Raw genomic sequence first — 144,179 nt, 5'->3', positions numbered from 1 at the left:
AGTCGGACACGACTGGACTTTACGTCAAGGGAAACCTTTACCTTTTAGCATGCATTACCTTGACAGCATCACCTCGCAAGATTTTGAACAGTTCAGCTGGGATGCCGTCATCTCCTGCTGCCTTGTTACCTCCACTGCATATTCCTTAGGAATATTAGTGAGCTCATATCTAGCTGATCTGTGGGTCTTCCCTAATCTCTTTAGTCTGATCCTAAATTGTGCAAGAAGAAGTTCGTGATCTGAACTACAGTCCGCTCCAGGTCTTGTTTTTACCGACTGTATAGATGTCCACCACCTTTGGCTGCAAAGGATGTAGTCAATCTGATTTCGGTGTTGTCCATCTGGTGAAGTCCATGTATAAAGCTGTCTCTTAGGTTATTGGAAGAGAGTGTTTGTTATGCAGAGTGAATTGTCTTGGCAAAATTCTATCAGCCTATGTCCTGCTTCATTTTGTTCTCCCAGGCCATCCTTACCTGTAATTCCAGGTGTCATTTGACTGCCCACCTTAGCATTCCAGTCTCCTGTGATGAAAATAATATCTTTTAGGTGTGTTGTCCAGTAGGTGCTGTAGATCCTCATAGAACTGCTCTACTTCAGCTTCTTCAGCATCTGTGGTTGGGGCGTATATTTGGATCACTGTGATGTTAGATGGCTTGCCCTGAATTCGAATTGAGATCATTCTATTGTTTTTTGGATTGTATCCAAGCACTGCTTTAGCCACTTTACTATTAATTATGAAGGCTACTCCATTTCTTCTGTGGTCCTCTTGTCCACAGTAGTAGATCTGGTGGTCATTTGATGTGAAGTGGCCCATTCCAGTCCATTTCAGTTCACTGATGCCCAGAATGTCTATCTTTAATCTTGACATCTCACCAATAACCACATCCAATTTGCCCTGGCTCATAGATCTTACATTCCAGGTTCCAATGGTGTGTTGATCCTTAGAACATCAGATTCGCCGTTCACCACCAGCACCGTCGGCCGCTAGCCGTCCTTTCGGCTTTGAGCTAGCTGCGTCATCACGTCTGGGGCTAGTTGAACTCATCCTCTGTTCCTCCCCAGTAGCATTTTGACCATCTTCCGACCTGGGGGTCTCATCTTCCGATGGTATACCAACATATCTCTGGTTGTACTGATCCATTTAGTTTTCATGGCAAGAATACTGGGGTGGGTTGCCATTACCTTCCCCAGGGATCGCATTTAGTCTGACCTCTCTGTCATGACCTTCCCGTCTTGGGTGGCCCTTCACGGTTTAGCTCATGGCATCACTGAGGTGCTCAAGCTCCAGCCCCACAACAAGGTAACGATCCTTTGCTGAAGTCATTAGATGTAAGCCACATCAATTCCAATGGAATTTACTCACAAGTAAGACATCTTAGGCTCACAGCCCAGTCCTTCTTTATTTCCTTTCACCATCACTGTACCCTTAAAATAATTTATGAAATGCTTAGAGCACTCTTCCCAGTATGACCTAGGAAAAGTGTCTCATTTCACATTTTAATAGAATTCGTTTACGAAACGGGGTGAGTTACTGTTAGCATTCCTCCCACTTCTAATATCATGTGAAAGCAAGTCCCCACTTATCACAGACTTGCATCTTGACTTTTATGTGTTAGCTTTCTATATTAGCCAATAAAACAATGCACTGGGTTGGGTGTGTGTGTGTATGTGGGGAGGGGGTTAATTAGATTGAAATTTATGTTTTATTGTTTGCAATTCCACACATCCCAGTTATGTAGGAGGAAAAAAAAATCAATGCAGTAATTATTTATCTCTACCAGATGGCTGCAAATCAGCCAACATCCTGTTGGTTAAGGAAGAACTGTCTATTGTAACTAAAATTCTCCTAGGGCTTAGAGATGAGTTGAGGCCTCATAAAGTTTCTCCTAAAGAGCACCTGAAATCAGTGGTTTAGAGAAGAGTGTTCACCTGATCACTCTGACACTCAAACTCCAAACTCTTTCCTTCTATTACTCTTCTCCCTGATCCCCCTAATCTTAACCTCAATTTTGGTTCCTGAGATGGCTCGTCCACTTCCTAGACTTAGACAGCTATTGAGCTGTTAGCATTGGCCAAACAGCAGCCACAATGAAAGGGAAGGCACTGAAGGTGGTATGCACAAGCATAATGTCAGGGTCACAGATGTATGTATTCTGTATACCTCTTATGACCATGTAGACCTTTGGTAGTCTTTATCTTAGAGGTGGGTCACATGGTACCCATGCACAGTAGAGTATCTGTGACTTCCCAAGATAGCAACTGCAGAAACCCAAAAGACAGACAGACAGACAGACAGATATAGAATGTTTTAAAGTGGCAAAATCTTGTACAATCACCAAATCCCTTGAGACTTCAACATTTTATATGGGATCATGCAGTATCATGAAGAAGAAAGCTGATATCTCCCTTTGTCTATTCAGGATAGGTCAGTTCCAAAACAGTTCCAAGGAAGGAAGGAAGGAAGGAAGGAAGGAAGGAAGGAAGGAAGGAAGGAAGGGACTAAAACATGTTTCATTTTCTCCTACACCATCCATCCCATCCATTTTTCAGCACCTGGTGCCCAGCACTGAAGATTTAGGGAAACAAAATCTTGATAATCGTACCCTGGGAAACTTTGGCTGCCAACAAAAAAACAACCAAGTATTGGATGGAGAGGGGAAGGTAAATAGATGTTATGTAGAATTATTTCCCTTTTAATTTCATTGTAAAATATCCTTTTCAGAGCCAGCACATAATGTTCTGGGTCTAGATTAGGTCTCACTTAGTCTGCACCCATTTAAATCAATGAGATTTTATTTCTGGAAACTAGGCCCTTTAAGTATTTTCTTTTAAAACCATCAGCCTGCCTAAATAGGAAGGATTTAAAAATGCTTCTTTGCTCCCTGCATCTCAGAAAAAGAAAGGAGGGAAAAGATCTAGATCAGCAATCTGACCGTCTTTGTTGGCAAAACATTATATTAAATGTGATGATTACCCACAGCTTTACTGCTGTCACCTTAAGATATGTATGCTCCAGTTTCTGGACTGGATCAAGATATAAAGAGACAGATTCTAGCAAATTGAGCTCTCCCACTGCTCACAAACTACACCAATTTCATGTGTGTTGTTATTTTTAAAAGCCTGGATGCCATGTGTGATTTTTGCAAACTTTACCCAGTTTCAAAGAGGATATTTTAAAATTGTCCTAGGTATTGTGCACAACAGATCACAGAAATCTCTTCCAGCTGACTACTACAATCCCTGCCTGCCATCTGTTTGTAGACAGTTAAACCGCAAAACAGCAACCAAGTGAGTTCACAGCATGATGGGCTATAACATTCATTATATTTTCTTTGATCAGAGATGGTTTTGACATCTTTTATATAGCCCTTGTTAATGTGGCAAAGGCTTTTAAGGCTATTGAATCAAGATATTAACGCTTCCTCTCTCTTTTTTAATCCAAGAAGCTTAAAATAATGAAAGATAAAAAGATAATAGCAAAAAGATATAATTCTGAAAGGAAAAGCAGAAAGTTATTGACACCCTGACCACCAGCTCTGCTGTAGAAGGTTAGGTGCACTCAGTCTTCTCTAAGAGTGCCAGTTACCAATATTACATTTCAAAAAATGGATTCTTGCTTGAATAGGAGGAAGTGGATTACATCAGAATAATTTCTAGTTAACCATCTTGTCTGCAACTGCCACCAAGACTATTTTCCTCGATGGTTCCTAGAGAGACCTCTGCACTAGATAAAAAGAAAAGCCTAAAATCAAGGCCTTCTTCAGCATCTTCATTCTGGAATGTTCTCCATCCTGAAATTCAACAGATACCCGCATGTTATGTCTTTTCCAAATTCTTCAACCAGGCCTTCTCTTTTTCAAAATTGGATGGACATTTCTTATTCTTTCCCAGTCATGATGGTCACTCATACCTAGTGACCATATTTTCTTGGAAAAAAATAAAGGAAAAACCTGAAAAATGGGCAAAGCTGAATGAGGTGTACCTTTATAACTTTCCTCTACAAAGGAAAATCCAAGAGCAAAACCAAGAAAATAAATAATTAAATCTAACAAATCTAAAGAATAGCTTTCTGAAATAAAGGACTGTCCTTTATAACAACAGAGTGACCTTTATAATAAAAGATGTATGGTCACTGTACCATGCCCTAGTCACCTCACAACTGGATTACTCTGACATGTTTTACCTAGGGCTGTCCTTGAAGACCATCCAGAAGCTGCAGGTGGTCTAGAATGCCATGGTGTGCACCATGGTTTTTATCCCAAGCACAATTACAGCAAGAAAGATCTGATCACATAGTCCGACATGATAGATCTGGATTCAAGAAATAAACTAAAGACTCAACAAGAATTGCTTAATGAAGGAAGGAACCTGCCATGGTTAATAACTGGAAAAATAAAAAAGTAATCTTAAAGAAGAAGAAACCCTGAGAATTTGAAATATTTGTACAGAATCAAGATAATTTATTAAGATGTATGTACAGACTTACTTAACTATGGCACAGAGGCAGACCAAAACAAAAACTGTGTGATAAAATGGAGGCAAAACTTCAAAGAAATAATAACAAGTAATGGGAAGAACTATGGAAAAAAATCAATAAAATTTACATCAAGCCACAGTCTGAGGGAAAATTGGTACCAGATGTTCTAGAGATGGCATATAATTCTGTCAGTGATTGCTGAGATGGATAAATCATACAACAATGAACATTAGAAATGCCACAACAAAGAAAAAAATGCTTTATATATGTGGTAGTTGTGAAAAAAGACTCAAAAGTACTGGAAAGAAATACACCAAAAATAAATGCATAACTATGTACATGTTCTTAACAACTTAACAACTTTTTAAAAATACTTAACAATAAGTGAGCCTGTCACCACATATAGATTGGCCTACTCTCTTTAACTAATCTTCCAATGCAAATGAAAATCAATCTTGCCTATTTTTAAAAGCAGTAATGTGTATGTGCAATAGCACTTAAATGAAAGCATAGTTTACCACATACTAAAAGTCAACATGATTTCAGCAGTGTTTATTTTTCTCTAATCTTTCAGTCAGTGCTAACAAGCATTTAGCCCGCTTTCAAAACACTGTTGTACAAAAGCAACTAAACTGCTTTAGTGGAAATGTAGAAATCCGTTTCAAAAATGCACAGAGAAAAATATTTTAAAACCAGTGTTTTTAAATGAATTGCTCATTTCTTCCCATCATGCCCATTAATGTGTGTGAAAGGTAACAGAATGCATATAAGCACAAACATGTGTACATATGACATTGCGTTTTCTGAAATAACAAAGGACAAATAGAAATTTTCCTTGCACTAAGCCTAAATGTCTCCTTTTAACTCTATAAAAGTTATTCTGACAATTGTGTTATTCGTTTAAGGATGCTTTTAAGCTACCTAAAGGATACAACAGCCCTCTCAAATTGACTAACAAATTTAAAAATTCATCAGTCACATGCAAATAATAACTAATAAAATTTAGTTTGAAAACCATATGCAAACATTAAAATCAGCCAATCATGCATGCATGCATAAGAACAGTTTCCATCTTACAACTATATAAAGCTCATTTTAAAAAAAAACACTACATAAATTTAGTATGTCTTTAGGGCTAGACTTACCCCAGATAGCAATGAGCTCTGTTATTGCCAAGTTAGCAGCAGTAGAGACCTAATCGTTGTGCTCCACAATATTCCTCCCTCCCTCATTTCTTTCTTCTTCCCTCCCTCCCCACTCTCCTTCCTTCCTTCCTTCCTTCCTTCCTTCCTTCCTTCCTTCCTTCCTTCCTTCCTTCCTTCCTTCCTTCCTTCCCTTCCTTAAACCATGACTCCAGATAACAGACAGGAGAAGCCATGTGTGTCCAGACAAGTCAAATTGCATATACTACCTAAAATATACCGGACAGGGGATCAAGAGCCACCATACAATGTGGTCTGGGAGACTAGCCAGGTTTTTCAGAACTTCTGAAACACCATCAGGGTGGTGCCTCACAGATTTCTGAGGGGATGCTATTCCAGAGGGCAGGTGTCAGACTGAGAAGGGGCAAGCAAACAATCAAGCTCAGAGAGCACCAAGAATTCCACAGCTGTATTATATCTATGTTCTCCTTTCACTCCTAAAACTAGGCATCTGTTATTTATATGGAAGATGCTCAGATCTATAAAATTTGATCACAGGATCAAAAAAGATAATGTAAGATTTCTTTGCTCTAAAGGATGACTAACCCTGCACCAATTATGCACTCTTTTATTTTATCTTATTTTGCATCATTCTAAAACTTTGGCAATTGATGTTCCCCTTTTTTTGATATTCTGGTCACAGTGACCCTTTATTTCTATCCCGTTTAATAAAATAAGCCTTTATTTAAGATGCATTTATTAAAGGCAGATCTTATTGGAATCAAACAGTTTTCAAGGCAGGAGTATTTATTTTCCTGAGTTAAAATGTGGGTTCCAGCTAAACTTTCTAGCATTCACAAATAACTTGGCATTTTTACCATGCCACGGTTTTTCAGCTCTTAACGGGTATTGTCAATGAATTTTACCTATGGCTATTTGGTCCTGCTGAGGATATTGCAGAAAATGCTGAAAATATTTCAGTCACATTAATGTTACTTATGTATTTATTTCCAGCACATGAGGTTGGCTAAATCTGGTTGCGGTTTGTTTGTTTTTTTTTCCTTTTAAAATTAAGTCTGAGTTGCATTTGGAGATCTTTATTAATGATGGAACAGTACAAGAATTCAGAAAGGAATTTAATGTACTTTATAACATCCTCACAGCTGGCGAAGGAAAAAAGGGTTCAAGAGAATCAGCTCCAGGCGAAATCTCTGAACCAAAACATTCTGTAGCTGTAGTTCATGCATTTCTATCTAAAATTAAATAGTAATGGTTGGTTACTAACAAATATGTGTTTTGTTCTATCAGATATATATTCTATCAAATATATTTTCCAGGACTGAACATTTTATTGCAACTAGTGACTGACTTTGCACAATGGGGAACAGAAATTGTCACTCTCTGAAATAGCTTTGCAAGTTTGTGTGTTCGTGCATGTATGTTTTTCTCTTATGTGAATGTTCATGCGCATGTGTGTCTATGCATGTCTATCCCTTGACATCAGTCTGATGACCTGGTTTATTTTTTCCACTGCTGCTGGCTATTGTCATGTAGATACTAATTTTGTAAGGAAATGTTAGCTTTTGATTATGTGCCATCAAGTCAGAGTCATCTCTTAGTGACCACATAGGCATTTTTTTCCTAGGATGATCTGTCCCCAACCTGTCCTTCAGATCTTCCAGCACCCATCACTGCTGTAACAGAGTCCCTTCAGCTAGCAGTTGACCTTCTTCCTCTCTTTCTTTCCACCTTTCCCAGCATGGTGGACTTCTCAAGAGAGCTGGGGCTTTGCATAATGTGTCCAAATAGGATAATCTGAATTTGCTCATTCATGACTTGAGTGAGAATTCTGAAGTGATTGTTCTATACCAATTGTTCATTGGTTTGTTTCCTTGACCATCCACGGTGTTCTCAGGAGTTTTCTCCAAAACCAAAGTTCAAAAGCATCAATGCTGTTTCTATTCTGTGTTGGTTATGACCTTTAAAGCCCTACATGGCATGGGACCAGGCTACCTGAGGAACCATCTCGTCCCCATTACATCAACCCAGCCCACCCAGGCATGCAGAGAGGGCATGCTGAGGACCCCGTCTATTAAAGAGTTTCATCTAGCAGGATCACGGAAGTGGGCCTTCTCTGCAATAGCACCTGCCCTTTGGAACGTTCTCCCCCTGGAGTTGAGGCAGGTCCCCTCACTCTTGGACTTCTGAAAAAAAAATAAAAAACCTGGCTCTGTCAACATGCCTGGGGTGGGAAAGAGAACAGTTCCTCTTGGGGATGGTTAGCTCCATAGAAGTGCCCTGTTTGCTTGAGGATAGAGGGAATATCTTAGCCATCTGGATTTTATTATATTTTATTATATTTATATTTTTTATGTTATTGATACTGTTGTATATTATTGTATAGTATATTGTGGTTGAATGCTTTTATTGTGAACCGCCCAGAGTCCCTCCTTGTGGGGGAGATGGGCGGTGATAAATTTGATAAATAGATAAATAAATAGATTCTGCTTCTTCAGATCCAACTTTCACTTCCTTAGAGTGTCACAGGGGAAACCACTGACTGCATGATTCTGATCCTCACAGGTATAGACACATGAATACCTTTTCCAAGACCTTCATGGCTCCTCTGTCAAGTGCAAGTCAGCACCATATTTCTTGACTGCTGGTTCCTTTGCTGTTGAGAGTTGTCTCTAAAAAACAGAAGCTATCATAGTCTGCTCTTTCAGTTCTAAGGATGGTTGCTATACTTGTCATGAGTTCTGTCTTCTTTATTTTTAATTGTACTCTCTTTTTTCACTACGCTGTTTGATTTTCATTGTTAAGCTTGCAGATCATTTGCATTTTCAGCTATGCAATGTTAGCTTATGCGTCTTTTATTCAGGTTTGATTAATGAACTTATCATTGCTTTGGAATTTAGATATGTGTGTGTGTTTTTAAGGTAATGCATAGCCTTATGCAATATTCTAAAACCAAATACCCTTTGTTGTTAAATTCCATACCTCTCCCCTTTAATAAATGAGATTTGGGGCCATCGTATCTGAAGCAAGATGACTTCAGCTACTACTACAGAAGGGGTTATCAGTGAAGAAGTATGAATCTAATTCACTCCCTTTCTTGCTTATGGCTTTCCTTTGGGGATAGATGAAAAAGAATTCCAATTTTGATTCCATTTCCATTCATCACAAAACAAATGCATTAACTACTTGGAATATAAGTAGCCTTCCCACACCTGATGTTCTTCTGATCTTCCCAGGTTACAAGGCCCAGAATTCCCAAGCAGTGTGTCTTCTGCCTGGAAATTCTAAGACTTGTAGTCCCAACACATCAGGTGGGTGCCAGGTTGATGACTGCTGGCTAAAAAGAATCCTAGACAAAGGCTACATTTTTTTTCCCAGAACAGAAACCTGTTTGTTCAGAGATGACAAAGGAATGGACTGTGTACATTACAGGAAAAGACTTTTATTTCTGTCATTGGGAAGAATTACAGCAGTAAAAACTAATACCAACTGGAAAAAAAATAGAAGAATAAAAAGAGAGAGTAGAAGATACAGAAGAGAAAGGAAAAAATGGAAAAGAATAGAAACAAATACAAAAGAAAGAAAAAATAAGACTATAGTAAAGGAAAAGAAAAGAAATATGTAAAGAAGTGACTTCCCATCTTCATCACAGCAAGTATAAACAATTTTAGTAACTTATTACCTTCTCTTAAAATACAGCAAATGATCTTTTCTTCCCATATCCCATCTCTTATCTATAAACAAATCCATAAAGCATTGTCTTTTCATTGTGATCCCTAGGGTATGTTTCATATTATAATTCTCAAAGCCAGCAATAATTTGCAACACACATCAGGGTAAAGGTGAGGCTTCTAACATGGTCTGTTCTGAAGGCCAAACACTTCTGTAATATCAGAAAAGCATCAGAAGATTTCCAGTAACATTGAAACAGCCTGACTGAATTCAAAACAGTTATTTTCAAGCTTGGAATGGCGAGTTTCAAGCTCAAAATGTTTGGAATTTAAATGTACACCTACCGTACATGGAATGTTATTGTGTTTCCAACTGGCTGGAATCCATTGTATAAGAATCCCTGTTTGTGAGACAACTGGAGGAAGTTGAGGTGTCACATCTGTGTGTGTGTTCCTGAGAGTGGGAAACTGACTTCATAACAGAAAGAAGATTTATCGGAGAATGATGCATGTGACAGTACTGTGGCTTGAGGCTGGTAAGTGAGCCTACTCTCAGTCCTACAATCAGATCAAGAAACAGACACCACAGGGATTCCAGAAATGCTACTTTATTGTTGTCGCGCCTATTAACAGAATCTTGAAGCTTGTCCAAAACCTTTCCTGCCCTTTTGAAGGATAACAAAGTCAAGGCCGCGCTGTTCTGAGTTTTTTTCTCACCCTTTCCCAGGGCTGAGCCTTTCTGTACCTTCTCCCACCTCTTTCCCAAGGCCAAAATTTAGTTCCTCCAGACTTGGGTGGGAAATGCCTCTCATCCAAATTATTATTTTCCCCTATATTGTCAAGCCCTTATGCTACTTACAATCAAGAAAGCTAGATTCTAAAAGAATCTCATTAGTCAGCTCCATGGCAAGGAAAAACGATTAGGTTACAGAATCTTGGAAATGGGATAAATGTATCCCTTGGCCCCATGAGTGCACCACTGATCCTCTTTCTCACCTCTCTCTTGATTAAGAGGGAGGTAGTTAGCCATTTAGGAGATAGAAACAGAAAGTCCATCTGTTCTTGTTCTGCATTTTTTTTCAAGCCATTCTTGTTCCCAAGCCCTGGGAATTCCATTACATCCATTTAGCTGAGCTGGCCTTTCAACAGATTTATTTTATGCAAAACTTGTGAAAGTTAATCTCTTATAGTTGCACTGCAATTCCTGATCATTCTGCATTCAGAGGGGAACCATCAAGACGCCTTCCAATCCCTCCTTCCATTTGCATAGAAGTCCATCAATATATCTGGTGGAAATTTTAGAAAGGCTTTTACTTCTATAGATTTGGGCACATTCTGTCTCAAAATATCATTACAAGTATTTTTTTTTTAAATCAGATCTTATTTCTATGGCCTTTGGTTCATTTCCCCAAAGGCAGTGCCCAAAGATACCTCATGCTATTCTTTTTGGATGGCTGTTAACAGCAGTTTGAAAAGTTTACGTACCTTCCTATGAGACAGTGGAGTGCTGTTTTTCGAAATTAATCCACTGGATTTGAGCACTGAATCTGATGAGACTTCTCACAAAGCAGACTAAAGCTTTTGGGAAGTTCCGATGCCTGTGTTCAAAGAGGATCAGGTATTTTCTGCCTGATTCGTAAAGAGCACGGCCAATCCAGTGCCATCTGCAAATGTTGGAACTACGTGGCTGAAGACGTAATCTCTACCCTTTGAGAATCATCACACTGGGAAAGGTCCTGAAGTCTATCACAACTTGTTTAAAGCTCATCTCTGGGTATGATATGCTCAGATTCCTGAATTCGATCCCCAAGAAGGTCTAGGAAAATATATTCCTTTTCAATGTTTTCACGGTGCATCTCCCCAATTTCTCAACTCACTAACCAGAAAATTAACCAAAGGGCTGTTGAGCATTATTAGTCCATAAGTATCATTCTGAATGATTGCTCATATTGAATGGGTGCTCAGCAAGCTGTAAGAAAAAGAGGCTCAAAAGAGGAGAGCTGCCACTTCTTACATTAATCCTACACCTGGAATTTTATACACAGAACCTATCCTATCTGTATTAAACACTAACATTATCTGTGAGGTTGTACATTATTTTGCTTCCCCTTTCTTCCCCCTTGAGCATTTCATTTCAAGAAGAAGAGATACCAAGTTCAGCTCAGTTCTTTGGGGATATATTTTCCTGTTCAGTACAGGAGAACAATTAATGAGATTCAAAGGTTTATCTACCCAGTCACATAGAAGCCAAATTAACTGCATTGCTAATATCTCATTCTATTTTTTTTTAAGTGCCTGAAGTTGTATCAACATTGATCACTATTTTTCTCCAAATAATTGCCAATATTCGTATCTGCAGTGCTAAATTTTAGAGCTTTACAGCCTCATGCTGGACATAAGGATAATATTTTTCAGAGCCCCCAGAAACTGATAACTGTGACCATCAAGAGGGATATCTGCATCACTCAATTCTGCAAGAGAGAGTTAATATACATTTTTGAGGTTTTTATGCTGCAGCCCATTCATGGGTTTGACATCCATTAATAAATCTCAACTTAAAGACATGAGACAGGCGCTCTCTCTCTCTCTCTCTCTCTCTTTTTTTTTTTCCAGAGCTCTCCTTTTCTCTCCTTAAGAACCAGGTAAGCATATAGACTTAGTTGTCTGCCCATGAGACAACTGGCTAGACAAAACAGCTAAATGAACTCCAGTTGCCAATTCAATATCATATTGAAGAACGCAGCAGAGAGGAGACAGAAATGGTCAGTTATGATTTGAAGAAAAAATAAAATGTAGTCTTCCTACTAAAGAAAAATCTCAAACTCTGGCCCTCTCACCAGGCACCATCTTGATTGCCTACTTTATCCTCGTACCCCATATGACTATCTGAAAAACTGAGGGGAACAGCCAGCCTTTGTAGTGTTGGAAACTGACCATTGCTATGAGGGAAGTGGTAGGACAGTTTGGCTGGGAGAAAAACATCCCACAGAGCCTGGGGCTGAAGCAATTTTATGCTAGTTACTTGTGAAGTTTGGAGAAACCTTCACTGAATTGAGAGAACCAGGGCATCAAAGAAAGACACAGATAAATTATGGAAAATCCCATATAGAACATTGAGGAAGAAATACTATTGGAAGAAGTATAAAAATCAAAAGGCTATTTTTTTTCCATATTACCTCATATGAACTCTCAAATCACTGTGGGTCGCCTTCTTTAAATTATATTTATTTATATGAGTTTTCAAAATGTCTGTTAATCAAACTCACAACTAATTGAGAAAGCTTTTGGTGAGAATGCCATATCCTGCTTTCTATTGTGAGTTACTTCATTGTGGTTCATCACAACAGCAATATATCATCATCATTATCATCATCTTTAAGGTGACTACATTTCCTTGCAAAAGAGTCAGAAGTTTAACATCTCAATATAATAATGTGGAGTTGGTTAATCAAGTTCTCCAAACAGCATCAGTCAATCTGTGCTTCAAATTAATGGCTCTCATCAATTTGTTTTGTTTGTTTGTTTTTAATAGATTTTTCCTTCAGAATTAGTATTTTTAACGTGCTTGTCTAATTGCGATAATTAGACATGATTTGGAGTGAATAATGATCCAGTAACTTCTTTTTCCTTTAGGCTTGCAAATCTGAAGTCATTAAGCAAACTGGCAAGGGGACAGACAGAAATGCTTATTCAATGTTCCATCTGACAGAAAGATCAGGTGAGGGGACAGATGATGAATTTACACTGGTTGCATCTGTCAATTATTTCTCATCCCAGATTTTGCAGGGTAGAGTCCTTTGAGAACCAGTGTAGTGGTTAAGATGCTCGTGTACCCTTAAGTCCACCTACGGAGGTTCACTGAGTTGTTGTAACAAGGAAATTATTGTACAGTTATATCCATTGCCTTGAGCTCCTGGTGGAAACAGAGGAGACAGAGAGAGAGAGAGAGCAGATACTTAAGCAGATACTGAAAGAGTGATTTTTTAGCAGTATGAAGACCTTGGGGATGTGCCAAGCAAGATTTCTGGTCGCTGCTTTTGTTTGAAAGCAAACATTCCTCCCCTTTGCAAAACCACACACAATTCTTTTAAAGGCCCCTTGAAGAGCTATACAATTTTTGTGATCCTGAATGTAGAACAAATAAAGTCTTTCTCTTTGGGCATCTTCTACAGTTCATTTATATGGTCACTGAAAATAGATCATTTCTTGGGACTTCCAGGGAAGCAATAGTGGGCTGAAGACAGTTTTTCAGAGAGCAGAGCCAATGACCGCAGCAGAATGGATTGGCTTCTCAGAATTCCTCTCCAGAGGAAGGAAAGGACCTGGGATTGCCCACAAGTGCTCCACACGGTGGGTTGCCAAGAGGAGACCATAAGACAGCAGTCTCTGGTGGGTTTTAGAGCTCTTGGAGCGGAAGGAAAGCCATCTCTGCCCAAGCTTCAGTTCAGAAGGACACTGGGTTTGCATACGTCCTTTCTTAATCACTTCTGGAAATTGCTTGTTAAAGGCTTTTTTGGCTATTAAGAACCTACAGAAAGGCAAGTTTCATTACACCAGGTAAGTTTCCTTCTATCCTTGGTGAAAGAAGTTTTATGAAAGTTTAAGGACTTAAAAAAATCTTATTTTGTAATAAACAGCAAAAGGGTGATCAGAACATGGATTTTGAAAAGTTATAAACAGATTAAGGAGCCTGATGGATTGGAAATAAGATTTTGAAATTAATTACAAGAATCCTTCCTGTGGGTTGTTTAAAACTCTATAAAAAGTATATGAACATTTTGAAACTAAGTTTAAGAAACCTTTAAAAAGTGGATTGTTGATTAGGAAAAAAAAAACAAGAGAAGACTTTAAAAGTTGGACACTGGGGGGAACCAGAAAGAACTAACGATTATAATTAAATGAGAAGAGACCCACTAATACAGAATGGAGCAAAATATTCTAACTTTGGAGGAATTCAAGGATATTTGGGAACAATGCACTTAGAAGTTACTTTTAAGACTGTCTGCTATCATAAAAATGGATATAAAAGAGGTGATAGAAGAGGACAAGACTGAGGCTGAGGCTGTTTCAAATGTGGAATTAAAAATGACACATTACAAGAATGATATGGAAAAGCTTTAACTCTGGATTTACACATGAAACCAGCTGATGTCTTAATAATTAAAAGGAACATACAAATAACAAATAAGAAGAGTGGCTTGGTAACTTTCTTATCTTGGATTTACAAATAGGTGTGTTAAACTTATGAAGAAGTTTCTGAGAAGAGCCAAAGAGAAAATGAAAAGAAATCAACATCTGGAACACTATTGAAAGGAATTAAAGATCAGGATTTTTAAAAGCAAAGGGAAGGAATATACAATTGGCTTATTTGATCAAGGTTAAAATATATATGTTGTTTCTGGTAGGTCTTAATGGATTTTTCTTGACCAGGACTGAATGATGAGGCTTTAAAGATTTCTTTATAGATAAGAGATAAGCTATGGGAAGAAGATAACTTTTGTTGTATTTTCAGAGAAAGAGATAAGGTAATTTGTTAAAAGGAAAGGAAAGAAATATAAAACTGGTTTATTTGATTAAGGTTAAAATATATATGTTGTTATCTCTGGTAATTCTTAATGGACTTTTACTGATTAGGACCGAATTACGAAGGTTTAAAATTTGTTTATAGGTAAAAGATGAGATATGGGAAGAAGTGATTTTTTGTTGTAGATCGGAGAAGGCGATAAGTTACTGAAATTGTTTGTACTTGTCTTGACAAAAGGGGAAGTCACTTCTTTATATAACTCTTTCCTTTTTTCTTTTTTTCTTTTTCTTTTTTTCTTTTTTCTTTTTCTCTGCACTTTTCATTATTTATTTTTTTCTTTTATATTTTTATTACTTTGTATTAGCTTTTACCTTTGTATATGTAAACGTTAATAAAGTTACTATAAAAAAAAAGAAAATAGATCTTTTCTTGTTTAAACATTGAACTAAAATTTTCAAGGCGAAGTACTGGAAACAAAAATGTACCATTCATTTGGTACATGATCTAGGTTTTGTTTTTACATATGTGAACGCAGGATCCATGGCTTTTGAAAGAAAAGAGAAGCTGAAGTGGTATCAGTTTCATCATATACAAGGTTACAAAATGGAAAAAGGCCAGAGACAACTAACAACTAGACAAGTATGCAAATATTTAGGAAAAAGATTATCTGTTTATTTCATGTTGGTTATGCAAATAACATGCCAAAAAAAAAAAAAACCTACTAGCCTTTTCACCAAGCTCTGATATTGAATTTTGGTCATTTTCCTTCATTTTATTGTCTCTTTCACAATATCAGAATTGGGCTAGGAAAAGCAGAATTGATTTAAAGCATTTATCAGGCAGATCTATGCAAAGAAGGAAAGCAGTTTTTATTCTCCTTATACATTTTAATCTTAAAACAGTAAATAACCCCATTCTTTTTTATGGTTCATGAAGAGGCAGATGTTTCTGGAAATTTAGGTTCTTTTTACTTCAAAATGCTGTTTTTTTTTTATTTATTAATATTCCACTGAAATTTTATTCATTAAATACTGGAAGAAATTATTGAAGGAAGCATCATTTGCTGTTGTGATCAAGGAATCACTACATAATGTTAGCTGGAGGAGTCAATATAAAATGCAGGTTTGCTTGAAGAATTCGAGTTTCACAAATACCTGCATAACATATTCTGAAATTAGCTGCTCTCATGTATGTGCCACGAATATGGATTTAAATACGTATTAAAGTATTAGATTATTATGGTATCCCATTGTCACCAAAACACGAATTAGAAAAGCACAAAACTGTTTTAGTCTAAAATAGATTCATCAAACTTTATGGAAAGATCTTTTCAAAAAAAATCCTTGAAGGGATAAATTAAAATAGCAACTATAGTATCAGCTCGGGGGGGGGGCATTATTTAAACGAAACCAAGACACTTACAATTTTAGATGCGCCTTTCCAGTTACTAAAGCAACCAGGCATCAATCTGCGAAGTCTTTCTAAAGTTCTTTTTTACAGTCATTACAATGCTCATTTCCCCAAACTTACTCCTTTCTCACAATAGGTATTATTTTTTTTCAGCTTTCAGAAAAATAATTTCAGACTTTAGACAAATTCTTTCAGGGATTAAGCAAGATTCACATGTCGAGTCTTGTGGGGAAGATATACCTGTATATATGCAAATACCAAGAGGGACGCGGTGGCGCTGCGGGTTAAACCGCTGAGCTGTCGATCGGAAGGTCGGCGGTTCGAAACCGCGCGGCGGGGTGAGCTCCCGTTGCTCGTCCCAGCTCCTGCTCACCTAGCAGTTCGAAAACATGCAAATGTGAGTAGATTAATTGGTACCGCTTCGGCGGGAAGGTAACGGCGTTCCGTGAGTCATGCTGGCCACATGACCCGGAAGTGTCCTATGGACAACGCCGGCTCCAAGGCTTTGAAACGGAGATGAGCACCGCCCCCTAGAGTCGGACACGACTGGACTTTACGTCGAGGGAAACCTATGCAAATACCACTGTGTTGTAAAAAAGAATATGAAATTCAAATTGCATTTTAAAAAACTAGGCAGACATACCCATTTATTTATTTTTTTATACTGATAATGCCCAATTTATTTCTCAACCACCAAATACAATTAACTTTTATTCTTTTTAATTGCTTCATATGTGTGAACTAGATGTAATATTGATTTGTCGGTTCCATATGTGTGTGTATGTGCATGGAAGGAAGGGGAAGGGGAAGAAGGAAGGAAAAGAGGGAAGGGAAGGGAAGAAGGGATTTCTAGAGAACTCTGATGTCATGCAGAATGTCTACTTTCTCTGGAATGAGGAAGCACAGCACAGTTATGATTATGTCTCTCCATAAGCCTACAATATATGGATTAACCTAACATGGGCATTTCCCAATATCTTTTCCTACAAGGCACAATTTAATCAAGGTTATGGAGTGTGACTTAACACTTTCCCTGCAATATTGCCCTCTGGTGTACACAGCTCATGTAATCTTTCTATTATAATAAGCTGTCATGCATGCCTGCCCAATTTGTTCCTGTGCAGAAAACGTAGCATCAGAATCATCAACACAAATTGGGATAAATAATCATCTAAATTATCCTGCAGGTTGGAAATGCTTTCCATTTCAGGAGTCTGTTTCCAGACTGAAAGCAGATTATTCCTTTCTCATAGTGATCCATTCCTCAGATGTGTGCAAAACGAGGGCAACATTTATTCTCATGTTCAACAGTGAGGAAACCCACCATTCTAGTTTCATAGAACCCATTTCAAACTACTTATTTATACACCAGGAATCGTTTAAAATGTTTAAGATCCCACAAGCATTTCTCTTGGATCTGATGGGATTGCCACAAATAAAATGTTTGCAGTCAAAGGGATTTAACTGTACCATATATGGCTTTTTACTCTACATCAATGCCATGATATTGATAATAATGGGATTTGTTGCAATTTGCAACTGACATTTTCCAAAGCTTGTAATCCACAATGATCTGCCTCTGTATTACTTTATATGGAGAGATATAAACTAGCTTCTGGGTTTTGCGAAGAATGGCGTGGTATTATACAATTTGACATTTGGATGCTTTCCCGAGAGATATTAAGCATTTAACAACTTCATACCATGCTTCTGCCAGACTAGATTAAAAACTATACAAGGACTTGTTTTTTATTAGAGTTTGGTTAATCTTCAAGAGTTCAGGGCTTCATCTAGAATACAGAATACAGAAACTTATTGGAAACTTATTGGCTTTTATATTTTCTTTTAACATTGTTAGCCACCCAGAGTCATGCATTTGAGATGGGTGGCCACATAAATTGAAACAAATAAAAAAGTTTTGTTAGTTTGTGACTCACAACAGTTTTATTGACTCTGGAACTTCAGATTTCTGTATTTTGTTCTGTCTTTCTTACAGTGTTCTCCAACAGTTGCCACTCAGCTGAGCCAACTAGTCTTCCATGTGTTTGTTTTTATATCCCCCCAAAAATATGTGAAAGAGAGAAAGGGAAAGAAAGGAGGAGAATGGGAATGGTACTGGGAAAGGAGGAGGCACTAGTGAATCTTGCTGGGCCTGATTTAAAGCAGATAGGTCTTTCATATAGGGTGTGCTTCATTAAGTTTGAAGTAATTTAGATTTGTCTTGAAAAAGAGCTTTGTTTATTTGTTTGTTTGTTTTTCAAATTTCTATCACCTCCGATCTCCCCCAAAAAGGGGGACTCTTTATTTTACAATAAAATCAGCAATTAAAACCATAAAAGGTATAAATTGCAACATAAACAACTGATATACCGTAAATCGAGAATAAAATAGATACGCTATAGATATGCTTTATGCTATAGAGATGTGTGCTAGGGGGCAGCATGATTCTCTTCCTCAGGGTGAAAGGGTGATGCACTTTGACTCAATGAGCTCTTCTCATCAGTGCACAACTCCCTTGTAGTCTCTTCCTGGAAAAGCTCGCTTAGCACTTTTTCTGGGGACTGCAACTGCTGGAGGAGAGAGAGAGAGAAGGAAGGAAGGAAGGAAGGAAGGAAGGAAGGAAGGAAGGAAGGAAGGAAGGAAGGAGATGGATGGGGGAAGGAAGGAAGGAAGGAAGGAAGGAAGGAAGGAAGGAAGGAAGGAAGGAAGGAAGGAAGGAAGGAAGGAAGGAAGGAAGGAGATGGATGGGGAGGGAAGGGAGGAAGGAAGGGAGGAAGGGAGGGGGGAAGGAAGGAAGGAAGGAAGGAAGGAAGGAAGGAAGGAAGGAAGGAAGGAAGAAAGGAAGGAGATGGATGGGGAGGGAAGGGAGGAAGGAAAGATTGGTCTAGTGGTTAAGGCACTAGGCTAAAAACCAGAAAAGTTCTAGTCCCATTGGGTGACTTTGGGCCAGTCTCAGCCCAACCCACCTCACAGGGTCGCTGTTGTGGGGAAAATAGCAGGAGGAAGGAGCATTAGGTATGTTCGCCACCTTGAGTTATTTATAAAAATAATAAAGGCAGGATAAAAAATCTAAAAAAAAAAAGCAGTGTGATCCTTCACTTTACTCTTAGAAATGTTGACTGGTATTGCTTAATAAAACAGATACAAGGAGGTATTTCATTCCAGTTTTTATTGAAGGGAAGGACTTCTATGAATATCTGGCATGCCTAGGCTCCTTCTTGGGGGCTGAGTGGCAGGCATGCCTCACAGCTCGTTCAGATGAGGAGTGGAGGTGGAATGTGGGTTACATAGGAGCATCACTTACGCTTTAATGGCAATAGTTTAAAAGAGAGAGAATCCCCAGATGAAGAAACAGTTTCCATTTCAGACATATCAAAGATGATTAGATGCATTTATTATTGCATGGATATATTTGTTATTATATTACTCAAATATATATACTATATATATATATATATATATACATATGTGTATATATATATATATATATATATATGTATATGTTTGTGTGTGTATATGTATGCCTGTGTGTGTGCGTGTGTGTGTGTGTGTGTGTGTACTCTTTTTATGAGACAGCTTCTTTCATATCTGCACGGTGCAAAATATTCTAGCCAACCATTAAATAAAAATATTGTTGGTATTATTTCATGCTGAGATTTATTTTATTGCTTGGTATTTCAGTCCATTATCTTTCAATCCATTATCTTCCTGTGCATCATTTTATATAATATTTTTTACAGCTTAGGTTCTCAGGATTTTTCAGTAGAGGATCGATTTTTAAAAATATTGTGATTAGCAATTAGATTTCACATACCTCTATTTTATAATGTAAACAAAACAAAGAGGGGGCTATTTCGATGCTTTTTAATTAAGACAATTGTTTCACATAATCATAATTCAAATAATGTTCAAAGGACATAAAGTGATACAGCAGAGTATTCCCGGTGATTGTATTCCTTCTTGATAGTTAAATCTTTCTGCTATCTCAAATATATACTTATAACTTACTTTAGAAGTTTGGTAAAGTATTCTTGACCTTTTTCTTCTTATTCCATTCCTTGACTATGTCCTTTTTAAACAAGAGGATACATTTGTTGAATATAAAGCATGAAAATAGAAGATACCTATTTAAGAAGAGATTAAAATTTTGAGCAAAATCCTGTTACTTCTAATTTATACATAGCTAAACAATTGGGTACATTCCAAACTGGTTTCAAATTACTCAGCTTATGAAGAAACAATTGGATCTGTCTAGTAAAGTCAGCCTTCCTTGGAGCTGAACTCACTTCAGAGCAGATCCATGTTGTTTTCTTGACAAAACACATAAGCCGTTTCTCATTTTCTTTGGTGATTGAGCCCACATCAGTGAGATTTCCTGGTGGTTTCCTGATTAAATGTTAAACCTGCTTAGCCCAGCCAAGGTTGGCTAGTTGCAATATTTTTACAGGAACTGCCTATGTCCCCTCCATTAAGACCATTAACAATATTTGAAGACTGAAAGTGTATTTACAATAACTGGGTCTGTACTATACATCAATATGAAGGGTGTTTGCAAATCCCTGGCATATTTTTTTCAGATACAGGGAAGCTTGTCTTTATCAAGCCAATGAGAATTTCACCACAATTTTTCATCATTTTCTCTGACAGGATACCTGTCCTGTCAGCTACTACCAGCTTTTTTTCCCCCCAGCTTATGTAGTAGTTGACAAAGCTGAAACCTGAAATAGAGTTTTCTGTTGTGAATAACAAAGTCTCATGGATCAGTTCTGAATTCCACACAGAGAACCTTTTAGTCATGCTGCATATGTTGTCCTTGTCTTTTATTTCATTGGACTGCGGCCCAGAAGACCAGGGTCAAGCCCTGTTAAACCAATCTCATTTACCCCTAGCAAATATCATTTCAACCACTTTTGAAAGCATTTGTGTTATTTTGAAGACAAAATGAAAAAAGCACAATATGAAGAGAATAACATGGAACCCTTATTGCAAAGTAGGGTTTTTCATAACAGAAACTATAAGTCCACTTCCATTAAATGTTCATCAATTCACTCTTGATCTAATATGAAACATGCAGAAATTGGTTTCTTGAAAATATCTGCTTAAAAAACTGTTTAAATTATCATCAGTCAGCTAACGTGAAGGAACAGTCTCCTATTGGCAATCCAGATAGTGTCTAAAAGGCAGAATTCTTCATTGTTGTGAATATATTCATTTATTAGTAGTTCAGGAAGGTGATGTTGGGGAATGAAAATTAACTCAATTATCTGCAGACTAAACTACAACTAAAAGATAACACAGTCAAGCTTTTGCAATTCACCTTGATTGATTTTTTGTTGGCTGGAGTACTTGTGGGTGATTGCATGCTGAACACCTTCTGTAAGTTGTAAATTAATACCCTTCAATGCTTTATTAAATGAACCTGCTGTAAACATACATCCTCCATCACCATCAGCTTTTTCTTTTTAAAAACAACAGCAGCAACAACGTAACTTTATTATATCCAACAAACCAACTTATGTCTGGTAACAGTGCAATGTAACATTAATAATGAAAAGAGAGAGAGAGGAAAAGAAAAAGGAAAAACAAACAAAAAAAGTAAATAAACATGGAGAATTACAACCCAAATCTTGCCACTTGGGTTAAGAGCTTTAGAATTTATATACGTTTTCCATTATGTACCACCAAAGGAAGATAGCATATGGTGTTGCATTAACAACCGGGAGAACCTGGTCTATCTCGGTAGATCCTGCAAAAGCTAAGCACATTTGGACCTGCTTAATACTTGGGTGAAAGCATTTTAGACCAGACTGTGAAGTAAAAACAAAAAAACTAAAAAAAGGTAATAGCAAACTACATCTCTGTTATTGCCATGTGTCCATACAGGGCTCCTCTACACTCCAGTGACCATTTGTACTGGGCATGTCCTTACAATGTTGCCTCATCTCACCACCAGCCCACTGAAGTGCCCACCAGAAGTCAGCTCAAAGTGTTCCAGCATGAAAATGGTACTTTCTCTCATATCCCAGCAGAAGATCTCCCATGTGGATATTTCAGGATGCATAGAAGAGGGGTCTTTGAAGTTTGATGATCTGCTGGGCCCCACTTGGCCCCTCCCACATGATTGCTGGGCTTTGTGCAAGACTGAATGCAGATCTTCATTTATGAATGCAGGAGGTCAATTGGTAAGTGAAAATAAAACTAAAGAAGTGTTTGCCTTTTAAAATGTTCTGGATGACTTGGAGGATTTTCTTCTAAATAAAATGTCCCCAAAATGCAGTAGCTATCAGGGAAACAAAAATCCTCTACCAACAACAATTCAAAAAGATCTTTGATTTTTCCAAGTATACTAATCTAGTATGAATTCACCCAGAGACCATTCAAAAGGGGAAGCAATCAGTAGCTGTTGATGGAACTTTGCAAATGATCTGCCGTAAAAATGCTACCCACTCATTCAGTGATCCCAGAGTGGTTCTTAAAAGAGCCCTTTGCATTATTTAGCTTGTACTATTTTGTATTAGTTATCAAAGGTTAGGACCTCATTAATAAGGAGTTTTCCCTGGGGGATGTTTGTTAAGCTGACATTTCCTTTCAGAGTTGGTAGATTCCCCCCCCCCCCATTTCTTCATGGCATTTGGGGGCTCTCTGTTCTTCTCACCCATTTTGACAGCTGATTTTTCAGGTATCACTTTGTTAAACTTGAAGAAGCCAGAAGCACGGCTTCCAGTGAAACAAATGAACAACCACAGCTCAAGCAAATGGCTCAATAATCTGATTCCCTCATTCTTCTTTTGAATAACAGAAAGCAAGGAGGTGGGCTCCATAGGCATTGTCCCTCAAAGGACTACTGATCTCTTGATCTCCCATATCTCCCAAGAGATCAAAAGCTCGATATCTCCATAGCAATAAATACCTTTAGAAACAATAAAACTGATAAAACACCCAATACCATCCCACCATATAGTCAGGAAAGTGATTGGTGGCTGGTTGTCCTGCCAGTAGGTAGCACTGTGTAGAAGGAGAAAGATGGCATTGGTACCATCTGGCAAACATATTTTAATTTAGTAACAACTTACATTATAGGTATAAAACAAACCTCTAGATTAATTTTATTTTATTTTATACTTTATGGTGCTCAAAGAGCAAAATAAACTGACTTCAAACTGGAGATTTTGTTTTGTTTTGCTTTGTTTTCAGAACCTAAAGGTTATTGCATTCATTTGGAACAAAATCAGAGGCTTATGTCACTCAGAAGATGAGTGAGATTCATCCTGGAAAAAAGCAGGGACAAACCACTTCGGTATTGTTGTCAAGAGAGCTACATGGATGGTCTATGAACTCATCAAGGAAGAAACCAAGAATGGCAGGGCAAGCTACTATAAGTAAACAACCAAACTTCACTCTCCCACATATGATGTTACCTAGCCTGGTAGCAAAACATCTGCAGGAAATTCAGAATACGACAAGAACCCAACATCAAGAAAATACTGAGTTGGACTAGATGGGGTCTTTGTTATTCCTCTTTTTGAGTTAGTATTTGCACAAACTCAGTCTCAGCAAGTATTCTATTTCCATTTTTCAGCAGGATTTGTCACAAAATGGGAAGTGAGTTTTCTGGTTTCCACAGGACTGAGGTTTTCTTCTTCTAACTACATTATACTATTAGAATAGTTTGGTCTAGTGGTTGAGGTGCTGGGCTAGAAACCAGGAGTCTGTGAGTTCTAGTCCCACCTTAGGCGTGAAAGCCGGCTGGGTGTCCTTGGGCCAGTCACCTTCTCTCAGGCCAACTCGGTGCAATGTAGACTAGCCTCGTGGTGCACCCCAGGCAACGTGACTTGTCACAGCTAAATAGTCTACACATCTGGCTGCTGGACCTCACAAGGATTTCCCAGCAAGAAAAAGCAGCATGAACACCAAACTGCTATGCCATATGATTAAAAAAACAACAACTATTAGAATATCCCATTTATTGATAGTTAGATCAGTAACAGCAAGTATCTCTTGATTTTTGCAGACAGCCCTTCCATCTTTACTTTAAGAGCCATACCTACTTGACTCTGAGGTTACAACAAGGGGAGGGAAAAGACACATGTAACTTGTGGTCACAGACTACCCATTCTTCTATGTCAAGAAGCTGTTGACCATCATCCTGTTCTTCATACAGTAGTTCTCAGCTGTAACATTAGGCTATACTAGATGATGAAACAACAATAGCAATGTGATTGATCCAGAATTTGGTTAGATGGCCAGCTTAGCTAGAAATCATGCAGCTAATATAGATTTAAATGAAAGAAGTTACTGTGTTAAGCTTTTCCCACAACAAGCATATCAAGTGAAAATGATTTATTAGACATATTTTTTAAGACAAGTGGTTGGCTAAAACTAAAAAAAAACAAAACACCTTCATTTGCTTGTCACTGTAACCTCAACAAGGATATGTTTTGCTTGTCCTCTTAGTGTTCACCTCTATTTTTACATTTATGAATTTCCAATGACATAAATAAAATTGAAAGTGAATCATCTGGGCCAATAAGAATTAACACATTTCTCTTAGGACAAGGGCCTATTTTCCTATAAATATAAAAGTCATTTGTACAATATTTCTAAAAGTCTCACTGACAAAAACTGCTAGCAGGAAAACTGGGTAAATAGAAGTCTTTGGAATAGATTTTTCCTCTAAAATGAAGTTAACAGTGAATTAGGCAGCCAGATGTGAAAGCCACTGCAGCAATATTGGAAACCCAAATAATTAAGAAAATGGAGCCTATTGTAACCATATAGGTACAGAAAATAGTGGTGAAGCAGTGGGATGGGGGCAGATAACATGGCTTCATACTGAATTCTGTAGGGCATCTGAACTCCAGTTCTATCATCTTGGTGAAAATTTTGACAGTGAGACCAAATATGAAAATAAATCACTTGAGTACAACTAAGTAGGTTGCTTGTATCACCTTTACATGCACATTTCAGAAGAAATGGTAGCATTGGAAGGAAAGTGTTCCTATTTAGGGTTATGCCCAGCAGTCATGTCTTCCCTGGTATTCAGATGACCATATTCATCCCAGTATTCTATTCCAGATGATGTTTCACATCACATTCTGCAGCTGTAGAGGATATTCAGTACTCAATGTGTCCTTGATCTTACCAGATTTTCATACTTCTGCAAAAGTATGGTTAACTAGAATTTTTTAGATGGCCCAGCTAAGCTAAAGTGGCATTGGTACCAGTGCCATGTTTCTGATCCTGGTCAATTTGTCTAAGAAGAGCAAATCAAAGCGAGTACTTGTGAGAATTAAAAGGCTGTTTTCAGCACCACCAAATAAAATATTTGATGCAAATGCCAAGAAAAACTTATTTGAGTCTCTAGGGAGGTCAAAACTAGATCCTTCAATCTGTTCCAACACATTGCCCTCCACATACATTGGGACTTCAACTCTCAGAACACTCAACTCACTGGGAATTTTAGTTCTGATATTTCCAACATGTCTAGAACATACCAGGTTGCCAAAGATGGAGACAGCCGTTTTGAAGAACCTTTGGAGATGCAAATCAGAAATAAATGTCTTCATTTACAAAGACATAAAATAAAATGTCCGGTCAACTGTGGATGCTTCCAACATCATTTTCCTTCTCCTCCTCCCATGCAAAATTTATCTTTTAATGGGTTTTTTTTTGTTTTTTTTCTGAAATTCAACCAGACATGCTTATAAGCTTACAAAAATACATACCCCCCATTCATTTTTATTTGCTTCTCATCTCCCAAAGTGGCTATACATCTTCTTTTCCTGGTGAGGCTATTCTTTTAAACTCCTCTCTGTTGTAATCTCTTTTTGTTTCCTTGTAAATTCATCTTCCGCTAAGTTCTACTCTATTATAGGGTTGCTGTGTGGTTGAGGCTTTTCTTGTTGGTACTTTGTGAGTTGGCTGTTTTTCATTATTTCTGTGGGATTCTGGAAAAAAAAGCAATTCCTTTATTTGAAAACCCTGACATTTATTAGCATAATAAAACTCTTGAGATGAAATTGCAATTTTCTAGCCAGTCATTTCATTTGCTGGGGAATTTAGAAGGAATTTATTTTAAAGCCAGGTAAAACCTAAAATATGAGGTATGCATGAAGTACCCACTAAAAAGGAAAAGAAAATAGATTGCTGGATGAAAAATCACACTTCTCGGCTATATATGGGTATATATAGAAAGTAGTAGGAGACAGGCCAAAGGCCAACTTTCTAGTGTCTCAGCATCCTTTAATAACCTATAAACTGTTGCCAGTTTAGGAATTGTTCCAGAGCTGTGTTTTGCTCCTAAAATTTCAGCTAGCATGCCAGTTAATAAATTCAGCCTGCAGGATAATTGTTTGCCTACCATGTCCTAGGTGTTGGCACTATCCTAAGAGTTTTACTGTAAGGATGGATAATCTTTGCATTGCAACCTTTATGGTGAGCAAGGTTTTGCCACACTTCCGAGTGAGACCAGATTTTGTTGTTTTCTGTCTGTGTGTGTAGGAATGGCTTGAGAATGACCAAGGGTTTTTCTTTCCACCTCAATGTAAAGCAAAGGCACACCATCTGTTTTTGGCAATCATGGTTGAAGGAAGGTCTGATTGCAATTGCTCCAAGTAGACTATTCTATCAAACGCCTTCTATGAGGCCATTTCAGAAGCATATCCAAAGATGCAGTGATTAGCCATATTTGCAGGACCATGGACCACCCATTTGAAAGATGCTCCATTGCCTTCTAGGTATCTTCTTAGTCCAATGAAAATTGCTACCAGGTTTAGAATAATTGAGAATACAAATGTCTTCGAAAACATCACCCCATGTGCTCAAGTCACAAGGTGGAGCATTCTACAAGTGACTCAGTTTATGGAAGTGAGGCAGGTAAATGAAAGGATCAAGATTTCTCTAGTAGCATGGCTTCAACTTCTACACTGAAGGTATTCAAAATTTAAGAAGAAAACATGGAGGGCTTCTGAAGTGGCAGAGATCACTCCATCTACAGTACTTTTGTTTTTCTCATTTTGTGAGAGCTGGTTCTCAGATTGGTAAGAAGTCTAGTAACCATTTCCAAAATAATCGACAAATGCAGGCTACCCTTATTTCAGAGAGACAAGACTTTCCATCTTTACTTCAAAACACCAGAAGAAAAAGAATCAGAAACTTTCTGTCCAATATGCAAGAAATATTGATTTCTAGTTGCAAAAGTCTTTTGTTACTTCAGCGTTCTTCCTAATGCATCGTACTAATCGGAGCTCTGAAGCAGTTGTTCTGGCAAGCAACTCCCACCCAGCTAGCTACCAAGGAAATCTGACACACTTACCGTTTTGTTAATACCCTTTCTTCTATATTTTAAAGCATTTGGCTGCAGAGATGCTTGCTTATTCTTAAAGTGTTCATTGCTTAACTGACTTCTATGTATATGCGTGTTTTAATATAGTAGATATTTAAAGGGCATTTACAGTATTTAAGGATATACTTGACCTGAACTTTGAAAATAAACTATCTTGCCTAAACAGCCATTATTTTCTTCGCTATTGGGAAACAGGCAAGAAATATACCAGCTTCTGTTCATTTGTGTGTAGATAACTCCTGGTTTAAAAGTTGTTTCTCAGCCTTACAGTGACAGATGTTACATTTCAAAATACAGTGACAAGAAGAATTCAATGAAGCAAGTGAAAAGAGGCTCAAGTGTCTCATGCCAAGGAAAGTAATCCTACCTTCCAGTGTGGACGATTCTCCAAAGAATTTAAAATCTACTCAGAATGAGCCCAGCAGAGTGGAAGCAAGGAAAGAATATTTTAATGGTTCTTGTGCTGGTTCCCTGACTTTGATAGCAAAAAGAAGACACCCACCTTCATTTCCAAGGCAAAAAAGAATTCTCCCGTTTTGAGTATGTCAAGGGTAGTGTTTTTCAAATTGCTTCCAATCATCTCAGTCATCAAAAGGACCTTGCAATCATCAGAAGAACCTTGATTCAGGTACACCCATTTTCAGAAGCTAAAATGATGTCTTCTACAAGAACTTATGGAAGCTTCCTTTATTAATCTACTCTCCCAGAAAATCTGCAGGGATAGTTCTGTGATAGCTCTTTAGAAAAACAGCCACAACCAACATGAGTTGAAGGTGTAATGTCAGATCTTTATTCCCATGTTTTATTATCTGTGCTCATATTTTAAGAGGCTTTTTTTTTCTGAATGGAAAGCTAACATAAAATAAAAATAAATAAAATAAGAACTCACTCCTTTTTATATTCAGAATTAAAACCCATCACATTATCAAACAGTCATAACATTACTTTAGCACAAAATCCAACATTGATGTAGCCAGCAATCAAGGCTTGTAGGTAGAATTGGGAGGAAACCAAAATATCCACCGGTATCCCTTCTCCTCAGTGTTTATCCTTCATTATCAAAGATACTTTCCAAGTTGTGCTTGTTAGTAACTTAACTTCTTGATTTGTATTTTATCTGGAACACAATGAAGGGCCCATTGTAAAAAAAGTCTCCTTAGCAATAGGCTAAAGACCTGGTGGTGAGGAAACAAGAAAGAAGATGCTGCTAATATCTTAAAGAGGGCTACTAAACTGTGTTTCTGGACTGCTGGAATGTATGTCGTCAACATCTCTTTCTACTAGTCACATAAGGTCAGACTAAGTATATTGGCAGCTACCTCATTAGTTTAAAACTGGATTTGCTCCAAAAATCAATAATGGCCACAGCAGTTCTTCTGGGAACATAAGGGGTAAAATAGAGGGTACTTAAACTCATCCATCACCCCATGGATTGCCACTTTCGCTCTAGCTAAGCAGTAAAGCAAGAAGTGAGGTCATCTGGGAGAAAAGGAGTGGATTGCAGATTTCTATTCAATATTTCATTCTCCTTGCCCTATAAAAGTGGTAGATTGATTTTTTTTTAAGTGTCACACCTCTTCCAACTTATATATAATCAGGAAAGACCTGGGTGTAAAGAAATCATTCTGCAGTCATGATCCATAATTTGAGGTTCAGAGAATGCCTACTCCTACAAGCCCGTTTCACAAATGTACTTGTTCTTTAGCCTTACCAAAAATTGACTTTTGGAGAATTTCAGCCATGTTTTCCTAAACTGGAGAGTGTGGGTGAAGGTCTATGTCATAAAATAGTGCATCAGAAGTCACATCCTCACCTGGATGTGCCTTGGAACTCTGGAAGATGCCACCAGGATTTTCAGCTGATATGCTTGCAATCTGTGGACACATTATCTTTTACTAGTAGGGTCACCAATTGCAGGGTCATTGTTGATAGCACACATTTTTAACTATATTGACTTAGGAAAAATATGCAGTGTATCAGAACAACAAAGAACCATTCATCTTTTTTAACAGACAATACTATTCAATGAACCTTTGGACCATTGCTATACACTAGAGTCAATCATGTGATTTTGCAGTTGTTAATGCTGAACATCATTTGAAAAAAATCAAAGGGGACTGATCCTTTCTGGGAGTTTAACTGTATTTGGGAGTACAGTTTTACAAGTATTGGTTCCAGCTCCTGCCAGCTTTGTATTATGTGTGACATAAATAATGCATGCAGATAGAAACCTGGATCCTCTATATAAGGCATCTGTTCATAAAGGTTGCAGATGATGAGCTGGTGATAATAAGTACCTTACTTCTCAGAGAGGGGCTCTTTTACTAATAATTTTGGTTCTTCAGAACCTTTACTAGAGTCCTGAAGGGTGAGAAGAAACCATAAAAGCAGTCATTCAAATAACAAATTATAGTCAGGAGTACTCTTCGTCTGTCTGCAAGGTTCCAGAAGCAACTCTCCACCAGAAGATGTTATTATTTCTTCCTGCAGTGTAAAATAAATGTCATCAGTGGCATGAAAAATATTGTTGATTAGAATAAGTCTTCCACTGTACCAATATCTCAGTAAGTTTGAAGTGCTTCTCGGTCTACAAACCTAAGATCATGTTGCAATGTTGCAAAATTGACTGAGCATTGATGATTAGGAATAAAGCAGTGGAGTGGGGAAATATTAGCATGATTCTGAAATATTTGTAAGGAGAAGATCTTCATAATAACTCCCTTTAACATGTCCCATAACAACAATACCTACCAGACCTAACTACAGAAGGGGGTGGGGGGGTATGGATGCCCTTGAGGTGAGCTCAGTTTCTAACAACTACCTCCATACTGTTTCCTTGGCCGTGTAGCAGAAGTGATTTGTCATCACCTCCTTTTGGTATACTCTGAATTTCTCAGGTGATCCTCCATTAAAGTTCTAGCCAAGGCTGACCCTGCTTAGCTTCTAAGATCAGCCAAGTTGGCTAAACACTGCTGAGCTCAAACTATACTCTACAGTAAAAAGGGATCAAAACTGAGTTCAGTTCTAAGATAGCTACAGAAGACAGTTTTGAAACTGGGATGAATGGCATGGGCCAAATATATGTGCCAATTACTCACTTAGCCCTAACCTGACAATATAAGTTTAGACACACAGACACACACCACAGAGACACAGGTCACATCCACAGGAGATCTTCACCTTAAACAATATATCTGCACACAGTTTTCTGAGGCATGAGTCAAAGTTTCCTGCTGTGCTTCCTGTGTTGCAACTGAATGCAGGCAAACTTTGTTCTGGAATCACATTTAAAAAGCACATTCAATTAATAATACGAGCTAGACTGGCTGGTGCCTCTACTGCTGCAATCTTTTGCAATTGCCACAGTTGGTTCTGATTTTTCTCCCTCCTTCACTATCTCTCTCCTTCGCCCTTTTCATGAATGTGTTGTTCCAGTGCATTCAGATGGAAAAGACCATATCTGACACTTACTATAGGAACAGGATTCAAATGCACTTCAGTACAAATGAGAGAGAAAGCGGAAGGGGGGGGGAATAGTTTGGGATTCTCTCCCATTGCACTGGGGATTTCAAAGAGCCTTCCATTACAAACAATACATGGTACTGTGCTATAAGCAGTATTGAGCAATAGTGTTTTTTATTTTTTTATCGTATGATGTAGAAGTTTGGTGTTCATGCTGCTTTTCTTGCTGGGAAATCCTTGTGAGGTCCAGCAGCCAGATGTGTAGACTATTTAGCCGTGACAAGTCACATTGCCCAGGGTGCACCACGAGGAAGCTAGTCTACATTGCACCGAGTTGGCCTGAGAGAGAGAGCGTGACTGGCCCAAGGTCACCCACCTGGCTTTCGAGCCTAAGGCAGGACTAGAACTCTCCTACCACGCCTGATTGGCTCCTGGGCTGAGAAAGAGGGACTGGCCCAAGGTCACCCAGCTGGCTTTCATGCCTAAGGTGGGACTAGAACTCTCCTACTATGCCTGATTGGCTCTTGGGCCGAGAGAGAGTGACTGGCCCAAGGTCACCCAGCTGGCTTTCATGCCTAAGGTGGGACTAGAACTCTCCTACTACGCCTGATTGGCTCTTGGGCTGAGAGAGAGTGACTGGCCCAAGGTCACCCAGCTGGCTTTCATGCCTAAGGTGGGACTAGAACTCTCCTACTACGCCTGATTGGCTCTTGGGCCGAGAGAGAGTGACTGGCCCAAGGTCACCCAGCTGGCTTTCATGCCTAAGGTGGGACTAGAACTCTCCTACTACGCCTGATTGGCTCTTGGGCCGAGAGAGAGTGACTGGCCCAAGGACACCCAGCTGGCTTTCATGCCTAAGGTGGGACTAGAACTCACAGCCTCCTGGTTTCTAGCCCAGCACCTTAACCACTAGACCAAACTGGCTCTAGCAATAGTGCTACTATATATCTCTATCTCTATCAGTTTCCCACAATGTCCCTAGCAAACACCATTCTGGGCACTATGCAACATTACAAATGGAGCTAGGTCCAGTTTATCTAATACCTGTGGGAGCTGACCCTGTTTATAAATATTAATTTTGAACAGTAGATCAAATGCTCCGGATAGCACTCCTTTCTTTTGAATTATTTATTTCTCAGGTTCAGTGGCTGGTCTTTCCATAGTGAACAATACCTTGTGGAAATCAATAAGATCTGTGAGGGTTGCATGACGGTTGGGATCCACTCCCAGGAAGCTGTAGAAATCTCCAGACGCATCCACCAAGAAATGTCTGAAACCATTCCGATGCCGGTAAGACAGGGCATATCCCCAGATTTTATCACTGACCCGCACTAAGAATGTCCCTTCAGACTTGTTCATCAACAGTTCTTCTGCCTCTTGTCGAGTAATTATACCTACCACAATAAAGCAAAAGTGTTTCATGTAGCTGGCAGTTCTAACAGGTTCTGGCCTTCCAGAAAGAGAGAAAGCATATTAGCAAACAAAATAGCAGCTCATATTATTACTCATAGATCAATTTTAATCAGGTTTTGGGACGGATTATGGGATTAGAATTGCTTTGGTCATCTTGGGGATGACCTATGCTAGAAACTGAGTGGGAAGGAATGCTACTTCTTCTATACCACTTGATAACTTCTTGGTAGTCTAGTAGGATTAAGCTCTGTTGGTAGTATTTTGCAACTGATCCAGTCTTTCCTCTTGGGCCATTTCAAATTACCACTGTTTGAAACTTTGCTTTCCAGTGTGTGACAGTTAACTTTTAAAGCCCCAAACAGCTTATCTGGGTGACCTTCTCTCCCACTGTGAACATTCATGACAACTCAAATCTGTAGGAGAAGCCCTTCTGAATATTTCTCAGAGGTCCACATAGGAGAGGCACTTCTTTTATGAGGCTCCCAGGCTATGAATCCAGCCTGAGAGTAAGTTTGGCCTTCATTCTATAAAATCTGTAAATACTGTAGATATTTCTTTAACCTGGCACTTCATATTTGATGGTTTCATCATTCATATTTTAATTATTGGGGGAGAGGGGGGAAGCCGGAAGTTTTGAAAACAGAATCATTCTACACCCTTCTGGTTTTTAATCCTATATAAAACAGATGGTTAGTTTGCAGCTTGTGAGTCACAGATACTTCTTAGCCACCTTTTACAAGTTCCCAGGGCCATCAAGCTTTCCCCAGGGGCCAGATGACCAGCTGACTGAAAGGAAATTGCTGGTTTTCTACTGTCATTAGTGGTCAAAAACCAGCAGTTATTTTCCTCTAACCCAAGCAGAAGCCAATCTTTTGGCCACTGGGGCACAGCAGAACTGTTAGGAATGGAGAAACCACAGTCCTGTTCACTCCCTCCCACTAAGCACAGTAAAGGCAGTAGAAAATCAATAATGCTTATCAGAGTCACTGATAAACCATGAGCAACCCTGCTCAAGATAATTAGGAGTGACAAGGAGGCCCTGTTGTTTTCCACTGTCTCCTAGCAATGCTAGTAATGAACCACAGTCCCCCATGATCCTCAGTGGCAGGAAACCAGCAATCTTAATCAAAAATGTCTGGAGACAACTCCGTATGTCTGGTTTCCCATTGCTAGCAGCAAAAGGAAACTTGTCTTCCATAACAGAGGAAATACCACTGCATGAATTAATTTGGATGGCAATATTAGTGAATCAAATATAAAACATTTATAAGAAAAAAAACAACTGGACGTAAGCCAATGAAATAAAAAAGAATTCTGGGAAAAGGACCAATGCTGGTTTGATAGAATGCAATCTGTCTTCCTTTCCTAACTTTGACCCTGTTATCTGGTTATATATTAGAGGAAGTCAGAGAAAAGAAGGGTTGTCAGAGTCAGATATTGGAAGTTGGACTTTGCTATATAAGCAGAGAGAGAGAGAGAGAGAACAACACTGAATTAGCTTGCCCTGAATGCTGAAATGTCTTCTCAAGTGGTTTCCCCCCAGATAAATAAGGCCTATAAGTAAGACTCTCACTAAAGATGTGGCTAATGAAGCCAATTTAGTGGCCTGCTAGAACCACTGAAATGGAGCAGAGCTTATAACACAGCAGAGAAGCTAGCACAGAAAAAGAATATTATCTTAAAATAGCTTCAATGAGCATGCCAGAGAAACACAGGTTATTGATCTTACACACTCAGCCCTCCCAAGCATAAAGAATCACATGCTTAGACAGATTAGGTTAAGGTAAATAAAAGAATTTCTTACTGACTTTATTGTTGCTTCTGTTACATCCATCTTGGTGGAAAAGATAAAGTTCCTTTGTTCTTCTTTCCTTTCTAAATACTTAGTTTTGCCCTAAACCCTCAGCCCTATTTGCTGCCAAGGGCTGTGTGAAAGAAAGGGGCAGAATCCTTCATCAAGGCCTGAGCACATGGCCCTGGTGAATGGAGAGCAGAGTAGCATGCTTGCTTCTCCCTGGGTGGAAGAAGCAAGGAAGAGAGTGACAGGAAGTGGGAGTGGCAATAAACAGCTTCCTCAGAGTTGCATTGTGGGACAACTCAATTTACATGCAAATTCACATGCTAATGAGGCATGCTGGATTTGCCAGGACTTCCAACAGCTAAGACTTGACTTAACTCTGCTGTCACTTTTTTCCATGACTCTGATTATTACAGCTCTCAGTGTTTCAAACTCCTGATGATCCCCACAGCTGGAGAAAACTTTCTCTTCCCTCCTTCTCTGGTTGGTTTTTATTGGCGCTGCCATTTGCCAAGGCTGTGACTTTTACAGCAACGGGAGTCTTGCCTTCTGGGGCTTAGAGCAATACTGTGCTGTTTTCATGGCAACAAGGAAGCTAAGCAAGAAGAGGAGAAAACCCACAAATGTATTGCTGCTTGCCTCGGGATGGTTATTGAAAAATAAACATCTGCGAAAATTCTACTTGAACACTTGAAATCAAGTGATCTTCCTTCCTCATTCTCTCTCCAGAGGTTTTCTGTTCTGAATCACTGTTGCTGTTATTTTGGTTATTTGAACAATTTTGATGTCTGACGCAATCAGCAAGGCTGACCTTTTCCTTTTTACAGTCCCTACAGATTTTTTTTTAAATCATTTTCTTATACAAAAGGATTTACAAAATCATGTAAACCACTGCTTTAAAACAAAACAAGTCTGCGTTCACATTAAAAATGGAGCATATTTATTTACAATTTCCTCCACAACTATCTTCAGATAGCCCACTTGTTCACTTGTTTGAAATGGTAAAATCTCGCAAAAATTCTCTGATGCCAGGAATGGCTGTGTCTTTCCCTTGAGTGTTACAGATGTGTCATTTTTTGATTAAGGTGGCATGGAAGAGGAAGGAAGAACAGGTGGAAAAATTAATCCAGTCCACCACACTACAAATGGTCTTTCTAAGCATTACAGCTCTTCTATTGTTTAACCTGAAGCATTAAAAGAAGATTAAAAACCTCTTTTTAAGCAAAGCAGTGCAAAGTAAATCAAAAACGGCTGGCCTCGGAAACTAAACTGCTGGAGGCATATACCATCTGCCAGTGCAAAAAGCTGAATTCACGGACTCACCAGCAAGAAATGATACCCAACATGCTTGTTGTGCTATGGGCAAAAATACAACCTGCAGCCGGGAAGAAGCAGTGAGGATTAACTAACATGAATGAAAGGTAAAAGAAAGAAATCCTCCCAGGCAAACATATTAATTTTAGAGATGAAAAAATGTTGCTGGCTCTATATTCAGGGGTAATTTCAACTTTTCTCAAAAGGTCAGCTTGGTTTCCCAAGGAAAGCTGTGGAAAGTTCTTAGAGATGAGCATCAAATGTTTCAGTGTTAAAGCATGATGCAGCAGTGAATTCCTTTTTCCCATTCTATTATTTCGATAGCTAGCTCTTTCCCCTAAGATCAAGGGAAGAGCACAAACCACACCGTCTGAATGTTTGCATCTGGCGCAGGAGATAAACCTATGCCAGTAGGAATGTTTCTTCCTCTTAGATCAGAACTATGGAGACGTTGCCCAACACAGTTGGGAAAGGCTGCAGTTTGGGTGCTTGTATGGCAGTTTACCAGAGAGGCAAGCCTTGGAAAGAGGTGGATGTAGAAAAAGCTGAAGCCATACTATGACTTATCCAGGCCTTGGATCCCATTAATGCCACTTCTCTGTCCAGGGTTGAGGACCAGAAGGAACTCTCTAGTTCAAGCCTTAGTTTTCCAGCAGTTTCCCTGCAAATTAGTTGCTGCACTGCTCTTGACACATAGTTAAGTTCCCATTGTCCCTGAACCTTTGCTGCATCCAGGCTATCTCACTGCAGAGTATTTTTCAAGTTGCGGTCAAAATATTTTCCCTGTGTTCACTAACAAGCTGCATAGAAAAGGTAGCCTGCTGTATTAGTTGTTAATGCATGTTGCTTGTAAAGTGGAGTTGCAAATTAATGCCTCTTTGAAACAAACTCTTGGTTCTGATTCTATTTTTTTCCCTCCACCTCCTCTGTCTTCCCTTTCAGCTGTCACCAAATACTACAAGGATCTCACACCAATCATTTACTTGGCTATATCACTCACAGAGACTGAGAATAAAAGTTGCCAACTCTTTTTTTTTTTCCTACTTCTAATTTAATGACAAACCCCCAACCCCACCCCTTGGCCAGATTCAACAGATTTTAAATGCTGGAGAAGAAATATTTTCTATTTTTAAGCAAACTTTCCCTGGAATACTGTCTAGATCATCTTCCAGATTCCCCAGTTGTCTGGATTTTGTATAGAAAAATGTACATAGAAAACTTGCATAGAAGAATGTGCATGTTACTGACATCTGAGTACAAATCTATGCATATCAGGGAAAGGTTAATGTAACAGGAGGCACAGATAGGAATCCATACATACTGTAGGTATGGTAGCATCAGCTTGCACAAGGCTTTGTTTTATCTTGCTACCAAGTAGCTGTAAAGGGTGACCTAGATAACAATAGGTGTTAACTCTAATTCAACACCATACCCTTAGATGAATACACAGGGGTCCACAGCCAAACTCACACACACACACACACAAACACACACACATGGCAAGCATTCAAAGCCTTATTCCCTTTTTCTAACTTGTTTATGAAGAAATTTATGACTGGTGATAAATTTCTATAAAACCAAAATGATTTTCTTACTCATCCGTACCCTGATGGGTCTCCCAATTTTCTTCTCCACCCACATCTGTCTCTGTTTAGCTTTGCTGTCCATCTGTTTTATTAATTGCATTTTCCTCTGATCACCTACCTTCTGTCTCTATCAGCCTTTGCTTCAGTGTCTTTTAAATTATTTAGTTCACCATTTTCCAAATTAGCTTTAAGTGACTTTATTGCAATTGCTTTCTTCCAACCTCCCATTGGTTTTCTTAGTGAATTAGATTTCAACATTTAAGTCAATGTCTGTGTTCAGTTTCATATAGTTGTTGTCTGTTCCTGACCTTACTGTCAATCTTCTCTTCAGTTAAAGATTTGCCTTTAGGGCAGTCCCAGATGGATGGATGGATGGATGGATGGATGGATGGATGGATGGATGGATGGATGGATGGATGATAGCAGAATGGATCAGATCAAAAAGATATCTAGTGACCAACCAACTGAGATGCTGATGAGTAGAAAGAAATGAGAACTATTTCTTCAATGGTTGTTTCCCAGCAGATGGTCAATCAGCCTTGTTCCATTTAGCTATCAGTTTTGATGGCATTATCTCCTAGGAATTGGTCTGAATCTCAAAACATTATAATTTGGTAGTCTGAACTACACTTTATGATAGCAAATTCCATAGTTTAACTATGAACTTGGTGAAGTCCCTATTTTCCTGTGTTCTGAAGACCATGGGGACAGGTGGGGGGTGAAACTCTCAATGTCCATGTTTTCTATATGCCTCTTTCATATTCCTCACTTGACTTTTTGCAAATACAATAGCTCAGACAGGATTCTCCAGCTCTACTACTTTTTTTCAGCTCTACTTTTTTTAGATGCGGCAACCAGATCTAAACAGATTTCAGGTATGTTTGCATGACATTGACTTGTGTAAAGATATTACATCCTTGGTGGGTTGTTGTTGTTTTTTAATTCTGTCCAGCACTTAATTCTCCCTAATACTGAATTTGCTGGGGAGGGTAGATTTCACAGTGCCCACTACTTTTCTAGCTCTACCATATTTTTTTGTGAGATGTAGGAGACACAAGAGAGAGTTGTTCATGTTTCTTGTAGAAAATGCATTGTACAAGCCAAGGGGTATTATAATGTTTGCTGGACTACCAACTGTAGTAATAATTAAATCAGTGCATATTTGTTAGGCTTTGGTTTACATAATCTCAAGGAAAGAACTTTGAAAGGTTTCAGGAGTGTGCAGCAACTGTCATAGTACAAAAGACAATAGCTATCAGAGATGGAAGCTGCAACTGGGAACTGTTTCCACTAAGGATAAATTCTCTGATTCTAAGCACATTGCTCCTGGTTCCATGACTCCTTTTTCAGTAATAAATGGAAAGCAGAGTGGGTAAAGAGTGCTATAAGAGGCAAGAAAATTCCTCTCCCCTTTTTTTTGTTTACAGGGGAAACTCCCATGAAGTGCCTATCTGGAATTTCCACTCAGGAAAAACAGTAACTAAGAGGGAATTTTAGTCAGAAATGCAAGCAAGAAAGCAAGCAAATGTGCAGGACCATAATCTAGATCCTATTTTCCACACAATCTGTTTTTTTAGAAGACTCATGTGTTAGGCATGATTAGTTCCACTAGGGGTACAAATCACTTTAAAATTATCAGTTCCATAAAGGGCTAAAGAGTTCTTCTGAGTAGAGTAGGTATTTTAAGTGAAGCTTTGTTGATTTAGGGACGTGGTGGCGCTGCAGGTTAAACCGCTGAGCTGCTGAGCTTGCCAACTGGAAGGTCAGCGGTTCGAATCCATGTGACCGGGTGAGCTCCCGTTGCTAGTCCCAGCTCCTGCCAACCTAGCAGTTCGAAAACATGCCAATGTGAGTAGATTAATAGGGACCACTTCGGCAGGCAGGTAACGGTGTTCCGTGTAGTCATGCCGGCCACATGACCACAGAGGAAGTGTCTTCGGACAAACGCCGGCTCTTCGGCTTTGAAACGAAGATGAGCACCGCCCCCTAGAGTCGGACACGACTGGACTTAACGTCAAGGGAAACCTACCCTTGTTGATTTTTGAGGGAGCCATTTGGGAAAGAAAAATGTCATTCCTCAAAAACTTTGTCCTGTGTATTCCAAGGCCAAGCAAGTGTGACTGTCTGCATATAGCAAGTTTCTAATGAAATGAGATTCGGATTTTTTTTTAATGGAACCTTTAAAACTCACTTCAGTATAAATAGGATGAAGCATTGGCATTGTTCCAGTAGTATCATAAAACACAGATATTTTTAAAAACCATTTTATGGGGGGAAACCCATTCATTACGAAAATATCCAAAGCTTAGCCTCATTTGTTCAGCTCTTTTCAAAGCATTTATGCATTTCAAATAAACTGTATATCTCTTTGGATCTCTGGAAGAAAATGCCTTGGAAAACAACATTAATAAGACAATCTTATTCAAAATCTGTTTTTTAAAAAAGAGAGAGTGGTCATTTTACTTATATCTTATACATCTATTGTAAAGCTTAAGAGGAAGGTTATCATCATTGTTCTGTAAGGGTTGTTGTTGTTGTTGTTTTTGTAGAAAAATAGAACGTATTGTGTGTCAGCTACACAAGGGTGGTACTAGATCCTTCATAGCCAAATATTTATTTTCTGAGTTGCAAGGATATGACTCCTAGAACAAGAGGGAAAATCAGCTGGAAAGGTGTGTGACATTTCCACAGATCTGCCTGAGAAGTGCCAAACTGCAAGCTTACTGGGACTACCAACTGCAAAAGGTGTATCCTGATTATAAACATTTAAAAATAGAAACTACCAGCAAAAGAGGTGTGCAGTAAGTATAATAAATGGATTCCATGTAGAAAGGCATCTTTATACAGAAGGTGTAGCAGAGCCCAGTGCACAAAAACCTATCCAGAGCCCTTTAATAGCCCTATCATTTTCTTTTGAAAAGATTAATAAATATTTGTTCTGTTTCATTAATAAAAATTTGGGGAAATGTTTCAGAAGTTGTGAAAGTGAGGGATATATAGAGGCTCTCCTGGCCAAGCTCAGATAGAATGATACATGGAAGAAGAGAACAATGTTGATTTTCATTTCACACCTGTTTTCAAAGTGTGAAACTAGCTATTAACCTAAAGCATGTGGTTCACTGTGTGCTCCATATTATGCATGCTTGTGAAGAAAAATATGTAATTTGTGATGCCACCTCTATTGAGCTTCGTGTGAAGCTGACAAAGCCTTTGTTCCAGTTAATTGGTTTGCAGTGAAAAAAAATGGGCATTTTATTTCCACTTCTTTTAGATGCTCATACATTTGGAGCAAACACAGAGTATTTGTCTGGATTCCTCTTTATCAACGACACATGAGCATCTGCTCATCAGATGAGGCTTCGTTTCATCAAGCTGTGTATCAGGGAGGGGAGCTGAATAGTCCCCAAAGGCCAGATCCAATACCCAAACTGAACTGGTGGGGTAGATTAAAATAGGTTGTGAGGCTTAAGCTACCTCCTGACATCATAAAACTCTTCATGAACGAGAACACAGGAAGCCGTTGCAAACCATGTCTTCTAGCATGGGAAAAAGAGCTTTGCTCAATACATACCTTCCCCCAATGGTTTGCTGTATGTTAGGATTAGGGAATTAGGCTAAATTTTGTACAGATAAATGAACATGCATTAGATATGTTGGCTGAAGCCCCATCCAACTGGGGAACATCTGGGGGGATTCCTTTCGCCTTCTGCAAATCTATGATTTGGGCAGATCTACAGTGCAGTCTTGTGCAAGTCTAGCCACACTTAAGCAACACTGAATTCCATGGGACATGTTTCCAGATAAATGTATTGCTGCCTTTGGCTGCAATCTGGAAAACTTATGGAATACATGGGACTTCCTTAAGCAATAGGTTGACTTGAAAATGTCAAAACTTGAAAATGGTCTGGGTGAAAAAGGTGCAAATAGGGTTGTTCTCCAAAGCTCCTAATAGGGTTTTATGACTAGGGAGGCTCTTGGTGGCTTGTCTGCATAAGACATTTGCTGCCTCTTCAGTCATCTTTCTTACCTGCTTTAAACTTGCTATAAAGTTTAAGATGAACTGTTGACTACAGTATTGTTATCAATAAAGCCAACCCACTTTTAGCACTTAAAATGATGATTTAAATGTTCTGGAAAGAATGGGATGAGAAAATAAACCAAGAAAGGCCAAGAAGGCCATAACAGTGCAAACTCTGTTTTGTTCTATGTGTTTCAAGTGATTTTATTTGTGGGTTGTTTTGGTTTACTATTTTATATGTCATCTTAAAGAATTCTCAAGGATCCAAAGCAGGGAATATTCAACTGTATTAATAAAAGGAAAAATAAATCATATTTAAAGACAAATATGAAAATGTGCTTCTTAGTCATGTCTGCATTTCTTGCTTTTACCTGATTAGCAAACCCTTTCAAATATTTCTAGTGCAGTTTTCTCAGCCAGAAACCAAAATGTTTACAAATGTCTAGCCTAAACTCTTGAAAACTATGAGAAATTTCATCAAAGAAAATCCCACTGATGGCAGCATCTTCTTCTTCTTTTTTTTTTTTCAGATCCTCAGAGATATATTAAAGTATTATAAATGTATATCTCAGCACCAGTGTTCTTTCACACTTCAGGGCTGCATTACTGCTCCATCACAGTAGATTAATTCAACAAAACAGACTGTTTTGTGATAGACTGTTTACTGTACAAAAAGTTCAAGGAAGTTGAAATCATCCCTGAGGGATCTCCATAGTTTTTTCATTGCAAGGGCATTCAACACAAAACCAAGTTCCCTGAGTTCTAAGTAAATCTTGCAATTTTGAATTAATAAGATGGCATTTAAATTTAAAGTCTGTTCAGGGTTTTGCTTCAATCTGCATTCAAATCTCTTTGAATAAACCAATTCATCTGCTAAAAAGGTTCCACAAAATCAGGATAAGGAAGGTTCTTTGAAAATGGATGGATCCATCTCTTATTCTTCACAAATAACCCTGTAAGCTTGGAACTTTTTTTTTTTCAATTATCTTGTGAAATATTTTGCATACACAAACACACACAGAGTTGTTGAAATGCTAAGAATCAAAAGGTTCCTATTCTCTGGATCAGTTTTCTTCCACTTGATAGTCACTACATGTGAACAATGGGTCATGTGAACACCTCCCAGGTAGTTGGGAGATGATCAGTATTGTTGTGATGCATCTGGAAGCTGGGCTGGATAGGATCTAGAATAATGTTGTCATTAAAAGCATCTAAAGTCAGATTTTCATAGTGCTCATTGGGGCTGTACATACTTTGAAAATGGTTCAGAAGAAATGCTTTAGGCCTTGGATGAGCACAGAACTTCTCTGTGACTCAATAAAGCTGTTTCAAGGAGAAAGAGTCATACATTTTTTCAGGCACATATGGAAACCTGGAACAGGAGGGGCTGCTTTAGTGAAGAGCAGAGAGGAGCTGTGCTCATGTCAGGTCTAAAACATTTCTTCTGAACCATTTTCCAAGGATGAACAGCCTCAAGACTCATAATTAGAGGATATGAGGAGGCATACAGTATATAATTGGGGTGCATGAATCAGATCCAGTTGCATTCAAATGTGCACATCAGTTTGAAAGATCAGATCAAGTTGTTCTGAACAACATCTTCAGACTGGACTGGAATCGATTCAGACTAGTTCAGATGTAGAGAAAGCACCCAAATGTGTCCAGATTGATTTGGAATATCTAATCATACAAAGATTGGTGAACAAAGATTCTGAGAATTTGTCCAGACACGTGACCTAAAGATTGGTTATATAACACTGTTGACATACATGGCATTTTTTGGAATAGCAAGCAAAAGGCAGATATCTTACAGATACATGGAAGTAAATTTAGACCTGGAAAGGAAGCCTTGTAGAGGGAATGAATTACATTCCATAATTGCTCACATAGTTTCAGCTGCTGTAAAAGGCCATTTGAAATTTTGAGGTGTGCCCTGACTGTGATAGAACACCACCTTCATAAGCACATAGTAACGTATGTGTACTTTACAGTACTGAAATAGCACTATCTTGAACCATGCAACCATTAATTGTATATATATTAGGTATACAATATATACAAAAATAATAAAGCACCAGCCCCAGTCCTTGTTCTTTCCTAAGTTCAGACAAACTCTAGCCCATAAGCACACAGAAATTTGCACCAAAACTATTTGTCTAAAACTAATAAAATGTTGTTGCCCTCTTGATTTCATTCAACTCCAGGTCTTTGGCCTTTGTTATTTTTGCAGTTTTAGAGTTCTCCTGGAGCTACATGAATGAGCAGCTTTTAATTGGATGCCCTGTTACTATAGGGCTTCCCATGCAGGTACCAACTAGGTCTGCAGGAGGCAGTTTTGATCTGCCTTGTTTTATTTGTTTAAATGCTTTGTACCACTCCTTCCTTTAAAACCATCTTAAATATGTTTACAATAAAAATCTGTTAATAAAATGCTTTCATACCAGAGGTGGTGCAATTTTTCTGCAGATGAAGAGGCCACTTAACTCCATGTTGCCTTGTAGCTTTGACCCATTGCTTCCAATAGCCAGGAGAGGCTCCAGCAGATTTCCTGTGCATGGGCAAATGTGTCTTCTGATGTTTCCAGTAGGTAATTGGAAGCACTGGGACAGCCTTCCATACATGCCCAACATGTGTACAGAAACCTCTTCTGGCTTCTGCAAGTATTGGCTGAATCAGAGCTGATAAAGAAAACAATTGGCTGCTTCACTTCACCCTTAGAAATAATGTGGATCGACTGTATGAAGCAGATTTGAGATGTTTCATCTGAGTTTGGATCAAAACAAAGAGGTTGACAGTCTGTGCATCTTAGACTCAGTTTAATGTAACTTTGGCTTTGCCAGTGAACATCACAAGAACAAATGGATAAATCAGTCCAGAAGCAACTTTGGACTGGCTCTATTACTAAGCAGAAGTAATAGAGTTCTATTGTGATCTCTCTTCTATTGTGATCATCGTCTTTGATGGAAAACAACTAGGAGTCCATGGCAATCTCCTAGCTGTTGCTTAAGAATCTCCCCAAATGTTCTCCACTTCGGAGGACAAAACTGTCTTTGCCACAGAACCCCCTTGCCATCTCTTCTAGATGGAAGATGCTATCATATCAAGAGTGTTAAATGAAAATTCTTTTATATATGGAGTAGAGAGGAGCCACCATTGTCTTTAGCCACATTTCTCTCTCTCTCTCTCTCCCTCCCTTCTTTTCCCCAACACTACTCAGATAAGCAGAAGAGTATACATTCTAGATTTATTAGAGAAAGAAGGTTCTGGTCATACTAAGGCTTCATTTGAAGAAAGTTTGATTGTGGGGTCCTTGGTGCTCTCTGAGCCTTGTTGTTTTCTTGCAGACGTTTCATTGCCAGACTAGGCAACATCTTCAGTGCAGAGAGGGAGTGGGCCTTGCTCTCACCTTATATACCGTGGTTTGCCCTGCTTGTGTTGGTGGGGTGTTGTTCTCTCCTTGGGAGTTCCTTGATTGGGCTGTTTGCTGCTTGGTTGATTGCCTGAGTTAATAGTTCCTTGATTAGGGTGTATTGTGCTGTTTGATGGTTCACCTGGTGTTAATCCTAGTGTTGACTTTTGCATATCTGGGTGTTGATTGCTGGCAAAGGAGTGTCCTGGTCTTTTGGCTTTTCTTTTATCTCAGAGGCTCGGAGAGCACCAAGGACCCCACAGTTCAACCGTGAGCTACAAATATTTGCTTCAAAAGTTTGATTGTGTTTCCACGTCATTTTAATTTCTTTTATTAGATCTATTTTTCCATGGATTTATACACGAAGTGGATTTTGTAGAGAGAAAGAGGTTGGGCTAGATGAGATACCAAGATATCTCCCAACCATTCTGTGATAGGAAGAAGCCATGAAGATATCTTGCACTGGCAAATTCCCTGTGACACACTGTGTGAATTAATTCTTCTATTGGACATGCAACATCAATAATTAAAAGAAGGGATAATATTGATTTAATTGGCTATGTTTCCTCTCTCTTCTGAGTATGCTGTCAACAGAGTATAAATGTTTTGTTGACAACTTCAATTTATTCAACGATACATTTTCTTGACATAGTTTCAATTATTTAGTGATGGAAGAGTAAGAGGATTGGCATGTTGTTATGAGTATTGAATTGTCTAAAGGTTAATTGGGCAACCTGGTAAAAGACAAAATATCATATTACTGTCATTGATGAGTTACTCAGTTGCTGATTCCTATCCTTCACCCTTCAGCATTTTTCTCTAGGTAGCCACTTACAGAGAACTGCCTCTGCTGTATTTAATTGGTATTTGTTGCTTATATGAAAATAACTGATTTTTCTAGAAACATTGAGAAGAATGCCCAGGCTGGGTTCTGGGGAACATGGAGGGAATGGAAAACATGGATGCACAAGTAAGTTAGACAGCATGCCCAATATTTATTTGGCAAAACAATGCCTCCATGAACAATTTAACAGTAATAGATGGATGAATTTGTGTCTAGAACTATTTTCACAATTATCATTAGATCAGGAACCGTTGAATGACATAAATTACCATACATTATTGAAGGACTATTTATTTTTTAAAGATTTTAGACAAGATAGAGACCGGGTATGTAAGCTTAAGTTGGCCAAATGGTACCAATCTTTTAAAGATGGACAAGAAATGTCACATTATTTACAGTCTCCTACATCCCACTCCCTGAGACAAGATTTCACAGAACTTCATTTTCCAATAATGCCAACAGCCTAGTTGGATGGAAGATATAAAGGATTACCAACTACACACCAATTATCTGTAGGTTGAGTCATGGCAACTGGATTTCTTTCTTTTTGGTAGAAATGTTTTGCTGCTTGTCCAAGCAGCTTCTTCAGAAGCTGAAGAAGACTGAAGATTGAAGAAGCTGCTTGGAGAAGCAGCGAAATGTTTCAGCCCAAAAGAAAGAAATCCAGTTGCCATGACTCAGCCTTCAGACAATTCCACCTGGATGACTGAGAACCTTCATCGATGCACACCAGTTATGCATTTGTAATAACTCACAGGTGGAAGATTTGAGCTATTACTATTTTGCAAATTATATCAGGAACCTAGAGCTAGCTTCATCATGCCTTTGTTAATCCATCTGAACCATGCTTGTTTAGAAGAAAAAGAATCTACTTTCTGTTGACTGACGTTGATGAACATGTAACTAAACAAGTTGCATTGTCTGCAACTGCCACAAGGAAGATACAAAAGCAGATGTTGACAAATAGCACTGTTAATATTAGAGGGGATATATTTAACTGATATGGTTTGTTGTAATTTTATATGAATTCTGCTAAAACATATATATATATATACATTTATTTACAGTTGCAAATAAATGTATATACATACATACTAAGTGAGACACAAAGAAACTGATGTAAAACAGAGTTCAACCAACTTACAACACTTTAAAAAAGGAGCAATTTTTTTCAAATCCTCAAGAACATTTGGGGTGCGCAACTGATTGTTCAGACACAAATGATCAGACTGAGTGCCTGACTGGCCTCTCTCTTGACTGCTTTCAGGTAGTGAGAAGAAAGCCATTCAATCAGTACTTCAGAATCAAGCTGGTCTTCTATCTCCTGATTCTGATTGCATCACATGTTCAGCAGGCTGTTTTGAGAGCCTGCCAATCACTTAATCTTAAATAACTATATTTATTCACTGAATTTTAATAATTAAGTGGTTGGCAGGGTCTCAAACAGCCTTCTGAACATGTGATGCAAGTTAGGGTACTGATTTTGTATGTGCCCAAACCAAGTGATTTTTTTTTTAAAGGCATTATTTGTTTAATTCAATCTCAGAAGATCATCTACCACAATAGCAGTTATCCAAACTGAATAGCATTAATGAGCTATATAAGTAGATTATATAGTTTATCGGAAAAATGCAATCTGTTCTTAACCTAAAACCAGGAATAGGAGGTTATTAAAACCAAGGGAGACTGAAACTAGTAGTAAGTCTCTTAAAAAGTCTTGGTAAAAAAGAAAGCTTTAAATGTGTAATATGATGCATATCAACAAACTCAGGGTGGTCACAAAGTAGACACTCTATTAGAAGTGATATTCTGACATGGGGAGAGAGGAATTACCCTCTTTCCCTATTTAAACCAAGTCCCTGGACTATGCTCACATTCAGTGTTTTATGAGCTTGACCATCCCTTGCCAACTAGAAAGTTTTGCAAGTCTGTGCTGTCATAGTATGTGATTTTGCTCTCTGATATAGATGGTATTACAATACATTAGGATACAGTTTCACTTCTTAACAAAGTTAATGAGCAAAGTATAGATGAAAGAAGCATCTGACAGCTGATTCTTCATAGGTGACTTTTTACAATGGGTATGAGAAAATGCGTCAAGCCAGCAAAATTCAAATACTGTTGGATGTCCCCCAAAATTTGTTTGAGATTCAGCAGGAAATGCTTACTCATTCCTTTTTCTTTTAATAGTAATTTTATTAAAAATTACAATTACTACAATAAAAACTAATATAAACTTTAAAAAGAGAAAAAGAATAAAAAGAAAAGATAGAAGGTGCAGAAAAGAATAAAATAGGAAGAAAAATAGAAGAGAAAGAAAAAATAATATAGTAAAGAAAAAGAAAAGAAATATATAAAGAAATGAGTTTCACCTTCATCACAAGCATAAATAATTTTAGTAATTTACCAACTTCTCTTAAAATACAACAACTGATCTCTTCTTCACATACCCCATCTCTTATTTATAAACAAATCCTTAAAGCCTCACCATTTCAGTCCTGATGTCAGCAAAAATCCATTAAGGGTTACCAGAGATAGCAACATAACTATTTTAACCTTGATCAAATAAACCAACTTCATATTCCTTCCTTTTACTTTTAACAATCTTGATCTTTAGTCCCTTCAAATAATGTCCTAGAATTTGATTTCTTTTCATTTTTTCTTTGTCCCTTCTCAAAAACTCCTTCAAAGCGTTAACAAGCCTCTTTTGTAAATCCAATATTGGAAAGGTATCCAGGTCAATCTCTTGGTTTGTTATTTGTTTATCCCTTTGAATTATTAAGACATCATCTGGATTCTTTTGTATGTCCAGTGTAACATCTTTTTCCATGTCATTCTTGTAGCTTCTCATTTGTAAATCTACTTTCAAATCAGTCTCATTCTGGTCAGGTAAAACTTGTTCCTCTTCCATAATATCTTTTAAACACAATCGATCTATAGAGGCAGACACTCTTAAAATTAACTTCTGGGTCCATTTTTCAAAAATATCCTTCAGTATGTCCAATGTTAAAATATTTTGCTTCATTTTGTATTTGTAAGTTGAATTTAAGTGTTCTTTTCCTTTAATTGTAATCTTTAGTTCCTTCTAGTTCTATCTAGTGTCCAATTTTTAAAGTCTTATCTTTTTTTTTAAGAATTCAAAACAAAAGCATTTTCCCATGGGAAGGATTTTGTAATTAATTCCAAAGTCTTATTTCAAATCCATCTGGATCCTTAGTCCATTTGTAACTCTCTAAAATCAAAGTTCTCATCACCTATTTGCTGTTTATTCCCCCCACCCCCAAAAAGAGTTTTAAGTTCTTAAACTTGTAGTTAAAACTTCTTTCATTAAGGATTGAAAGAAACTCAGCCAGTGCTATAAAATGTGTCAATTGAAAGGTTCCTAATAGCTGAAAAGCAGTTAATGAGCAATTTCCAAAAGTGATTAGCAAAGGAAGTATGCGAACTTCATGTCCTTTCAAAGGCAGCAACTGCAGTTTGAGCAAGATGGCAATTCCCTCATATCCCAGAGCTCTAAACCTGCCAGAGACCACTGCTTTGTGGTCTCCTCATGAGGAGCAGCTGTCTGGAGCACTTGTGGGTGATTTCAAGTCCTCTCCTTGTCCTGAGAGGAATTATGAAGAGCCGGTCTACTCACTGGATCTTCATTCCACTACAGTCATCAGCTCCACTTACTGTGGAGCCATTTTCAGTTTGCCATTTATTCCCCAGAAGTCAGGAATAGATCACTCATTCCCATTTACATATACATGATCCCTGCCATCCACAAAAATGAACTCATGAGTTCTGTATACTAAATAGACCATGCACAGACTCATGCACACATAGCCTGCCTCCTCTATTTTCTAATGTTATCTTGCTACTTCTCCACTGAAATGTCAGTAGGTTAAATGCAGCTTCCCACTGTTTCCAGAGTGTCAACATTTTTGCCATCTGATTCTTCTTTATAATCACATGCATTTCCCCTGTATGATTGTAAGTGCAAGCAAATCCGGTGAGGGCCTGATCACAAGCATAATGTTGCCTTGAGGAGCCTCAGGAATTTCACCCTGCCAAGGAAGGTTTCAGACTGACAGTTTAAGTGGCTTCTGCCTAGAGTCTGAATCAATAAAGTATTCCCTGTAATTTGTGCACCCACGAGGTGGGTCAGAAGGAAAACTATTTACAATAGAGTTGCCTGTAGGGTCAACATTTTGCCATTATGTTCATAGTATTCCAATTAAATCAAATGAGAAAGAAAAACAGTGAATTAAACTTCAGTATTGGAGGAAGTAGATATAAATGCTTGTAACTCTAAATTCAGATCATTTATTGCACAGATGGAATAAATGCATGCAGTTCACTGCTAGCACATTTTCAACTTTGAAAATTCCCTCCCTGTGGCCATGGTGGTTATGAAACAGCATAATTCAATTGATTGATTATATGATCTCTAGTAGATTGGACTGCCAATTAATTGTAAGAGGGATACACTGGAAGCTATAATTTTTAAGGACAGGAATGCCAGTTATGTAAACAACCATCTGCATTTCCTATCAGTAGGTAAAGGTAAAGGTTTCCCTTGACGTAAAGTCCAGTCGTGTCCGACTCTAGGGGGCGGTGCTCATCTGCGTTTCTAAGCCGTTAGAGCCGGCATTGTCCGTAGACCCGTCCGTGGTCATGTGGCCGGCATGACGACACGGAACGCCGTTACCTTCCCGCCGAAGCGGTACCTATTGATCTACTCACATTTGCATGTTTTCGAACTGCTAGGTGAGCAGGAGCTGGGACTAGCAACGGGAGCTCACCCCGCCACGCGGATTCGAACCGCCGACCTTCCGATCGGCAAGCTCAGCAGCTCAGCGGTTTAACCCACAGTGCCACCTATCAGTAGGAATGAGACTAATTTGCGTCCCCCCACCCCCACCCCAGAGGCCTCATACTTTCATTTACACCATTCTTTTTGGAAATAATGTAAGAAATTTAAAAAAGAAAAAAAGAAAATCAACATCCCCCCTGCCCCAAAAAAACCCTTGCCACCAAAATTGAGCCATTTTGCTGCCAATTTCCACTGATATCATCTGTGGGTTACCAAATGGGTTGCCCAACCCTATTTAATTTTTTTAAAAATTACTTTAAATATTTAACGTCATTTAAAAAATGAAATTTCTCTTCAGATTGCACAGGTGCCTATCTTGTTAGGGCCCATAGCTTTGGTGAAGTTCACGCTGCTGTACGCCCTCAACGTTTGAGAATTTGTCAAGTTCACAGGGAGATGTGAAGGTTCTAAGCAATTCCTTCCATTACTCACCGCCCTTTTCCTTTCTACTAGGAGATGGAGGGGAGTTCCAAAGGGCAGCCAATGGGAATCATCATATCCCAAATCTGATGATGTTGGATCCATGTACCCCAGGGTTGTTCCCATACCTACCGAGGGATACCAGAAACTGCATCTGACATCTTTTTTTCATGAAAAGCTAGTCCTGTATCTCAGGCACACAGAATGTCACCACGAAAAAAAAGCAGAAATGTCCTGACATTCTTTGGCTACAAATGATCTTGCCAACATTTTTACCCTCTGGGGATCAACAGGATTTAACAGTCAATTCCATGACACCCAGCAGCTTTTTTCCAAAGGAGGAACTGCCACTGGAAATCTTCTATTAACTTCAGTGGGTTTGGGGTCAGTCGGCTTCTAATCAGAGCACTTGTTAATTCCAATTTGGTTTGCAAGAATGCACACAGCGCACTCTACAGTTCCTTCAGTCATTGTGGTTAATTTCCTACTTGTCAGCGGCCAAGAGTCCTTGTATAATTGCAGGGGGATATAAATGTGATAAATACATAAACAAGCAAGCAAGCCTGACCACTACACAGAGCTAGGGATAGATGAATTATCCATTTTACTTTCTTCCACATTCAAACTTTTGGATCTCACCCCCCCCCTGCTTTATTTTTTAATGAAGAAATGTGCTGATTTTGTTAATCCTTGACCAAACAAAAAAACATCTTCCATCCCCCACAGAAGCTATAATTAAAGAGAGGATCTTGGATGCATTAAATCAAGAGTCTAATCAGGTAACATGGGATTTTTCACTAGTCAAATTAATAAGATCCCTAACACTTTATCAATGTGGCTCTCTCTCTCTATATATATATATATATATACACACACACACACAATGTATGTGTGTATGTATGTGTATGTATGAGTGTGTGTGTATGTATGTATGTGTGTGTGTGTATACATATACATATACATATACATATATTCCGTTCAATCATGTCTGATTCTCGGAGACTCTCTGGACCAGTCCCTGCAGTTTTATTGGCAAGGTTTTTCAGAAGTGGTTTGCCATTGCCGCCTCCCGAGGCTGAGAGATAGTGACTGGCCCAAGGTCACCCAGCTGCCTTTGTGCCTAAGGTGGGACTAGAACTCAACCATCTCCCGGTTTCTAGCCTGATGCCCTAACCACTATACCAAACTTATATTAAGAGTTGTGCAAACTGGACCTAATTTGGATGTTCGTAACCATTCAGAAAACTATTCTTATTTGATTGGGATGCCCAAATCATTTGGAGTGAATCTCTGAATTGAATTTGATTCATTTCTGGACCACTGAAACACTTGCACAAAAACCCTTCAGTTAGGCCTTTGGACAACTTTGATTCAATCCATTTGATCAATGTGATGCCCCTAATCAGTTTGAAACATATTTATATCAAAGGTGGCCAATATGAACTATTGAGCTACACGAGCTGCATTGTGTACCGGTCTGCTTCCGGGTGCAATTCACGGTGTTGGTTATTACCTTTAAAGCCCTTCATAGCATGGGGCCAGGGTACCTGAGGGGCCATCTCACCCCCATTACCTCTACCCATCCCACCCGATCATGCAGAGAGGGCATGTTTTGGAGAATTCCTTCTGGTGGTGTCCAGGAAGTGTGCCTTCTCTGCAGTGGCTCCCACCCTCTGGAACATCCTTCCCCCAGAGATAAGACAGATTCCATCTCTTGTGGCCTTCTGAAAACAACTAAAAACCTGGTTCTGCCACCTCGCTTAGGATGAGATGGTTAGTGTCCTAAAATGGCCTCTTAGATACACATGGATGATATTCCAACCAGTATCGTAATCTGGATTTTATGCTGTATTTATCATTTATATTTATTATAGTATTTTAATGTTTTTATCCTTGTTCTAAACCACCCAGAGTCCCCCCTTTGGAGGGAGATGGGTGGTGACAAAAGTTAATAAATAAATAAATAACATCACTGCAAATGACTATGGATATTTTCAAGGTCCCATTGTCTAATGAGAAAAAGTCTTCTAAGGCTTTAACCATAACATTAGATGAAAAGTTTACAATGAATTGGAAAATCATCATGAGTTGAGTGAATGGTACCCAGACGTGCTTCTAGTTCCTAAACTTCTGTAAACCATCCTGTCTCTACATCTACATCTACACTCACACCATACACAATCATCCTTTTCTTTTCCTTTTTGAATCACTAATCACTGTCCAAGCAGGCAATTTCATCCTTGGTCTTAGTTCATAAGCACTTGACTCTCAGTTAAACACAAACCAAAGATATCTGGCGTATTATAGGAGGTTAGCAAACCTATTTTCACATTAGCAATTAGATCGTCAGTATGAATTATTCAGCTCTCTCATTTCACAGTAATAGGAATGCTGGTGGCTTTTTATACATATTTTCCCTTCCTTTCTCCTTGCCATATGCCCCAGCTCACATTACCTCACTTGGATATTCTGCTTGCTTCCTCTGGGAGGGCCCAGCTCTGAAACATTTATCAAGCTGGCTGATAATGTCTTGATTCCCCTTTCATCAACTACAGCATTTCTAGAACAACAGTCCATTCAGAAGGATGGACAGACTTAAACAATTATTCGAAATTAGAGTGAAGCAGCACACTGCTTGAAGAATGAAATTATTTGTGAGTAAAGAGGAGGGGAAAACCATCTAGGAAATTGCTTCTTTTTACATTCTTGAAGATGGGACCTTGAAAATGGCCATAGTCATTTGCAGAGAGCATTGTGAGCTACCTATAATTTCAATGTTACTGGAAAATATCCTATTGCCACACAACATGGGAGACAGTGATTATGAGTGTGTGCCCAACTTTCAGATCTGCTCCTAATTGTCTAGCTATGTAACAGCATTTCACCAAGCTTAGCTGATCTGGAAAAGCTACCTCGTTAGTATCTGAATAGTAGAATAGCACCAAGGAAGCCAGGGCTTTAGGCTATACTGGAAATCGAGAAACACTCCAGAAGAAGGCAATGGTAAACCATTTCCATATTGTTTCCAAGAAAACTGATGGTTGTATTCATGTAGACACTGGGAGTTAATTTCAACTTGAAGGCACTTCACCATAAAATTTACTCCATTCAACTCAGTTGAACAGACTTCTTTTCTTTCCAGTGTCCTGCAAGTTCTCTCCTTCTGACTTTGATTTTTCTTCCTTGGACCACCCTCCCCTGGAATTTGACTGGACATGCTATGCAGACTTATTCACAAGCATTCCAGATGTCACCTCTGCAACATTTTTGACAAATCTCCTGGGTTGTCACAACCAATAAGATTAAATTTCCATATTAGCAACTGTGATTGAGGACCCCATGAAGTGAAGGGAGGAAAAATGGTCTTAAACAGAAAGTTAATTAAAGCTCTTCTTGATTGACCATATACATTTCTTAAGTAACTCATTCCCATGGCATACAACTTATTCTGATGTTTGTCCTGGCACACTCAACTCTTGAGTCCATATAACAAAGTAGGGAAAAACACATTTTCAGTCCCATCCAGTTTAGTTTCCTCCATTTATTCCTTGCCACAGACCAGATACTACCTACCCTCTTTTTGCCAGCATTTGTACATCTTAACATTTCTCCATCCAATTTCCATTCTTTAGAAAATGTTCTACCAAGTTATACAAATTGATCTACTTGATATAGGGGGTTTTGTCATTTTTATATGACCTGTAACCATTCACTGCACTTTCCCTGTCAAACACAACTCTTTCAGTTTTTGATGCATTAATTTTCAGACCCATACTCCTCTTTCTAACATGCCCTGCAAATAAACATGACATCATTCATACACAAAAGTGCACATACACTTCTAATATCAACACAAGAACTGCTTGCACGTTCATCCCTAAGTACTAAACTGTTAAAGTACATTTTAACAAGCATCTAGGATTCTGAAAGAATGTGCGATACAGTAACATTTTTTATCGAGCATCCAGATTTCTCCAATTCAGTGAATGGTGATGTTGCTTATCATTAGAACCTTATTAGTAATTCAAGAAAAGGTGAGATGAGATTGCGTGAAATCATATTTAAGGCATCTTTTAAGCAGCTTGGTATGCTGAAAGATAATTTTACCTTATATCTCTATAGATTAAGCTTGAGACTCTCTGTTCCAGAAATTGATGTCTATCAGAAAAGGTATTTTCTCAAACTGGTACCCTGTTGTGGAATGTTCTTCCCTCTTTTACACATGACATCTTTGATCAGATGTGGACTGTTCTTCTCCAGGATCCTTCTCTCCCCATCCCACCCCCTTTCCCTTTTTCCTTCTCTCTGCAATTAAATTTGTTTCAAGTCATTTATTTTTAAGTGCCTGATATTAAAAACAACCACAACCAATTCTCTAGTTCTGCTCTGGTGAGATGCAAATTATTAGCAGTTGCCACTTGGGAAAAGCTTTTAGGAGTGTTTGAGTATCTCAATGGGTCAGATTTTTTCAAAGTATTTTGAACCCCTTTTCCTCTTTTTGGTTAAATGTAGTTTGAGCATTCTGTACAGGTAGTCCTTGCTTAACAACCATTTGTTTAATGATGGTTCAGACTTACAGTAGTGCTGAAAAACCCAACCTGCAACCAGTCCTCATGCTTATGACTGTTGCAGTGTCCCTGCAGTCACGTGGCAAGCAAAATCAATGGGGAACCATGTGATTCCCTTAATGACCATATCGTTTGCTTAATGCCCATGGTGATTCACTTAATGACCACCACAAAAATGTAATAACATTGGGTCAGATTCACTTAATGACCACTTTTCTTAGCAACTGAAATTCCAGTCCCAATTGTGATTGTTAAGCAAGGACTACCTCTACCACTGTGAATATATTTTCTGATTATCTAGTTTTCTTTCTCAGGGGCAATTTTTATACTGGACAATACATTTGACTGTACCATAAACTACCCAGAGAATGAAGCTATTTGGCCACTTCTTACAAAGACAGTAAAAAAAAGTCAATAGAGAGGTAAGCAAATATGAACTTGCACAGTCTAAAGAGTTTCAGCTTAGTCATAGATTTTCCACCATGATTCCAGGCCTTTAGCTACTAGGTTTCTTCAGCTAAGAAATACTGAAGCTGATGATATACCCTTTGGAGATGTATCAGCTTCGTATTATCATTATTCAAAGGAAATACAAAAAGACAGTTCTGCTTATAAACTTATGCTGAGCACATTTCAAATCCACTAACCCTTCAGGAAAAAAGTATTATCTAGAAATTCACCATCACCCAGAGCTTCTTGAATAGGTGGGCGGGGGACATTTAAACTTAAGAATGCCAATAAAGATCATTTTTACCATGAAACCAAGGCGCAATAGCATTAGAGTTCCTTTCCAAACCGGCACGCCGTGGAAGTTGTTCCTCTTTGAACCACTGAATTATGGCTTCCTTGGACAGAGGCCTCCGGGGCCATTCGCAAGCTTTGCTGTGTTAAATTAAAAAGAAATGGAGGTTAAGACCATGCAGGGAGGAGCTGCATAAGAAATAAATTGCACTATAGTTACAAAATAAGAGGGACTTTAAAAAAAAGCTAGACAAGCAATAAAACAACAACAAATATTTTCCACCTTTGGTAAACAAAATGAAGCTACAACTGGGTATTAAATCTAGACTTGAGGTAAGTCAGGAGTGGCAAGGTTGCCTGGAGAAAGTTTCTGGAGCATTTCTAATAAGTAAATTTCACTGTTCTTCTCATACCACTGCTTTTAAAGCACAAGGGTTGACTGACACATATTCAAGTAATTGTAAGAAGGCTGTTTGAGGATGGATTCCTTGCAACAAGCAGGTCTTGCCTGATGGGGAATATGAAGAAACCAGAACAACAGCATCTGAAAAGAAAACTCTCTCCTATACCGGTGGGTAGCAATTATGTCCTAAGTTATCTTATATGCATACAGACAACCAAGATGACTCTCTTACACAGCGGGGTATGATCAAAACAGTCAAAATGGTAATCCCAACAGTGTGATTGAAGCTCCACCTGTTTTTCATGTGCATCGTGTGAAGCTTCAGTCTCACCATCATGTATGTTAATCTGACCTTCTTCTTTTTTTTACCACACCTTGCAGACTCCACTGGGAGGCAGCTATCTTATTCATCTAAGCTGGCAATGGACACACTAAGGCATGGAACTCAGCCTCCAGGTGATGAATTCCCCAATCACCCCAAAGTTTGAGGTCTGCTATTTCAAGAGGAATGCAGGGTGCCCTAAATGCACAACCATCCTTAAGACAGGAAAGTGAAGCAGATTTTATTTGGTTAGTTACTTAGTTAAAGAATGTATATGGCCACCCAACTCAAATGCGGGCAACTTACACCAAACCAAAGGACACCAACCAACCAACCAGCCAAACCAACAAACACAACTCCAATTAAAAGCCACACAATCATTAATAGGCAACCAGGATTCACATTCATACTCCCCTCTGGATGCAAACTCTACTCAATCCAGCAGAAATGTCTGAGGAAAAACCCAGGTTCTTACAGACTTTCTGAAAGTCAACAGGATCAGGGCCAACCACATATTGGGGGAGGGGGGGAGATTGGTCCAAAGAGTAGGCACCACCACAAGGAAAGCACACCTCCTAGGCTTCATCAAATGGCACAATTTCAGAGAAGGGGCCTGAAGCGTACCCACCCCATTGAAGTGTGTGGAATGAGTGGAAGAATTGGGAAAAGGTGGTTCTACAAATAACCCAGCACTGTCCATGTAGGGTTTTATAGGTGATAACCTCACTTGGAATTGCACCCAGAAGCTTATAGGGAGCCCGTGCAGTTCTTTTCTAAGCAGCATCCAAGTTCTGAAGGGTCACCTCAATCAAAACCTCAACAAAATGCCTTTGAGAACTGGCTGTTCTCTTCTGTTCAGTAGTCCTTCAAAGGTATCAATGAGTTGATGGCTTTATTTCAGAGAATAAATAAAGCCACAGTTATGGCTTGCAGTTCACCAAAATAATGAGAATATTGCTTCCCTAAGAAAATGTGGAGAAATCCATTTTTTCAGGGTACATCCACAGCTGGAATCAGATTTAGAGGAAAGATTCTGTCCAAGCTAAACAGAAATTGACTCAGGTTTCCTTCCTTCCTTCCTTCCTTCCTTCCTTCCTTCCTTCCTTCCTTCCTTCCTTCCTTCCTTCTTCCCTCCCTCCCTCCCTCCCTCCCTCCCTTCCTTCCTTCCTTCCTTCCTGGGCTATCAGACTTTATAAGAGCAAATGTTGACAGTCATGAGTCCTGACATTAAAAAGCAAAATACAAATGAATCAAAAGAGGCCTGCTCCTAATGTAACTTAAACAGCAACAACAGAGAAGCACGTTCTCTCACCAGCTTCTTCATAACCCTGAGACTAATCAATAAAACCATATGGTGCATGCACGCTCAGGAGGAGCGACTGATAACTCTTCCCCTTCCTCCATCTGCTATATGTCTTCCACTGTTGGAAATGCACAGAACTGAGTACATAGGAGAAATATCAATAAAAAAATATTTATAGAAAATATTAGCTTGCCCCCCCACCAAAAAAAAAACCCTCTCACAAGTAGAGCTGAGACTTAATTGGTGAAGAAATCCTTAACCAAAATCATCATCAACATCATTTATTTATTTATTTATTTAATTTTTATCCCGCCTGTATTATTTTTACAAACAACTCAAGGCGGTGAACATACCTAATACTCCTTCCTCCTCCTCTTTTCCCCACAACAACAACCCTGTAAGGTGGGTTGGGCTGAGAGAAAGTGACTAGCCCAAGGTCACCCAGCCAGCTTTCGTGCCTAAGGCGGGATTAGAACTCTCCTACCACGCCTGATTGGCTCTTGGGCTGAGAGAGAGGGACTGGCCCAAGGTCACCCAACTGGCTTTCATGCCTAAGGCAGGACTAGAACTCACCATCTCCTGGTTTCTAGCCCAGCACCTTAACCACTAGACCAAACTGGCTCATCATCATCATCTAATTAAAGCTCTAAATCCTGCTTCACTATCAGGAATACTAAGCCTTTTAACCAACACAAGTTTTATGAAAGGCCTGATTTTGAGGACACATCGACTGCAACTGACCTACTGATTCAGATCATTCCTCCGTCTGATCCACGTATTGCTTAGAACAAAGGGAGCTTCAATTATTCATCTCGTGCCTCCAAGCCTTTTCTCTTAATGTGAGTTTTTAAGAAATAGACTCCAGTGAGGTGAGCCTGGCTCCTGATAATTTCATCACCATTTCATAAAATGCCCTCTCTGCTAAAGATATCAGATTTGCAGATTACACTTTATGACCCATACAGTTTTTCATAATGTGTTCTGGGCAATTATATGGACACTGTTTGACATTGCATTATTCCTGGCTTTGTTTTGTTGCATTTTTCCAGTCAATTTTCTGAATTAACTGAAGTCCTGAAATTCCCTGTTGACATTCCACCCAAATAATAACAGTCTGGTCTGATCATCCTTGAAATTATCTGATAATGTCCCATCTGATTACTAATTGGGGAAGACCCAAGTTAGTTTTTAAGCCCAGACAATGTTCAGCTTGTGCATATTTAATATTACTGCTCTAAAAGCATTTTAAACATGTTTTCAAGTGCTCATCAGGACTCACACTACATTTAAAATCAATTCTGACATTTCTTTCATCCCTGATTCAGCGGGAGGGATGGGTCTGCAAGTGAAAGGTTGGAAGGAGAGGATGACTTGTGATATCTTAATCTCTGTTGCTTTCCTAAGAATCATTTGTCGAGATGGGAGGTGAAGAAATGTGATAACTAAATAAATAAACAACCTCTTGCATGAAGTAGCAAGTTATTCATGCTAAAAGGAGTTGTGCATTATATTTCCTTTTGTATATCAAAAATGCAACCATATTGAAGTTTAGAGGTGGCTCTTCCTTCCATTCATACATCTGTTTGAGACAGCTGTAATACTAATACTGATTTCTCTCCCCACCCACCTCATTTTTCCTCCCCAACTTCAGTCTTTTCCACTGGCTCCTTTTATTTCCTTCCTTCCTTCCTTCCTTCCTTCCTTCCTTTCTTTTTCTCCGCACATGGAGGTATCAGGGGTCTTAATACGCGGTCCCCAAAATCTGAGCTCTTTAACAGGAAAGGCATTTTATGAAAAGCTGACAGAACTACAGAAAATACTGCCGGCAAAAGGGAGAAGCAAGTTAAATAAGAATATAAAAGATAGGATAAATATGGCAGGCTAGAGAAGCCTTCTCAGTGCTAATTCTGCCCACTGCAACTTAGGAAAACTGATGGGTCGAATACTTTGATTCCGCGCTAGTTGTTATGGGAAGTAATCCATGGAGAAATGCTGATGGGAAAACCCTTATGCTGGTACAGGGAGAAGTTTGGCACGTACTAATAGCATTTCTGGGAATGTCCCCAGGCACTTGGGATATTTCCGTTGAGAAAAGAAGTTGCCTGGAGGGAGGTAAGAGATGTTTAAAATTAAGAATGGTGTGGAGAGACTGAGTTACAGGGAAATAACAACACTCTCTAAATAACACATCCAAGAGAATAACTCCTGAAAGAGACAGAGAACAAGACTACAGAAAACCAAAAGGTGGGAACGCATTGCTGGAGTATATTGTGATGGCCAGGAGCAAAAGCTCTTTTAAAAGGATTAGGCAAGTACCTGGGATAGCTAGGAGCACCATCCAATCCATGGGTGAGGGCAAGATACAGAGAGTTAATCTGTTGAGGTTACCCTCTCCTTACAAACTTCTGTGCAAGTTTATTTTCTGGAAAAACTTTTAAAAACTGAGAAATCAAGTAAGTTAGCAACCTTTCAGAACAAACCCTCCTTCAAGTGCAGCTCAGCTCAAGCCCACATCCAGGTGGGTTTCCTGACCACACTATGGAAGGGGTTTGACATTGCCTTCTTCTTTATTCTTAAGTGCTAGGCTCTGAATACACATGTCCCATCTGTCTTTTTGCCTTCACATCCAAATAGGTATCCTCTGAAAATTCACAGAACAACTTAAATTGTCCTTCCCCATCTGAAATGCATATCTGAATTTAGTTATCCTTCTGTTTTTGCCCATTCGTCGTGTTCCAGTGCTTGGCGTGCTTATGCATACTCTTGAAAGTAACGTGCCTATTTTTAAATAAGATCCAAACTATTGATGAAAGGGGACAGAATCGACTTTTGAATCTACGCATCCAGAAGGGAAGCTGACTGGAAATGGATGGATGGTCCATGTCTTTCTTCCTCAGCTTCCTAATTACCCTATTCTTAATAAAGCAACTTGGTTTCTTGCAATGACCATCACAGAATCTGAGGCTATCTCTTCTTCCTTTAAATCTCAAATCAAAATTGACCTGTTCTGTGTCCCATCCATTCTTAAACAGAAGTAAACATGCATTTTTTTCACTGCCTTCTTTCATCCTTCGCTGTCCACTCTATTGGTTATCCAGCAACATGCTCTGTCTATAAAACTACTTTAAGCTGTTTGGAATCCAGTTGTGTCATTGGTTGTGTTATGGCATACAGTATCTCTCCACATATGAGAGGCAGTCTGGTGTAGTGGTTAAGGCATCAGGCTAGAAACCAGGAGACGATGAGTTCTAGTCCCACCTTAGGGACAAAGCTAGCTGGGTGACCTTGGTCCAGTCCCTCTCTCAGCCCTAGGAAGAAGGCAATGACAAACCACTTCTGAAAAACCTTGCCAAAAAACTGCAGGGACTTGTCCAGGCAGTCTCCAAGAATCGGACACGAGGGAAGAGTTTTTAAAAAAAATCTATCCACATAGAGCTATCCAACAATATGCAAGCAAAGTTTGGTATGCTATTAGGTATGTCTGTCCATTGAAATTTAACAATTGGAGTGCATGCAACCTCAGATCACTTCCAGAGGATCCCCAACTCCTTGAAGTAGTTTTAGTTGGGGATCCTTCATAGCTGTGAGGATCACAATCAAGGGGTATGGTGGCATATTGCCTGTCCCATACTCCCAATTTTTTAACCTCTCACTCTACTCACCCATCCCTGATTCTTGGCCATCCAGCCCCCATTTGAAAGCTGTCAATGAGGAGGAGCTTCCCAATTGTCCTACTGCTTAAGAGCTTCAGCCAAAATCACCTTTTATTTGGAAACCATTCAAGAAAACCTTGTTGAATATAATATGGAGATCAACTCTACATTCTACATTTCTTTATGGGAATACAAACAAACCTGATGGGTGTCGCCACAGTCAAGGAGGGAATGGTACAAGAGTCAGTCAGCTTGGTTTCTTGCTCAATATTCAGACCGGCAGCCTGGAACAGGTTACTTAGACTAGCCACTTTCCCTCTAGGGATGGCCCGCAAGGATTGCCGTTGATACTCATCACGAGCTTGGCGAGCCTTATGGCTTCTTTCTTCATCTGCAGCTTTGGAACGACGTACTGCAGTAGGCCAGCAAGAAGGAGGGAAGGAAGGACAGAACCATAAATGTTTTGCTTTTCCTTTGCATTTTCTACTGTAATGGTCTGTGAGAATGAACTTGCAGGACAGGAGGACCAGTAGCCTCAGCCTAAGCAACAATCAGACAAATGGTATCTCAGACTTCCAGATGGAAAAATGGAGATCTAACATGCCTTTGCGTCGTGGAGATGATGCTAAGGTGGAGAATGGTGACCAGGTGGCAAGCCTGGACCTGCAGAGCTTTTCCAGACAAGGAGAAACTGTGAGATCACCCACCTGTATTCCAGAAGGCAGCTCCTCACAAGTAAATCTGCAGGACCCAGAGGGACCCTGCAGGCACCTTGCAGGTAGAGACCAGGAACTAAGGAAGAAAGATCAAGCTCACAGCCTCAAGCGGAGCCTGCTTAAAGGACACTGAGTTTGCCCACTCCACTTTCTAGAGCACGATAGAGTGGGAAAATGTTTGAAGTTATCGACCAGCAGAACAGACAAGAGATATCTCAGCCCGCAGAAGGAAGCAGGGCTTGGGAAGCATCTCAGAAGGGTTCTCTGGAAATTAAAGGTGAGGAAGGGGAGAACTGCTTTCAGGTTTGAAGATTCCATTATTGTAAGTTTACAATAAAGGTCATGTTAGTACTCATTGGTTTGGTTTCCTGCCTGGATTATCTTGAAGGGCTGAAATCTACATATGCAGAATCCCACTTGGTAGCAGTGCTCAATGGCTTTGCCTGGGCTTGGTAACTAAGCAGGATTGGGCCTGATTACTATTTGGATGGGAAACCCCAGGGTTGTAACCTAGACAGGGAAGTCAGAAGCATCCTGGATGCCGGGGACAAACCACTGATATATGTTCGCCAATAAAATTGCATCAATTCGACTCCAGCTGAGCCTGAAAGAAACTTCACTTTTATTTTTATATATGCTGAGCTACCATATTAAGATTTGTCAAGGAAATAATGTTTCCCCAAAGTAAGGCCCAGCTCAAGAAGCCACTGAGACAGGCACCAGATGAGATGGAGTTCAAAATAGGGCTAAAGCATCAGTCTCAATGCACAATGGCCAACGATCTTGACATGGTTCAAAACTAGATAATTCTGAGCTCTGTTACAAAGACAAGAACTGATGGTTAATGATTGTGAGTGTAAAGGAAAGGAATCGATGACAGCACCAGCTGCAAAATAAAATGAAAATGCTTTGGGTTGTTTTTTTGTTTTTTCTTAATGAAATGAGTTGCATCCTTTCTTTTATGAATTAAGACCTCTTTTCTTTCAGGCTGGATCACCTTTATTCCCCAGATCTTTCTACAGGCAGTCTGTATGGACCCCACACTATAATATCTGAAGAGGAATCATGAGTTCAAATGTCTTCCTTGGCAGAAGAGTTACCACCACTCATCCTAAACTTCTTCTCTAGGTTTCTGGAAAATGGAAATTGGATGAAATTCTGTCTACTTCATTTTTGCTTCTTAATGTCCAGAATGAAGAACTACATTAAAAGAGAGAGAGACAGCACGCATAAACATTTTATTACTCTAATTCAATTTAACAGCAAATCTTATGAGTTGCTTTGATGTGATATTCAACTGCATTTAAAAAAAAAAACAAAGACATAAATGAATTCCTGCTCCTGGGGCTGGATTTGAGAAAAATCACAACATTTGGGACCGATTAGACGATGTTCCCATGTTATGGCTTCGGTTTACTGTTTTGAAGAGCTGTGAGTCACACAGATATATATTAGAAAGAGGTCCTATGAATATGCATTTCTTTTTTAAAAAAATAATTTCCTCCATCTGCTTGCTTGTTAATAGTCTCTGGTCTGTAGCTAATTGGGAATGAGTTGCAACAAATAATCAAGATTCAAACTGTATTTGACTGCAAATATTGTATCGTATGTTTCTCTTCAGCCATAAAACAAAACCTGACTCTTGAAAAATGTGAAATATGAGGTTGTCAATGAAAACTTAAGCAGCACATGGCTAATATTGATTATGCGCATGGAGTTCATGTCTATACTGATGAGAGTTCACACTGATAGCCCCATCTTTCATCCAAGAGCAAAAAGCAGCTTACTTGGGGGCCTTCTCTCATTCTCCTTTGCACAACAACTCTGGAAGGTGGGTTGGGTTGAGAAAAAATGACAGGACCAAAAGTCCCCACTGAGATATGAATCTGGTCAGCAGATTATGATCCCTCTCTTGGCCTCTCCTTCTTTTCTCTCTCTCTCTCTCTTATACATACACTTTAATGTAAACATTTCCAGTGAGGACAAAGGAGATTCCAGCTGAAGAAGACAAGTTTTAGTCTCTCCTGACTTTCCAAATGCAGTGCTTCCCTGTTCTCCATAGAAATGTTGGAGAGGCAACAGTGATGCTATTCACCGACATGGAAAATAAACACATACATAAAATAGGAGGATGGAGTAACCAGGGTTATAAAAGGTCAAGCCCAGTCCTGTCTAGCAATTTGATGGTTCTGTTCTCAGATGTTTCAGCTTGTTTTCAAAGAATGGCACTCCTGTATCCAAGATCATCTATCAAGGCAGTTTGGGAACCAAGGAGCCTTTCCAAAGCAGTTCTATGAGTAGACTGGGCAACTGGAGTCTTAATAAGATGGCAAATGTCCTAAGCACTTGTTTAAATGAGGAGTGGAAATAATTGTACCATAATTTGTGGAGGGCCTCATGAAGAATTCCTCTAGTCTATTGAAGCTCAGACTCTTCACTTTAGAGAGTGGGGCTAAGGAGCTTCACCTGCTGGGGGAGGAAAAACCTATCAAGAGGTTATCTCAATCCTCACTTTCCCATGAACCTTCTGTGTAGATGGACCACCTTCTGTTCTGTCTATGTTCATCATCTGTTAGCCTGGGTCAGAATTTAGTCATGCTTAATGGAAATATATTGAAATCCAGGGGACTTAGATTAGCCAGGTTTTGTTTTTCTTTACTGATTTCAGTGAGTCTAGAGTAAACATGAGTGAATCTGGATCCAATCCATTATTCCTTATACATGTTTTGATATTCATGTATCAGTAGAAAAAAGAAAAAAAAATAAGGGAAGAGAAAAGGTAGGAAGCTCAGGATGGAAAAGGAAAATTAGCTTCTAATGGACCATTATTCCTGGATCTTAACTCTGAGATTTGAACTCAGAAGGGATCTTGTAACAATCCCCCATATATTTGTGGTATAAATATAGGATAATTAAAGTTCACCTTGATATAACCAAGGATCAGTTTAAGCACTTCTTCTCCAAACAGGACATTCAACAGGGATGTGAGAACCAGTGAGTTAACATGGTTAAAGTGTTAGACTAGGGCACTTTCACTGCTGAGTGAAAGTGTTTTCCACCTATCCTTGATTCACCAGAAAACAAGTCCCAGCATGAAAGGCAGATTCCTATCCAGCCCTATTGCCCCTGTTTCAATGCAGGACAGTCATTGGACAGTCACCTCCAGGATAATGGACAAGAAAGAAGGCCTAGGATGGTGCCAGAACAAATAGTACAGCTAAAGATGATGTAATCCTCTCTCACTTCTGGACTGGGGACGGGTTTAAGGCAACATTATAGAGGCATGGCAAGCAAAAAAAAAAAAAAAAAGTGCCAGGACATGTTGGTGCCACCATTATCTGAAAGTGGGAGAAAACTCTGGGACAGGAGAGAGTCAAGTTCAGATCCTTCAACAGCCAGATTAGCATGACCATATTGCATAAACCATACCAAGAAAAGTAGTAAAATAACGAAATTATTTGAACTATGAAGCACCAGTGCTTCCTCGGACTTTAGTCTATCTGGCCCAAATGTAATCTGCAAACACAAGAATAAAGTTTTGCCACATTCAGAGAAGTAGGTGGGTTCTTAACGGAGAATGGCCTTTTTAAGTCAAACAAGTCTGAGCACTAAGGATAATTTGCTAATGAGAGGAGATGGGCGGGGACAAATTAGATAAACAAATAAATAAATCCATATCGAGTTGAAATTAAAGGAGGACATGAGCTGTTGATTCAATGGCACCATTGCTGCAAGGACAGAATCTGTCCGCAAATGAAATTTTCTTGAATTTCCCTTCAGTGGCCAATTTTGTATCATCATCATCATCTCCTAACTTTAGTCTGGCCTGAGAGCGTGACTGGCCCAAAGTCACCCAACTGACGATCGTGACCATGGAAAGACTAGGACACAAGTCTCCCAGCCCAGCACCTTAACTACTACACCAAACTGCCTCTCTTTAGGAATTTGTTACATTTAAGAAGTGAACTGTCTTTAATTTTACAAAAGAAAAAAAAGCCAATTTGCAAATAATATCTTTTGAGCAGGGAAGCCTGTTCATTTTTGGCCTTCCATGTCTGGTACACACCGCCTAAACACAAGCTTGGCCTTTTGCAATCTCAGCCGCAATATCACCTCATTGATAAGTGAGATGGAGTTAAAAGTACCAGCTACATTAAGGAAACCCATCCTTAGCTACGGAGGCTCACTAGAAAACTTGGAGCTTATTATTCTCTCTCAGTAGTACCTGCCCCACAGGATTGTTGGAGAAGGAGCAGATACTATGCTTGTGGCTTTGAGCAACTGGAAGAAAAGTTGGATATAAATATAACCAACACAGTATAAGGCTGCTGCAGAAGATAGAATTTTTTAATAGAGAATATAAGGACGTTGAGAGCTTAATTCCTGTTTGTTTGGGTAATTGTTTAGAAGAAACACATTGGCTGCAGTTGAACAGCACAAGAGGTATTTATAAAGTTATAAATAGTCCAGGGGAAGAGGAAATATTTTCTCCCTCCCCAAACACTCAAGTTTTACTTGCTTTAAAAAAAAAAAAAAACGGGGGGGGGTAGACTAATTCATGGAAGGCAGCTTTTTCTGTGGTTATTAGTCATGACAGCTAAACTGAATTTCCACATACAAAAGCAGAATTCAATTCCCCTGCTGTTGGGATCCTGAGTGAAGCAAGAAGGAAAGGCCACCAAAGTCATCCTGCCTCCGTGGGCAACTGACTGGGCCACTATCCAAGTGCTGGACTAGATAGATCTTATTCTGATCTGGTGATGCAGTTCTTGGGTGGAAATTCAGAGGAGAGCTGGTTTCTGCATTTGAAAAACATTGATTTTTTTTTAAGAGGATTAAAGGGTTTATCTCAATTACCTACAAGAAAGCAGTGTTATTAGTTGCTTGGCTCAGCAAAAAGAACCACAGCAGTGAATTAAGCGGAACACCGAAATTAGTAACGCTTCGCCTATTGACTTGGCACTATGCAGCAGGGAGACAAGATGTATCCTCATTCATTTAGAAATTCTATCCACTAACTAAATTAGTTGCATCATCAATATCACTGCAACATTCACTGTCCACAGCAGCTGCATTTGGTCCAGTGCTATCCCTTCTGATCCCTGGCAGCCTGAGCAGAGCAGCTGACTTGAAAGCTACATGACCTGATGGGACCGGCTCTGCTCCTAATGAATAAATTAAGTGTCTACTGACACACAAAATAGCAAATGGAGGCCCAAGCTGGCATCTCTGCATCTTCTTGGCTGCCAATGCTGGCTGAGAAAAGCCAGGTTAGCATATCTGTACAATCGATGGATTGTACAGGATTGGCCCATGCTCTCTTGGGTTGTGTGAAAGGTATAAACCTGGGTCAGTCACAGCACAGTTGCTAACTGCAGTAGATGTGGGCAAGGATCATGCCAAAGGCATGATACCCTTCAACTCTTCTGGATACCCTTCATCAACCTGCTGCTCTCCAGATTTGATGACCTTGTTGACTAGGGATGATGGCAGTTGGAGTCCAACATCTCTGGCAGGCACCCGACTGGGGAAGCCCACCCTGAATGATTCAAGAAGTGTATTTTCATAAGAATTGGATTTAAGAGTATCGGTGGGGTTTCTAAAAGCTTTTTAAAACTGTAGCAATGTTCTCTCACATATACAAGGTTCTCCTTTTCCATGGGCTGACTTTTCTTGCAGAGAAACTTCCAAATTAAAAAACGAAGTATCCTCCCTCTCAAACATTAGAGTTGTCAGTGCAGCCTACCAAATCAGAAAATAAATATAATTTATGCACATACTGTATGTATACATCTAACTCCTATATGAATAGTCTCAGCGGCAGCACTTGGCTGCCTTTATATGGTCTCATAACCTAACGAACTGGTTAGTAACTGAATGGGACCCCACAAGAAAATCCCAGGGCTGGGAAAATCCCAGACAGGGAATCAAAATCACATCCTGAGAGAAGGCAATAGCAAAACTACTTCAGTGTCGTTTCCAAGAAAATGACATGGCTATGTCCACGTAATCACCAGGAGCTGAGCTCATCTTGAAGGTATCTTTACTTGGCCTGTAGAAATGAGACCTGATACAGATGCTTCATAGGTGCAGAACAAGGGCCAGGGTTATGAGCAGGTTCTCAGTCTCTACCCTACGTGGGTGATTGTGCAGAATGGAATACCTGTATGGACCTGGGTGATGTGGTGCAATGCAAATTGGCCTGTTGGTGTTCTGCATGTATGAGTTGAGTGTGTATTGCACAAGTTACAGGAATGTAGACACAGCTGCCGCTAAAGTCTCAAAAGAAGTACCTGTCTTCCTGAGTGTGAGTTTGGGGCAATAAGGACTAACTGACAATATCCACCTTCTGTACGCAATTGAAACACCAAAACTGCACATTCCATAACTCAGGTTTTCTTTTAAGGATGTATTGAATATTAGAGCTTTTCTGATGCTAGGAGCTGTTAATCAGTAGCACAATCTGCCCAGAACAATGGGACCTCAATGACAACCACTCACAAATATTTTACTGCATTCCTTCATTGAGCAGAAGGTTGGACTGATGCCCTACAAGATCCCCTCCAGCCCGTGCTTTCTATGATTACATGAATGTATTTTTTGTCTTTACAAAGCCAGAAAGGGAAAGCCTGTATTGAACTGATCGTTTTATAAACTACCTGAGATCACACTGATATATTAGAATTATATAAATATATATATGAATAAATTGATTAATTCTTGGAAAGTCTCAAGGCTTATTAGGACTGATCAAAAAGTTTCTAAATAACTAGCAAGTTGTAACAGCGTGCTTCAGGCTGGATGCTTTGTTTAAAATAGCCAAAAATGAGGAGCAAATATTTAGCGACATGGGAGAAAAAGTGAAGTGTTGGTCCTGGATGAAGTTGGAATACGGAAGATGCAATTGCAGAAATAGAATTGAAAAATCAGGATGTGTGCATGTAAAAGGAGGCCTGGGACAAACATCTGCATTGGGACGCAAAACCTGGTCCAAAAGGATCATGCCTTCTCTTTCAATTGAAAAATAAGCCAAGTCTTTTTCTAAGTTTGCACACAATTTCCACTCTCCCCTCTATCATGAAAGTTAATTATTCAGGATTTTCTTTATTAGGAATGTGAGAGGTCAGGTGCAGTCAGGGCTAATGGGAATATCATTTACCCCATGCAAATTTAATTCAGTGCAAAATGACAGGGTTTCATATCAAACACAGGTCACAGCCTTTAGATAATTAGCCTATAAGAATAACTTCACAGAGCACATAAACCATACCAAAAATTAGAGATCGGTATATCTGTGTGATTCAGAATGCTGTTTTCTCTGCATTTTCCCTATCTTTGTTCTGATTCCTGCATCTGTTTACATGTTTTTAAACATAAATAATAAAACAAATCTGCTCAAAACTGCAGGGAGTTTTATGAACATTTATCCACATATATATATATAGAGAGAGAGAGAGAGAGAGATGGCAGTTCACATTATTTTCACCAGTTTAAGTATCTGTTCATGCGCTCTCCACTAATATAAACTGACATAATGAACAAATGAATGAAAAATGCATCTGGTCTTCAGTCTTCCTTAACACTGATAATTTTCAATTTTTTCATCTATATTTATATCATCTATATCTATCATCTATATCTATATCTATTGAATGACAACAGCGTTTGGTTATACAGCCCAAATGGTAACTCCTTTGCACAAAGGTGGTATCAACAATTGCAAAGCAAACTTGGGGGGTGGGGGGTGGGGGAATCCTAAAATATATCCAATGACATTTGACCCTGTTCAGTCACCATGGCAGCCTGGCTCTTGGAAAGGGGCAGATCCCTTCCCAAAAAAAAATCAAAAGGCAGTTCAAAAATATAGTCAGTAGATACATTTAGTTTAAACAGCTCTTTAAAATATATGTTTAAAACCACAAATCCCTTAAAACTCTAGAATTCTAGGTATGTCAGAGAAAATTAGAGATAATTTTCAAGACTTTGTACAAAAAATGATCTAAATTGGTCTTTTCCAGCTGGCATTCTCCAGAGATGTCAGACTAAATTTCCTGTCATCCAGAAGGCATCAGCCTGAATTCAGATGTACTGTTTCTCTAGATCATCAACTTGGAGAGCTTTGCTAATGGGCAAAACATGAAACAGAACAGAGAGGAAGATAACCATGAAATTAGAACACACAACTCAACTGCCCTCTTCGTATTAAGAGTGCAGCCTCTCCTCTTATATATCTCTGATGATCTGTTATTTCTCTCAAGTCTTGGGAGGAATGCTCCTTCCTACTTTGTTATATTGTGTCTCCATGAGAAATAGAATTGTCAGTAGATGAAATTGTAGCCTCTTCCTCAAGGTCATTGGGAATGCAGCCTTCAAGGAAGGAGCAGATGCAGCTGGATAGAATGCATCCACATCTACAGTTGGAAGGTATAGAACGTATACCTTCCAGATCTGATAGCTTCTAGCTGGGGTGGATGAAAATGGTCAGCAGAGCCACACTGACTGGAGTTACGAAATTTGGCATAATTGGGGAACACATTGGGAAGGGTGACAAAAAGTATTCTTGCTTTCAGCTTCGCAATGCTGAAGTCTGACATAAGGGGCATCAATGTAAAATATGATACCTTCATGTTATATCTACTTATGCTTACCAGGCAGTTACTCTTTCTTGCTTAGTTTTCATAAGTGATTGCAAGATGCATCCCTATGACACTGCCTTCTTCATATCCCCAGCCCATGAGTAAGATAGATCTAAGTCATTCTTAGCTGTAGCAGGGCTAAAATAGTCTTTCCCCTTCTTTCCGACACAGTGCAAGCTGTTAGGCTCTGCCACCCATTACCTTGGAGGAAAGTAAAGGAACCAGCATTTGGAACAGAAGCAGGATAGAAGGGACAGAACAGGTACAGAAAAAGTCATGCTATATTGTTTGAACCCACTCAAGGATGGGCACAAAACAAGTTGAAGAGCACTTCAATTCACCAAAGTGGAGAAAGGCCCTGAGACAACCAAGCTTTCATTCAAGGAAGGCTCAAATCATACATCATGCATTGTTTGTTCAGGATGCATCAAGATCGTGGCATAATTTAAAACCCTCTATACCTTCAGGTTTACTCACACTGTTCTTTCCATTCATGGTCTTCCTTTTCACTGCATTTGCTGCATTGGTGGGCCTCTTTGAGACTCATGTACAGTTCCTGAGCTCTGAGTTCCTCCTGCTTTCGAATCTGCTCCTCTCCTCTTTGCATTTCTTCTTCTTCTCTTCTCTAAACAAAATGAATAGAACATGAACTGAGGAGCCTAATGATGAAGGTGAAAGAAGAAAGTGCAAAAGCTGGGTTGCAGTTAAACCTCAAAAAAACCAAGATTATGGCAACCAGCTTGGTTGATAACTGGCAAATAGAGGGAGAAGATATAGAGGCAGTTAAAGACTTTGTATTTCTAGGTGCAAAGATTACTGCAGATGCTGACTGCAGCCAGGAAATCAGAAGACATTTCATCCTTGGGAAAAGAGCAATGACAAATCTCGATAAAATAGTTAAGAGCAGAGACATCACACTGACAACAAAGGTCCGCATAGTTAAAGCAATGGTGTTCCCCGTAGTAACATATGGCTGCGAGAGCTGGACCATAAGGAAGGCTGAGAGAAGGAAGAAAGATGCTTTTGAACTGTGGTGTTGGAGGAAAATTCTGAGAGTGCCTTGGACTGCAAGAAGATCAAACCAGTCCATCCTCCAGGAAATAAAGCCAGACTGCTCACTTGAGGGAATGATATTAAAGGCAAAACTGAAGTACTTTGGCCACATAATGAGAAGACAGGACACCCTGGAGAAGATGCTGATGCTAGGGAGAGTGGAAAGCAAAAGGAAGAGGGGCCGACCAAGGGCAAGATGGATGGATGATATTCTAGAGGTGACAGACTCATCCTTGTGGGAGCTGGGGGTGGTGACAGCCAACAGGAAGCTCTGGCGTGGGCTGGTCCATGAAGTCACGAAGAGTCGGAAGCAACTGAACAAATAAACAACAACAGCACATGAAGAAAGTTCCTCTTTCTGCAATGCTATTCTCAAAACATTTTATTATCAGGATTCCTGAAAGGTGTGCTGTGGCCACTAGCCAACCTGCACTATTACAGGCAACACTTTGGGAAATTGGGAAAGGCCAATATGAACGATGAATTGAACTGAACTAACATGAGCCGATATCTCCTTTTACAAACAGGCATGTGGTGTGACCATATGAAGGGCTTCTAAGTTTTCTAACTTTCTTCGGCCATGAAATTGCTAGAAGAGCAGAGATATAAGTTACAGTAACCTCTAATTCGGACTATTGGAATTTGTATCTGATTCGAAGTGTTGGTTTTATCATTTAATGCTTAAATCAAACCATAATCCCTTGGACACATGAACACTTTGATGGTAAATAGAGTGGTCAGCAGAGTGAGAGGGAATCTTTCGCAGTGTTTCCAAAGAGTCCTTGATCAACTGGGGCTGCTAGTTATTTTCAGAATCTGTAATTCCTTTCCTGAGGCTAATAAGAATGGGGGGGGAGCAGTCTACAGAGAATCTTTAGGAGAATAAAGAACACCACATGGTTTTCCCTTTGCTCCTGGAAAACCTGCTCAAGATAACTTAGGAAATGGCTAAGAATCAGACTTGCTTCTCTTAAAGATGGTCAATCAGGTCTTGCTTGATTGTCTCAGACATTTGAGATTGCAGAATCAGGAGTGAGTTCCTCGATACTCAAGAAAATTTCTCTTCAAGATGGGAAGCAAAGCATATCACAAACCATAGCTGCCTACAGAAGCCTCTTGTTGATGTTGAAAGTCTGTTGGTGTAACCATTTTATTCTTTCCAACCCAACAGAATGTTGGAAAGAAATTAAGCAAAAGAGCTTGGGATTCTCTCTATCCATCTAGTCTCCAAAAACTGAACAGAATGGGAACAACTTTGGTATGAGAGGAAAAGCTAGAAAGATAGGTTCAAAGTTGGGCTGGATCTTTTGTAATCATAGAGTAAGAGGTAACTTTGTAATCATCCTTATATTTTCTGCAAAGGAAATTGGAAGTTCTTCTTTCTATTTCTTTTTATTCGTTCTTTCTGCACTTTTGTTTTTTGTTTTTTTCTTTCTCTCTAGATATGTAAAACTAAAGCAGTGAGTCCCTTATCTGATCCTTTTCTAGTTTTATCTCAGCTACCGTTGGTAAGTATAATAACAAGTATATACCTTAATCCTTTTCACATTTTTTCATGAAGTTCTCCACTAATCAGTTACCCTGAAGCAGATTAGTTGACATGGTGCAGATTCAGAAGACTTCCCAGGAGACTTAAGGAATCACTTTGATCCATGAATTGAATTGTCTGTTTATGATAGCTAGCTTCACTGCACTTTGGCAAATGTGTGTAGTGGGAGTATGGAGTCTCTGAACATTTGACAATCATTCAGAAGATTCTCCAGTATGTCTCTGTGACCTTTAAGATACCAGCAAGGCTCCAATGGCTTGATGGTTCAGAGGCCAGAGATATTTTTAAAGGAATGATGCAGTTAAGGAATATTGGCACTTTTTGTTAGCAAGTTGGGGAAAGAATGGATATGCTCTTTCAGGTATAAATAAACAAGGACAGGTGTCTTGGGTTTCACAAAGACAGCTTGCTTAGCACAGCCTGTCAGCTGACAACTTTCAAAATGCATTTGTCCATTGACATTTCAAACATGATTGGTAGAAAGGAAACAATTTGCTAATTATAAGCATTTATCATATGCAGGGAAAACAAAATTGGGAATGAATGCAGCTTTCTACCATTAGCAAGAAATCAAGAGGCTTTGCCAAGTGGTCTGAAAAAAATTATAAGCATAACTTCCCTTAATCTGCAGTGGGGTTCCTATCACTTAACAAGGTAAGCATTGCTATTTATACCAGTTGGGGAACTTGGAGATTTGTCCCCCACCCCCACCCCGAGAATTTGGTGCATAAGGCCCAACACAATTAATATATCTGTGCAGGGTTTCTGTTTTTAAGGAAGAGTTTCCCCTTCTTGTCTTTTTATACCCAAGCCCTTCATAATTTTTTTTCCTGGATTAAAAATGGAGACCCAGCTATGCTGTGAAAGATAAACTTAGCTTGGAGAATTATGGATAGACAGAAATCTGCCTCCTAAACATAGTCTCTCATCATTCTTGGCCAAGAAAGAGCTGGAAAAAATCATTTATTCAGGAATCTTCTTCACTCCTAAAAGCATATGGGGCAGGATGCAGCCAATATTAGGGCTGTGCAAGACTTTTCATGTTCAAAATATTTACAGTTCAAAACAGGTTGTTCTGGCCTTGCATTCCAATGTTGGTCCAAGCATTCTGGAAGTGGTTGCATCTTGAAACAGGGCAAGGTGAGCTCAAAACAATTTGCATTTGAATTTTTTTGATACCACTACTCACACGGCAACTCCATCTCTTGATTGCAGTGGGCAAAAGCTCTGATTAAATATATAAAATGAATAAATACACTAAGTTACAGTTTGCTCTGGCCTGTAATTTAGAAATTAATGCTTTCAGTATTATTTGCATCTCTCCCAATTCAAGCTGGGGAAGAATAGGAAAAATGGTCTGGGTTGGGAACACAACATTTGTGTTAGTTGAACTGTATGGCCATTGTACTGTTCATTTTATAAACATAATCCTTTCCTTAATAAACACACCTCATTATCATCAGAACTGTAGCAAAGTCCAAGCAAAATGCAAGACCTACTACAGAGACATGCAGGTGAAGGAATAAAGTTATTTCAGAAATTATTCTGAATTGGAGTCGCTTCCTCTAAATCCTATAGGACATAGTAAATCAAATCAAATCCATCATTATTATGGTCATAGACCAGCATAACAGAACAAAATACATTCAGTTTAAATTTGGGGGCATCGTTGAGAAGCAGCAAAATCTGACCTTCGCTCTAAATAATGATGTTTCCCTGGATAAGTGCATCCCTTAGTTTCTCCTATATAAGAAAATGCTTAGAGGAGAAAAGGGGAGAGGAAAAAAAAAAATACACTTGAGAAGAACATCTAAAATATGTGCCTGATATCTTGTGGACCAACTCAGTGAAAATGGACCAACAATAAGTTCATTCTCTTTTTGCATAAAATGAAAATATGTATCGCTTAGAAGAAATGATTATCATTGCTCTACCCAAAAAAAAAAAAAATCAAAGCATGTTTTGCATTAGGATTGTGCTATTACTCCAATCTTTTTTAAAAGGTAATCTTGAGATTATGACCCTTTTAACAGCAAAGAAAAAATCTTTCAAGCATGAAATAAAGACCATTAAGTTATCCTGGGATTTTAACAATATCTGGTCTGCTTTTTCCTCCTGGCAGTATCTGCTCCCACTTGTCTTCCAGTGGGTATCTAGCTGATCCTGGTCTATTGATCCCAGTGCTTTCATCTTATCTTCATCTCTTTATCCTGTTTACCATTTTATCCTGTTATTGTTCTAATGGGGCATGGCTGAAGGATATAACATCTCAAATGAAATATACAAAAAATTAATTGTGGTAAAAAAGGCAAAAACTTCCTATCTCAATTTATTTCCATTCATAGGAGCCTTTAGAGAAGACAGAATTTATTTGCTATTTATCTTAGCTTTGAAAGTATTGAATGGAGACATATGATGAGATGAGAGAATTGCTGGAGTGAGGATTAAAAGAGAAACATAAAAATTACCAGCTAATGACTTGGTGATAGTTCTGGAATATCCTCTGGAAGGAATAGAAATATTAATGGAAAAACTAAAGGATTTGGGGGTATTAGCCAGTTTTAAAATTAACAAGCAAAAGACAAAGATGCTAACAAAGAATATGAAAATCGAACAACAAATGGAACTGATGGGGAAAAATGGTTGAGAAAAAGGTGAAATACTTGGGTATTACTATGACTAATATGAATTGTAAATTATATCAGAATAATTATGTAAAGATATGGAATGAAATTAAGAAGGACATCTTAAAATGGGAGAAATTACAATTGGCATTGTTGGGGAAAATTTCCATGACAAAAATGAATCTTGTGCCTAGAATGATGCTTTTATTTCAAACAATATTTTTGAACAATTGATGTATCATTTAATTAATGGCAAAAAGATGTATGGGAAGGGGAAAAGCCAAAGGTTAAATATAAAATACTCCAAGATGCAAAGAAAGGAGGAGGATCGGGATTACCTGATTTGAAATTGTATTTTGCAGTCTGCTGCTTGGTCTGGATGGAAGAGGGAGTCTTGCTGAGAAATAAAAGAATGTTAGAACTGGAAGAGCACAATCTAAGGTTTGGATGGCATGGCTTTTTATGGTACAATAAAGGTCAATGTCGATTTTAAGGATCGTTACATTAGAAGTGCCATATTGAGAATATGGAACAGATATAAACCCAGAATGTGCCTGAAAATGCTTTTATGGGTCTCAGCACAAGAAGCATTTTACAGGAAAGAAACAATAGATAAAGAAAAATTGTTAGCATATCAAGAGTTGTTAGGATAGGAACATGGAGAATACAAAATGAAAGCAACAGAACAATGGACTGCAGAGGGATTTAGCTTTTAATGGTTTTCATATGCACAGTTAAGAGATAACAGGACATTTGGAATCAAACAGCAGTAGACAGAATGTGAAACTGAATTATGTACAAATGATAAGCATGCAATTGCCAAATTGTACAAACTTTTGTTGAAATTAGAAATGGAAGAACAGGTGAAAGACAGTATGATAAAATGGGCTAAGAACTTTGGATATAATATATTGATGGAACAGTGGGAAAATGTGTGGCTGAAAGGACTGAAATTTACATTATGTTACAGTTTAAAAGAGAGTTTTTATAAAATGGTATTCAGTTGGTATATGACTCCAGAGAAATTATCTAGAATGTATAAAGGTACTTCAAATTTATGTTGGAAATGTAGACAATAAGAAGGGTCATTTTATCATGCCTGGTGGACTTGTAAAAAGCTAGAACACTTTAGGCTCAAATACATACAATCATACAAAGATCAACATTCAGCTGAAACCAGAACTGAGATTAATGAATAGAAAATGAGAAAAGAGTCATGGAAGATTATTTTTATATATGATCACTGCTGTGCAAAAATAGAAAGACTCTAATATACCCACAACGGAGGAACAGTTGGTGAAGATGACAGGACTAGCAGAGATGGCAAAACTGGCTTGTTTGATTAGAGAAAGATCAACAACTACATTGATTAGTGACCAGAAACCCCTTACAGACTTTTTGCTGAAAAAAGAGAAAAAATGAACTTGTGGTTTATGGGTTTGAAGTTTAGACAGGGTAGATTATGGAAAGGAGGAAAATATGATGTAACGTTAGAGAGAAAGGGTAAAATATAAATTTATTTATTTATTTGTCAAATTTATCACTGCCCTGTCCCCGCCTCAAGGAGGGATTCTGGATGGTTTACAGTAAAAAAAAAACAATTAACCACAATGTAATATAAATACTATGTTGGCAGAGTGCTAGAAAGCCTTTGGCTCAGGAGAGATCAGAAAAGTCACACACCAGGCATTTCTATAAAAATAATTTTTATTTACAGAAAGCAAACATATTTAAAAGCTTCTGCATTCTTACAGGCTCTCAGTGAGAGCTGCTTAACTCTCTACATGCCTACACAGAAGGGAAACTGAAAACTAAAACAAGTCCAGGCAAGTTCTTCTCCCCAGGTGCAAAAATTAACATCCGAAAAGAGGACAATTAAATTCAACCTCTTCACCCGGCCAAAATGATTAGTTACCATAGTAACCTTAATCTGTAGTAGAAACATATTAACATACTATACAATAATATAATATAAAATATGAAATATACTAAAATGTAATAGAATCCAGATGGCATATTTCTCTCTCATTCTGTAAGCAAAACAGGGCAATTCTAGGGAGCTGGCCATGCCCAAGAGGAGCTGTTCTCCTTCCTGCCCCAGGCATGAAGACAAAACCAGGTTTCTAAGTTTTTGCAGAAGTCCAGGAGCTATGGGACCTGTCTCAGCTCCAGGGGGAGAATGTTCCAAAGGGCAGGAGCTGCTGCAGAGAAGGCCTGCTTCCATGACCCCACCAGATGGAACTCTCTAGCAGATGGGATCCGTAGCATGCCCTCTCTGCATGACCGGGTGGGACAGGTCGATGTAATGGGGATGAGACAGTCCCTCAGGTAGCCTGGCCCCATGCCATATAGGGCTTTAAAGTCATAACCAACACCTTGAATTGGATCCAGAAGCAAACTGGAACCCAATGCAGCTTGTGCAGTAAAGGTGTTATGCATGCCACCCTTGGGGCACCAAAATTACCCATGTGGCTGCATTCTGGACCACCTATAGCCTCCGGATACTCTTAAAGGGTAGCCCCATGTAGGGCACATTACAGTAGTCTATGTGGGAGATGACCAGGGCATGAGTGACTGTTTGAAGGTCCTCTCATTCCAGGAAAGGGCATAACTGGCATACAACACAGAGTTGCGCAAAGACCCTCCTAGCCACGACTGCTACCTGCTCTTCGCGCAGGAGTCGTGAGTCCAAGAGGACCCCCAAGTTACGCACCAGATCTGTCTGGGGCAGTGCGACCCCATCCAGAATTAAAGATGGCAATTTCCCAGAAACTGAGGAGCCCTTAACCCACAGCCACTCCATCTTACCAGGGTTCAGCCGAAGACTGTTGTTCCCCATCCAGGCCCCCACAGGCCCCAGGCACTGAGAGAGGGTGGTCACAGCATCACTTACATCACTTGGGATGGAGATGTATAATTGGGTATCATCAGCATATTGATGATACCTCACCAATTGATGCATTTATAACCACTGTCAAGAAGATTGGAAGCCACTTGCTTATAATATTTCCTTTCCTTTTCCTTCTTCTTTCCTATTTCTTTCCATTTTTCTTTCTATTTTCTTTTCTCACTGTGCACTATTTTCCTTTATCTACTCTATTTCTTTTTAATATCTGTATGGTTTTTACATTGTTAAAATGTCTTGAATTATATATGTACATATATGTATATGTATATACTGTATGGAGAGAGAGAGGGGGAGAGAGAGAATTTATGGTTATTTAGCATTCCAGTTGTGCTGCCTTAAAAAGAAAGGGTTTGTTTGTATTACAAAACCAACAACTGATAGAAGTATAACCTTGTGTCATGTTCTCATTCTAATGTCTGTTTAACATTGTAACGTTTCACATGTCATTCTCTGTTCCGTATCTCTTCACCCGGGGTTTTTCCATTCTGTTGCACTCCCTTGTTTTGAGGGCTTGGAATGCATGTTTGGGTTTGCGCTCCTGTTCAAGGTTACGTTCCCAGGCGCGTCTAACGGCATTCAGCACCTGGGAGGGGGAGCGTCCTGACGGGCGACGAGGCGGGCCCTGCCCACAAGCAAGGCTTTTAAGTTTGTATTTGGCGCGCTTTTGCTCATTCTCAGCTTTCTCTGTATTTGCATACTATTCCTTTAATAAATCAGTTATCTTTAAGCCCGAGCTTGTGAGACTGAGTATTTGGGTTTAGGCAATCATTACATAAAGCTGAGAATCATTTTTTCCATTTTCCGCTGGCCCCATCCAATCCTTGGATAAGAGGGAACGCCAGCGATGACCGAACCTCAACTTCGCGTAAGTGAGGGAGGCGAAGAGGAGCGGGAGGTGGCCAAAAGCCGGCCAGCGCTAACCTCGAGAGCGCAAAGAGCAGCACGTCGGGAGTTGCGAGATACCCAATTGGACGAGCTGCTGACATCCATACAGGAGAGTCTCAGGAGTGAACAGAGATCTGTTATGGAAAGAACCACGGGGAGGGGGTCTCCCCAATTGGCCTGGGAGCACGAAGTCCCCTTGTCACCGAAGGTGGTGATAACCAACCAACCCCTGGAGGAGCCGGTCACTCCGGCCCGTATGAGGGCATTGGAAGATAAAATGGATTTAATAGTGACGATCCTCAAGGATCTACCCAGAGAGGATCAGCCCAGAGAGGCAGAGCCCACCCCGGAGGATTGGGAGGAAGAGCCGTCACAGTACCCCAGGCACAGCACCCTGTCGACCCGGGGGAGAAGTAAGACTCGATCAGCCCATCAAAGGGGAGAGCGAGAGGCAAGACCTCCTAGGGATCGACCAACTGTGGGGGCTCGGCGTACGCTGTCATTCGCGGCACCGCCACAGCCAGCTGAGCCGGTAAGAACCTTCCCACCATTTGGAGTGAAGTTTGATGGGGATCCTGCAACGCTCTCCTTCTTTATTACGAATGCCAAGCATTATATAGAAGATTGGGGTCGGAACTTTCAGTCTGAACATGGCAAGGTCAATTTCATTGCCAACAAGCTGAGAGGAAGGGCAGCGGATTGGTATGTGCAACTATGCCAAGCTGAGGCAACTGAGTTAGAGGACTTCGATGAATTTTTGTGGGCACTCAAGGAGCATTTCGAAGACCCCCTAGCTCAAGAAACGGCCAAAAATGACCTGCGCAAACTCTACCAAGGGTCCCTCTCAGTTGCTAAATATGCGTTGGAGTTTAAAGCTTTAGCAGGAAAAGTGGAAGACTGGTCTGAGCCAACAATCATCGAATTGTTCAAGCAGGGGCTAGAACCCGAAATCCTTCGATGGGCGCTAGGCAGAGACGATCCCAAAACGCTATATGGGTGGATTCAGTTGGCGGGAAGCGCAGAAAATGCCCTACGAACCTACGCCCATACCAAAGAGCTTAGACAAACACGTCTTGCTAGAGGAGCGCGCACATCTGGACTTGCCAGCCGCCCCAAACCGAAAACCTGGGAAGAGGAGAGGGAGCAACGGTTCTCCAAGGGTCAGTGCCTCAGATGTGGGAAAGACGGGCATCGAGCCACGTCGTGCCCGAGACGCCGTCCTGAGGAACGACAGACGAAACCCACGGTAAAGATGCCTGCTCCTGCTCCACCGCGAAAACTGAAGGCGGCCCTCGCAGAACTGGACCCCCCCGACCTACCCTTCGGAGAAGAGGAGGAAGAGTTGCAATTCGAGCAGCCGGCGGGAAAAGCCTACCACCTGCCCTGAAGGGCGCCCTAGGGCAGGTGGAAGAAACCGGGCGTAACCATGATTCGGTGAGTGGAAACTTCCCCACACTGACTGTTAAAGTTAAACTGAGCTCAAAAACCAAAACTGTGGAAGTGTGGGCCATGCTAGACTCGGGTTGCTCCCGTTCCCTAATGCACCCTGACGTGGTAGCAGCTCTCGAACTGCCCACGTTCCCTTTGGCAAGACCCATGATTTTCACCCAATTGGATGGAACTATGGCGGGAGGGAAAGCAGTCAATCTTTCCACGGGACTGGTCGCTTTGCAGATGGGCTCCCATCAAGAAAAGCTGCCATTTGTGGTAGCTCCAGTGGGGGGCCCTCTGGTAATCCTGGGAATGCCTTGGTTTGTGCAACAAAACCCTTTTATCAACTGGCTCCATAGAACTGTAACGTTTGCAGATGGATTTTACAAAGTACCCGAAAAGGACTTACTGGAGGACATGGAGGGTGGAGGGGTAGCATATACTACTGTGCAAACGCTTCACCCTCTTGAAGGACTACCCAATCAGTATCAGGATTTTGCTGAAGTATTTGGGGAAAAAGAAGCGGATCGCTTGCCACCCCACCGAAAAACGGACTGTGCCATTGAGTTTTTACCAAATGTAAAATTGCCTCACCCAAAAATATACCCCATGTCTCCCAAAGAGCTTACCACGCTAAGGGAGTTCATTGACAAAAACCTGGCTAGGGGTTTCATTGAGCCGGCAAATTCCCCGGTAGGAGCTCCTGTCCTATTTCGGCCAAAAAAGGATGGGTCATTAAGACTCTGTACCGATTTCCGCGGGCTCAATGCGGTCTCAATATTAAATAAATATCCTTTGCCCCTGATCAAAGATATGTTATCACATCTGGCCAGAGGCAAAATCTTCTCAAAACTAGATTTGAGAGAAGCGTATTTTCGCATTCGCATAAGGAAAGGGGATGAGTGGAAAACAGCATTTAACTGTCCTCTTGGGGCTTTCCAATATAAAGTCTTACCTTTTGGCTTATCTGGGGCACCCGGGGTTTTTATGCAGTTAATCAATGAGGTCTTGCATGACCACCTATTTAAAGGGGTACTGGTATATTTGGATGATGTATTGATTTATACTGAAACCATGTCAGAACATATCCACTTGGTGCGTCAAGTATTGACTAAATTGAAAAAAGCAGAATTGTATGCAAAACTGTCAAAATGTGCATTTCATCAGTCGCAAATTGATTACCTAGGTTACCGAATTTCAGCTCAGGGCATTGAAATGGACCCTGCAAAAGTAGAAGCTATTGTGGCATGGGAGCCTCCTCGTACCAGGAGACAATTACAAAGTTTCCTTGGATTCTCTAATTTCTATCGGGCATTCGCCCAAAATTTTGCAGAAATCGCCCTCCCCCTTACGGAACTGTTAAAAACCAAGGGACAGGGGGATACGCGACGTTCGAAGAACCCAGGCGCGCTCCTTAAATGGACTCCAGCCTGTCAGCAAGCGTTTGAAACGCTCAAACAACTTTTTACCACAGAACCAATTTTGCAGCATCCAAACCCCTCTAAACCCTTCGTTGTACAAGTCGATGCTTCTGATTTTTCCATAGGCGCAATCTTGTTACAATCTGACCAATCTGGCGATTTAAAACCCTGTGCCTACCTCTCTCGCAAATTCACTGAAACAGAGAGACGATGGCACGTTTGGGAAAAGGAGGCTTTTGCTGTAAAAACGGCTTTAGAGACATGGCGACACCTATTGGAAGGTACTTCCAACCCTTTTGAGGTCTGGACTGACCATAAAAACCTGGAAGCTCTAAGCACCAGCCGAAAACTCAGTCCGAAACAGCTGCGCTGGGCTGAGTTCTTCAGCCGCTTTGACTTCACTCTTAAATTTATACCAGGCAAGAAAAACTTTTTGGCTGATGCACTCTCGCGCAGACCCCAAGATGCTGGCCCAGGGCCAACGGTCCAAGGCACCGTCTGGACCGACAAACAGTTAAGTCTGGCAGCGGTGACTCGCAGCCAGACCCGAGCACAATCGACTCCGCCTCCAGCCGCTCAGCCTTCCAGCGGCTCGCCTCCCTTGTCAATTCCCTCCGATTTGCAACAACAGTTGCTCTCCCACCTTAAAACAGATACTTGGTTACAAACCAACAGACACATGTTAACTTTCACCGATGATCTTGCCTGGCGCAACGATCGTCTCTATGTACCCGAAGCACTGCGAAAAACCATACTCCAGCGCTGCCACGATGACAAACTAGCGGGGCATTTCGGCTACGTGAAAACTTTGCACCTCGTTCGCCGCCAATTCTGGTGGCCCACTTTACTCAAAGACTTAAAGGAATATGTCACTGCGTGCCCTGTATGTGCGGCGATAAAGCGCAAACCGGGCAAGCCCCAGGGTCTCCTTCAACCCGTGGCCACTCCGTCTGTCCCTTGGCAAGATATCTCCATGGATTTTATCGTTGATCTACCCCCTAGTCAACGAAAAACTGTCATTTGGGTCGTCAAAGACTTTTTCTCCAAACAAGCCCACTTTATCCCATGTGCTTCTATCCCCACCGCACAACAGCTGGCACGCCTCTTCCTCATCCACGTGTACCGCCTCCACGGTATCCCCGCCCGTTTGGTGAGTGACAGAGGCACACAATTTACGTCACAATTTTGGCGGGCATTTTTAAAACTTTTGGGTACGAAACAATCACTTTCTACTGCTTGGCATCCGGAAACGGACGGATCTACAGAGGCGGTTAATTCTACATTAGAACAATACCTCAGAGCTTTTGTTAACTACCAACAAGACAACTGGGTCGATCTACTCCCATTTGCTGAGGTCGCTTACAACAATTCCATTCATCAAACCACTGGTCAAGTTCCCTTTAAAACTGTTTTTGGACGTGAATTTGTTCCTATTCCTGAACTTCCTCATCCTCAACCACTCCCAGCCACCCTCACTGGCTGGGCAGACTCTCTCAAAGACTCATGGTCTAATATTCTACTCGCTCTCCACCATGCCCAAGCTACCTATAAACGCCATGCTGATGCCAAGCGTTCCCCAGAACCATCCTTTACAGTCGGGGATAAAGTCTACTTATCAACTAAATTTATCAAGTCCCCACAACCCTCTAAAAAACTTGGTCCTAAATTTGTCGGTCCTTTTCCAATTATTGCTCAGCTCAACCCTGTTACGTTTAAACTTGATTTACCTCACAACCTTAAACGTTTACATCCTGTTTTCCATTGTAGCTTACTCAAACCCTGCCTGTCATCGGACCGTTGGCATCCGCAACCCACTCCTCCACCTCCCCTCATGATAGACAACCAGCAGCACTTCGAGGTGGCATCTATTCTTGATTCCAGACGCCAGCGCTCTACTCTACAATACCTCGTCCGCTGGAAACATTTCCCTCATCCTGAATGGGTTGCTGCTCCAGACGTGCATTCTCCTCGTCTCGTAGCCCAATTTCACTCTGCCTATCCTGACAAACCGGCTCCCTGATTTCTTTTGGGGGGGCAATATGTCATGTTCTCATTCTAATGTCTGTTTAACATTGTAACGTTTCACATGTCATTCTCTGTTCCGTATCTCTTCACCCGGGGTTTTTCCATTCTGTTGCACTCCCTTGTTTTGAGGGCTTGGAATGCATGTTTGGGTTTGCGCTCCTGTTCAAGGTTACGTTCCCAGGCGCGTCTAACGGCATTCAGCACCTGGGAGGGGGAGCGTCCTGACGGGCGACGAGGCGGGCCCTGCCCACAAGCAAGGCTTTTAAGTTTGTATTTGGCGCGCTTTTGCTCATTCTCAGCTTTCTCTGTATTTGCATACTATTCCTTTAATAAATCAGTTATCTTTAAGCCCGAGCTTGTGAGACTGAGTATTTGGGTTTAGGCAATCATTACACCTTGGGACCCAGTGTTTAATATGGGGCTTCTAAAGGCACGAGATAGAAACAGGATAGAAAATAAGAATCCACATTCACGCCATAACTCTGTTGCTCATGTACAGGAACATGTATAAACACACACACACAATCATATTGATTTGAGGAGGTTCTTGCAACCATAAAGATAGCTTTCTGTCTGAACCACACAAAGCATTTAAGTCATTTTTCAGGTAACCCACAATTATATTCCGTGTACATAGGAATGATGCCACCTCCCTTTTTTATTTCTTCCTAGCACCACTTTGGTACCTGGGTTCTAAAGTGATGCAATTCTGTATTCACATTGTCAGTTTATGATTAATTCCAACAGCTATGAATGATAGGGAGCAATGTCTGCAATATTGACTTCTTCTATCAGAAGGCCCCTGGGAAAGAGATTGCAGTCTTTGCTAGTTTGGGGCTGATACAGACTTCCTACTCTTCAGAAGAAGACAAGAGAGAGAGAGAAAGAGAGGCATGACCAGCATCCTTTGACAGCAATAAACTAGGCAGGAGAATTAGTCTCCCTTCAGCCAGGCAGCCTATCGCCCAACCTATCACCTCGCTAGCCCATAGATGTGGTTGGGCATCAAATTAGCAAGATGCCAACATCCCTTCCTGTCATCCATCCACTCCAGAATGGAGGAATTCCATTTTAAAAGATGGTTTAAATTAGATTATGTCCATGAGAAGTTTGAAAGCAACTTTGTTCTTGTTTCTTAATGGATGGACCCCAAAATAGCCTGAAGTTTATCATCCTCAACATTCCCATGGGGAAACCTACCTTTAACTTCTAATCTGGGGAGGCTGTTTTTGTTTCTATTTTGCTTTCATTTTTCCCACACCTCTGCATCCTTCGTTCTTATTCCATCCATCCATCTATTCTCACAACACACTTTTTAAAATGGCAAGGCTCAGATCACTTGGTGAAAGATTGATCTTTAAATAAAACTAATTCTTCAGAACACAACAGAGGCCACATCCCTTTAGTAGCCAACAGACAGGATGAAGTGGGGAAGAACACACAAAATATTGGTCCTTGAGGAGGTATTAAAGAGGCAAAATGAATGTTTTGGCCATGTACAGGCTTAAATCATTCATTCCATCCTTAATCCTTAATCCCCAGGCCCCAAACAGATCCTGGACTGATCCACTTTGGGAGGGCAGTTCTTGGATTCTGCGGTCCTGCTCTGCACCCTTGCTTTCTCCTAATGGCACAGGGAAGCCAGGATAATTCCTCCTATTTGTCTGTTTGACCCACAGCCTTTTCTTCCTTCGCTACTCTTCCTTTTCCCATCAACTATTTATAGATTTAGTGCATTCATGTCCTGCCTTTTCTCCTGAGAGTTCAAGGCAACTTACATGGGATCTGCCCTCATCCCCCCCCCCCCACAATGAGGTAGGAGAGAACAGCAGTGACTGATCCAAAGTGCAGGTGTGGGGGACCAGAAATACTAGGTTCTGTATTTCTGCAAAATGTATTTTTAAACGAGCTATGAAAACTCTTCAGAAAGACAAAGTCACTCTTCTCAGGTATCAAGTCATTAGCATTTCTCTAGCTGAGCATTATGCCCATTTCACAGTCATAAAGCAGATACAATCTGCTACAGAGGATAACAAGACCTGTCACATCATATAATTGCCTCTGCAGATCCCCTTATATTGGGGAGGTTGATCAAGCAAAAATATATCACTAGAAACTACTGCAGAACCCTCAGGGGGCTGCAGAAGAATTCTTTCCTAGTGAGAAAACTGTTTTTGTTTTTTGTTTTGTTTTGTTTTTGTTTTCAATCATGGAGAGAGTTTTAATTAAAGCAAAGTAGAAAACTGCATAATAATTGGGGGAAAACATTCTTATCATTTCTAATGCACAGCTTGATTGCAGACTATTGTTTGCTGCTCGTTCTGCAGCTCAGCAAACCACTCAGAGCACATGTTGAGTGAATTGAGACTGGTTGATCCTTGGCCTGGCTCTCCTCTGCTTCTTTGTCACAAAAGACCCTTCTGACAAGTATAAATAATCTGAAAGAGTTAAACCATCAGAAAGCCAACCTTTAAGACACCTCTCACAGTTCACTTTTTTTTTGGGGGGGTGGCTATTCATAGCTTGTAGCCATGTATGTTTATGCATGTATAAATCTTGGTTTCCATGGGTTCTTTCCTCAATCAGATAGCATACATGATACAGTACATTCCTGTCCTAACAACCAGGAAACACACTGAGACAAGGAACTGGTCTCTAATATTTATTGCTAGTACTTAACAGGAATCCTAACAAACTGAAGAAGCGTGGGAAAAACCCAGACATATAACCCCCAAGGGTTAAGGCAGTCCCGATCTGTGTCTCTTTGAATGGCTGACCAATTCCTCAGTGCTACGCATGCGCTTGACAGGCTGGATGGGAGCCCCCTGCTCGCCATCCTTACTCATGACAATTCCTGTGACACTATTCCCCATAGGAATAAGAAACATGCAGAGAAAGAGTGAATAGTAGTAAACCATGAAATTAAAGATGGGTGATAAGAGAAAATTTAAATAAATCTAGTTTACATCTCTGTTCAAAATACCTCTCTATATCTTTGTAGTCTTGCAAGCTATCCTTGTTTTCGCTTACTCCATATGCTGCTATATATGTTGCCTTTTGAACTCGATAGGTTGCCTCTTGATATGTTGCCTCTTAACATTCCCCTGTCTCTCTCTTGGAGGATCTCATCAGCTCCACCCAACCACAACTTTCTCAGTCTTCCCCTTTATTCTTCCTTCTCGGTCTTTCCCACTTATTGTTCCTTTACACGTTGGCTTTCGGATTCAGTTCTTATTCTTTCTCTCCATATTACCAAACCACCTCTTTTGTAACATCATTCATTTTTATACTCCACTTTCACTCAACACCCATACTGTCTTGATCCAGTCTCTTCAAGTTTTACTATATTGTACCCACTTCTTATATACTCCATTCCCACTGTATTCAACTGACTTTGCTATTTCTCCTGGCATATGCAATTTTCATTTCCATACAGTAAAGCGGGCAAAAATGTGCTCTTATACAATTTTGCTTCTTTCAATAAGCATTCATTCAACAACAGACCTCATATTCCCATTTTAAATTTATCAAGTTTCGTGCATCATAAAATTTCTCCTTCCATCTTCCTGCTGTTAATAAGCATTCTACCAATATCCACCTGTTTGTTATAGCTTTTTACCTTTTAGGTATAGCTTGGATTCATTCACTTCTCTTTCCTTCAACCACCTTAGTCTCTGATAGGTTGATAGCTCAAGGCGTTCTCCACCACTGCTCCAACTTTTTGAAAAAAATCACCCTTTTTCATCAAGCCTTTGGAGGATAGGCTTATGGAATCATGGTTGTTATATCTGACCCTAAAGGTTATAATTTTATGCTTTCATTTATGAAGTGACCTTGTAATCCTATAGGTGTATGCTAATTTTAGGACTGGAGATTTTATTAGTATCTGGAGAACTGGGCAGCACACAAATGATGGAAATATGTTTTAAGTCCAAACTCTCATTTGCATCATATATCCTAGCATCCACGGCTAATCATTTGGGTTCTCAGTCAACAACACAGTATTATCTGACTACAAAAGTGCATATATATTCATGCTCCCAACCAACACACCTCTAATATCATAGGAAGCATTATTTATGCATAAGTACATTAAACAACAAGGGAACATCATACATCCTTGTCTTAATTCCTCCTCGTTGGCTGAGTATTCCATTTATTCATTTTGTTAAGCTTTACTTCCATCATAATACACATAGCAACCAAATTTTACCTCCATATTTGCTTCATCACATACTTTCTATAAATCAACCGATACGTAATAACCTTTCTTTCTCACCTGCATGCATCAAGGAGCCAGAAAGCTGTGTGATAAAACTATTCTTGGCTGCACAACTTCTTCTACCATAAAGATTCATCTAAACAAAGGAGGGCCTCCTAGTCTTCCTTCTTGGAAAACAATATCCTGTTGTAATTAGGATTCCAGTCTAAGAAAGGTCTACTTCATGGGAAACTGGCTATGGCAGCCTTCCCAAACCTGGCTTAGTTTTTAGCTTGGACTACAACTCCCAGAATTTCAAGCAGGAGGGTCAAAACCTGCAGGCACATCCAAAAGCAGCAAGGTTTTTATCATGACACCATGCTTGACATCTTGCAGATTTCGATCCACACACTCCCTATGGACAGTTGTGACTACAAGATAGACTGGATGGAAATGGTTAGCCTCAAAACTCTTGCATCGTCATAACTTTCATGAAGCATAGCATTATAGTTTTTGATTGATTGATTGATTGATTGATTGGATTGATTGACTGTTTGATTGATTGTAATGTGTGGGGGGAAATGCACGTTCCCCAAGGGCACTGGAATCCTAGGTACAGTCCTTCCTAAGTCACAAGGCTTGTAGGGTCAGTCACTATTTCTCCATACCTTTCTCATAGTTGTTGTGTAGGTACCACCTACTTCACAAACCTGATCAAACAGTTGAATAGTAAGTATGTAAGGACACCTGGAGCAATCCAGTTACAGAGGAGGGGGAAGTATTAATATATATCCACACTAACTTTGGATTTCTGACCCATATGAATGTAGGGTGAAAATGTTATGGTTTGCAACACATTTGGTGGTTGAAATGTTTCCATCTCAACATGGACTATTTCCAACCTCAAAACAAGCTGTTCTATCAGAAATTATCCAAGCTTGGAAGAAGGTGGTAATAAGTGTGATGTAATGCTAATAAGTTGCTAATAAGTGGCATGGGGATTTTTTGTTTGTTTTGCACTATAATATTGTTTTATAAAATGAGGTCTCCACTAATTTTTAAAGCAAATAAAGGGATTGTGCAGAACTCAAGAGAAGGTTAAAAAAAAAGTAAACATGAAAATGACATTTCTGGGAAACATAAGAGATAAAGTACACTACATCATGAGAGGGACGCGGTGGCGCTGCGGGTTAAACCGCTGAGCTGTCGATCGGAAGGTCGGCGGTTCGAAACCGCGCGGCGGGGTGAGCTCCCATTGCTCGTCCCAGCTCCTGCACACCAAGCAGTTCGAAAACATGCAAATGTGAGTAGATTAATTGGTACCGCTTCGGCGGGAAGGTAACGGCGTTCCATGAGTCATGCTGGCCACATGACCCGGAAGTGTCCTATGGACAATGCCGGCTCCAAGGCTTTGAAACGGAGATGAGCACCGCCCCCTAGAGTCGGACACGACTGGACTTTACGTCAAGGGAAACCTTTACCTTTACCTACACTACATCATATAAGTGTAGACAATCCTAAACCACCTAAATATTATTACACATTGTATGATTACACATTATGTTATACATATGTGTGATGACACATTTCTAAAATCCTCAACTTTTCAGCCCACACCAGCAGATCTGCATGGCTTCATCCAAAAAGAATGCTTTTCAATGAGTTCTCAAAATAGCCAGAACAGCCACAGGGAAAATAAAGAACCATGATTAAATTATGACATTATAAACAAAGAGCGACAATCCTGGACTAAATGTTTTGGCTGTGTTCACTTAACACACTGAATCAAAAACTAGCCAACCATATGATTCAACATGTTATCCAAAACCAGAAAATCAGGGACATTGAGTAATCAAGACTCAGGTAAGCATGCCATGTGAACAGAAACTCAATAGTACAAGCATCCTTGCAAGCTAAGACATGGGAAGCTGAACAAACTCTGTTCAGAGAATCTTTAATTCTTCATCTGTGAGACCCTTAAAAGTCTCTTTCCTAGGCAAAGCAGAAACAGGTAATTGTGATTGTTTGGCAAAACTTCAGTTTAGTAGTTGGAAAAACTCATCTCAGTAACCATGGCTGACTACACATATTGCACTATTCTAGAAAGTGGTTTGTTTTGTTTTGACTTAGGACATTTTCTCAATATGTCCATCAGGATTCAGAAACAGTGGTTTATAACACAGACTGTTGTGGGGCTCCAACTAATTGTGGCCTGTTCAACAAATCATGTTACATGAGCTGTTGCTTAATGCAATGTGTGGACTCCACCATTGGCATACGGCATGAGAAATGAGCAGAAGGCAAATAAGGCAAAACTGAGAGTCACCTTCTCCTTCATCTACAATTCAGATGTGTGCATGAAAGCCATAAGGTTTCACCTGTAGAGCTAATTATTTTTTTTAAAAAAAACAGAAAGACCATATGAGTAGTCATGAAATATTCAAGTGAAGGTTTAAAAAATTATTTTCTCTCTGCCCATCAACAGGAAGACATAGTCAATACCATCATAGGTGGAAAACAGGATGAAGAATGCAAGAGAGAATTGAAGAGAGAGAAGGAAAAAAAATATTTTCAGAATCTGCACAATCACGATCTGCATTCCTGGTTCCCAAAAATTATTATTATGATCCAAGCAGACTATCTTTTCCAAAAACAAACGGAACCAAAACCCTATTATAATATGGATAGAATAATAACAACAAAAATTGGTGAACACAAGAAATGGCTCATATATTTTCAAAGTTTCAATGTCTCCAGTATTAAAAGGATGCATTTAAGAAGTATGAATTCAAACATCAACTTGTTGAATGGAAATAGTTGTGAGAACCATACACAAAAACACTATACAACTCAAGACAATATCAGGTGAAGCATCTATAATTCAAGTTCCATTCCAAGGCTAAATTTAGTTCCTTCAGACACAAAGACAGTAATGTTGTATAATACCTCTGCAAGAAAAACTTAGTAAAACCCAAGAACAAACACTTGAAATAATTCTGGGTTATAACCATAAGATATAATCACACCTGAAAAAAGTATACATAGCAATGCCCACATTGGACCACTTGAAAACTGGAAAATGCAAATTACCTAAATGAAATGCCAGGAATATTTACTAGAGAAGAGAATATAAATTTCAGATGTATTATTGCTCAAAATAATTAGACTACATTCTACATTTCACTTACCTGCTCTTCATCAGTGGTCAAATTGAAATCAAATCAATTTTTATTCTGTCATAGTTGCTCAGTTGTATCCCTTTGTCACCAATATAACACAAGAGGTTTCAGGTCTGATCCACTGTTGTCACGGTCTCCATTTGTATGAAGAATAGTGGCAATGCAGTGAACAGGACAGATGTGCAAAAGGGAAAAGTTAGAAATGCATTGTTTTAGATCTGCTGAATCTTAAGAAACAGGGCAGGAGAGGTTGTAATCTAGAGATTCTTTTTTCCTACTTTTAAACCTGCTACATAAAGAGATGATGAGGCTTATTTCCATACACTCCAGATTTTTTTTTTATCATTCTTTGCAGTGGTGAGTCAAGCTCCAAAGACATTCAGCTTCAAGTGGATGAGAAAACTCAGAGAGGAAATATACCTATCTTGTATCTGGGGAGGATGGCAGATTTAATGGTAGACAAGAGGAATCTTTAGGATTCTCCTGCAAATGTCAGGTCTACCACTTCTCACCTTAACTTATTATCTTGCCTTACTCTAACAGCATGTCTTGAAAATATAATATTTCCTTCCAGTGAAGTTCAGCCCCTCATGACTTTGTGGCCCATCCAGGCTGTTTTCTTGGCAGCGATATAGAATTGATTTCTGGTTGTCTTTTTGTGGGATCCTTCTGCATTTCCTAGTAGACCTGGTATTTTCTACTTCACTTCCATCCAAGTACTAACCTGGACTAAACGTTTCAAGACCTGTCCACAATGGAAAGACCCATTTAAGCCACTGTGTGTGTGTGTGTGTGTGTGTGTGTGTGTTCTTAATAGAGGTGGGGAGTGATTACTGCTCAATCCTCCTTTGGGATGGCTTGTAGCTTGGAAAATAGCTACATCCCAGTGTACTACCAGCTCACAGAAGTGAGACCATTAACTGAAAGAATGGATAACAGGGTCAGTTGTGTCATGCAAATGAGGTTTTCCACTTTGGGGATGCGAAAGGTACCCAGGGAAGTGTTATGGGTAAATCTGGGGAAAGACAGGATACAGGACATTACATAGGGCGCATCATGCAATAAAGGTTCCTGAATCAAGAGCCATCTATATTAAATTCAACCCTGAATCGGCATTCTTTGTCACTGATCTGAAACTGAACTCCTAACTTCTGTCAAAAAGCATTCAATATTTATGAAACTTTTGCAAGAGGTCCTCTAAGAGGTCCTCCCATCATGTCAAACCCAACACTGGAAGGCAAGATTGTTCAAGAAATCACCCAACCTTTAATTCCTCCTGGATTTTCTCCTCCTCCATCAATTTGGCTGCTTTGCGATCTTCTGCCTCTACTTTCCATTTCTCTGCCACTATTCGAGCTTTCTCCTTAGCCATGGCATCCCGGAACTTCTTCGTAATTTCAGCTTCTTTTTGTTTCCTTACCAAAGCAATAAAAGAAAAAGAGGCAAGGTAAGGAAGTGTAAGTCAGTCTCGAGTTGTCATTTGGAACAACAGATACTGGACAACTTTGGCTTTTTTTCCAGCAATCATCATAGTGACAGAATCTCATGGATATACATTAAAATTCACAGGACACTGATGAGTGCTGATGAGGATGACTGAACTGCCTTCCACATAGCCAGATGCTCTCAATTCATGTACAGGTCCATGGAAGCCTCAGAGACGATAGTGAACTGAAAACTTTTCCTGGCTAAACTAACTTTAAGTTAGTTTATATGTAAGTATAATTCAACTTGATTTTATATTTAGATGTACACCAAACAGTTCTACTTGTTATTTTTATACCATGTCAGGCATAAGAAGTACCTCATAGATAATTTAAGAGAGAGACTGGAAGTTCTACAGAGTTTTGAGTCATTCAGAGTACAGTTAAAGTTTCCATCCAGTTGAACTCCTGGAGACTTCACACACATGTCCATGCTGAAGGGGGCTTGCCGTTGTCTTCTTCTGGGAGGTCCTTTTGACTTTCCAGTCTAAACTACAGCCCTGAGATTCCCTGGTGGTCTCCCACCCAAATGCTAATCAGGTACAACCCAGTTTAGCTTCTGCACCCAAGCAAGGTGCTGTCTCTGACTAAGATTGGGGGTTTTAAAAACTGAGTATAATTTTCAAAGGAAACATTATCCAACAGAATTCCAAAGGAACTCTCATTCAACAGTATTTTTGACAGCAGTTTCTAGAAGTGATTTTTTTGCAGATGCTCACCATAGTTCTTCGGCTTCCTTCTGGGCTTGCTGTCTGGCTCTTTCTGCAAGAAGCTCCTCCGAAATCTGTTCATATGGCTTGTCTCCAGGAGCCTCTCCCATAATCCAAACCCAGACCTTGCCATCAGCTCCCTGAAGCCACTGTACATGTTTCTGGTTACCTGGAATAGCCATCCAAACACTTTGCCAGAAGGGGAACATCTCAAAGTCATCAATCAAACAACACAAGTCTTGAAATACAAATAATCAGAACTAATCACTAGGCCTGCACAAGGTTTTGAAGAAGAGCCTCATTTCAGCAAAGGTGCCTGCAAAGCATTCCTCTGAAGTTGCTTTGCAAAATGACATGGCCACCTGCTTCTGGAAAGGTGACCAGAGCAGCCAAGTCATTTCACTTTGCTGGAGAAAAGGGGTCCACGGTATGTAGAAGGGTCTATTTGTAGTTAAGGATAGGGCATGAAGAAGGTCTTCATCCCATGCAAAGTATTGTGACTGAAAAAACCCAAACACCATTCTGTATTTCAGTGGGGGAAAGGCCACTGCCTTCATGGCAAAAACAACCAACTTATGACCTCTTCCACAGCCCTTGTGAGCACATGAGTTGCTTCACAGAAAGAAAGAGGACCTCAAAAGGTAATACTAGCTTAAACCACATATCATTTAACATGTCACACTGCTACCGAACAAGCATTAGAATCAGCAGATGGCCATGTGGGATTTAACTGGATGTTTCAGTGATGTGAGCTAGCATTTGCCTTTTGAATAATGACACACCCCAATTCTCTTTGTCAACTTTTCTCCCTCCCTTTTCTGACTCCCATTTAAGTTGTTTGCTATCAGAAATGCCTCCTGGGCAACGAACAGCTCTGAAACTACATTATGCAGCTTTCTGACCAGCCAAGAGGACACCAGAAAACCTAACTGAAAAATGATTATTTTTGAAAGGCAGATGCCTTTACCCAAAATCCTGAGCATACTGAGGGTCTTTACAGGTAACTATGGGCATGTCCCTTCAGCAAAGGTGTAATGATTGCCTAGTCCAAATACTCAGACTCACAAGAGGTTGCTAAATGAAATCTGATTTATTAGGAAACTTATGACAAGTACAGAGAAAGCTGAGAATGACAGAAAGCGCGCCAAATACAAACTAAAAACCCTCGCTGCAAACATAACCCCGCCTCCCTGCCAGCAGAGCCACCCGTCCCAGGTGCTTGCAACCGTCAGCTCTTCTAGCCTGGGAAAGCAACCTTGAACACATGAGATAATCCAAATACATTTCGAGCTCGCAGCCAAGAGATAAACACATTCCCAGCAGGAACCATCCTCCCGGCAAAGATGAAACACGCATCCAGCTAATGACATGCGAAACGTTACGATGTACCAAGCACATTGAAACGGTGAACATGACAAAAGGAATGTTACCTTGTTGTGGTGCTGGAGCTTGAGCACCTCAATGGTGCCATGAGCTGTTGAGGTGCTGGAGGAAAATTCTGAGAGTGCCTTGGACTGCCAGAAGATCAAACCAGTCCATCCTCCAGGAAATAAAGCCAGACTGCCTACTTGAGGGAATGATATTAAAGGCAAAACTGAAATACTTTGGCCACACAATAAGAAGACAGGACACCCTGGAGAAGATGCTGATGCTAGGGAGAGTGGAGGGCAAAAGGAAGAGGGGCTGACCAAGGGCAAGGTGGATGGATGATATTCTAGAGGTGACAGACTCATCCTTGGGGGAGCTGGGGGTGTTGATGACCGACGGGAAGCTCTGGCGTGGGTTGGTCCATGAAGTCACGAAGAGTCGGAAGCGACTGAACGAATAAACAACAATAGTGAGGACAGTTAGTACTGACTAACTTGGGGGAAGAAAACAGAAAACTGGATAACTAGGAAAAGTCATGAAGAGTCAGAAGCGACTGAATGAATAAACAACAACAATGGGCACATCCATGCCACCACCAATTGGCTTCCATGTTTTTTTTTTTCCCAACCAAAATGATCTTCTTTACACTCAGTAGTCTTCAGCATATTTTATTTGTGCTCAGCCCTAGTCTGCATGGTCAAAGGCAGGGAACCCATGGAATTGTGGTCCACAGTATTTGGAAAGTACCAGTTTTCCTCCTCCCTGTTGTAAGATGCTCAGACTGTCCTGTCCTGCAGTGTCCAACTTAGGCTTTATTGTGGAAAAGGCTTGGGAGTAAAGAATGCTGATACTGTAGGTCCCACCAACTAGACAACCACAAAGTTGGGAAGGGAGTTATTCCCATTCCTTTGTGTAATCTCTCTGTTTCCTCTTTCAATCTAAACATACTTTGAAACATACTCTGTCACCATTTCCTCCCTCAAGAAAATCTGGATAGGTTGTGACTATATGTGCCAATAGGCATGGAATAATCCAGAAGAGACTTTAAAGGGCTGAACCACAACTATTGATAACCAGAAGAAATGCAGGTACTGCAGCTGTTGGACATCATTTTCTAAATTTGTCAGATCTGCACATTCAGGTTCTTGGAAATGCCTTTCCCAAAGTAATTCTTGAATTTATGTCCATATTTATGAAGGTGGAAAAATCAATAAAACACAAGTAGCACTTAGAGTGTGCAATGATCCTGCTATGTGCTGGCGGGGGATGGACCACCATGTGCTTTAAAAATATCTGCTGTCTTCAGTTTGTGATGTAATTATGCATTTCTGTTAATTTACTTGATTTCTTGGATTAACAAGGTACGAAGTATACAGCGGCTCTTGATAAGGATTCATAAAGTCTATCTCCTGCACTCTTAAATTATAAAATAAAATGCACCACTGTCTCTACTGTCACAAGCTAATCTTTTTCTGGATATAGGCTGATATGATAACCTTGCTTCCTGTATATAAAGGTTTAAAACTGGCTTCCAGAGAAGGAACAGTTATCACTCTTTTTCTTATTGATCCAGACTTTGTAGGGATACATAAACACTTTGTTACACCTTGCTGATTTGCAATTTTATGCCATCTTTTTCAAGTTATATACTGTTTTCTGATCTGTGGACTAGATGAACCTTGCTGAGAATAGCCACGCACAAATTTGGTGTCTCCAAACATAATGGACAAACTCTATTTATGTGACTGCTGAAGTCAACAATGACTTGAAGGTACATAATCAGTCAGTCAATCAATGACCCTAGTTGCATTACCTGAGGATTATGAGAATTGAAATCCAACACCTCTGGAGGGCAACAGGTTGGGAAAGGCTCTTTTCTATATCGTCTTACATCTTACATCTTTTTCCAAGAATAATGTCACCGTAGATCTTTTTTTTTCCAACTATTGTTCATGTGTGTTTACTTTATTCAGCTTTGACTTCCTTTTCAATACCTTTAGGATTCATTAGCTCTCATCTTTGATGAGACATATTTGTGGATTTGTGAGCTCCTTTTCATGCCTTATGCTTTTATATTCTTTGAATCGGGTAGTTAATCTGTTTCTAATACATAGGAACTGCCTTCTATTCTCCTTCCCACTCCTTTTTAAAAATTTCATTCCTCCATATGTTCTGTTTACTTTATGACTCTTATGAATCATTGCTGTTTTCCTATCTAGATGGTGTTATCTAGAGTTAGTTAAAACATAGAGTCTATGTTTTAAAATTCATCTGCTGATTGAATCAAGCAGTACCTTCTAATCTTTCTCAAACTTTCTTTCCCCAAATACACTCATCTTTATCTTCCTTATACCTACAGTTCTCACATCTTCCTTTATATTGTATTTATGACACTCTCATATTGTATCTTCCCTTACTGTTAAACTTATTTATTCTTCTACACATGTTTAGAGATACCGGAATGGAAACTTTCAGAATTCTGATAACGAACCTATTTTTAATTTTAAAAACTCCACAAACTGAAGAGTTTCCTATTAGTTGAACAGTCTACCTCTCATGGATTATAGTTCTAAAGGGAAAGGAAATGATGAAGAAAAGAATAAGAAGAAGCTACATGGGTTTGTACATGGTGAGCACCAAAATTGTATTAACCAAATTGTTGAATAAGCCACAATGGCCAGGTTCCATATTGCACTAAATGATAAACTGCGTTTTCTAAACCCCCATAGCACAAGACACTAGCCCATGATCAAATAAACTACTTTATGATTTAGTGCAATGTGTGACCTCCAGCTACTGATCTAAGAACTTTGGAAGAGCCTAAATAGAGCCCCCCAAGAAATTTGCAGAACAGAGCCTCAAGTCATATAGTAGTGACTGAGGTTGCAGGAGTTAGATTGCAAAAGATTCATATGGAGTAAATCTGTGTCCTTTCATCCATAACTTGCAAGTCTTCAATGCACCAAATAATTTGGGCCATTTTGCAGCCCATATATAGTAGCTCTGTGAAAACAGTAATGCCAATTATGAGAAATATTTGAAAATAATATGAAATATTTGTCAGCCCAGTAATACAAGGAGATTTTTGGCCCCAGACAGTAATATAATGTAACATTTTTACATTGTACAATTGCCTGGAGTCAAAAAAAGCTACTTGTATAACTGTGTTCCATAGGACAGGAAATATTTTTTAGGACTTCCATCCCAGGTAAATGACATTTTTTTTGGCCTCTGTGCATTCAAACTATCAATTAACCTGTGAGATTTTGTTTGTTTGCTTAATAAAAAAAAAATGTTTGGATTCAAGTTAAATAAATGACATTTGGGAAATATGTGGTTAATGAATATGTGGGGGTCACACGACAAGTAAGTTTGAGCAAACTAATAGAGCAGGAAATAGTTTAACTATACAGTGAAGTAAATGTGAGAACAAGACCCTTTATAGAAATTCATAATGCAATTATTGCCATTATAGATGGCTTTGCAAATGAACAATATTTATAAATAGATTAGCATCAAGCCAAACTGTAAGCATGAAAGTAAATTTCAGATCTCTCCTGGTGTATTCCACATCTCCTACTCTGGCTGTGAAAAATGACAACATTAATAATATAATTTCTAAAACAGAGGAGCTAAGTGAAACCTATTAGGAAAAAAAAAAGGAATTGTACCAGTGAGCCTGTTGAATTTTCACTATTTTGAATGTAACCTTCCAGATAAGCAGAAAAAGAACTTGGTGGGAACATTATGAAAGAATTCACAGTGGAATGGATTAATGCATAGAGTCTGACTGCATGTTTTGAACATATTCAATGGCAGTCTAGATCTCAAAATTATTATAGGGGAAGCCATTGATAATTGGATACTTCTTCTTTCAGGAGACAGTGTTCTCAGAAACTCCCTGCGTTTGAAAGAAATTGCAAAGAAGGCAGTTTTCAAGAAATGGTTCTTTACTTTTACAGCCAGCAAAACCCAGAGACAAATACATAATACTTTGGAATTATAGTTTTTCAAAATAAACTTTACTCAAAATTGATTTAAAAATCATATACTGTGTTAATGTTTTCAAACATTACTATAAATATGCTGAGGAACTACAAGTTTCCTTTCAGTCCTAGTTCTCCAAAAAGGTTTTGAATTTTCAAATCTGTAAATGTTTCCAGCCATGGCTGGACTCTTACATCTATTTATGAAGGAGTAAATGCCGTTGATCTCAAGGGAGATGAGTTAGGATGATATGCGGAGTTTTGCACTATACCTGAATCAAAAAAGAAGAAAGGCCGATATATGTTACCAAAGCCACAGATGGGCAACTTGAGATCGTGTGAAGCCTTTTTGAGTCTTTGGGATGGCCCAGCCCAGATGCTAATTACCTTTTCCACTGCCTGCCAGGTATCCTGATCCCATGTTTCTTGGGTTTTATATATCACAGTCAACATCTTGAATCCAGCTAACTAATTAGAACCTAGTGCAGTAGTCAAAGTGTATAAGGTTCAACCATGTAATAGCTAAACCTAGTCACACATGGAGCCTTCCAATAAAGGAAAAAAAAAAAACCCTCCCCAGTTCCTGATTAAAAGGAAAACAAAGAATCAGAGAACTATCTGCTTAATGATTAATTGCTCTGAGTGCCAGTGATTTGAGCCCATATCACAGAAATAACACTGTGGTAAATTCTGCTTTCTGCAGCCTAACACACAACACCAGCTTTCCATGAGACAGAAGGCTATGACTAATGTAACATGGCAAATGCACCCTTAGCACTGCTTGTAAATGTATAGAATCCTAGTGCTGAAACCATAATATTTGTCTGTCCTTTTCCAGTGCCTTCTATAACAGATTAATAGAAACTGCTTCTGGCTGAAATTCATAGCAATGAACTCCAGAAACAAGGCCTTAGAGAGCAATATCAAGTTCAAGATTCTGCTCTTTAAGATCATTCATCTCCAATGAACTGCCCTGCCTAATACAGCGCATAACAGATGCTGAGGTTGTTCTTTCCTACCTCATGTTCTCAAAAACCCAAGATTTCTTTTAAAATTTCAGATTGTCTTTTGCAAAAGATAAACATTAATCCACAGTGGACCGTGCTCAGGTTATTTTCTTATGAAGATCTCTGGAACTCTGCAGACACCTTTAGCACCATCTAGGTATGTTGGGTGGCAACTTCACACATCTGGAAGAGATTTGGCCCAAATCACTACTATTTTTTCAAACATCTTCCTTCAATTGAAGGAAAATTTCAATTGCACCTTCTACTAAAACTTATTTGCTTGTTCCACCAGATGTTGTCAGTGACCTCTAAAGCACAAAGAACATTGGAGAAGGGCCTTACTGAAAATTTTAGGCAGAAAAGTTGCAGAGGTATCTGTAAATAAATGGAATGAAACAATTCCCAGATTACAAATAAAATAATGTTTCAACCTTAAAATAGCAGAACAAGAAGTAGAAGAAGGAAAGGAGATTGGGCTAAAATCTAATAGAGCTCTCTTGGGAGAGATAGCTTTGATTGTATAAAACTGTAATCAAACTCAACTCTGGTCTGTGGTCCACGAGATACATCCTGGGCCTTCCACGTGGGCCAACTCCTTTCTGATTCACTCAGGAAAGCAATAAAAGGATTGCTCTATTTGTTAAGTTAGCATGGTTTGCTGGATTTTTCCAGTCATTCCTACTTGATGGTACAGCCATCATATGGAAAACCATATGGAACCTGCTTCTGAAGTGCACACAGACAAATGCACATACTTTTCTACAAGTGAAGAGTTGTCTTTTGTTGCTTTGCCCGACTGCCTGTCTCCTCTGGTAGTTCCATCAACTGGAAGAAAGTTCAGTGTTTGCACTGTATGTGCACAGAGGCCTCCTCTAACTGATGGAAACTGCTGTGGGAGAATTCAGAGTGAGAAGAGGCACCTCAACAACCCATAATAAATGCTGGCAATCTGGTCATGCAAGTTCGTACTGAACACAGATTCCTGGGAATGGAAGAATAGCCAAGCCTGCATCCCCATTACTTAGAAGAAGGACCTGCAACAGAACCAGAAGCTATAAGGGATTGGATCAATTTCTAATGGCACCTTCTACCTCTGCCCTATGGCCAGTTGCATGGTTGATATTTAGATCTGGCAAACAGCAAGCCCAAAGTAAATTGGCAAATTGTCGCAGTGGCACAGAACATAAAACATTTGTCTCTAGTTGTCAGTGCGAAGTCTGAAAGTCCCAGGGTGCTCTGCAACCTGTCCGTTTCTTTGTTTAAAGAAGCTTGCAGTAGGTGGCTGCTGCAATGAAGTGTGCCAGTGGCACATACCAGTATAATCAGACATTTTTAGACAACGTAAGAAAACCCATTTCTAGCCCTGACAGAAGTCAAGTGGATGCAAGAGACATGCCTCTCTCATTTGATGCCTATGTTCATTTGCATTCATGCTGCTAATTAAAAGCTATGTAAAATAAAGGGCTGCAGTTGACGAAATATTGCTGGAATCAGCTTCTTGCAAGCAGGCTTGTTTATCATTGTTTTTGGCAATTACTGCACCCCTGACGAATCTCAATTGCTAGCCATCTTCTCTGCCTCTAGAAATTGATTCCCTTTTGCAGAAAGTCTATTGCAAGCCCAACTGGATACCACATCTCAGAGATATACCTCCCATTAGACAAAGTTGCAACACTCAGCCAAATGCAGCATTCAGGTACTTTTCCATCATCCTATTGTATGGCAGATTAATTGCTAATTTAATTAAAATGTAACCAGATAGTGGCTTAGGAATCTCTGGGAAATTAAAGCACTTCTAGACTTAATAGGATTTCCTGATAAAAACTGATGCAGGAAGCTTGTATAACATGATGCTTCTCCCCATTCCCCCCTCCCCAGTAGGGCTAGATTGTTAGTGCACAGGGCTTCTTTTACTTTTAATAGGACAATCCATCACAATAAACATGTACAATTATTGCCTAAGTGTACAGTCAAAAAATTCTACCATCTAATTTTTTGTAAAGTGTGGATTAGCAATCTGAAACTTGTTCCACAGTTATGGATGTCCTCCTCCTAGAGATACATTAAAAACCATGATGGATGATGATGATGATGATTGTCCTTGGTAGTACTTAGCTAGGGCAAGCCTCCTTTTTTGACCATGACCTGAAGTACTTCAACCTTCTAAGAGCCAGGGGAGATATATCTGATGGTGTGGTGACATCTCTAGTTGCAAAGCTAAATATATTGGCTTCTCATTGTGGAGGAGGAGGAGGAGGAGGAGGAGGAGGACTTACTATAGTAAGGGGTCAGTCACAAATGTATAACACAAGCCTGCCAGAACCCAGCTGGACATCTCCAAATTCCCACCCCCTTTACCAGAGTTCTAGGTTATCTGTCACCTCAACTCAGAGAGTTCCATCCGAGGCAAGTAGCTAAGCTTCTACCACATGTTTTATTGGAAAGATGTCCCCTTTCTCACATTTCTCAGGAGGGGGGCAGAACAGGAGACTTTTCCCTTCCCCAGGACTAGGCTTATCAATAAATGGCTCCAGTTTTTCCTATAGGCAGGATCATCAGGCTCAAGCAATTTTAGATTCTGTAATTCTAGTCCAAACCCAACACTGGAGTTACAATGAATTAAAAAAAAAAAGAAACCATAACAAAGGGAGAACTTGGGGATTAAGAAGCTTAACTAAGATACAGGAGCTCTAGATCTACATTTACAAGCATTCATTACCAGACAGGCAAATGAGGAAACAGAGAGACCGAAAACGTGAGTAAACTCAAAACCACATGACTGAGCAAAGCAGCAGTGAAAAGAAACAAATTATTTGCTGGCCGTCCTGCCTATTCATTTCATGTCAACTTTATTCTCCTGGTTCCAGTTTTTCCAGGGCTTTTGGGCAGAGAGACCTGCCTAGTCATGAAATATGCTCTTCCATGAAGCCAATTTAGTGGCCTGCTAGAACCACTGAAATGGAGCAGAGCTTATAACACAGCGGAGAAGCTGGCACGTAAAAAGAAAATTATCTTAGATAGCTTCAGTGAGCATGCCAGAGAAATACAGGTTATGGATCTTACACACTCAGCCCTCCCAAGCATAAAGAATCACACACTTAGACAGATTAGGTTGAGATAAGTAAAAGAATTTCTTGCTGACTTTATTGTTGCTTCTGTTACATCCATCTTGGTGGAAAAGTTGAAGTTCCTTTGTTCTTCTTTTCTTTCTAAATACATAGTTTGCCCTAAACTCTCAGCCCTCTAGCTGCCAAGAGCTGTGTGAAAGAAAGGGGCAGAATCCCTCATCAAGGCCCAAGCACATGGCCCTGATGAAGAGAGCAGGGGAAGGGGAAAAGAGAGGGAAAGAGGAAGTGGGAGTGGCAACAAACAGCTTCCTCAGAGTTGCAGTGTGGGACAACTCAATTTACCTGCTAATTCACATGCTAATGAGGCATGCTGGATTTTGCCAGGACTTCCAACATTCCAGTCCTTGCTTCACTCAGGACCAGCATCCAAATTGGAATGGGGGGGGGGGTGGACTTCTAGCTGTCCCTTGCAGCTTAAATTCCATCCCTGCCTTCAACTGGAAGAGGACCTGGGACTTGTGGGGGCTATAAAGTGCATGGAGTCACTAACTAAGTGAAGGCCCCTTCATCCACTTGCAGATCCTTAAAATCTATTTTGCCTAATTTTAGATCAAAAGGGGGAAGAAAAAAAATATGCTGGTAAAAATAGGTTACTTTGTCAAGTATGTTTGTATTCCAGGAGCCACACAGAGACCATGTAGGCTTCCTATCCTTGGCCTGATCTGAGAGTAGCTGTTTGGAAATATGACTACTGCATCACTGTCAAGTCCAGTCTTGTGTTTTTACTGGATCAGTTCTCAAAACTGTGCTGGTTCCTTGGTGATACAAGCTCCAAGCCGAGTATAGAAATATGTGTAATAGTTGTTAATGCTATAATCAATACAGACTTTTTCTCAGACCCCTACCTCTTCCAAGATAAAGTCCTATTCATGCACAAAATTATTAGAAAAAAAAGAACAAGGATATCCCAGTTGAAATTATTCTAGTTCTCCAAAGTTTAGTACCTCACTTTGTCATCAAGCTAAACAATTCAATATTGAAGTAAGACGAATACACTTTTTAAAGTATGGGGCATTGTAACTAAAAATGCATTTTTATTATGCCATGTATTTAGCACAAGTTTTATTTTGATAGTCTATGTATTCAAATATATATATATATATATATATATATATATATATATATATATGTGTGTGTGTGTGTGTGTGTGTGTGTGTGTGTGTGTGTGTATGTATGTATGTATGTATGTATGTATGTATATATATATATATATATATATATATATATATATAAGCTGTTCTGAGCCCTAGGTGGATAGACTAAGGATCCAAATGAATAAGCATATAATGAGAACAGGCTGAACTCATATTTATAAAGCCAAGTTTTCATTCTCATTGTTAAAATATTTCAAGCATTTTTCCCTGTAACATTCTGTGAGAGCTGTTTGTGCATTTGAAATGCACTTCATCAGCACTCAGTGGTCTAGATCAGAGCTAATCATGCCTCTTTGTCATACTTTGGGCAAAATGAAGGATTGAAACAAATCTTCATTTTCTCAGCCAGTCAGCCCTTCTAACTAGCCACTTCTATGCTCTCCCCCATGAACTGATGCAAAAGTCCAAAAAGATTACAGCAGAAATTTACACATTCTCATGGGTTTGGTACTTCCATTCTGAAGGAAAGGAGGATCTTGCAATCCACTGTTCCTTGTCCAATTTTGCTGATTTCCAATTTTCTCCCTACCAGCATCAGCACCAGCACCAGGAGTCACAGTATTCAGTGGATGAGGACACATGGACAGTAAGAAGCTGCAGTAAGAGCTGATATTTCCTACTACCTTCACCAATCAAACTGATATCTAGCTTCCCATCTTAAAATACTGCATGATTGAACAATATCCAAATTGTATTCTGCATGCATGGTAACCCATCATCCCATTCCTTATTAATGTTTAGCCAGTTTCTACTTATTCTTGTAAAAGCCCCTTTCCTAACTCTTATGGATTTGTTTAACAGCTCTTGCTTAGCCTTCAGATTATTATTATTATTATTATTATTATTATTATTATTATTATTATTATTTCCAGTAGGAATCATTTATGAATACCTGAAAAATTATTCAGTAAGAGCATTTGGAACTTTGGGAGTTAGAGTTCCTAGGTGACTTGTATTTTAAAAGAGATGGCTTGGAGGCAATTTGTGTTTTATTTACCCTACTGAGGAACCAATTTATTCATATAAAGAACACACCACATTATTGATGAATAGCTCGCACATGTATAAATTATGACCCTTGCAGGTGAAGTACCTGTAAGTAGACTCCTAGTAAGAATTAGATTGTTCTTACAAGTATTTCCCCAGAAAATATTGCATTTCATATAATGGCATGCTATTCATAATTAAGAATGCATTGCAGAATAAAGAGCCAGATGTGAGGTTCACAGATTTACAGAGCATTATGCATAGCATTCCTTCTAAACACAGGAGGAGCACAGGGCAATGACTATAGGACTGTATTCGCACCTTGCTTCTGAGATTTGAAGACACAAAGGATGGGTAGCAAGCAGCCTAGTAGTGCAATACTGAGGTAACCCTTACACACAGACATGCACACACCCATACAATAATAAGATTACAAACTTGCTTCCAGCATTTCAGAGGAACAACACTTCCAGTATGGAAATATTCCTACTTGTTCTGTCTTCCTTCTTTCATTCAGAAAAATCTGCTTATATTCTCCAGTGTGTCTCTCTGCTTTGGTTTTCAGTCCAAATAGGGAAGGCACAGATCGTTTTCCTGTTGTGATTTTCTATGTGTCTCGGTCCTTCTCTATGACCCATTTGGATTCTCATTTGGCAAGCACTTTCCGAGTAGAAATTATGAGTAGCACTGGTCAAGCAGGACAACTCCATACAGCTGCTGCATGACCACTGGGGTTTTTTTAAAGGCATTTGCCAGCAAGTTCCTTCAGACATTTCTCAGATTTCAGGTGTTCCAAACCTTTCTATTTATTTAATGTGTTAACAAAAAAATTGATGGCAACTCATGCTGCAAAAGACTATATTTGTATTCTTAATGTTTGTTTTTAGTTATAATTGCCCTATGACCAATGTGTGTTTTCTATATACCTTTTTTTATATTCCCTATTTTTTTAATATAATATATTTGTAATATGTATGATGTGCTGCCATACAATAAATAAATAAATAAATAAATGTGTTAGCAAAAAATGTAGCAGGGAGACATTTTCTGATTGTTTGGATGATTGGGCAAAGGACAGTTCTTGTCCCCCAGCTTTCAAAGCAGACAAGCAAGGGGACAGAGAGGATTTGACCTGTTCTAAGTAGTGGGCATGGTCAGCTTGAGCTGCAAGATCAGGAATTCAGACTTGAACAGAAGGCCTGACAGAAACCTTACTGGCAGATAAGGGGCAGCTCTAAGTACTGGTTAGTACTGGGGTACAAGCTGTGGATTACAGAGTGCTGGACAGTTCCCAACACTGGTTATACCAGGTTGTTGTATATTGGTTTAGTCACTTCCGACTCTTCGTGACTTCATGGACCAGCCCACACCAGAGCTTCCTGTCAGTCGTCAACACCCCCAGCTCCACCAGGGACGAGTCCGTCACCTCTAGAATATCATCCATCCACCTTGCCCTTGGTCGGCCCCTCTTCCTTTTGCCTTCCACTCTCCCCAGCATCAGCATCTTCTCCAGGGTGTCCTGTCTTCTCATTATGTGGCCAAAGTACTTCAGTTTTGCCTTTAATATCATTCCCTCAAGTGAGCCGCCTGGCTTTATTTCCTGGAGGATGGACTGGTTTGATCTTCTTGCAGTCCAAGGCACTCTCAGAATTTTCCTCCAACACCACAGTTCCAAAGCATCTATCTTCCTTCTCTCAGCCTTCCTTATGGTCCAGCTCTCGCAGCCATATGTTACTATGGGAAACACCACAGGACGGCTCAACTATCATGTTCAGGACCTTGGACAATTCCAGGTACTGTTTACATTGGGAGTTCTCAACTGTAAATCACAGTCCAAATTACATTATTGTTTACTAAGTGATTTTTGTTCTTGCCAAATCCTATCCCCAGTGATATTATTAGTTTTATTTATGGAGGAGTTTACACAAATTCATCTCTCATGCTAGAGCATCATGGTATTGCAAACTCTGAGGCTTTCCTGAATAGTCACAAGCAAGATCTAGATGTTGCATCAGTGGCAATATGGACTTCACTGAGGCTTTCAAAATAAACTGCAATTCAACTCAGTTATTAGTTCCTTCATTTTAAGAGTTTCCTATATTTAAATGGTTGCTATGTTTTATAAGTACTGATGTCAGTGACATTGGTGACAAATGCTCTCTTAGAAAGATGCAAATGTTTACCCAGTCAAAACCCAGTCAGATGCTGCAAAATTCCACAAGATTATTTCCTAAAATCAGTAATTCTCTTAGCATCAGTGAAATTGCTCTGGTCATCCTGTGTAGCCCCTCAAAATCAGATTTTTTTTAAAAAAAATGCTTTAATCATTATATAATTGATGACAGCAGTTGATTAACGCAACTGTTCTGTTAACAAAAATAGATGGCATGGCTAATTAGTGACATAATCAGACTATTACTTGAATTCTATAATTTTGACACAAGCTATTTGTTGATGAGCAATTGAATGGCATGGCCCAAAGCCAATAATTCCATTCAATAATCTTTGAACAATTGGTTTGCTAGTTATTTAATTTCAGACACATGTAGACCATGTACTACATTCCATGTAGACCATGGAATGTCCTCCATGATGTGGTGTATCTTCAGCGATGTTGAGACTAACGCTGGAGGAAATCAGAGTCCTGGTAGGGTTACTCTTGGTGATAAAGTCAAAAGGAGAGGGGGAAAGCTAAAAGTAATCCACGATGGTGGAGCACTGCTTGTATGAATGAAGCCAACCAACTTAGGAAAAGAACTTCCAAAATCAAATTCAGATGAAGGCAATGGCCAAATTACCTCTGTATTGTTGCCAAGACACCTGTATGGACTTGTCTCAAACATCTCAAAAAGACTGGGCCAGATGGGCCAGATGATGAGACTCAGTTTGGGGCATGTGATGCAAGCAGGTGATGGATTCAAAGGAGGAGAATGCAATGAATAAGTCGGATGGCAGATTCAAAAAGATTACTGTCATGAACTTTAAAAAAAACCCTCTGGATTGCCGTTAGACACAAATTATCACTTTTACCAGAATCAGCCCCAATTTGATGGAATCTAGATAACTATCTGGCTGCTACTTCAACCTGTAAGCTGGAAGGAGCACGGAGACTGTGATTGTGATTTTCTCTTAGTCACTTACAGGCTGTCTAAATGATGGGACAGAGTTCTAGCACATTTCCTTCTCCTGTGAAATGGGAACACCACAAAGGTTAAGTCAGTTGTGTAGAATCCACCCTTCTCCCATCTCTGGATCAAGATATAGTTGCAGGCCATAGAGAATAAATATTTCATATATAAATACAGAGCTTTTTCCCTGTCTCCTCTGTAGTTGTTTTTCTCCCAAATAAAGGCAACCTCAAATCAAGTGCCAGCAATGGCAATGGCACTGATACACTTTTCTTGGCAGTGTTAGAAAGTAATCTGCTGCTGCCTTCCTCCAGGATGTTTTTCCAACTTTCCAGCCTAGCCTACAGTCCTGAAATTCCCTAGTGGTTTCCCACCCATATACTAACCACAACCAACCATGCTTAGCATATGAATCAATCCAATTCAGCTAGGTGTCACTGCCTTTCCCTGTGTAAACCTAGAGTTAAGGATGGAAGAGTTTCTTTAGAAGGTGTAAATAATCATAAAATGCTGGAAAATTGAATGACAGCCAGTAGAGGATTTCCTGAAATCCTTCCCTTCCTTTTCTCTATCTTTGGTAAATAAGAAAATGAATGAACCAGGGAACAGTACTGTGTATTAAAAAGCAGACTAGGTATCATTTATGTATGGAAAAGTGACTGTCAGAAGTAGAACCAATGATGCTATGAGCATGTTGCACCAACATTTTTCAGCGTTGCTGTACACTGTTCATTTCTGGCCCAAGACCTTATTCATGCTGTTTTGCTGAACAGAACTGAGCCTTGTTCACAGTGTTTTAACCCTGCCCAAGAAACTAAAAAGCAGAATTTGAATAATAAATAAATAAAATTGAGGGGGTGGGTGGGTGGAGAGTGCCTACAAAAATGCAAGAATCTTGCTGAACCCCTTTCCATTCTATTTAAATATGGCAAGAAAGAAGAAAGGATGAAGGAAACACCATCAAGTTCATCATCAAACATTCCCCAGAACCTTGTTCTCTTTGTTCCTTAGTATCACTTCTGCCTAACTCCTCTCTGCCTCTACCCACCCCCCTTTCAGTAAGATTTGGTATTTGCATAGCCTGTGTTGTACCCATTCCCAAGTAAGGATGAAATCTCCATATTCATGCCTAAATGCACTCCCAATGAAGTGATACCATTTAGGGAGAGGAGAAATATCTTTCAGCCCCATTCCAGGTCAGTTGACCCCCATAATTTCATCCATACGTGGTTAGGCTCACTAGCTTCCTATAGTTTTAGATGCTGCTAGTTATATTATTTATCTGATATTACAAACAAATCATCCGTCTAGGCAGTAGGTGTGCCAGTCAAACAGGGAGGGAAGTCATATTTAAAGGGGAGAAAATTGTCACAACTAACCGTATTCCTACCAGCCAACATGCTCACCCTAATTTTGGAAATTAAAATGTGTCCAAAGCAATCTCATGGATGCATTACTTTTGAACCCTAAATCTGGGTTCAAAACATTTAATTTCAACATGCTTAATTTCCCTCCTTTGTATTCATTGGATTCATGGGCAACTGATAGGGAGAAGAATATATAGATTGTATACAACTTTGCACAGTAAACGAACGACCCATGGAGAACAGGGAAAAAAGCCAATCTTACTCTGTTGGAATCTCCTTGTCCTCTTCAGACCAACCTCTCCCTCTTTGCATTCTTCCTCTCTTTCCTTCCATTGCCGGACCTGCTCTTCCCTCATCTTGTAAAAGAGGATGTGTTTCTGTTCTTCATTCAGTTCAGCCAAAAGCTCAGGATCGATGTACAAATCTTGCAAAATTTGCTGCAGCATGGCAGACTGGGAAACCAAGCTGCCCCACAGGTAGAGCTACAAAACGGAAGGAGGAAGAAAGGATGCTAAATTCAGAATAACTGAAGTCCCATCCAAGCCAACAGAATGACAATTTAAAGCTTTTCAGAACAAACGAGGGAAAAACGAAAGAGGGGAGTGATCCTTCTTGGACAAGTTGTGGATTTCCCCCTGGTCTGCTTGCAGTCCTTTAGTGACCACCAAACTAATTCCTGGCAGTTTCACCCATCAAAAGATATTCCGGAGGAAAGAAGGAGCCAGAGCGTGGCAGGTTGGTGGCATTACAAGAAAGGATTCTATTAAATTGGCCCAAAAGACAGAAAAGAAACATGAGAGATTTGCTTTTGTGATTTCCCTGCAGAATTTTTAAAAATCAGAATATGGCGCTTTGTTCCTGCTCGGTGTGTGGTACAAAACAATGCATTGCTCTGAGCGTACATCCCTCTGCTTTATTTTTAAATCTGTGATGTCATGGGTAAAAGTAACAACTACACCAGTGATATCTATGTCAGTCCAGTGCCCTTTGGGAACTGATCCCCCCTAAGAAGAGGCTAAACACCTGGAGGCATTCATTGCGGCTCTGCTTGCCAGGCACTGTAACACATGCCACCACCCACTCTGTCCAAGGTGATGTTTAGTTACTGCCAACACACACGGTGATTCAGCATTCCCTAATTAAAGAGGATTTCTCGACTTGCAGAAAGGGACGGAGAGACAGAGGAAGGCTGCCTTACAAAACCCATAGGGTAGGTAATTAATATTAATTTAGCAAAAGCCAGCCTTTGGCAGCTCAGAGTGCACTAAGCCTTTTGCCCGTCCGTCTATTTTCCATTTCACAGAAAGAGAGAGGAAAGAAGATTGCTTTTTAAGCGAATGGTGACCTTTGTCTGTTTACTGGCATTTTGCTGCTCTTAATGAAATAGTATTGATAGCCCTTTAGAATCTCTGTTAAAATAACTTGGATGCCACCATTTATTGCCCCCAACAATCCCTAGGTGTAAAGCAGTATAATACAAGATTTCAGTTTCCAAAAGCAACCAGTAGCCAATAACTTTATTAAGCCCACTCAGAATGGCGTGAAATCAGACACAAATTCTCAGGAGGGAATGGACCTGCGTAGTCTGATTTTTCCTGTTTCGTAGTCTACCTTTAGGTCCCATTTGAAGATGGCAATTGCAGACTGAATAATTTGCACCTTTATATGCACCTCTAAAGTTACACATAGGATTCTAAGATAAAGAAACAACACTTTACCCTAATTAACAATAACCCCAGATCTTGCCTAGATCAAACTTCAATACTGAAATTGTAGTTACAGACTAGACTGGGAAGTTAAAGAAATCTTCTGAAATAATGCAATGGAAAATTTCTTCTGTACTGTTGCCAAGAAAACATACTGAAAGTGTCTAGGCGTTGAATTTGACTCCACTTTTTCTTTTCCTCTTCTTTTTTTTAATAATTCAGGCAAATTCCATTTCAAAAAAACTAGATATATACACAACCACCTGAAGCCAGGCCATCAGTGTTCTTGAATATATAATAACTTTAATAGTTGATGGGGTACTTTAAATGATACCAACATGCATTCAAAATAGTTTATCATAACAGCCATATGCAGACATTTATTTGCATGAACATAGGGTTTAAAAGGTCAGGAGAACATTGGGCTTGCAAATAAGCTGGGTGTCCTTCATTATCAGCCATATTGCAGAGGGCAGCCAGAGTCAATCCTGGGGAAAGATGAGCTCCTTTAAAGTGTTGCAGACAGAAGTTTGTTTGCCCTCCCAAGTGTTGGATACATTATCATCATTCCTGGTGCAGAATAGAGGAAGGATCACTTAGTGTCCTACTGGCCATCTCCATTTTTGCTACTGCTGTGTATATTAAAGGGTTAAAAATGGAATAACCAAAATCCATTCATTTTGGGACTCTCCATGCTAATTACCCCCAGAATTGTTTCCAGTGGCTCAGGAAAGTTCTGTGCCTTTTTATACTGTAAATAATACAGTAGATATCAAGATAATGTTAATTCTTGCCTGTGGTTAATGTGTACATCTGTGCCAGTTAATTATTTTTGCCCTTGCTAATGTTTGGTAAATCATAAAGCTATATATTTTTCTAGCTGAGCTGAGTGGTTTTCTCTGACCTTGTAGAAAGTAGGGAATCTGACCATGATGCAGGAACTTTACCTAGGCAAAAGGGGCTGAAACATTTTTTACCTAGGTAACATTTAGAATTGGCTCAGCAGACATCTCCCTGATTCACTGGAGTATAAGAAGGGAGGAGGAAGTTCAACACAATCAGGCTTGCAAGATTCTGTAATTATAGCCAGTCTCAATAAAAGTAGTTTTAGCCTTCCTGTGGAGTTGATTTCCTGGTCTGGTCTACCTGGTGGATCTGACAGATCTGGATAAAGGGATTGACTACGAGTATCATGGGTGCAAACTGAAGTGGACATTCCCAGAGTGATCTTCAAACACAAAGCACTTTTTTCTGAATTATTTCAGAGTTTTGCATAGCCCTTCAAAACGGAGTGGTTCAAAACCAAGATGGAGATATTAGTCATCAAGCTGAAGAATTCCTAAAGTTAGTAGGGGGGGCAGCCTCTCCCCAAGGAGAGGAAAAAAACACTACCAAATGAGAACTGATTATTTTCAGGATCCATGGAATTTTCATTGTCAGAAATTGAATGCAGGAATGTGGAAACTCATGGCAAATGATTTGTGCAATTAAAGGTGAATATATTGGAAGATATTGTTGCAGTTTCCCCTTTTTATCTAACAACTGTCTAAAAACAGTGGGAATTATTGTTAAAGAGCACAGCAACTGTATCCCATAAATTAGCCGGTATATCTGCCAAAGGCGGTGTATGCAGTGAAGACAGGTATTCTCACACATCTGCACATTTCTTTGTTACATGTTATATATTTCCATAGGATGTGGAGAACCAATGGATCAACATTCGGTTGATCCAAAAAAGAGGACCCGGCACCCATGGTAAAATCCTAGGAAGAAAAAAGGGGTGGAGAAGCCATTTCTTACCATAGTTGACAGCCAAAGATACAGTAAAGCTACCTTCCATGACAGAGATGACTTGCAGATACTTAATCCCCCCCATTCTTTTGCACTGTTAGCTGATATGTTTTAAAAAAAAAATTTAAGAAGTGCATGCTACAGACCCCGTCGATAAGAGAATTCGATCTGGCGGGGTCCAGGAGGCAGGATTTCTCTGCAGTAGCACCCGCCGTCTGGAACATCTTGCCCCTGGTTAGCCCCATTGCTCCTGGCCTTCTGGAGGAAGTTAAAGATCTGGCTGTGCCACTGGGCTTGGGGCAGGGAGGAGAATCGCTATACTTGGGGCTGGCTAGTGCCTTGAAGTGCCCCTCCTACGCAAGGATTGAATGAGACCATAGCCATCAGGATTTTATTATATTTGGTAGCTCTGTGAAATTGTTTTATAGTGTGTTTTATATTGAAAATTTATTATATATTTATTGTTTTGTATTGTAAACCGCCCAGAGTCCCTCTGCTCGGAGGAGATGGGCAGTGACAAATTTGATATAAATAAATAAGTGGAGATTTGCTTGTCATTATTAAGGAAAAAAGAAAAGGGCACTTTGCTTGCACATGTGGGTCAAGAGTTTATATTTGGCAAAAGCAATCTTGAGATGATGCAAGAGAAATTTATTTATCTCCTCTCAGCCAGCATCTACCAATTTTGGATGCTGTCTCTAATGGTATAATAATTGGTTGCTACCTAAGAACTTTGGGGGTACCATGTGAAGATGTTTTATTTCTTCAGGCATTTCAGTTTGTGAAATCCCACAGCTTTATACATTTGCTATATTATGGCTGTTGGACCATTCCATTCCATTCTATTCGCTCTTAATGAATTGAACTGTTGATACTGCTACACATTTCCCTTGAATCTAAATTTGACAAAAGATAGACTATTCTTGTTTCAGCTAAATAATTTTAAAATCTTCCTGTTGGGTCCCCTTGCCCACCAGCACTGCAGAGCCAATTTTGGGCATACTCGTTGGAAAAGAATAATGTTTTGTTTCAGGCAGTTGCCAAATATGTTTTCTTTAATTAGACTGATTGAGATGGATGTGGTGGTTTCACAAGAAGCTCAGCCATTGGCTCTACTTTCCATTTAGAACCAATGTACATTTATATCCCACGTACATTAGGATACAGTCTTTCTGATTCCCTACACCCTCTAACAAAAAAGTGGGTCGCTTCACTGAAAGTGGGGAAGCTTGCACCAGGTTGTTTACAAAATGGTTTTCTGAAACTTTAGCAGTTGGGGAACCAACTCTTACACCTCCTACACATCCTCATCTAAAAACTGATGATTCCCATATTGAGCAAATAGGGTTTTATGGGCCGTTTCTGTAAATTAATGTACAGCTGGCCTTGGGGAAGTATGAGAGAGATAGGGATGGTGGAAGGACTTGAAGAAGTAATTACACAGTCCAGAGATTGAAGCATGAGAAATAAACTCAAAATCACCCCATTTTTATTTTGTTTAGTATAAGGTAGGATGAACTTGGGCAGGCTTATTGTTACTGTTATTGTTCTAGAGCTAGTTTGGTCTAGTGCTTAAGGCACCAGGCTAGAAACCAGGAGATGGTGAGTTCTAGTTCTGTCTGAGGCACGAAAGCTGGCTGGGTGACCTTGGGACAGTCACTCTCTCTCAGCCCAACTCACCTCACAGGGTTGTTGTTGTAGGGAAAACAGGAGGAAGAAGGAGTATTAGGTATGTTTGCCACCTTGAGTTATTTATAAAAATAATAAAGGCAGGATAGAAAATAAATAAATAAACAGCTAGCTAGCTAGCATTCCCAGAATCTCTGCTGTGCCTATATCTCGACCTGGCCTATTTTGAAAGGCTGAAGGTTCTACAAATAGTCTTCCTGAGTAAGGAATACAAATATTCAGAAACAAAAAGTTTAAAAAAGAAGAAAAACTTTGTACTTTAAATTCCCACCACTCTTTTCTACCTAAAAAGTGTTTTTGGCTCTCACTACCCTGTCCTGAACTGTGTTGGGAATTTTCATGTCCGTTATAATAGCTAATGAAGTTTCTGGTATTTCATCTAGATCTGTTTACCTGGTTGCTATAGTCTTAGAATATGGTGAAATAGGAAAAGTGAATCCAAGGAAGGAAGGAAAGGAGAGAAAAACAGGGTGTTGCACAAAGTTTGCTCAACCAAAGCCAAACTGGGCTTCTGAATGGTGTGCCAGGGGCCACATACCAATGTGACCAGGACAGAACTAAATTGCATTTCCTTTCATTACATTTCAATGTAATTAAACTTAATTACAGCAATGGTCACTACCTTCCAATCATGCATTTAATAAGTTTCCCCCTCTGTCACATTCTCATTTACAGTTGATAGCAGCTTGGAACACTGCAACCAAGAGTCTCAGTTGTTGAATCCAGCCATGGGCTAAGACTAAGCAAATTCCAGGGGGAAGAAGCAACATTAGGAGGGGAGAGCCGGACTTGTGGAAGGAATGAAAGCTGAAGCTCCTCAATAATTTGAATTAGCCACCCAACTCTGTTTTCAGGCCTCTAGCCATTCTTTGCTACTGTATAACCTTGATTCTATAACTTCCTTTTCTCCCCTGCCCAAAAAAGGGCAGTTTTTTCTGAATGTGCCTTGAATGTGTCCATTTGATTGCTGCCATTGTACATTGCATTTAGTGACACTCTGCTAGCACAGCCATTTTTTATTCTGAAAGCCAAATTGTTGAGAGTCCTGCCATATGTAAGAGCTACCTAAAGAATTTAGGAAACAGTGTACAGAGACTATGTTTATATCTCAGTGTTAGAAAAACCAGAGTAGCTCCTGTAAATTCATCCAGCTTTTTAAGTCAAAGTGACTCGGGTAAGAAGGTTAGTATTTTCCTTACCGATTAAATTAAGAAGTTATTCCAGCTAGCATTCAAGTGCAAGGTGGTGTATCATAACAGCTGAAAGTTTGTGTGAGTTTATTTGTCATGAACACACTAGGCAACCTTAGGTAAGATTAGATTGTAAAACAGGGAATACAAGTGGAGAAGATCAGTGGAGGAAGGTCTTCAAGATTGATGGGAGCTGAGCATCTCAAAGACACAATAGAGGGTCTTCATCAACCACACTGGATCCAGACTAAGTTAGCTGCATTTAGAGTCCATTGGACAAGATGGGCTAGTTACTTATGACTTGTTCAATTGATTACAGGACAATGTACAGATTTCATTCCAATGCTCAATGATCTGGGAGAAAGTTCTATTTAATCGCCTGGAACTTAGGACACTTCATTTAAGGAGTCTGCTGCAATCCGAAAGGAGCTCTCAGTAATCCCATAATATTTGCTGAAGAGTTGAACTAATTTATTTCTGGCTTACCTGTGGTGTAGTTGAAGTACAATTGAATTTGTCTTCTCTTTGTAATATTGCAGTGAAGTGGAGCTTGCACACGATCCATTTCTGCATCTACAGGAAATCTCATCACACCTCATCACACCTCCCGGATTTGGGGTCTCAGTCTGAGGGCTTTACAACTCCTCCACCTCATGGGAACTTCTTGGATGTTTAATCAATTAATTTATCTGGATGTTTAATTATTAATTTATTGACAAATGCACACGACATGGACATGGATGGGGGGCGGGGGAGAAAGAGATTTTGAACAACTTATTTTATTGCTCTTTTGCACTGAATGGGGAAAGTAGATTTTTGTTATTGCAGTGAGTGCAACAGCCTAGAAGAGAACAGTGATTTTTGTTCCTTGAACTCTGGGTTACAAGGTGAAGATAACCATGGGCTGGACAACATGGAAATGCCTTAGTTCTTCTAAATTTAATTTCATATGGCATTCTTAGTCTGGGTCCAGCCTAACACTTTTCTAGCCTGTCTAAGCAACCTTATAACACAATTGCCAAAGTCTTGTAATTGTAAATTCATTGGTTGGTGTTACAAACTTACAATCCATACATGTTCTTGGCTATTGTTACAACAACTCTTTAAATTGGTCACCGATGTTACAGAGGAGAATGAGCTGGCCTTGCTACATTTAGTAAATTCATATTTTTGTCGCCATTTTGCAGATGAAAAGATCCAATTCTTCACAGCAATTTTCATAGTAAGAAATTGGATTTTAGAGCTACAATTTGTAGGACTAAGGACAATATTCTCTCCAGTTATTCTACCCTCTATCAAGTTAGATATGCCACCAATGCATGACTATCAGTTAAAAAAAGAATGTTTCACACATTCTAATTTGGATTATATTAGTTGTAATTTGTGACCCTGTTTTAAATTTTCTTCAGAAGATTATGAACACATCAAATTAAATCCCAGAGAAAATCAGAATTAAAAAAACAGCAGCCTATACACTGAAAGAATTAAATGCAAGCACAATTATCATTGCCAATGGTGTAACGAAAAGCCTTATAAGACTGTCAATAAATAATATTTTATTTCGTTCGTTGAAAACAGTAGATTCATTAGCCTGGAATTACTATTACCCTTGTTTCTGTATTTATGATTAACCTGTATAAAAATACCAGTTCAACTATTCTGGGTTTTGAATGTGGTTTTAAGTTTCGCTGTAATACTGCAGGATTCTTCAGTTTTCCCATTCTAAAATCAGAGATAGGATATCAGTTTGGAAAGAGATGGTAGGAAGAAAGCCAAGAATCAGAAGGAATCTGGTAGCACCTTTTCAAACTAAAATATTATATTTAAAGGAATAACCATTAATTTAAATTTAAATTCTTTAGCCACTCCAAGCATATCACAACTGTTCACAAAAGCTGATACCTTTTAGTAAAATTTGTGGGTCTGAAAAGGGGCTACCAGACTCCTTCTGATTTTGAAACTGGGAAGAGCAATCTAATGTCCTGTTTCCACTCCCAAATTCCTGCCATCCTTCACAATTAGTTCTGATTTTGGGAAATCCTGAGTTCAGAAAGCTCTAAGAAAGGAGGCAGTTAGGATGAAATCTGCCCCAATCATTTGTCCCTAAGCTACCAAAAATATGTCCTCATTGAAGTTTAGAGTCCTCATTTAGATGATTCTGGAAGATGCTAGTAGTACCTAATGGGAAAGTTATCTAGTTACCTTTGTAAAGTCTTTTGTTTAAGGTAAATAACTAAGGGATCCTGTCTGAAGTTGCATGACCTTTGCAGGCTAAATCATCTCTTCATTCTTCACCATAAACCTAGAAAAGAAAAGGAACAGCATTTTCCTTCTTCCTGACAAACATTTTAAAAATCATATCCCATATAAAATGGGCCACCTCAAGTTGAAGACTCAGTATTGTTCCATTTTAATTTAATCTCCCAGAGAATAAATAAAAAGGCCCTCAGCAGTCAAGTTTATGGAAGGAAAAGTATTTCCTTCCAGAAAAAAAATGTTCATCTCTCACTGTCTGCCAGCTTCCATGGTACCAAGCCAGCCGAAAAAATCAAATATTCCACAGCACTAATTCCTGTTTTTTTTTTTCTGTTAATCCACAAGCCAATTCACCTCTAGTCTATTTTATTATTCTTTTAACACACACTGAGCATCTGCAAGCTTACTGAAGTTGCAGCCAAAGTGTTTCCTCAACACCTTCCTTTAGGAGAAAGTGAGGAAGTCTTTCTTTTTCCCATCTCTTCCTTACTACTTGGATTGGAAAATATCAGGCTGTAGATTAGACTGGGAAGCATATGTGGAGTCCTTGGTACTCTCTGAGCTTGGTTGTTTGCTTGCAGATGTTTCATTACCCAGCCAAGGACTCTATAGTTCAACCCTGAGCTACAGAGATTCTCTTCTATTGGGAAGTGTATCTCTACCTCTATCTCTGTCATCTCTCTCTTTCTCCTTCTATCTCCATCTCCATCTCCATCCATCACCTGCTCCACACTACTGAGAAGAAAGCAACATGGATGGGCCCATGTAGTCACCAAACTTCAAGATCAATTCAAGGGAGATTTTATCTTTTTACCACTCTCAAAATGTTGGGCAGTCCTTTCTATACACTCAGCTGCTCTACTTTCTATAACTCCTCATTTAGTAATAGGCATCATTTTGCCATCTTTCTTCCTTAATCATCTTCCCCTTCCCCAAATATCTATATGTACATCCTTTGCAGAAATGCTATAGATGCATTTTGACTGCTCTACTAATCTAATCATTGCTTTCACTGGATCTTGTTGCATTACTGCCCTTTCCATATTTATTTTATTTTATTTCCTGTATGAGCCACTTCCTCTGATCTATCAACTTCCTCAGCTGAGTGTGTAACATGTAATTCTAATAGAGGTTTTGAACTTGTTTTAGTTTTTGTCTTGAATAATCAAGGTACTGATTTGCACAGATGTGTTCCTTTGGGGTAGTCCAACAGCCCAAAATCCTGCATAGGTGCACTCAAAGTTGCATGACCCTGTTAATTATATATTTGGGGAATTTGTGCCCTGCCTTTCTGCCAATGGATGATATTCCCAGCAGCTTACAAATCAAACGATGTAATTCAAACACATCTAAAATGCTATCAAAACAAACATTAACAGAGAAAATAAACACTCAAGTGGCGCCCTGAAAGTGAAAACAATCTGAAAACTGAGCAATGCCTCCCCAGCACCATCACTCCAGCTGTAATGTAAATTATATTAGTGTGATCTTGGGCTGGTTAGAATTCTATACTCACCTCGATCACCTCAACTGACCAGACTGTTGCCAGACAGAGTCCTGCTGGTCACAACTCGCAATTCTATACTATGCACCAAAAAACCTGTTAAATTAAAGTGTGCTTGCTGTCTTAGGGTGAATTCATATTTACAGTATAGTAATGTACTTCTAAAGGAATCTGTCCAGCTTCTCTTAGCATGCAGAGGTACACACACACACACACACACACACACCAGTTTATTCACAATAACACATAGCATTTATTTTCAAACTGTTCTGGCATCACTACCACTTCCTTGGACAAATGCCAGGCATTCAGTAGCGAAGAAGGGATAGCTATGGATCCTTTTCCAGGGACCCCATTAAGACCCCCCACAATACTTCCCCCCACTTTTTTTTAACCTATAAATGCCAAGTGGCCATCATTTTAATTCTTTACCTTCCTTAGGTACCACTGCCTGAACAAGGCGGCTGCCTATGTAGAAAGTTCCAGTGACAAGTTGCTGGCATTCAGAGAGCTGTTGCTGCAGTCATTCAATTGTCCACCACAACTATTGCAGGTCTGCATGTTTAGATGTGGTCTCTGCAGCTTCCTGATCATACTTCTTTGCCATGAGATCTGGAGCATAAGCACCTGTTCTTACCAATCGTATTGCTTAGAGCCATCTCTAATCCCATGTATCAGATGGTCTGAAGGCACCATTATTAGAGGTCCCTTCATGCTCTGCAATAGTCCTGTTTTGGAGCTGGAATAATTTTATGCTTAGAATTATCAGCTGTGGGAGTAGGAAGAATGTACATGTAGCTAGGCCCAGAAGGTGCTGATTCTTCTAACAAAAACAATTATCTCTTCCTATTTACCACATACCTCTACAGAAGTTCTGAAACATAAATCTATATAAACATAAATCCATATCCACATATATAAACATATCTCATAAATCCCAAATATTTTGCATACATTTTACAACAGTCTTCTCCACTCGGTACACCCCAAATGTGTTGCACCACATTTCCAATCCTTGTTATTCACTATGGAGAGCAGCTTTAACATAATGATGGTGATGTTTCTCATGTAGGGTTACTAACAAGGTAATGCCAGACTTGAGTCAAGTTAGATTTTTTTTTTCTGATTACAAAGACATGGGCAGATGGCTCTGACTACATGGAAGCCTGTTGTCCAGGATGTTTTTCAATTTTTACAGCCTTGTTAGTCTGAGAAGGAGAAGGGGAAGGAGAAGGAGAAGGAGAAGAAGGAGAAGTCCAAAGCTTTTCTTTCTTTAAACCTCTAATCAACAGACTTGGTGATGTGTGCGGAAGAATAACTAAATCCACATTTTTAATCCTGATCATTCACCCACAGGTATGGTTTGCAGATTACTTAAAAATCCTGCAAGACCTAGATATGTAAGTATGGTGGTTCTGCAAAAACATAGGACTTCGGCTCCCATCACCTTCACCCAGCTCAGTCATTGGCAATATTTGACTGAAAGCAATGGTAGCTGTGCTCTCAAGAACTCTCCAGCGGGAGGCTGAACAAGTTTAATGCAAACCAGAATCTGGAAACAAGAATTGGGGAATGAAAACAGACAGCATTAAAAGCAGGAGAGTGGGATTGTGGAAGTTGTTGTTGCTGTTGTTGCTATTTACACCATCTACCAGATTGTTCTGATTGGATTTGGTTCCTGAGATGCTGGGATAGCTAAAGATATCACTGTAACATAGGCACTGTTCCAAGTAAAGCAACATTTTATAATTGATGATGTCCTAACAGTCAGGAATCACGCTGAGACGAGGAATAGGTCTCTATTGTTTATTACTGCTACATAAGACAGAATCCTAACAAACTGAAGAAGCATGGGAAAAACCCAGACATATAAACCCCAAAAACTAAGGTGGGTCTGATCGGTGTCTCTTTGAATGGCTGCTTAACTCCTCGCTACTATGCATGTGTTTTCCCCCCTGGATAGAGGCCCCCTCCTGCTCGCCATCAGTACTCATGACAGATGAGTTGATATTCTATCCATTCCTGTTACATCCAAGCATTTTCCAGAACTTTTGGTATGGCACCAAGCATCTTCATCACCATCACCATCACCATCACCATCATCTCTGTTTTCTCCCACACAGAATTATCAGTAAGAAAAATACAAGGGAATATATACCAAAACAAATATTTCCTGCCTCAGAACTACCCAAACATTGGGGTGGGAGGAACATGGAATTCCCTGCTTTCTGCCCTTAATTATAAATGGTTGGTTTGTCTCATGCATTTCTTCCAAGAACATAGTTAAGCCTATAGTGCCCTCTAATGGACAGACTCAATAATGTTTTTGGAAGGAAGGAAGAAAGGCAGGCAGGCAGGCAGGCAGGCAGGCAGGAAGGAAGGAAGGAGGGCTCAAGTGAAATGTAGCTCTTTTCCATACTAAGACCCTTTAGGATGACTATTTTGCCATCTCTTAGAAGTATTCTTAGCAACACTGGCTCATGCAACAATCAGCATCCTCTAAGCTGCTTTGGAAATCATGATCCTAAGAAGAGAATTACCAGTTCTTTGCATGGATTTACAGATGGTGATGGATTCCAATTTGCAACATTTTTCAATGCTAGCAGTTTGGCAGGGGTTACCAGGAATTGTAATTCAGCAATGTTGGGAAAGCTGCAAAAGCCATGCATCTTAGGAAAATAGTTGGTATCATAATAGCTGGGGAAGATAATGCATTGTCATGTCTGGGCCATGAATAACAGTGGTGGCCAAGTAAGGGGATGTACAGCAGGACTGAACACCAGCAGTGACAGAGAAGAAGTGCAAAGGAAGTAATGAAGAAATATCTCACCAGCCAAGGCGTGGATGGAATAAGCATAGGTCTTTGTCAGTCCACCTGGAAAAGCTGGCATGCCAAAGATGTTCTAAGTCTGAAAAAAACGTCACAGAGCTGATCATTAAAAAAAAAAAAAAGGCAAGATGTTGGTTCCAAAGAAAATGGTTAGATGTATCATCATCACATTGTGACTTATCCTATCCTTGGTGGTACCACCTATCTTCTACACATTACTTTTGTTCCCTAAAGATATGCAAGCTGAACATCACTGGAATTTAACCCACCACCCAGCTTGAGCTGGGTTGCTAAAAATAACTGATGTCATAAATTGGACTGTCAAACTGTGACTTCCAACCTGTCTTCTATATCCTTGTTAAACATTTGTCTTGTCCTGGAACCCAATCCCATGAGGACCTTCATGATTGGCATGGAGGGAATTTTTATGCTTCTGTATCCCTCCAACATACAGAAGGTCACTGATGGTCCTTGAATATCTCTGTCCTTGCTTGCCTGCTTAACGTAGAAGTCAATATATCTAGCCACAATAACCTTAACTGCTAACAATTGCCTTGAATGCATGCCACAGCTATTCCCTCATGACATATTTTCTCCTACAGTTGTAACCTTTGTTGCATCAATGAATGGCCTTTGATTCACAAACATATGTCTCCATGAACTGTAACATTCTCAATGATACTGATAATGGGTGTGTTGACAAGTCCCCCTGTTTAAAGTGGGACACAGTGTCAAACTGTTGACTGCCACTTTTCAAAAGCTGTCACATACCCCATGTGACAAAGTGTTCACTCTCTAGACACAGAGACATCTAGAGTCCTTATCTGCACTCAGTTGTAAAACAATTTAATTAATTTATGAAATGGACAAAAACACCCATATGTTCCTCTTCCATCTCTGCAACCCTGTATAAGAACTTGCTTGACCAGTCCCTAGTGACTGTTGCTCTTAACAGTGGCTAGTCACTTGCTGTAGCTTGCTAGCTGTACTAAAATGACTGCCAGATCCTCTCTGAGCAAAAACAACTGTCTTCTATCCTGAGGTTAAATAGCAAGGGAAGACTTTGCTGGAGGCAGTGTTCCCCCAGGTCCAGCAAGGGCTTGTTATGAGAAAGCTAAACAAGGAAACTAATCTACACACAAACACACACACTGTGGGATGAAATCTTTCACACAGACTTCTGCCGCAAATAACTGGATAAAGAGGCATTGGGGTTCAATTCCATTTTGTATGCATCCAGATCAAATCTCACCTGGTTTCTTGCAAGTTTAAACTTTCTCTGAGTTGGGACTGCCACCTGACACTGAGCCACCAATTGTTCCTTCGTTCATCCTTTCTCTTGTGAAGCCAAATCCTTGTCTTTAAACCTAACACCCATCCATGTTTGATTTGCTGTTGCGTGCATTTTAATAAACTTTAAATATTATTTAAGTAAATGGACTTGTTGCCAGTTCATATCTTTGGGGCTGGGACTGAACTTTTCCAACATGCTTACAAATCCTAGACTTCTGCAGATTGGTCACCAGATAATGGACTTATACCACCCTTCCATTTCCTAAATTAAAAAAAAAGAAAAAAGAAACGGAAAAGGTGTCCTCCTTCTCCTTCCTTCGACCTTGTTCCTACATCTCTGAGGGAGGGAGGAAAAGAAGATGGTGCCAACAATAACTTAAGAAAATTCAAAATAGTCTGTGAATGATCCATTCCATACATGGAACAGCTAAGGGGGAATGATGGGGTAAGAACAAAATCAAAGAGATGGGCAGCAGTTAAGGAAAAATAAGGAAGGGGACTCAGTGGGAGGTATGGAGCAATAGGAAGGTGAGCTGGGTATGCCATGTTTGAAGTCCAAGTTACTGGTGGTGTTTAAAGGAAAGTAGGAAAAATAAAATCTTGGGAAGATTGGTGGGTGAGTCAATTCAGAGGAGGAGGAGAGAGGCACATCACTTTTTTTTTTTTAATCCATTCAATTGTGTCCAATTCTTGGAGACTGCCTGGACCAGTCCCTGCAGTTTTCTTGGCAAGGTTTTTCAGAAGGTGATTGGCCATTGCCTCCTTCCTAGGGCTGAGAGAGAGGGACTGACCCAAGGTCACCCAGATGGCTTTGTGCCTAAGGTGGGACTAGAACTCACAGTCTCCGGGTTTCTAGCTTTATGCCTTTAACCACTACACTAAACTGGCTCTTGTCCCATAAAATCCTCTGGATTTTATTACAATCTAAACCTGGAAGGACCATACAGTGGGATTCTGCTTCTGCTGAACCACAGTGCACTCCCCAACCCCACAGCATTATTGGCAGGTCACCCATAGCACAGCGTGTTTCATCAGCTTTCAAACTCTTTTTCTGCTTCATTCACAGTCCTACATTAACTGCTGTATCACCCCAGGCTGTCCTTTTTGTTGGAAGTCCTGGCAAATCCAGAATGCCTCATTAGCATGTGAATTTGCATGTAAATTGCGTTGTCCCACAATGCAACTCTGAGGAAGCTGTTAGTTGCCACTCCCATTTCTTCTCCCTCTCTTCCTCCTTCTTCCACACAGGGGGAAGCAAGCATGCTGCTCTGCTCTCCGTTCACCAGGGCCATGTGCTCAGGCCTTGATGAAGAATTCTGCCCCTTTCTTCCACACAGCCCTTGGCAGCAAAATAGGGTTGAGGATTTAGGGCAAAACTGATTCTTTATGCTTGGGAGGCCTGAAAGTGTAAGATCCATAAGCTGTGTTTCTCTGACATGCTCACTGAAGCTATTTTAAGATAATATTCTTTTTCTGTGCCAGCTTTTCAGCTGTGTTACAAGCTCTGCTCCATTTCAGTGGTTCTAGTAGGCCACTAAATTGGCTTCACTTTTTAGGTGGGGTAGACCCAGCGATAGGAGGAGACAAGAGGACAAGAGAGGAAGGGAGAGAGAGAGAAAGAGAGAAAGAGAGAAAGAGAGAAAGAGAGAGAGAGATGTCCTGCACTTACAAATGAAAATAATTTCCCATATTATGACTTCTCTCCCTGTACTAAATTCTTCTCCATCCTCTCTGTGAAGAAATGTGCAATATTTAGAAGCTCCTGCTTTAAAAAATAATGAATAAATTCTTCCTCACCTGAATCCAGGTATGCCTGGCTGTACTTCTTCCATAATGAGGGCTGTCCAAAAAAACCAACATCCCTCAAAACCCCTCAAAAACTTTAAGTCAATACTGTAACATTACAGATAGTAGGGATGGATAATTAATCAATTTTCTTTCCCACCCCCTACTATTATTTTTTATTTCACCTTAAAAAAAAAAAGATTTTGGAGGTCATCCACAAATTCTGGTAAGTATTTTTTTTTTTAAAAAAGCCCACAATTTTCACACATCTCTACTCCAATCTACAGCTTTCAGCTACTTCCCTCCCACATTTAAAGTTGAAAACTCAGCTTGGAATGAGCTTACACTTCTAAGAAATATTAAAAATAATTTTAAAGATATTGTGGGATCTCCTAGATTCAGAGTAGAGGGGAAAAAAACTATCTCTAAATTTTTAGACCAGCTTTCAGCTTGATGGATGCCATCATATGCTTGGTAATAAGGCTAAAATAAAAGCAACGTATGTCCTCATACAGTGAAACTGTAGGGGCATAAAAGCAAATAAAACCAATTTCCAATTATTGTATAAAAGTAAGTGTCTTGACCTAGCCCTGAAGAAATTATAATATCAGTTCCAACTTTCATTAGAAGTAATATTCCTAGAGGTCTGTGATAAAGAAAATATAGAAAAATATTTTAAAAAACATAGAAAGTCTCTTAAATTAGCTAAACTCCTGGTGACTTCATGGGCACATTCATGTAGTTTTCTTGGCAACAGTGGAGAAGTGATTTGCTGTTGCTTCTTCTGGCCTGTTTGTGTGTGTTTACTTCCCAGTCTAACCTTCAAGCCTGCCATTCCCTGGAGATCTCCCATCCAAGCATTAGCCAGATTTGATTTTGCTTATTTGCTGAGCCCAGATATCAGCCAGGTGGTGCCACTAAATGTCATGATAATGATCACTAAATCAACATCGTCATCATCACTAGAAGGGTATCTGAAGAAAAATAATGAGAGACTAATTTTATTTCTGCATGCTCATGTGTTTTCCTAGATAACTATACTGATAGACCATGGGTAGAACATTTTTCTCTCAGTAAAATCCTACCATTATAGTGTTGTTGGTAAGCTGATAAAATGTGTTTTAGATGATAATAGTGTTAATAGTGTAATAGCATAGCTACACTTTGGCAACAGTAAGAACAGACCACGGAACAACAGACTGGTTTAAGATTGGGAAAGGAGTACGGCAGGGCTGTATCCTCTCACCCTACTTATTCAACTTGTATGCAGAACACATCATGTGACAAGCTGGGCTTGAGGAATCCAAGGCTGGAGTTAAAATCACTGGAAGGAACATTAACAATCTCAGATATGCAGATGATACCACTTTGATGGCTGAAAGTGAAGAGGAACTGAGGAGCCTCATGATGAAGGTGAAAGAAGAAAGTGCAAAAGCTGGCTTGCAGCTAAACCTCAAAAAAACCAAGATTATGGCAACCAGCTTGATTGATAACTGGCAAATAGAGGGAGAAAATGTAGAAGCAGTGAAAGACTTTGTATTTCTAGGTGCGAAGATTACTGCAGATGCTGACTGCAGTCAGGAAATCAGAAGACGCTTAATCCTTGGGAGAAGAGCAATGACAAATCTTGATAAAATAGTTAAGAGCAGAGACATCACACTGACAACAAAGGCCCGCATAGTTAAAGCAATGGTGTTCCCTGTAGTAACATATGGCTGCGAGAGCTGGACCATAAGGAAGGCTGAGAGAAGGAAGATCGATGCTTTTGAACTGTGGTGATGGAGGAAAATCCTGAGAGTGCCTTGGACTGCCAGAAGATCAAACCAGTCCATCCTCCAGGAAACAAAGCCAGACTGCTCACTTGAGGGAATGATATTCAAGGCAAAACTGAAATACTTTGACCACATCATGAGAAGACAGGACACCCTGGAGAAGATGCTGATGCTAGGGAGAGTGGAGGGCAAAAGGAAGAGGGGCCAACCAAGGGCAAGGTGGATGGATGATATTCTAGAGGTGACGGACTCGTCCCTGGGGGAGCTGGGTGGGGGGGTGATGACCGACAGGAAGCTCTGGCGTGGGCTGAAGAAACATAAAAGGAAATTCACAGCAGTATATGAGAAACGGATGGGGAAATTAGCAGACAATAACCTGACCCTAACCAGTGTGCTGCATTGATTTCAAAGCTGGTTTAAGTTGCTGCCATCAACAAAAATAGCATGTCCAGATTGCAAGAAGTAATGGTATCCCTCCATTCTGCTTGGGTGAGTCCTCACCAGAGGTCCTGCCCTGAGCAGAATGTTGGATATCATAACTTAAACAACCGTTTCTAACTCAGTGATTCCACTTTGCCCTCTTCTGGGTATCATCATATGAAGAAAGAAATGACAACAACAGGAAAGAGGCATGTTTGGGTTATTGATGTAGCCATTCCAAGAGACAGCAACATTGAAGACAAGAATTTGGAAAAGTTTACCAAATACTGAGATTTGCAAGTAGAGTTTGCAAAAATCTGAAAGGAGAAGCTGACTATAGCACCAGTTTAGTGTGCAACATCTGGAAAGGCAAGGAATTAAAAGTCAGTCCTTAAAACTAAGAACTGATCCCTATGAATCTACTGCATTTCATCTCTGCTGGTCAGTGGCAGTCAACTTGTACTCCCATTTTTATGGGAAGCTCCATAGAGACAAATCTGTATCAGCATAACCCTGAGCCTGTGAGCATTACAGTGCCAATGTGCAGTGAACCTGTGACTCGGGGCTTCCCCCAGAGCTAGCATAATGTTTTGAAGGGCTCCATACTCTCCCCATAGAGCCTGGCACAGAAAACCTATTTTTCAAGTTGTCAGCTGCATCTCCTGCTGCCCTTGTACTATGCATGATTACTTGGGCCTCTAGGAAAGGCTGCATGGTTCAGCAGAATTTCTTAATGCTTTGACAAACTGGTCAGAAAAGGCATGGCTCCAATTTTTTCTTTCAATTGGTAGACGGTGTTTGAAAAGCTGGCCCCTATTACAAAGGGCGGAAGCTAAATATAACCAGAAGAACTTTCCTTAAGGTAGTTTATTCAGTTCCAGTAATGTTTTCTTTTTTCTTTTTCCCTAGGGCAAGACAGACAGAGATAGAGATTATAGAAAGAGAGGGAGGGAGAGGGAGAGGGAGAGGGAGAGGGAGAGGGAGAGGGAGAGGGAGAGATGAAAGTGGCATATCTCAGTGGTGAACAATGAGTTTATTTTACAGACTTGGAAGGGATCTATTTCATTGTTTCTTGCTTGCACAGCAGCAGACAAAACTAGTTCAGCCACATCTAAGAGCTTGCATATGTTTAGAGAAGGAATTGGAGCAAGAACTTTCTAATAGAAGAGAATATCTGTAGCTCAGGATTGAAGTGTGGGGTCCTTGGTGCTCTCTGAGCTTCAAAACTTTCTTGTGAAACTCTTCTATGTTTCAACGTTGATTTGTCTTGGGGGTAAGCAGTGTTTATCCTTCTAGGTGTTCATGAAATACAGTGCCCGTCAGTCCTTACTATTAACCTCCCTAGTGGTACTGGGAGTTCTGGTTCAACAACATCTGGAAAGGCACAGGTCTCATGTCCCTCATGGGACCATCCATGTTGTGGTCTCAGTCAGCTAATCTTGTTTAGAAGAACCTAGGTAAAGCAAGAAGTAAACCATATTCTTTCAAGCATTACACAAGGTAATGTGCAAGACCTCCACACTCAAAATGCCTCAGACAAGCCCCCCACCCCCTTAATTCATACAAAGATTAAAGAGAGAGGAAGGGAAGCACATTCAGACTTGCAGGATCCTGTTTCTATAGCAGTTAAGTAGCTTTAGGTCTACCCAGTGACTGTTCCTTATAGGGCTGGCAATGGCTTCCATAACAGTGAGACCCATTTCATCCTGTGGGGTCCCAAAGCCATAATCTACTAAAAACACACAATGAAACTCATTTGAAAAGAGAACAAATAAAATCCAGAAGAGAGATTGGGGCATGTGCCAAGTGCCTCATAAGTAAGCCGGAGATACTGTAGATTCTTCTTTGAGGTGTCTGGAATGATTGCAGTGGGCTTTGCATTACAGGGAAAGGAGAGTAGGGGAGGCCTTCAAGGCCACCCTCTATATGCACTAGAGCCAAGAGGATGCTTGTACGAAGAATGCCCACCCAGCCCCTGAAGGGACATTTTCTTCTGTGATGGGAAGGAGAGGAGGGGGGAAAATATTGGTTCTAGACTATAGACAGAGGAACATGAAGTATCAGCTCTTCGGTTTTGATGTTAAACACTGCATTTTCCCCAATATTGCTTGATCACCGCATTCATCTATTTTTTTTTTTAAAGGAAACTTGTCATTGCTGCAGCATTGTCCTTCTCTTATAGCTCAGTCACAGTAGAGCTATAAGAGAAGGACAATGCTGCAGCAATGACAATTTTCACAGTAGAGAGGGTTCCATTGTGTCCATGCCACATGCCAACAAGTAAAGATTATGTCCTGAATAAATACTGCTAACATACAGGTAGTCCTCGCTTAATGACCATTCATTTAGTGATTGTTTGGACTTACAACAGGGCTGAAAAACTGATTTACGACTGGTCCTCACACTTAGTGCCATCATGGCATCCCCATGGTCATGTGATCACAATTTGGGCGCTTGACAACCACTTAGCATTTATGACCGTCACAGCATCCCATGGTCACGTGATTGCCATTTTCAACCTTCCCAACCAGCTTCTGGAAAGCAAAATCAGTGGGGAACAGCATGACTCATTTAACACCCACATGGTTTGCTTAACACCCATGGTGATTCGCTTAACCACTGCCACAAAAAAGATTGTAAAATTGGATTGGATTCACTTAATGACTGCTTTGCTTAGCAACCAAAATTCTGGTCCCAATTGTGGTCGTTAAGTGAGGACTACCTGTATTGCCCCATGGATGGAACAGGTCGCTTCATTGAAAATCCTTCCCAAGTCTCTCTATCTTGTTCTTTGGCACAACTTCACTACTGGAGGAGGGGCAGAAGAACCAATCTCCTCTGCATGAGGAAAACTGATTACTTTTCCCTTGGGAGAAAAATCTTCCTCTTAAGTGCTCAAAATTCCCTAGGAACTGTTTGGAAAAAAAAAAAAAAAGTTCTTTTCACCTGCAGTTAATAATTGTAGTGGCATCAGCCTCCTTATTCTTCTCTCTGTGTGCCCCATATATTTAAGGAGCCTGAACACAGTGGCAGAGGGGACTTACTGTAAGTTTCAAATCTTCCTATCATTGGGTGAAAGTCCTGCTAGTGAATAAACAACAGTTCAATTTTCAATGGACTGAAATTTTTCAGGAACCTTTTTATTACCAATCTATACAGCCAAGTTTCATATAATGTAGCTCCAAGATAGAATTTTCACCTCCTGCTTTGTTCCAGTAACCTTTTGATCTTGCTCTGTCTGCAGCAAAACATGTTATATGAACCTTCATTTGTTTTAATACACTCTCTAGCATAACTTAGCTTCATTACATATAATTCTGCCATCAGAGCCACATTTGCATCACGTTTGATTAAGGATGCAATTAGAGGTCATTGATAAGGGAGAAAAAGTTAACCATTTTGATTATTAACAAACAGAAGTTAATTATTTGTTAATAATCAAACCTCAGTACTTTTGTGTAACTGGATGTTTTTATTTTATTTATTATTACATTTATACACTGCCCATCTCAATATAAAAGTGATTCTGGGCAGTTTACAAATAAAAGTTATGAAAACCATTATAAAAATACAAAAACACAAAAAAGAAAAATAGAAGAAGATTAAAGAGGGAAACTAAAAGGTGGAGAGACCGTCTTTAGACCACCAACCACCCCCAGGGCTACCTATCACTCTCGATGAATTGATTGATTGATTCTTGATGGACTGAAGCAACTGAATTGATGATTCCTTACGTAAGATTTTGCTCACCTAAAGCCATCATAGCAATTTCCTCGCTAAGGAAAATTCAGATTTGATGTGGCCAGTAATAAATAAGCAGATAATTATAGAATTACCTGAACATAAATCTTTGGAGGTGGGGGGTGGGAGGGGTTATAGCTCAAGGCAAGCTCATCTTTTCTATCTTCTGCCCATATTCTTTTTCTCCCCCACCTCCCAAATATGCAACTACCCCTCAGTCAGGAAATGCATATAGTATATTCTTCACTATAAATTATCTCCTTTTTTGATTATTTTAGTTGCTAATGATTTCCTTTTTTAAAAAAAAAGGGATACCAGTTTTCCTTTTATACATGCAAACGCTATTTTTAAAAAATTCCATAAAAGGACAGTGCTTGCTGACATTATAAAACAGTGTGAATAAGATTTCCAGTCACTGAGCAATGGGACTTCACTTCCCTGCCTTGCGAATTATATAACATTAGATAAATCACCTGAAGTATTCTCTCTGCCTAACTTAGGTCTTCTCACAAATTAATGATGATTTGGCTTTTTGAGGTCTTACCAAGTCAGCCCTACCTGTTTTGTGACTTTATAAAAGCGTGCTGAACTAAAGCAGAGGCTTCGGGATCTAGATATCCAAAATGACAGGACCAAAGTCTGCCATCCCTTTTATAGCACAACCGTTCCTCCTCCCTGATCTGTCCCTAAATATTTCTTTAACATCTTATATGTTCCACATAGGAGACGATTTACTATGGCCTGAATTGGGCACAATCTATTAGGCCAACAACTGGTAGATATATAAGCCTCCTCGGTGAAAGCTGAACCTGCTTCTGTTCAGACTCAGAGATAGAATCTGTCTCACATGTGTTATTATTAAGTCCATTGTACACCCAATGGCAATTCAGTTTAATACTTCCAATTGTTAATAACTAATTGCCATTGCAACCAGAAATTGCACCCTTCTCCTGGGTGACCGCTCATCAGAAACCTCTAAGAAGGCTGCAAATTCTTATGGCTAGCTATAGCTGTTAGAAATGGTCTCGTTCCTCCCTCATGTTATTAACTGTTAGCTTCTAATTGTTTTAGGATCTTCCCACAGTTTTTAAAAATTTCTTTTTTACTTACTCTATTGTATACTGGTCTTTTATTGTGTTTGATCTTAGACTGTAAATTTAGACTGATTAGGTCTTCTGACATTGTCTCTGCAAAGCGTTGGATTCAATTCGAAAACTGAAGCTTCAGAGCATTAGGGAGCACAAAGGTAGCCCTTGGCTGCAACTCTAAAGGAATCTCATCTTTTCCCATGACCACTCAACAGCTGCAGCGGCCAGCTGCAGCACCTTTCTGGAACTGAATCCAAATGCAGAACATTTTGAGCTAATTCTAGAGCAAATTAAGCTGGTTCTCAGATGACTTTGCCTGTTCTCCCTTGTTTGTGTTTTTGCGTTTTTCTGTCACTGGAAGACTTTTCCATCAGTACCACATGATGCCACCTCCTCTTTTCTTCAATCCCCTTCTCAAAGTTTTGCCTTGATCTTGACAAGATGCTGAAAGAGCAAAGGAAGACAAAACTCCAAGAATGAAAAAATAACGGACCAAAGGCTTTTATGCTTTCAGAGTCACACCACCCCTAAAAGTGCCTCCTTTTCCTTTAGATTCCCTCACAAACAGGGAATCCATCCAGAAACCCATAGAAGTTTCAGCAGTGGCCATCCAGGAAGCTGAAGTCCACACAACCAGTGGCCATCAAGTTGGAGAAGGGCAGTGCTCTTTGGCCTTTCTGATCATTCCTTGGGGCCACTGATGGATTAAGCTAAGAATATATATTCCTTGCACTGAAAGGTGTAAAAGCTTTATTTTTTAAAGATTCCAGAGGTCCCTGGATCAAGAGCCCTTGACCTGACTTCTAAATTCTCTGCCTCTAGTGCTTCTGCTCTGTTTGGTCCTCATTTAAATAAGAGGCCAAAACTGAGGCCATTCGCAACTGTGGGATGTGAATGTTTTCCTGTTAAGTCTTGTACGAACTCATACAAATTTCGTCTCTGCTTCTCTTTTTACTCCTTTTCTTCCTTTACATCAGTTTAAAAACTCCAATCCCTATCTATCACTAATAAATCTTGCAGAGAGGGCATGCTGAGGACCCCGTCGGTAAGGGAATTCCATCTGGCAGGGTCCAGAAGACAGCCCTTTGGAATATCTTGGCCCTGGAGGTGAGGCTAGCCCCATCAGCCCCATCACTCCTGGCCTTTCAGAGAAACTTGAAGACCTGGCTCTGCCACCTGGCCTGGGGCAGGGAGGAGAACAGTCATGCCTGGGGTTGGCTAGTGCCTTGAAGTGCCCCTTCCACGCAAAGACTGAATGAGATCACAGCCATCTGGACTTTACTTTTATTTATATTATTAATGATATGCAATTTCATAAGTCATTTCATGTATTTATTGTTTTAGTGGTTATTTTGTTGCAAACCGCCCAGAGTCCCTCCGGTGGGAGGAGATGGGCAGTGACAAGTTTGATAAATAAATAAATAAAACCAAACATTTCAGTCCACTTGAGACTGCTTGTTTGAGTGTCCACCAACCAAAGAAAATCCTACATACTGAATACTAGTCACTCAGGACCAGTAAGAAGAACCTTCTTGAGGAATGGAAACAGTGGGTTCAACTGATACAGTGGAGCCTTTCCCATCCCTCTTAGGTCAGTTTGGACTACATATGAGGTTGGTCCTCCTATAAGTTAGAGTTCCAAGATGCCTAGAGGTATGTCCCAAGCCCTTAGGGAAATGCTGCCGGGATGTTCTACAGGAAGAAGCCACTAGAACAGACACCACATATTATCAGACCCCAAATACACTCCCTACGATGACTGGAATACTCAACTTCCCATTAAATCCGACGCGTAAGTAATTACTTAGAATTCTCTTTAATGGTGGGTAGCATTCAGTACAGAAGAAAAAAATGTGAATGGAAAAGCCCATGCTTGTTCCCCATTAAACATCTTCAGCGACTTGTAATCCCCCCTCCCCTCTCAGTTATGCCCCCTCCCTCTCGTGCCAGCTGGTTAGTGTAAGCATGTGCAGCTGTCTCCAACGTTCTTTGCAGAAGACCTTGGCAGTCCGAGATAGACCAAACAAAATGATTTCACGCTCCAAGATGTTTCCCCATCCCTTTCCTTCAACTCACAAGAAGACACGTGTTGAATGAAGCATGCATGCGAGTCCAATCCAGTGTTCTGAGAACGTGTGAACTGGGAGCATGACACTCACCAGACATTTGAAACATGTACCTGCCTCATGCTAGGCATTTTCCCATGGCAGACAGGTCTGGCAAAAGGACATATGCTCACAATCAGTAGACAAAACAGATCAAGTCAAAACAAAGCCCAGCCATAAACTTGGAGAACTTCAGCTTCCCTTGACACTCAACACAGCTGCAACTCCAGCACCTGCATATACTCAGCTGAGGCCTTAAGAAGGCTGAAGAACTAGATAAATCTTCAGCTCCACTCCTACTTTCTGCTGATTCTGAACATAAACAACCCCTGATGCTTTCTGATCCCTGAGATACCCGAGTGACTAGAAAGCTGTAGAAACAATAGAAAAATCTGAATCTGGGCTTTCAGATGTTGGGTGGACCACATCTGCAGGCTGGGAAAGCATTAAAAGGGGGGGCCAAATGCTTTCCTTGAATTAATACAATCCAGGGATCAGCATAGTCTAAATCCTTATCAGAGACTGGACTGCTGATCTAGAGAGCATGACACTTCAAATCAAAGTTGTCACCCTAACATTCAGCTTCTGGTTTGTCTGGGCAACTAAAATAATGGCACAGCACACAAACACTAATTTCTCCAGTGGTAATCTAATGTATGAGCTCCTAGTGGAACAAAGCAGGCTGTTTCCAAACAGAGATGCCACCTAACAACACATTTGCCAACACTTATAATTGCCCAGATGCACAGAGGTAATGCAGTAGTCCTCAACTGGCAATTTGATTTAGTGTTTATTTTTGCTCTCATAAAAGAATAAGATCTGCCACCATAGTCTCCTTCTTAGGCATGGAAACAAAGCATTTCACAAGTCCTCTTCTACAGTGCATCAGCTTTTTTTGCAGATCAGTCCACATCCAGAAATTCTGTTATGAACAGCAAGAGAACTTTAGGAGCTCACAGAATATGGGCCAGTTTTGCTCCCACTAGGTTCCCTTCACCTACTGGAAACCCTGAAGTTTTCCTCACATGTGAACCCACAGGTGTCTTGAAAGGGAACATGAGCAATCACAAGAAGAACAGACTTGGATTGGGCCAAGAGATCATGTAGTCCAGCATTTGGCTTCCCCCTGTAGCTAGCCAATGATTTCTGAGATGCCCATTGGTCAAGACCTGTACCACACTGTGCCCTCTCCCCAACTACTGGTCAAGTATGTTGGATGCAAGTTTCCTCTAAATGGAAATGAGAATCTCTGTATTCAAATGTAGCTTAATGGACAACAGCCTAATTAACCTCTATTAGGCCTACCATAGCTGCGCTTGAAAAATCTGGACCATCATTCTTCAAGCAAAGAGATGCCAGAAACTCTTTTTGCTGTCTCTTGCAATCCTCTGGATTATGCAGCCCAGATATGGGAGTCCTATCTGCTATGACATTGCCCTCAGAAGAAGACCAAACAGACGGATCCAGTATTTCAGAAGCTGAGTAACCAAGGCCTAGTACTAGCTCTGGTAAACCAGATGCAGAGAGAACAAAGATGTCAGGAGAACAAAGAGCTGGAGCTAGAACAAAGATCCTCAGCCTGAGGTACTTAAGGATGCTCAGAAGGCAGATATCTTGTTGGAACAATTCATTGGCAAGAAGGACTTACTTATGTGAATTCTTGATCTCTGAACTGGATGAAGCTTGGCTGTTGTTTTCATCTTACCTTGTCAGCTGTGATATTGTCTCTAACCTGTTTACTGGAACCTGGGTCTGCCTGTTACTTTGCAACACTGATGAAAGGCGGTGTGACAATTTATTGCTTCATGATCCAGTAAGTAGACTGATTTATGACTGTTTTAACTCTCTGGGCTTGGTAGGATGTGAAAGTCAATGGGTTTCTAATGTATTGATAACCTGTCCACTCTCCAGAAAATTTTGTGATAGGCTACAATCCATAAAAAGAACAAAACCAAATAAAATAAGCAATAACTTAAAATACGGGGCAAAATGTACAGTCAGGCTGTGGATGCTGAGTCCCAATTGTAGTAACTGAAAGCCTTTACAAGGTGTTGGGAGGCAGGTAATATTGGCATTAGCCTAGTCTCCAAAGGAAAAGTTTTCTGCAGAGAAAACCCTCTCCTGAATCCATATATAATGTTCCCCTCCCAGCCATGGGATGTAGGGGAGATTCTCTCCCTGCAAGTTTTAATAATCAGAGAAGTACATCCTGAGAGGAAGACCCTTAAATATCGGGGTCCTAAGCTGTTAAAGGGATGCGGTGGCGCTGCGGGTTAAACCACTGAGCTGCTGAGCTTGCCAATCGGAAGGTCGGTGGTTCGAATCTGCATGACGGGTTGAGCTCCCGTTGCTAGTCCCAGCTCTTGCCAACCTAGCAGTTGGAAAACATGCAAATGTGAGTAGATTAATAGACACCGTTTCGGCGGGCAGGTAACGGCGTTCTGCTTAGTCATGCTGGCCACATGACCATGGAAGTGTCTACGGACAAACGCCGGCTCTTCGGCTTTGAAACGGAGATGAGCACCGCCCCCTAGAGTCGGACACGACTGGACTTAATGTCAAGGGAAACCTTTACCTACTAAGCTGTTAAAAGCCTGAAAAATGATGATTAGAGCCTTGAGGTTTGGTCAATAGCATATAGACAATCACTGCAACTATGGTAGGAGGGCTGTTAAATAGTCCCTGAAGGCTGCTCAAGATAACACCCATAGTACTTACTCTGCTGTCATGAGCACTGATGGTGAGCAGGAGGGGGCCTCTATCCAGGGGGGAAAATGCATGTGTAGTACTGAGGAGTTAAGCAGCCATTCAAAGAGACACAGATCAGACCCGCCTTAACTTTGGGGTTTATCTGTCTGGGTTTTTCCCACACTTCTTCAGTTTGTTAGGATTTTCTGTCTTATGTAGCAGTAATAAACACTAGAGACCTACTCCTCGTCTCGGCGTGGTTCCTGGCTGTTAGGACATCTGCACTGGTTGTAATTTCTGAATCATTTTCAAGGAAGACTCCTGAGCACATTACAGAAATGTGAATCAGAGGTCCTAAATCATGAACTATTATGACAAGACAATCCCTTTCTAGGAAGAAATGCAACTGTCAAACTAGGCACCGATCCAGAAGAATGTCAAGGCTATGTACCTGCTCCTTCAGATAGTGATAGTGATAGATAGTGATAGATAGTGGTGGAGACCTATCCAGCATCAGACTCCAACCCATCGCCTTTACTCATTCATCTTCCTCAGATGATGGGTAAAAAATAGAATCTGGTGTCTTCAGTATACAGGTGGCACTCAACCCCAATCTCCTGATGACTTCACTCAGAGGTTTCATAGATGAAACAGCAGTGACAGAATCCACCCACAGCCCAGCATTCATGGGGCCAAGGAGACATCCCCAAAGCCTCTGAAACCAATTCTGGAAGTAGGAGAGGATCCACCGAAAAGTAATGCCTCTTATATCAGTGCCAGACAGTTAGCTGAGTGCTGTTGGGATCCAAACCTGCTGAGATCCTGAAGGATCAACATATTTGGATTCTCCTTCTTTCTTCCCCCAAAGTAGGAAGACAGTAGTCAACTGACAGTGGTCAACTGACCGTGTGACCAAGCATTTTGAAACCCAAATGGAAGGAGTTATATAATCCCTTCCATTCAAAGTCCCATATCTCCTTTCAACTAAATGACTGTGATGTGTGAAGAAGTACTGTATGTACTTCTGAAACTACCAGCAGCCAATTTTACCGAGATGTTTACTGTCCAGGTGTTATCCTATTATTTCTTCTGTGTTTCTTAGCAGTTTCTCCATGTATTCAGCAATCTCACCTGATGGTGGAAGGACATAAGAACTGGCAGAATGGAGGCACTGCATTAGTGTGTATCCCAATGCTACTTCTTTTAACCCATTGAAAGGAGAAAAAGTCACACTGTCTGCATTTGGATCAATACATCCCATAGGTTCAGTCTCCCACTCCGGGGATGCAATCTCCCTGAATTCAACCTCTTGAGTTCTTCTGGAACCTAATGTCAGATTCATGATGCAATCGATGATAATAATGCAATCTCCCCTCCCTGGGTCTGCTAATTGCCTCTGTAACTGAGTGCTAAAATGAGAGGTAGCACCAAGTTAGACATTTGCACTGACTGTTGCTGCATTTTCCCAAAACCCTGAATTTTCCCTGAATAGCTGTGATGCAACTCAGGAGGAAAAGAGGACTGCAGAAGCCATGGCTATCCAGCCAACTACTTCTCCATTGAGCAGGAGGTTGTGAACATGAAAAGTGAATGCAGTTCTGGCACCAAGCTTGACGGACCCTTCAGAACCCATGAAACTCTATGAGTCCTGACTTTTCTCCATACTTGCTTCGTGCAGGCATTGTGCTGATTTGCTTGAACATCCCCAAGCTTGGAGCAGTTTGAGCATTCAGAAGCCTGCCAGGAGCTCACATCTCAAGCTACTGCAATCCTGTTGCAATATTCCAAAACTGAGATTACAGGAGGGATGCCGGGAGGAAACTCTTAGCTTTTAATCCTTGCAGTGGAATGTAGGCGAATGAAAAATTGAATCTGCAGATGGTTGATAAGAAAGGCTGTAAAATTCAGGAGCTAAATAAACCCTAAGGTGCTTTCTATTTCTGGTCCTTCATTACTTGTGGAGAAATGAAAACCAAGGTTACACCGTGTCACATAAATACTTTGCAGAGCTATCTGGATAAACTTTAGGTAAAAGGAACAGCTAGTCCCTCTTCTGATTCCTGAACAGAGCTCTCCTGGTTGAACCTTGGATGTGGGGTCTCTGTTGCTGCATTTCCACTTCTAGCAGACTCAGGAGTTAAGCTGCAGCTTAAGAGAGTCATTGCCTTTTGTCTCTTTTTGGCATGAATCTGATGGTAAGGATCCCTTTTTTCCTCTGGTTGCGCATTGCTTAAGGAAGGAGAAGAGCGACATTCTCATTCTATTATGGGCCTTTTCTTACAGCTGCCTTGAGTGGGCAGGCAACAATTCCACCTGCAGTTACCAATCTCTATCCCGCCTGTATTGGCTCTCTTCTGGTTCCCTGTTAATTAGTGCTCCCCAGATTCTGCCTCGTGCAGCACATGGCAGGCCAAGTGAGTCCTCCAGCTTTACTGCTCTCTCTTCAGCACGTCACCATCTGGCAGGGAAAACATCCTGCACTCACGGCCCTGCCGGAGCAGAAAGCAAGGACTGACTGCAGGATTCTGTCCATTCCTTTTCATCTCTTTCCTATGCCATTCCTCCGATGCTCTACTAGGTCATAACCTGAGCTGAATAAAGATTTGTTTTTAAAAAAAGAAAAGGAAAGGAAAGAAATCAGTAACAAAGGGAGCTGAGTCACCAGTACATGTAACCGCATGCATTTCAACCAAAGGGCTCTAAGCTTTGTCATATGATCATTTATAGGCAATTAGTTCAGTGCCACTGTGGAATCGCCCTTGGCATGACTGGGGGTGGAGGTGGAGATAAGACCAAAGGGTCGCCCTCTGTTTTTGAAAGGAAAGACAGAGCAAGAAAAAGCTGAGCAAGGTCAGATCCCAGGACTGTACAGGGGAAGCTACTTCCACACTGCTGCCAAGAAAACTACAGTGGTGGGTTCATAAAGTCACCAGTTGTAGCACAAAAGGAAAAAGGAAAACAAAAATGATTGGACATTAATGTTTAATGTTACCTCCATGCTTGCTTTCTCGTCTAGATAGTTTATAGCGACATTGCAGTTTGTAGCTCTTACTGATGTTTCATCCCATTGTAAGCTGCCTAGAATCAGAAGAGGAGATTTGGTAAATACATAAAATGATGCAGAAAGTTGGGATTTCTCTTTGTATTGTAAGCAGCCAGCATGAAACAACTCAGAGAGAGAAGCTCCAAATCCTGATTTTTCATCTCTTCTTCTGATATAGCTCAATAGAAAGGCTGCTCGGTGGCCTTTATGGTAGAAGCTAGCTCTTGAAAAGGTCTCTTCTCTTCTCCCCCTCTACAACAGTCTAATGGAAGAGCTATATAATAATAATAATAATAATAATAATAATAATAATAATAATAATAATGCCATCTCTGCAAAGAAACTGAAGAAACAATGAATCACCTAGTTAGCTGCTGCAAGAAGATTGCACAGACTGATTACAAACAACAGCATGACGAAGTAGCAACAATGGTGCATTGGGATATCGGCAAGAAATACCACTTGCCTGCAAGCAAGAACTGGTGGCACCACAAAACAGACAAAGTAACAGAAAATGAAGAGGCTAAAAAGCTCTGGGACTTTAGAATTCAAACAGACAAGCATCTGCTGCACAACACCCCAGACTGAAGACAAAAAAGTCTGGATAGTGGACTTTGCAACACCTGGGGACAGCAGAAGAGAAGAGAAAGAACTGGAGAAAATCACAAATGCACAGGCCTGCAAATAGAAGTAGGATGACTGTGGCAAAAGAAAGCAAAGGTAGTACCAATAGTAACAGGTGCCTTGGGTGCAATTCCAAAACATCTGGAGCACCCCTTGAACACCATCAGCGTTGACAAAATCACCACCAGTCAATTGAAAAAGGCAGCTTTACTTGGAACAGCTGACATCCTGGGATGATGCCTTTAACACCATCAAACAACAACATCTGCCTATCCCAGGTCCTTGGGAAGGACTTGATAGGTGGACAAAAATGCCAGATCCAGTCTAAACTGTGCGACCAGCCATAATAATACAAATGCAAGGCCAGGCTATTATGATATGATCTGTTTCTCTCCAATATTTACACAAATTTGGAAATCAAGGCACTTGATCCTAGCTGGCCACTAAATGGCTTCACAAACCGAATCTAATTATCCTGTCCAACATATGAAAACTGGAAAGCAACTTCAGATATTTGTGGACATACTTTTGATTTGTCATGCTTCACTCTAACCCTTCTGGGGATCTGGCCAGTTACAAATTGCAGTGACAGTATTTGGAAACTGGGGTAGGCAATATTGGTATATTGTTTTCTGCTACAGATTAAGGTTACTATGGTAACTAATCATTCTGGCCAGGTGAAGAGGTCGAATTTAATTGTCCTCAGTTTAGGTGTTAATAGTTGCATTGCCTGAGGGGGAGGAACCTTGCCTGGACTTGTTTTAGTTTCAGTCTTCTTTTTAGACTCGCAGCCAGTAAGCAGCTCTCTGAGAGAGCTCTCTCCTCTCCGAGAGCCTGTGAGAATGCACAAGCCTGTAAATATGTTTTTGTGCTTTCTGTAAATAAATTTATTTTTATAGAAATGCCTGGTGTGTGACTTTTCTGATCTCTCCTGAGCCAAATGCTTTCCAGCACTCTGCCAACAGGGAAGGCATGGTATACCATTATCTCAGCAGGTACTCCACCTTAGTGTGAGCTCTATGTTCAGCACATTATGATGCTGCTAAAACGGGAATCAGGGGAAATGACCCCAATTCTATATTTCAGCTGTAATATTACCCAAAACACCAGCAGCATAATGGATCAAAAATATTGAGGACTTTGAGCCACTGAAAGCAATTGAACTGGTCTTGGTCACAATGAACTTAAGTTGCATCCATCTAAGGTCAACCTGTAAGGAAAACTTTAAGGCATTTTCTTAGAATACTCAATTTCATTCACTGTTTAGCAGAGCCAGTCTATGTGAGCAGATCCAAACCCATCCACAATCCTTAGGTGCTTTAGAGATCCATAGTAACATGTAAAATTGCTTACAGATGTGACAAGTACCCATAGAAAGCCTGCCTCTTGAACATTTTGTCCTCATGCTGGTGGAGAGGAAAAAGAAGAAGATGAATCATTTCTTTTTATTGGAAGTAGGCTGGACAAAAGGTCCTAAGAGTCATCTAATCAAGGGAAAGCAGAGTAGAGTCAAGGAGATTGTGTTGTTCACTACCCACATTCCGAATGCCTTGTGATCAACAGGATAAAGATGGAAAGAGCTGCATTTCCAATTCAAGCTACAAATACAACAGGTCATGTGGGAGAATGGATAGCTCCATTTCAAAGAAAATTGAGTGATATTCTTCTTGAGTGAGTGCATATATCCCTCCTATACATGCTAGGGGCAAAGGCCATTTTTACATGCAGGAAACATTTTTATATATTGGAGAACTTAGTCATCTTACGTAGTATATCCACACATACACTTGTATAGTCCTAAGTGGTAGAATGAAGAATAGAGGAGATCAGGAATGCCTGTGTCTATCATCCTGTTTCCCATGCTACCCCCTCTAGATGCCTCTGAATAGTCAAGGAAGACCTGAGCAGAATCATTCCTCAACCACCACCACCTCCTCCTCCTCCTCCTCCTCCAGCAGCTGGAATTCAGAGCCTAGGCTCCCTTGAGTAGACACTGATTCAACAGCAGT

General features: G+C 40.0%; 1 protein-coding gene across 2 annotated transcripts; it reads right to left on the bottom strand.

Annotated features, from left to right (window-relative positions):
- Positions 1-29,977: 29,977 nt before the first annotated feature.
- Positions 29,978-111,091, bottom strand: SH2D4B (SH2 domain containing 4B). Of its 2 annotated transcripts, XM_063306263.1 has the most exons (9): positions 110,908-111,091; positions 94,530-94,689; positions 93,591-93,741; positions 71,528-71,675; positions 61,900-62,110; positions 61,592-61,593; positions 56,031-56,153; positions 32,222-32,442; positions 29,978-30,070 (listed from the first exon to the last, which is right to left on the bottom strand). In XM_063306263.1, the coding sequence occupies exons 1-9, from the start codon at positions 111,089-111,091 to the stop codon at positions 29,978-29,980; spliced, it is 1,293 nt and encodes a 430-aa protein (XP_063162333.1). The 2 variants fall into 2 exon arrangements, with proteins under 2 accessions (XP_063162333.1, XP_063162332.1); XM_063306262.1 differs by lacking the exon at positions 61,592-61,593 and having other exon boundaries at positions 56,031-56,158.
- Positions 111,092-144,179: the final 33,088 nt, after the last annotated feature.

Source organism: Candoia aspera, chromosome 6, assembly GCF_035149785.1.
Source record: "Candoia aspera isolate rCanAsp1 chromosome 6, rCanAsp1.hap2, whole genome shotgun sequence".
Lineage (NCBI taxonomy): Eukaryota > Metazoa > Chordata > Lepidosauria > Squamata > Boidae > Candoia > Candoia aspera.
This window is presented reverse-complemented; position numbering and strand designations above follow the sequence as displayed.

Excerpts from the sequence above, each read along its gene's own strand:
- SH2D4B (XM_063306262.1), bottom strand. The coding sequence starts at position 111,091 with ATGCTGCAGCAAATTTTGCAAGATTTGTACATCGATCCTGAGCTTTTG. Across the intron at positions 94,690-110,907 it reads GACAAGGAGATTCCAACAGA|GTAACCAGAAACATGTACAG; the intron begins GTAAGATTGGCT and ends TGGCTATTCCAG. Across the intron at positions 93,742-94,529 it reads AAGGAAGCCGAAGAACTATG|GAAACAAAAAGAAGCTGAAA; the intron begins GTGAGCATCTGC and ends TGCTTTGGTAAG.